General features: G+C 42.5%; 2 protein-coding genes across 3 annotated transcripts; one reads left to right on the forward strand and one right to left on the reverse strand.

Annotated features, from left to right (window-relative positions):
• Positions 1 to 1,429: 1,429 nt before the first annotated feature.
• Positions 1,430 to 35,832, forward strand: FAM131B (family with sequence similarity 131 member B). 2 transcript variants are annotated; one of them, XM_040574019.1, is made up of 7 exons: positions 1,430 to 1,803; positions 23,134 to 23,243; positions 24,689 to 24,724; positions 28,241 to 28,334; positions 28,918 to 29,124; positions 29,450 to 29,593; positions 30,016 to 35,832. In XM_040574019.1, the coding sequence occupies exons 1-7, from the start codon at positions 1,776 to 1,778 to the stop codon at positions 30,558 to 30,560; spliced, it is 1,164 nt and encodes a 387-aa protein (XP_040429953.1). In that variant the 5' UTR covers positions 1,430 to 1,775; the 3' UTR covers positions 30,561 to 35,832. The 2 variants fall into 2 exon arrangements, with proteins under 2 accessions (XP_040429953.1, XP_040429959.1); XM_040574025.1 differs by having other exon boundaries at positions 28,927 to 29,124.
• An 8,165-nt stretch (positions 35,833 to 43,997) lies between these two features.
• CLCN1 (chloride voltage-gated channel 1) lies at positions 43,998 to 89,063 on the reverse strand. The gene is given in 25 exon segments (XM_040563440.1): positions 43,998 to 48,107; positions 48,933 to 49,019; positions 51,201 to 51,305; positions 51,951 to 51,989; positions 52,717 to 52,799; positions 54,499 to 54,604; positions 54,721 to 54,947; positions 55,453 to 55,586; positions 56,282 to 56,495; positions 56,629 to 56,739; positions 58,345 to 58,414; positions 60,763 to 60,912; positions 61,327 to 61,411; positions 62,541 to 62,642; positions 66,725 to 66,809; positions 70,256 to 70,381; positions 72,449 to 72,527; positions 76,972 to 77,051; positions 77,387 to 77,485; positions 77,488 to 77,517; positions 77,621 to 77,723; positions 77,725 to 77,750; positions 79,250 to 79,381; positions 79,861 to 80,014; positions 88,875 to 89,063. Coding segments are annotated over 25 exon segments (3,015 nt in total). The 3' UTR covers positions 43,998 to 47,708.
• Positions 89,064 to 122,888: the final 33,825 nt, after the last annotated feature.

A 122,888-nucleotide genomic window follows, 5' to 3' on the forward strand; every position in this document is an offset into this window, starting at 1 on the left:
TTCATCCTCAGTGAAGATATAATGTGCTGTATCCAGTGAAGAACATTAAAGCACCAGACCATACTCTCATTGGCCTCAGGCACCCAGACAGGAAGGGACTGCAATCTCTTATAATCCAGGAGTGTCACATTCACCATACTTAGTAAATCTTCAATACCATGGAGTAGGGGAAAAGAAATAATAGCTGCTTATATTCAGACATTGGCACTTTTTTTTTTCTCACTTTTTAAAAAAATTCTCTTTTTTTTTTTCTTCTTTCTTCTGCACATGTCCTTTCTATTTAACTTTTACTTTGTAAATTGACTTTGTGTAGGTAGAGTTCCTTCTCTGAAGAGGCCCATGCAAAAACATATTCTCCCTAAATGAAATATGAAGCCCTTCCCCCCCACCCCCTTTTCTTTCCTCCTCTTTCTTTAGGCTTAGTGTAAGTTCTATGTAGGAGAATGAGCTATTCCCCATTACTGCTGTTAATCGGGGCTGTTGGGAGTGACTTCTCAGTGATGTAGACAAAGAAATGAATCTCTCAAAGATGAGAACAAAACGATCCATTTGGGATCAGCAAAATTCAATTTGCTTTTAAAAAAGACTGGTGGAATGAAGCTGGTGAGATCAGAGAGGCTTTGGTGATGAAGGAAGCACAAAGCAACTGGGAGAAACCATGAGCATTTCAGAGTGTGCAGTTGGAAGGAGCAGACTAGGGAGGGTCAGTGGTGCTGGGGAGGCGGGCCAGGAGGACACTGCCTGTTGTTATCAGGTTAATACGAATTTGGGTTGTGAAAGGAGCCGACCTAACATCTTCATCTAACATTCATCTTCACCACATCTGAGATGTGTCCCCTCCTGCCACGCTAGCAGGGAGCGTAAAGGAAAAGCCTCCACGATCTTCCACAGGGCTAAGCCTGCTTCTTTCACCATTTCGCAGAGGGCTGGGAAGCAGGTACCGCTGCTGCGCATCTGCACCTGCACATCCAGGGCCCTCCAGGGAGCCGCAAGCGAACCAGGCCCATCCCCGAGGGCCCGGCCGCCGCCGCCGGCCGCTAGGGGGGCATCCTTTAATTGAATCAAACCTGCAAGTGTAGTTACCGGGAAACCATGGCGAACCGCCGAGGGCCCGTCCTGCCGCCTCCATCCACACCCGGCATCTCCGCGCGCCTCGCTTCTTCTTCCGGGGACGCTGCCGCTCCCCTGTCCCCCCCCCGACCGCCGCTCACCTGCGCCGGACGCTGCCCTGGCAGCCAGGAGGGGCCCCGCGCCGCCCGCCCCTGTGCGGCCAGGCCCCGGCCCCGCCCCGCTCCGCCCCGCCGGCCCGGTGCCGCTCTCCCCGGGGTGGACGCGCGGCCGCCCCCCGGCCGGCTCGGCTCGGCCCGGCCCGGCTCGGCTCGACTCGGCCCTGCCTCCACGGTCCGGCAGCCAATCGGTGCGGCGCTGCCGGGCCGGGGCTGTTTACCCAATCCGTCGGGGAGCCGCCGGGGGGAGCGGGCGGAGGGGCGGCACGGCGGAGGCAGGCACACGGCGGAGGCAGGGGCGCAGCCGCGGCGAGGGATCGGCACGGGAAGCGGAGCCGGGGCAGATGACAGCCTGGCCGGCGGAGTACCCCCCCGCCTGCGTCTCCCCGGCGGGGCCAGCCCGCGCTCGCACCTGACCATGACCCCGCGCCGGTCCCGGCTGGGCCGCCCCGGCGTTTGCCGCTGAAGGGACCGGCTCCTCTCCGACCTCCCCCGCTGCCTTCCTCCTCCGCCTCCTGGCTGCCGAGGCTGCCGCCTCTTCCCGGAGTGATGGGCTGCATCGGATCCCGCACCGTGGGTGAGGAAGGCGTTGGCGGGGACGGCGCTAGAGGATGCTTGGGCGGTCGCAGCCTCCCCCCCCCCCCCCGTTATAACCGAGCGACGGTGGGACGCGGGTCGCCCTTCGCAGCGCCCATCCTTGCCGCCGAGGGCCCGCTCAACGCCATTAGCTGCGCACGACGGCCCCCCGCTTCCCCCTAGCCCCCGAGGGGCGAGAGGCGCCGCCAGCCGCTGGCCTAGGTGCTGGGAGCGGGGCGAGCCCGGGGCTGGGTGGGCGGCGGGGGCCATCTCCCCGGTCACCCCCGGAGGAGGGTCGCGGAGCGTGTGGGGTCGGTGCGGTGCCCCCCGGGGGGCGGTGGGGGAATGCGGGGCGTGCCTCCCGACGCGGGATCAGGCTGCCGGCGGCTGCCTCCCTTGCACGGTAGCGGTTTCTTGTTATCCGAGTGTACGTAACACTGCATGATCTGCACGTCTTCTCTCCCCCCCTTCCCCCTACGGAGACTTCAGTGGAGAACAGCAAACAAAACGGAATCCCTCCCTTCCTCCTTGCAGAACCATGGCGAGGGGACACAGTGGGAGGAATAGCGTATTTCCACCCAGCCACGCTTATTTTTCAGGAGAGAATCCCAAGCCCTTAGGCTATGTAAACCTAGCTCTCTCTTCCTACACACATGTGAATACCAAAAAAAATCCGTGGATCTCTAAATGCAGATCTCTATAGATAAAAGCAGTGTCCAGTGACACACTTTCCTCCCCACAGGAAAATTTCTTTCTGTGCAAACCACATGTAAAGACATCAGATAGATGCATAGAGACATGCCATTCAAGTCAACAAAACAGTCTCGGAGACAAAAACAGCTCATTTGATGGAAGACCTCAAGCCTCTCCATGAAGCACACGGGCACTGTGACATAAGTGGGAAAATGAAACCTTTGAGAGCAAGCAAATCGAACCAGATCCCCAAAATAAATCTGAGGGACTCTGTCAAAGCCTGGTGCTGTGACACTTGGACCAGTAGGAAAGCCCTTTGTGAGCACTTCCAGGGGGCCATAGAAGCAAACTTTAAACTAGAAACTACAGTTTCTACCTTGGGATTTAATTCCCACATCTAGCGTATGTTTCTTACCAGTTGGATGTCCTCATGACATGAAGAAATCTTTTATGTTTTCTGTAATGTTCACATGGCAAAGTTCACTGTTAAGATTTTTCAAAATCACCTGGGCCTGTATGCTGTAATGTGTCAAAACATGTATTGTTTCCCTTTCCTGCCTTTCCTATATCCTCTACCTGTACACACTGCCAAGGGTATTATTATCCTCTTAGCCAACAAATAATCTATACCACTTTTAACAGTGCATATTGTACAGGTAGCTTTAATTCTTGGTCCCTCTCCCCACAACGCTCTTCAAATAAATAATTAACACATCTGGTAGCATCCACTCAACTTCAGAATGACACGCAGCTTTCATACTTAACCATGAAGGTATTTGTTCCTGTGTGTGCCAGCATTTTTACGATCTCTGACCTGGTATCTGTTACAAAAAGGCAGTATAACTAACCTATTTCAAGTATCATTCATATATATACATCATAGATACACATTCATATATATCTCGTTAGAGTTCTGGAGGTTGGACTGGGTGCAGGTTGAATCTTTGGATTTTACTTGGACTCCCCCACCTAGGCAGCTTTGTTCAAAACAATTCTTATTTGACAGACTAGATTTTTCACTCCAGGCTTCTTGGAGTTATTGAGTAGATGCTTCAGACCTGTTTCAGGAAAACAGTGTTTTTATGTGCCAAGTCTGAACTCTAGGATATGGTTGGAAACTAATGCCCTAACATGAGTAGAACTTTGTTTTTGTTGTATGGTGTAACTGGTTAGATTTTTGCAGAACTAGTTTAATATACAGGCTCTGTATTGCCTTTCCAAGACCATGGAGATCCCAGAGGCAGGAGAAGGATGGTACACTTCTGTTGGCTTTACCTTGGAATTTGCATGTAGCAGATTTAGAATTCAGAATTAGTGCTAGAAAGCTCATAATCAGTCACATTTAGTTTATTCACCACATGGGGAACAATGAAGGATTGTGCCCTGAGCTTGCTCTGGACCTTTTTCCATTCCAGTTTTAAGCAAACCACATGATTTCTCCATCTCCTGCAGGGACATATTATTATGATCTAGCTAGATGTCATAGTTTGCACATTTAATGATGTGCAACTTCACATTTTCTTTCCTAAATATGAGTTTTCCTGTTATTTCTCCCTGGGAAAAGTAATTGAGAGGTTCATAACAGAGCAGCTCCATACGTGTAAGACTGAAGTGGAAGTCGTATAACATCTTTCAGTCTTATAGGGGACACCAGAAATCACAATGGTGATGATCAGATTTGGATTCCCTAAAGTATGAGAAAAGTTGAAAAGTGATCTTAAAGGCTAAGTGGATACCCATTCACCTTCTCCACAGATGCAGCCACTCACACACCAATGTCATACATGTGCTTTCTCTTACATGGCATTATATCAATTACACAACAATCCAGAGCCCTTTTAAGCATCACAGTTGACTTCTGCCTCTGATATATGCCTCTGATATTCTGCTTCTGATACTGCCTAGAGGTCAGGTCTGTATATTGGTGATAATTACTCACTCCAACATAGTTCCCAGAGAGCTGCCTAGTGACTCTCATGATAGCTGGGACTTAATTTCGGTATATGTAAAAAAACCTTTTCACTGAGGTTGCTGGACAGCTAAAGTTGCAAAATCCAGCTGGAAACTTGTAGATATTTGAGTTCCAACTACATGCAAAGATCAGCTTGATTATTTTTAGTAACTGAATCAGATAAATGTAGGATATTTCAGACCTGAATGTCTGAATGTATTCCAATTCAATTCTGAATGCATTGCAAGTGTACCTTTGACCATAGTTTAGACATAAAAAAATTGATTGTTCTGACTAGGGTGACAAGATCTCTCTTATTTCCTTGAATAGATTTAAATGAATGGAAAGCTCAAGCCTATTATGCTCAAGAATACTCTCTGTTTTGCCCAGTGGTGTCTCTAATTTCTCTGATGTCTTTGTGCAAAAGCCTGCAACAAACATGTTTTGTGAAGTGTCGTGAAATGGTGGAAAACTATTTCAAGAAATTAAAAACTAATAGTGCTTTTGGAGTGTGTGTGTGGGGAGAAAATAGAGATGCTCTAACTGGATATCAGAAAAACTTCTTGACCATGAAGAGTGTCAAGCATTGGAACAGGTTTCCCAGATAGGTTGTGCAGTGTCCATTCTTTGAGGTTTTCAAGACCAGATTGGGTAAAGCTCTGAGTAACCTGGCCTAACCTCATAGCTGACTCTGCTTTAAGCAGGAGTTTGGACCTCAAGAGATGTCTTCTGATTGGAATTATTCCATGATCCTATGTTTAAGACCTAAAGCCTGGAGTGGGTGACTTTCTCAATCAGATTTGATCCAGTGCTTCAGTCACGTGCTGTCAGAGGACTGCAAGCTTCTACCTATTGTTAATACATTCCTACTATACTTTTCCCACCCATCACTGCTTTCCTTTAGCTGCTTAGAATACTATGTGACACAGACTCCCTCACCTCACTATAATAAGCCCAGCTGTCGGCTGAAGTCCTCTCAATGTTTGCTTAGTATGGCATTGTGCAAAAAAGCAGCTGAAGTGTTAGCTGGTTTAGGCTCATGCACAGATGCTCCAATACATCAATCACTGTGTAGACCATGCAGATTGGAAAAGCTAGTGCTCTTAATTTGTCAGTCTCTGGGTCAAATCTGACCTGCAAAATCTAGCTAGCTAGTTTGCTGCACTTCCCTCTGCATGGAATGATCAGTATACTGTCAGAGGGAGAAGCAATGCAGGTGCTAGTAAGGTTGAAGAAGCCTACACTTTCAACATCGCTTTCTCACTGGCTGTGCTACACAAAGTGCAAACGAGTGGCTCATAGCATCCACGGTAGGAGAAATGGAGCCGAAGACCACACACTTCCAATCCATCTACTTTAGATTCAGCAGAGTGGGAGAATGATAAGAGACTGACAAGAGTGTGGGTAAGCAGCTGGGGGAATTAGTGAACACCCCCTTCATTTTCCTCCTCGTTCATCCCCCAACAGATCTGAAGGTTGTGTGGAGTGAGATCTGGTGTGGCAAGCGTAGTGTATACAGTACATATCAAGGACAGCCAGTGTTTGATTCCTTCCTCCTTCCCCTTCAACATACAAGTAAGCCAGTGAAAAGAAAAAAAGAGAGCGAAAAGTCTAGGAGAGCAAAAGGTGATGCAGAAGGAAACTGAGTCATGACATCAGGGCAAAATATATTTGATTACTTGCATGCAAACAGGTGGAAGGTGCACAGGGCTCTGTGTAGAAACCTCTATTTCATGGGCAATGTGGTAAAAAGGGTGGGAATACATGAAGAAGGGCATCTGGGTATCTTGTTATCATAGCCAGAGGAGAGAAAAACAGAAAAGGGGACAAAGAAACGCCTTTCCTACCAGATCAGACTGCTTCGTGCTTGGTCTCACTTCATTACTCCTACTTCTCAGTCTAACCTTTCTTCTTTTGAGCAATTCTCAATTTGATCACTTTAAAAAGTCAATCAAAGAGCTCTGTGATAAGAGCTGATTTCTGCCAATAAGGATCTGAACAGAGACTCTGCCCCTGACCTAGCAGCCAGTTGTCATGACGTGTCTACAAAACGATCATCTCTGAGACCTCTATCTCTCTTGTCAGGTTTAAGTTAGTGGTTTCAAAGTTGTTGGGAAAGAGCTAACAAAGAGGCCAGTTGCATAAGACTAGTTTTCTAAGAAAAGCATTCTAAAGAACAAGTGTAAATTATATTTATCAGCAACAGTCATTAGTATAGGTAAACTGTATTCAGCATGTTGCTGATTGTTCTAAAACTTTTTTTTTTTTTTTTTTTTTTTTGTGGACAGTACTACTGACATAATCTTGAGGAATAGAACTGAAGGAAAACATACTGAGTCTGTTAACTCTTAGAGGCAGTAAGTTGGGAGAATCATGAGAGAAATTGCAAAGGAGCTGATGGGAAAATTGAAGTAATGAATTGTCTTGAGAGAGCTGGGAGTCAGTGACTTCTATAGACTGATGTGTATTGAAACAGAAAAAGTGATCTGATCAATGCATATTTTTTGCCTGTTTTCTTGGGGGGAAGTAGGAGAAAAATAGTTTTCAGCTCATTTAATAAGTATAGATTTTTCAACAACAAACAGCAATGATGTCAGACTGATACTTAAAATAGCTAGTTCTAGATAACTTGCAGTCAAGAGTTCTTAAAGAGTTGGATAAAAAGTCAGAACTGTACTTTTTTTTTCTTTTTTTCTCCAGTAGATACTTATTTTGTCAATCTGATATAATTCCCAATAAAATATTAGAAGGACAACATGACAGACAGACAAGAATGGCTTTATTCGAAACAGATCCCATCAAGCTGACTTTATATCATGACTTCTATGAGACTCCCTGCAGTCAAATACTCCAATGATAGAAGTAACTTCACCTATGATCATAGTAATAAATCTAAAATACTAGATTCATAAAAGATAAAGCAACAATCAGTTAGCAACCAACTTAGTACCACATGATTCTTTTACTAATATTACATAAATGTGTTACATATGGTGCATCAAAATAGCAACAAAGAATCATTTTTGAAAAAGTTGTGTTTCTTATGTGATTCTACGTTTCTCAATATAGTTGTCAGTACCCTGTGATTTAACACAGAAATCTAAAATATTGATAAACTTCACAGAATCTAAAAAGATTGGATGAATTGCCAAAAATGAAAATACAAATGAAAAGGATAAATTACTGATATGGAACAGTTTAGTTCATTTGTATTATCTTGACTAACAGTGTGCATTTGTCTGACTAAATATGAGTTCATACATCTATTGACAGAGCGTGAATAATACGTACAGAGCCAGAGCTCTATGTTAGAAAGCAGTCACACTGAAAAAAGATTAGAGATGTCTGAACAGATAATCAGTAGATCAACAGCTTCTATTGTGATGCTGCAGCCAAAGAAGCTAATGTGGTTCTTTGATCTATGAAGAGCTGAATATTGAACAGAAGAGAGAAAGTTATATTTTCTCTGTATCTGGCATTTTTGAAAAAAAAAAAAAAGTCTAATTTTATTATTCTCACTTTGAGAAGTGCTGCAAAACTAAAGAATTGTCAGAAAATAAATATGTGAACCATGAATAAAAACTTAAGGGGGTAACTTGATGACAGTTTTTAAGTGCTTGAATGACGAATAAGCATCAGAACAATCTGAGTCTTCCACCTAGCAGAGAACGGTTAAGATGCAATGGAAAGATAGTGGACACATCTGGACTGGAACTAAAGCAAAAAATCAAATGGTAAAAATACTTAACTATTGGAATAATTTACCAAAAATTGTGCTGAGTTCTTAGTCACCTAAACACTTAAAAATAAAGATTGTTCTAAAAATTTTTTACTGTATTTCAAATGCAGAAATGGAAAATATAATTAACAAAGGGAATACCTTTAGCCTCATTTACTTTAAGGAGGTCAGATTAGATACAGGGATGTTTCTTTGTGAGTTTAAGCTACAAGTTGTCAAATCCATGAGTGTGCTAGATTTATGAAAGGACACACAGTTTCTATATCCTGGGAAGATGAGTTCCTAGCTGCAGATGCTTATCAGACACATTTTATGGGGAAAGTTGCTGTGCAAAAACTCTTAGCTGAAGTGGAGAAAGTAATTTGGTGATCCAAATGGCTAGCATACGGATTAATGTTCCAGACCTAAATAGGGAAAAATAGTTTTAGGGATTATACTACTAGCCACTTACTGTCACTGGTCAGGTTGTTGACAGGGAACAGTGAAAGCTACAGGAAGATCAAAGAGGCTGTCAAAGCAGTAAACTTAGCAGTAACATGGACTTCAGTTAACCCTACGTGTAACCTGGTAAGAAATCTGAATGCAATGCATAAATTAAATATTTGCTCTAGAAGCCAGTCAAAGAGCCTGTAAAAGTCAAGTAACTTGCCTTGTGCAATGATCAGGATTTAGTGCATAATGTTATTACTAAAGAGGCTTTAGGTGACTCAGAGAGATTAAGACCATAACAAAAAACAAGCAAACAAATTAAAAAAAATAAATCAAATAATACGTATTTGCATCCGGTTGTTGTGGTGGAATTTATGGAGGTTTATCCTCTGGAATCTTTCCATGCTGAGGATATCTCAGGAGATCAACTTCAAATTGAAGCCTTGGTGAATATGGTTGTAAAGTAGGTAGACAAAAGAATAACAAGTCTTGGAGGAATATGACTCTGAAAAAAGTGAACTACTGATTGTGATATGTAACGTCTTACAATTACTTTAGTACAAGAAGATTGGAAGTTAGGTGATGTGATGCCTGTTTTTAAACAGATTTTGAGATGTGGGACACTATAGGCTAGTCAACAAAATATGCATGCCAGGCAAGCTAATAAATGTTGCTCTAAAGAACAGTACTAGTGCATGCATGGACAAGTAAGATATACTAAGGAAGAGCTAATGCTACTGTTGTTGAGGCAAAACATGCCTTGTATGTCTTAGAAAGCCTCAACAAGCAATATATGTCTTAGAAAGCGTAAACAAAGGAGATCCAGTGGCTATAGTCTACTTCAATTTCCAAAGCACATTTGTAAGGGCTGTTAAAGACAGCCTTTCCGCTGTTGGATCAAAGGAAAGTTCCTAAAATTATTAAGTAGCTGGGTTAAAATAGTAAAAAAAAAAGATTAGCAAGAAATGGCCAGTTTTCACAGGGATCTTTTTCAGATGTGCATATCCACGAATGGTGTGAAAAAGGGGGCAAATAATGAGATAACAAAGTACCATAAAGATGGTAAATTATTTGGGGAAGCAATCGAAGCTGAGTGCAGAGATTTACAAAAGGATGTCACAATATTGAATGATTAGGGGTTAAAATTATGGGTGAAATTTGTTGTAGATGAATGTAAACTGATGCACAATTAGCAATGATGAAGGTTCTGAGTTGACTATTTCCATTCCAAAAAGAGATCTTGAAGTTATAATAGGTAACTTAATTCTTAGTAGCAATGACAATGTCAATCAAATGTTAATAATTAGGAAAAAAATAGAGAATAAAATGACAAACAGCATTATACTACTATGTGTAAATCCATGCTGTGCTCATATTTTGAATACCATGTGTTGTTTTTGATTGTTCAGTCCTGTTTCAGAAAGGATGTATTTGAACTGGAAAAGGTTCAGAAAAAGGCAGCAAAGACAATCAAGGTATTGTGTGGCTTATGTTTAGGGAGCCATATAAATAGATAGGGATTTCTCAAGTCTGGAAAAGAGATGATTAGGGCAAGTTACGACAGATGTCTATAAAATCATGAATTTTCTCTAAAATATGAATAAAATGGAGAAAAAAAAACTGAGAATATTTTATTATTCTTTTTAAAGACACATACTAGACATCAAATGTAACCAAAGTGGCAAGTTTCAAACAACTAAGAGCTAGCATTTTTCACAAAATGTGTACTTAAACTGAAGAACTCTTGGCATAGGGTGCTATGGGTACAAAAAGATTTATTTGGTTTAGAAAGTGAACAGATTAATAGAAGAAAACTCCTTTAAAGGTGACTAAACACAGAGACAAAATCTCTGTTTCAGGAACTACTGGAGGTATAAATTGCTTGGAAATTAGGAGAAGTATTCTAGGAAAATATCACTACTGTTTCCCCTTTTCTTGTATTATTTCTTATATATCCACTCCCATCTGAGGGACAAGGTGATTGATACTCATACCAAACAATTACTGAATGCTTAATTCACAGAATCACAGAATCACAGAATCGTCTAGGTTGGAAGAGACCTCCAAGATCATCTAGTCCAACCTCTGTCCTAACACTAACAAGACCTCCACTAAACCATATCACTAAGGACTACATCTAAATGTCTTTTAAAGACCTCCAGGGATGGCGACTCAACCACCTCCCTGGGCAGCCCATTCCAATGCCTAACAACCCTTTCAGTAAAGAAGTTTTTCCTAATATCCAACCTAAACCTCCCCTGGCGCAACTTTAGCCCATTCCCCCTCGTCCTGCCACCAGGCACGTGGGAGAATAGACCAACCCCCACCTCTCTACAGCCTCCTTTAAGGTACCTATAGAGAGCGATGAGGTCTCCCCTGAGCCTCCTCTTCTCCAGGCTAAACAACCCCAGCTCCCTCAGCCGCTCCTCGTAAGACTTGTGCTCCAGACCCCACACCAGCCTCGTCGCCCTTCTCTGGACTCTCTCGAGCACCTCCATGTCCTTCTTGTAGCGAGGGGCCCAAAACTGAACACAGTACTCGAGGTGCGGCCTCACCAGAGCCGAGTACAGGGGGACAATCACCTCCCTAGACCTGCTGGCCACGCTGCTTCTTATACAAGCCAGGATGCTGTTGGCCTTCTTGGCCACCTGAGCACACTGCTGGCTCATATTCAGCTGGCTATCAACCAGTATTCCCAGGTCCTTCTCGGCCAGGCAGTTTCCAACCACTCATCTCCCAGCCTGTAGTGCTGCTTGGGGTTGTTGCGCCCCAGGTGCAGGACCCGGCACTTGGCCTTGTTGAACTTCATACAGTTGGCCTCAGCCCATCGGTCCAGCCTATCCAAATCCTCCTGCAGAGCCTTCCTTCCCTCGAGCAGATAGACACACGCACCTAACTTGGTGTCATCTGCAAACTTACTTATTCCGTCCCCCCCCCCCCAAAAAAAAAAAAAAAGACAGTCCAGGAAAGAAACCAGGAGGAATAAAAAGACAATCGTTGGTGGCAAATAAAAAAAAAGAAAAAGAAAAAGAAAAAAGAACAGAATAAAGACTAACAGACTAAAAATAGAAAAATATAGAACCAGAGAGGAGCAATGAGTGGAGCTCTTCTGTACTTCCATGGTATACAGGGACTAGTGGATGCTTCCTAGTGATGCCCTGCCTAGAAAAAGGGAATAGAAGTAGGACTCCTAGTTGCTGGGATCCTGGGTTTTCCTCCTCCTGCAGCTGCAGATAGCCAGCTTGGTGAGAAACAGAGGAAAGTTGATTAAGAAGGATCAGAATTTAGTATGGCTTGGGATGGGAGCCGTACAACAAATTTGTTAAGAAGAGTGTCCAGAATCTAAATAACAAGTTCTGGAGGAGTCCAAAGACATGCCTGATATACACTAGTGCCAGTCTGTCTCTCATTGCAGAAGAGACAGGAGGCGGGGGATCCCATGAATAAACTTACGTGCTTGATGGAGGGTGTTCCATCTGATGTTCCAAGTGGGCCATAGAATTAGACAGACTAGAAACTAGCTACTGGGGTTTCTCACCCTCTCCTGACAAGGAGTTGTTCTACAACCATATATCTGGATGGGATGTGACAGTAAGGAAGTGGAACAGTTGATGCATGAATGCATAGAAGTGTTCTCAAGGGAGGTCATCTGGTTTTCAAAGCTTACCAGAATGGTGTGTGGGCTGGACAGGGAGTCACAGGCCAAGGCCTCAGAAGGAGCTCGATGGAGGTAGGTGTTGGAGGGGGCTACCCTCCTGTGGGACTTGCCTGAGGTAGGAGATGGTGATATAATCTGGGTGTTTGACACTGCATACCAGGCAAACAGTGTGGGGTTGACCCAGTCTCACTGACCATAGACCCAGTGCTCCCCAGTTTTGCTGATGCTGCAGGAGCCATGCTTCTATGCAGTGAGGAGGTTTCTGCCTGCACATGGAGGTGGGTTTTATGAATCAGGGGCTCAGCAAAGACATTCCTCCTTGTTGGTCATCATGAGGGACTTGATTGCACCAGAGAGCTTCTGGGTTCTGGGGAGGGCCTTGTAGAAGTCAAGAAGGTCTTGCAAGAGGCCTCTTGTATCAGTGGTGTAGAATGACAGACATCTCAGTTATATACCAGCAAGTTCTGTAGACAGAACTACGGTCCCTAGGTTACAGGGAAGCACTCTGCTGCCTGGCTCCCCTTCCCTCCTTGAACAGGGCCCTCACTGATGAAGATGAGGTTGTTGTCTGCCATGGCAAGGGTCAGCTGCATCTTCTTCCTAGAGCAGTTAGTCTTCAGCAGTTAGCAAAGGTAGCGGCTTGTTCCCCCACTGGCCAAGGATACTAGATTCAGTGCTAACTGGAGTGACTGAAGATGCAAAGATGGGGGGAACCATTCCGAGATCCTGTAGATGGGGCTGTCACAGAGGAGTGACAGCAATGGCCTTGTTCACCTCAGCCAGCTGTGGCCAGCTTTGCCCTCTTGGCTGTCTTTGAGGGTCTAGCTGTGACCTGAAGTAGCCTCTTCTGGAAGCGATCTGTCTCCTCTTAAGGGATGGGAGATGTCAGGCCCACAGAGATGCTTTCCATATGCTTTTCCAGGCATTAAAGCACAGAGGAAGGTGGCATGAAAGGAAATGATTTTTCCCTGTAATCAACTCTCTTCCTCCCTGTGTGGGATTCCCCACAGCTAGGGTGGGTATCTGCTTATGTTGTGACTACTTCCATTTCTCACTGGCCAGTGATCCATTTCTGGGCCAGAAAGCAGCCAATGCAGAAGTGTCTCAGGCTCTGCAGGGAAAGCCCTAAATGTCCCTGGAGGAGCTGTGAATGTACAAGAAGATTTCTCATGTTAAATGATAAAAGATTCTGCAGCTCTCCATCATGCCATTTACAGCCACCAGCATCTGGATGGATCACTGGCAGAGGGAGATATCCTTTGCAGGAAAGAGCTGATGAGAAACACCAGCTTCTTCAGGGCAAAGAATAGGAGGGTGAGGAGAGCAGCATTGGGAGGAGGGGAGAGACAAGGTTAAGATCACCTCTACACCCAGGATTTACAGAAGCTTGAGGAGGAAGAAGAACCTCCAACTGAAGTCCTTTGCCTGTTGCCTCCCACAGAGTGGCTTCTGTTGGCAGAAAGAAAATCTGCTATGCTTTGGTGGCCATTGTCATGGCATGACTGCCTCTAGCAATTCCCACACTTTGTTTTGGCAGGAGAGAGTGGTGAGAGGGAGGCAGCAGTCTTTATGCCTCCTGTCTGTAGAAGGAAGTGGTTCTGACCAATACAGCTGTTCCAAAATGAGGTGGTTGATGAGGACTGTGGCTAAGTGTGTGGTGGCTGTGGTGGAAAAGGATGTAGCCACCTGGCTGTATACTTTGGAGTTTCCAAAGCTGAGCAGGGACAGGTAGGGAGAAAGGAGCCTGAAACTGTTAGGTGGCAGCTGCCTCTGTGTGCTGGTGTTTTGAGCAAACTCTTGTTCTGCTTCTTCCTCTAACTTGTCTTGCTGGCTGGAGAATGATAGTGGGCCTGAAGATGCAGCAGTGGAGTCACGTCTTGGGCCTGTTGACATCACCTTGGCAGAGGTGCTGGCTACCCCACAGGCTGAGGGGAAAAAGAAGGTCTGGGAGAAGTCCCTGGGGTCAACAACCACCTTTTCTCAGTCTGTCCTATCTTCTCCACGCAGGCAGGGCAATGGGGTTGGGTATCTGGGTGTTTGTAATAATATTCGGGAGAGGGTCCAGAAAGGTGCAGAAAGGCTGGAAGTTGGGAAGAGAGGAGTGGACTATGCAAGGGGAAAAGGCCTGGGCTCCACAGGTAGTGCTGGAGGGCAGGGCATGGATCAGGGCTGTCCTGGAGACAGGCAGAAGCAGAAAAACAGAACACAAAGAATGCACAGGGGTGCTGAGGAGGAAAAGAGAGCCTGGAGAGGGGTATGGTGTGAATGGGAGAGCCTATGGGAAAAGAAAGGGTAGGGGGGCTCACATATGTGTTTTTCATATGTAATATGGTAACATCAGGGTGTGGGAAGAAAAGGGTAAAGGGGACAGTTGGGTAGTGGAAAGGTTCTGTGCTGTCCCTTCTCCAAGTCCTTCTGTGTGTTGCAGAACCTGAGGTGGTAGTGATACCTTTCTTTCTCTTCCTGCTCCAGAGTGCAGGGAGAAAGGTGCATTGCAATCTGCTAGTTGACTCCCGGTGAGTAGCAGGGATGGTCCTTCTTCCTCACTGGTAGAGATGAAGCTACAGAACATAGATGTCACAACTAATGATATTCTTATTCTCTAAAACAGTGCTCAGTGCTCATGTGACATGCTGGCCAAAGAGATTAAAATTTAAATACGTAGGGAGAGCAAGATATGAAATTGCCTGCTGCAATGTTGGCTATAGGCCCACCAAAAAAAAAGAAAGAAAAAAAAAAAGGCTGTTACCTTTGTTCGTATTGACGTTTTCATACTTACTGTGCTGAATGAGGCCCCTGGGGACACATTCTCTGCACTTCAGAGAAGCACTGAAGAATGAGGATAAATCCATTGCTGCTGTTCATGCTGGCTGATACTTGTTCTGCAAATGAGACAGGTCTTTGAGATTTTTTTGTTGTTGTTGTGTTAATTGGATGTGTTCCATTTTGCAATATCTCCTTAGCTTAAACGACATGACTGCTTCTCAGAACAGAGCTATCTGTGTGTAACATTAGTCTCAGTGTTCAGCTCTTTTTAGTTGCAAGGACATGGTGTACAGTAACCTTTAGAAATGGTTTGAAAATGCTTCCAGTCAAGAAGGAAAATGTTGGTCTTGGAGCTTTGGTCCTTAATTCTATTTCCTAAACAGCTCTAAAAAGAGACCTACCTGCAGAAAGAGTCAGAATGGTCTGGGAAATAATGTAGGTTACCAAATTCAAAGCAAAGATTCTGAAGAACTGCTTGTCTGATGCCTAATCCTACAGACATCTCAGAACTGTAGGTGTTTTCATTTTTGATCAAAAATTTTTGAGACATCTGTTTTGTGGAGACCAAGATGCTTTGAAGAGCACTACACTGCTCAACCCTCTCTCATCCATGAAAACAGGCATTTTAATATTCACCTTCCACAAGTGGTTCAGTTGCTATCTACATTCTGAAAAAGCCAACAACAGCTAACTACTTTCTATGTTTCCTTATCCCTGCTCATACAGTTGTGCAAATAACTCAGTTTGATTTCTGAGCTTTACCTGGGAGAATCCGAATGCTTTCATCTGAGGTTCAGCTCAGGGACACTTCACTTGGCACAGAGGCTTATTCCTTTCCTCGATGTTGCCCTTTCGGCTAGCTTTCAATGGCTTTCTGTAAAGCACACAGGGAAGAAAAAGGGTTTTGTGATACGCTATCTGTCCATCTGTCAGTACTTCCCAGTAGCTTCCACTTCTTTCATTTCAACCACGTTTGACAGGACATGAAGATGTTCTATTAGACAAAGATACTACACTTCCACGAGTATCACAAAAATTCATAGAATCATAGAATATCTTGAGTTGGAAGGGACCCACCAGGATCATTGAGTCCAGCTCCTGGCTCCACACAGGACCACCCAAAAATCAAACCATATGTCTGAGAGCATTGACCAAATGATTCTTGAACTCCGACAGGCTTGCTGCTGTGACCACTTCCCAGGGGAGCCTGTTCCAGTGTCCAACCACCCTCTCAGTGAAGAAACTTTTCCTGACAGCCAGCCTGTTGCAGCTTCTTGCCATTCCCTCTGGTCCTGTTGCTGGTCACCACAGAGAAGAGATTGCTGCCTGCCCCTCCGCTCCCTTCATGAGGAAAGCTGTAGGCCACCATAAGGTCACCCCTCAGTCTCCTCTGTGTAGGCTGAACAAACCAAGTTACTTCAGCCGCTCCTCATACGTCTTGCCCTCCAGACCCTTCTCCAACTTCATAGCCCTCCTTTGGACACTCTCTAATAGTTTTATGTATCATATTGTGGCACCCAAAACTGCACATGGTACTCGAGGTGAGGCTGCACCAGTGCAGACTACAGCGTGACAGTGACTTCCCTCAACCAGCTAGCTATGCCATGCTTGATGCAGCCCAACATACAGTTGCCCTTTTGGCTGCCAGGGCACACTGTTGACTCATATTCAACTTGCCATTGATCAAACCCTCCTGGTCCCTTTCTGTGGGGCTGCTCCCCAGCCTCTTGTCTCCCAGTCTGTACATATATCCAGGGTTGCTGAGTCCCATGTGCAGAATCCAGAACATGCTGTTGTTAAACTTCATATTGTTGGTTACTGCCCATCCCTCTAATTCGTCAAGATCTCTCTGCAAGGCCTCTCTACCCTCAAGGGAGTTAACAGATCCTCCAAAATTGATATTGGGGAAAGTACAATTTAAATACTGATCATAATTACTGCAATTACATTTGTTGCTTTCTTAGTCATTCAGGGTAAAGAAAGGAGTGGAAAGAAATAATTGAACCATTTACTCTAAATGTTGGTGTTTACCAACATTAAAGTTGCCTACCAATATCGAATGATAATGTTTATGTTCTCTCCACAAAGTAGAACTTGAAAAACAGAAGATGGTTTGCTAACAGTGGATAATAACAGCGCTGGAAACTCATTGTATAATTAATATGTTTCTTCTTATGTTAATTGACAACACATCTGAAAGCGATTGACACAAATATATGTTTAGTATATAGTGTGTATCTGCACCAGCATTGCATTGGAAAAAAAAAAAAAAACAAAAGAGAATTTAGGACTCTAAAGCTATATTGTTCTATTCAGTGCAAAACAAAACATAGAAGACAAATTAGAGATTTTGAGCATCCAACACAGAAGTTGCAACAAAATAGATTATTAAAGGCTTCTGCATAGATGCAGGTGCACTATTCAAGCAAGTACCTTGTTAAATGAACAAAATACAGGCACACGTCAAATACACTGTCAATGAATGCACAGTGGTAGTAGAATTGAGAAATTGCAAAAGGAAACCCAAAGAGAATAGACTTGTTAACATTACAATAGGTAAGTAATTCAAAACCAGATGAATTTCCTATGATCACAGAAATGAAAAGAAATTGAAAATATGTCCAACTAAGACATTTTATGTCTCCATGAGAAGTCGAAGTATTCATGAAAGTGGGCTCTAAAATAAGAAAAAAAATGTATTAATATTACATCAGCAAGGTGGGATACAGTCATCCAGATGGATTCTTGGAGTTTTCCAGTGCATTCTTAAAAATCGTTGCTATTTCATATTGCTTGTGAATTTTAGAAAATACATTTTCTAATTTCTGAGTCCATAGTTACCATGCTTAAAAAAAGGGGGGGAGGGGTCTTGGTATTCTCTTTCCCTCATCTATTTTTTTCCTTTTAAAATGTTTTTCATATTTATTATTTAAAAATGTCTTAACATCTTAAAATTAAACGACTTAAAATTAAATCTTTATTTTTACTTAAGCAGTACTGTAAAGAGCAGAGGGATAGTATCTTTCCCGCAAAGGCTGAGAGGGCTAGAGTAGAAACATTTCTTCACTTGTGATGGATATATCTTTCTTGATATGCGTCTGTTAGATTTTTTTAAATTAAATTTGTGTTAAAAATACAAAGCAACTTTGATCTGTAAACAGTGTCACTTAGTATATTTATGTATTTCAACTGTGTTGGTTTTATTTTACTGCCTCTTATATTTAGCTTCCTACTTATTCTTCAGTCATCTACTGAGTCTTTCATGGCAAAGATGGAATTTATGATGTTAAAAACAAAACAAAACAAAAAAGCGACAATTTTTAAAAGTGCAAGGAAAAACTAAAGTCCTCTGTGTTTTTTCTATACACACTGTACAAAAATGGAAACTATCAGTGTGCTACCAGTATTGAGATCAAAAATGGAATATCTTTTGCCAAACTTTGGGACTGTTGAGTTGCCTGTACTGAGCACCTGTCTGCCTGAGGTTGGTCTCTCTCTCTCTCTTTCTGTGTCTGAGGGGTCCTTGCAGAGTATTTTCAAAACAGTGCTGCAGCCTGTTTTGCTCTGTGTGCCAGGATGTGTAGACTTACAGTAGTGTCACAGCACTATGCTCAGAAACAACTGAGAGTACAGGAATGAAACTTAGAATAAATGGAGATAAAACAGCCATGGCACTGCTGTTGAAGCCTGTAATGAAGGCTTCTGTACTTCTGCCTTCTGCTTTGGAGTGGTAGCACCTCTTCTGCCTCTCCAGCATCAGTCTATATTAGCTCTGCAGCAGGAATGCCTCAGCTCTCCTCTTCTAGTGTGACAGAGAGTTACTGATGGAGTGAAGGAGCAGGAGCTGCCTCTACAAGAAGAGGCAACTGAATCCCAATAAGCAGAGGTAGGCACCCACTCCTACACCTAACTCCACTTTCAACCTTCCATTGACATCTGTTGATTCCTTGGCTCACCCTGATGACATTCAGCCCCTCCACTCCTTCCTTTATGTGCCCTCTCCAGATTTGCACTTCCTTGCGGTGCCCCTTTCTTGCCCTCCACCAACTTCTACCCTCTACCCTCTCCCAGCTCAAGGGAGATCAAATACATTTATTCTAAGCCAACAGCAAAACTTATAGCTGATGCACCTGGGACTGACAGCTAGGCTTTTCAAGGCTCTAACAGACACTTTCCTTTGCTAGAGATATTTCTAGCTTTGATTGTAATGCCAAACCTAATAGCTCTTCAGCCACATTAGGAATGAGCAGCCCATGAGCGGGCCACTATGGCCTTGCCCCTCTCACTTGAATCCAAGCACACACCAGAGCACCCTCTCTTGCTTTGACAAATTCAAGATTGCTCAGTCTCACAGGGAGTAGTGCTGTCTGCCACAAAACAAAACAGAAAGAAATGAAACTGCTGCCAAATAGGAAGGCCAAAGCATAATAAAAGCTTGCGTAGAAGGTAGCAATGATGCGTCAAAACTTTATGTAGCGATACAAGAACTGATTGCTTGGGGTGAGCTAGTTGCCGCTGTACTCCCCATCCAGAGGAAGTGAGGTAACGGTCCCATACAGGCATTGCACACCAGGATTTAGAGGAAGTTTTGGCAGCCTGGCCTTGGGGACCTGCCAAGACCTGAGTGGAGATACCTCCAGATCTGCTGGGAAGCTCGTGCACAACTTCAAGTGCCCTTATAAATGGGCACTTGAAGCCCATGAGCAGAGATGAATCCAGTAGCCCAGTGGTGGCAAGGCTGCTGTAGCTCTGTGCCACCAGGTGCAGTGAGTAGCAAGGCTGAGTAGGCATACACACAAACATGCATACACAACATACATACATATATATACATATATGCATATGTCCAACCATGCAAATCACCACAGGAACATACTCAGCAATCATACAGACTGCATAAGCATCCTCATCCTGTTCCCATCTCTGGTTGGTCAGCATGGAGATCCACGATGTGCAACTTGGATCCTTCCTGTAGCTGGGATGCTCAGTCTGCTCAGTAGCTGCCCCTGGATCCTGGTCTCCCCAGTTGCTGGCACCTGGATGTACAAGCCCTGAGGCCACAGCCCCACTCCAGTTGCTGGTACAGACTCCTCACTTACAGATACATACACACAAGCACATGCACGCAGAGCTTTGTGACACACAGTAGCCAATACCAGTAGCCAGCTTATCCTGTGGTCTCACTCTCAGGTGCACATTGGACATACCTGGCACTGAGGTCATTTCACCTACTCGCCAGCTAGTCCATTTTCACTTTCAGTAATGATCACATACTCTTTCACACACTCTCACTTGCTCCACTGGATTTCAGTCTCCATTCTCTCCAGTTCCCAGTATTTAGACCTCCATTACATGGAATGTAATCCATGCACATGGAAAAGAGCATCCTGCATGCCAGAAAATAGTTAGAATTTAACAAGAAGATAGGGCAGACTGCACAGAACAAGTGCAGGGCACGGCTAGACAAGCATACTGATAAGCAACCCGATTACATGCCACCAGCCCCTTTATCCCTTTCTCTATTTTTCTCATATTCCTCCCCAAGCCACTTCGATCCCACGCTTTCCCTGCCATTGGTTCTACCCCTAAACATCCCATAAATCCACTGCAATCCCTAAATGCTCTTCTCCTACATCCGATAATAGGTCCCATATCCCATGGCATATGAGCACCTCCCTCAGTTTCAAAGATGCTCCAGAGAACCTCTTCCCCAGCCTCATCTTCATGGGCACTGTTTCTGAACCGTGGGGCTAAGGCTCTCTATGCAACGACCCTTGGGAGGGGTCCAGACGGGGTGCCCCTTCCTGTGAGTGCATAATTTGGGTTGCCACCTGCCGTTGTCACCCTATGAGCCTCTGGGTGTGTGGAGACATGACCTGAATGGGATGATGGTTCCTGTTCTGTGCCTGGGAGCAGCCTGCCAGGGTACTATTTGGATCCCACCCTTCTGCCATTGTCTCTCTGTGCTTCTTTGTGGGTGTGCAGATAAGCTTGTATCAGACAATGTGACATTATACCCTGCAAAGGAGGGAGGGTGACTGTGGATAGAAGCTGAATGATCTGGTCAGAATTGAAAACAATTTCAGCTGTATATTTCTAGCTCATGAATTGATCATGGTTAATAGTAATCACAATTAGAAGTAAATAATGGAGCTCAGTAAAGACAAATACATGCATGTACTTGTTAGGAAAATCAGTCAAGATGATCACAACCTTGAAAGGTAGTCTTTGTCATGTTCATTAATGCCAAATCCTGCTACCTCCTGAAATCTGGCTATGTCTGACCTCTAATGCTCGGCTTTGTAGCAGACAGTATGGGAATTTGTTTTTTTTTTTTAAGTTCCCTGAATAGCTTCTGTTTTACTCAGCCAATCAGAAGCACATGGGGAATGCTATTAAAGCACTCAGTTACAATTATCCCGATGAACAGAAACTTATTTCATGTGTGGAGAAAGTATGACTTGATCCTTTGAGAAAGAAATTTTCTTACACAGCAGAAAGTGATGAGGTATGAAGGTGTGGTGGACACTAAATCAGATAATATTTGCTTTCTGCTGTTTTTTGACTTACCAAGCTTAGCTTTTTTTAAGAGACCAAATTAACTTATTTGCATTTTGAATTCTAGCTGATGAATGCCTCAGGCTTCCCACCCATAAATGCCTACATGCCTCCTACAGGCCTGCGTAGGGCAGAGGATTGCACAATACCTCTTGCCTGTCAGAAAATCTCTACCCAGGTAGTGATAAACCAGTGTAAATGTGCCAGAGCTGCTAGAAAAAGCAACAGAGTTTTCATATGTCTGTGGCAAACAAATTTGCCACAAAGAGCAAATAAAAAGCAAAACGCTAATGAAAATAGCACCATTCACACTCAGTAATATATATTTTAAATAGACTAGAGATTGCACAATTGATCCAGGAATTGATGATCATTATTGAAGCTCTGTTTCTTGCTAGATTGCAAAAGGCTGTTTTAAGCACAGTATAACCTTCTCCTCCATGACATGGATGCAGGAATAAAATATTTTTTAATAGAGTTTGAGGATGGAACAAGGATTGAAGGCACAGTAAATAGCTATATGGACAGAGAGGTCATACAGAACAGTCTTGATACTTGGCTATATGAAGTTTGCATTTAGTTTCACTTATATTAAAATTTAGTATTAATCATTTTATTTTTTTATATTTATTCTTTCATTTTTATAATTCCTATTTTACATTATTAACATTTATTTTTATTTAATCCTTTAAGTTGTATTAAAATGCATCTAAAATCAAACAGCACAGATTCTGCTTTTGGGTGGGTGGCAATCCCAGAAAACTGTGCTGAATGCATAGGGATCTCAGTGAACAAATAGCTGAACATGAGAGTCTACTGCAAGGTTATGGCACAATGGGTTAATGTGATGAGGAGCAGCCAGTCATTTTTACCTTTATTAGCAGAATGGGTGAGAGGAGTCCTGTATTACTATGCATGGTTTCATGTCTGCATTTTGAAGAACTAAAAAAATTTAGATGTCTTTTAAAATAATAAACAATTTATTAAGGGGGATGGAAAAATGCTATACAGTAAGAAGCCTAAAGATCTCATCTATTTGATACATCAAGAAGAAAGTCAAATGTATGAATAACTGTTCTGAAATATAACAGCAGGTATTAAAAAGCTCTTTAATCTTTCTGAGAAAGGCAAAGCAAGGACCAGCACCTCTAAGCTGAAGCCAAACCATTTCAAATTAAAAAGGAGAAATGCCTTTTTAAGTAATGATGGCTTAATATTGGAACAGGATATCAAAAGAATTGGTTATTTCTGTCACACATCATGACTAGATTCTTTTCTTCTGGGAAGCTATGCTTTAGCCAAGCATACATTCTGCTTGAGAGCAACAGAAATGACTGGTCTTCATATGGAGATATCCTTGTGAAATGTAATAGTTAATGATGTGCAGATGGTTTGATAAAAAACAGGTTTGGTTTAAGGCCATTATGGCCTTAAAGTCAGTGATTCTCCTGTATGCTAAGCTGACTTGGCTTTTAAGACTCTTAAAACACATTTAAGTCAGTGGCATTTGGACGCCTGACTAGATATGTTCCTGCAGGAAATGAGGTGATTGCAGTAGACTGGAAAGGACTGAAAGATGTGGACCAAATCAATATGGACAGCACCAGTTCACTGCATGGCAGCAGCTTCCACCGTCCTTCCACTGAGGTGAGTGCTTGTCCCAGACACACTTATCCAGGGGGATCAGAAAGATTTGATTCTTTCTGAGTTTAGAAATGAATGTTGTTTAGCACTGGGGCATCATCTGGGAGGGGACTAGGATGTCAGTGTGCACCCAAGGATCAGACCTCCATATCTGTGCAGTTTGGCTTGTGTAGAGTAGAGCTGAGTCACTCTTTAGAATATCCAGAGTGAGGAAGAGTTTGCACGTAAAAATGTTTTTAACCACTCACAACAGAGGCAGAACAGAACATGAATAAGACTGTGGCAGTTATGACTAGTCTGTAGGTCTGCATTCCTTGAATAATGGATTCAGTGAAATATCCAGCACTATGTCTGTCCCAGCTTCTGCAGTATAGCCATACAATCTTCTGAAGAAACATTTGTCTCCATTTTGATTTTAGGAATGCATTCACTAGTAACTCACTGCCAATTGATTTACTGTTTAGTCAAGGGCTGATTCATTTGCTGCTCTGAATTATTGCAGTTTAGATACCTGAATTTTCAGCTCTGTAATGTTCAGAATATGCAGTCCTCGTTAATAAAAATATCAACAAATAACATTTGGGAAATCACAAATAATGTTCGCAAATACCATACAATTTGCCTAATTTTACAAAGTACTAATGTATAGGTATTTTTATTTCCTTTTTATACTTTATTTCCTTTGTACACTTTGCTGGCTTGGAATGTAACTCTAAGAAACTTGGAGTTTCACAAAATCATGACAGAAATAGTGGAGCCTAACCTTGTATGGAAAACTCAGTTAAAATCAAATACAGATCTTAAAGCCAATGAGTGTAAACCATACCTCATGAAACATTTTGATTTATGTAAATTACCATAGCTGTAAACAATTCATCTAAATTTTCCTGAGCGTTCACATCCCCAAACCAAGATGTTGAGATGTGAGTCCTCCCAGCTGAAGGAAATGCACTATGAATTGTTGCTGTAATGACTGGTATGGGCAAGGGATCTGGTTTGCAAAGGGAAAGTGGGTCAGAGTGGACAAACTGAAAGACTACAAGCAAAAATAATTTTGGAAGAAAATCATTCTGTAACTTGCTATCATACAGTAAAAATAGGTAGTGTAGCTCCTCCTTGTGTTAGCCTCAGAGGGATGCACCTCCCATACAGAGATGCCAGCTGCAGTATTTAGCAAACAAAAGCTGTTAGAAGGGGAATCTTAAAGGTGTTTGTATTTCTCCCTCTCATACTTTTTTATCATCATATTTACTTGCATACTTCCACATACCATGGTACCTACAGTCACCACAGTCAACAACAGGGAATAAGCCAGCTCGAAAGACAAGTTTTTTTAAATCTATCAGCTAGAGTAGTGGCTGTTGATTATGGCAAACTACTGGAGAGATGCATAGCTGTTTGCAACTTGTTCATTACACTAACATCATGTCCATTTTTGGTTTCTTTAGCAAACACGGACAGATTTCTCCTGGGATGGTATCAATGTGAGTATGCACCACACTACTGTTCATATTCTAGTTATAGAAAGCCCAGGGTTTGTCTGTTATTAGATATAGTGGCAATCAGAATGGAAACATGAAAGTCTTCACTGCCACTGAAATTCTGGGCATTGTCTAATATTCAGAGGATGCTGATGGATTTTGGTTTGCTTCTGTGGCTTTACTGTCTCGCAAGGTATTTAGATCTGCAGGTGGCTTTTAAGTTGCCTTTATCCCTCTGGGATAAATGTGTATCATTCCTGATGTTTTCTTTGTGATATTTCTGGGCACTGTTAGATAAAGAAGAAGTATATCCAGCAAGTTTAAGAAACTCAGTAGTCTTTGATCTTTTCCAGCACTTTGGAAGAAATGTATCTTATCATTTTCACCTACATACAAAAGTAAAAGCATTTTTACTGTCCCCTGAGGAAGATGGTCAGCATAACTTAACTTTAGCTAACAAGTGGAAGAAGAAACAAACAAATATTTTAATAACGTATGTTCTTTGTTGCTCTTAACAACTATGCCATGATTTTTTTTTCCGCTAACACAAAAACAGTATCCTGAAAAGGGAATAATTTCTATTAGTGCTACCAAACTATTCTTTCTGGTTGAGTGGATTAAAAAGTATCTTCCCATAAATTAGCGTTGATAGTTTTATACATTTTGAAAGGTAGGATTAGAGGCCATGTTTTTGGCAGTTGTAAGCAATTTCAAATTTCAGATACTTTTTAAATGGGTGTCATTTTCTGGTTCTCTGTGATTTGAGAGCACTTGGGTCACTGAATATCAAGGGGATTTGCATTTTTAACCAACTGTGGTGTTTTTACCCTGCTGAGCAACTGAACTCCACCACAACTGCTCTCTTACTCCCCCTCCTCAAAAGAAGAAGGGGAGAAATACAATAGAAAAGGGCTCTAGGATTGAAGTAAGTACAGGCAAATTGCTCACCGATTACTGTCACTGGCAAAACAAACTCAACACAGGGAGATTAATATAACTTATTGCATATCACTAGCAGACTAGAACAGTGAGAAACTAAAGACAAACTGAAAACAGCTTCGCACCCACTCCCACTGACCCTCTTCTACCTCCTCCCCGAGTGGTGTAGAGGAACAGGGAATGGGGCCTGCGGTCAGTCCATGACACTTAATCTCTGACACTCCTTCGTGGTCACTCTTTTCCCTTGCTCCAGTGTGTGGTCCCTCCCATGAGATACAGTCCTCTATGTGGGCATCCCACAGGCTTCAGCTCTTCAAGAACTGCTCCCATATGGGTCTGTACCATTGGGAGAAGTCCTTCAGGAGCAGAGTGCTCCAACACGGGTCCCCCATGGGCGGCAGCTCCCCCCAGACCCCCTGATCCTGCATAGGTTCCTCTTCACGGGCTGCACCTCCAGCCCCGGGCCTGCTCCTGTGGGGGCTCTCCATGGGCTTCAGCCTCCTCCAGGCCATACCCACCTGCTCCGCCAGGGGCTCCTCCATGGGCTGCAGGAGAACTTCTGCCACGGCACCTGGAGCACCTCCTCCCCCTCCTTCTTCACTGACCTTGGTGTCTGCAAGGCTGTTTCTCATTCCTCTCTCTCCCATCTGCTGTTGCACAGCAGTTTTTTCCCCTTTCTTAAATATGCTCTTCCAGAGGCGCAACTAGCATTGCTGATTGGCTCAGCTCTGGCCAGCAGCAAGTCCCTTTCAGAGCTGGCTAGAGCTGTCTCTTATCTAACATGGGGCAGCTTCTGGGCTCTTCTTACAGATGCCACCCCTGTAACACCTCTGCTACCAAACCCTTGCCACATAAACCCAGTACACCAACCCTTACTACTGACATCTCATTCATTGTGGCACTTATGGCTTGGGATGTTTTAGTTGGGCTCTTTTGCTTAAAGAAACACATTGAGCAGGAAAATTACACAGCATACAGCAACTCACTAGAAGAACTTTACCATTTTTTTTCTCATTGCACTTCTGTCTACCTGAAAGCAAGGTACACACGATCATGTTTCCTTGAAGATAGTAGAAGATAGTTTTCTTACTTGCAATTTCCCATTTTCTAGCCCATTCTGAATCCATCTCAATGTAATCTGAATCCTTTCTCAATGTGTCTCTTTCTCTTCCTCCGTGTAAATCTGTGTATCTTCGGTGTCAATGCTGGCTCATGAATTTCCTTCTCTTCCTATTCATTCTTGCCTTCCTGCCGTAGCTGTTCAGCCTCGGAGTGGCAGAGACCTCCTGCAGATGCTTTCTGTTCTAGGTCATTTTCATGAGGTGGCTCATAGCAGAGTCCCCAGGCTGTTTTGAAACAAATGGGCAGATACTGAACAGCAGTGCCCAGGCAAGAATGACCAGTGGGGGCACAGACTGACATTCTTTAACCAGCTTCATCATCAAAGGAAGTGCACAATGGAACAAGCTGTGTTCTCAGCTACACCTTACCTTTTTTATTGTTCTTCCCTGCTTTCTGATAGCTTCAGCTTATGTGTCACACACACTCATTCCTGGCTGCAAAGTTACAGGATGCCTCGCTCACTACATTTACACTCAGTTTTCAGAGAAACTCATCTCTCTTAGCTTGGCAATTGACTGGGATTATATGCAGTTTGATATCAATGCTTGTCTTTGCCTCCAATTATTTGACTGCCTGGTTATTGCTCCTCTCAGCTTTCATGAGGTCTATACCTATGACCAAATGGTTGCTTCAAATCAGGTTTTAAAGTTTCCACTGTCATGGTCACTACTTTTGAGTATCTTTGTGTTTGAATGCTGAGTATGAACATGGTGGACTTGATTTTTAGAGGCTGAAATGAAGAGCAAAAGCAATGCTTCTTTAGCCGTTATGAAAATTTAGCCTCAAATGCAATGCCTGGCATCTTCAAAGAAGCCTGATGAATTCATCTTGAGAGACTGTGTTTTATTTTGTTTATGACTGCTGCCTGTCCTTGTTATTCAGGGACTGAGGATGAAGAAAGAGAATAGAGTGAAATTTACTGGAATTGACCTCATTTCTTTACTAGTAGTTGTAGGTGCTTGAATGAAACAGGATGCACCACTGATAGAGTCATGTTCATTTTAAGACCATGTAAAATATGAGAGGAAATGAACGCCTGAAGCAACATATAAAATAATATCTGTAGTGTGATGCATATTGGTATGTCTTGCCTATCACATTGTCAGCTCCTCACTGTAAGCTCCCTGATTGTCCATCAGCCATGCCTTGCCTCTCTGACAAAGAGCAAGAACAGTGCAGCATGTCCATAGAGGACTGGCAGCAGCCAAAGGGAGGCCTCTCACAGCCTACTTCTGTGTCTGCCACTGACCTTGCCTCACTCAGTCCCACAGCTATGCACTATCAAATATTGGTTAAATAGCCTCTAATTTTTTCATCTCCTCTTTTGCCCTTTCTTATTGCTTGCTTCTGCTCTTCATCTTCCCTCTACCTTCTGGAATTCTTAAACTGATTTCTTACTTCCATTCACTTTCTTTTCACCTTCCTCTATATATTTCTTCATAATCTCTCTCTTTTCAGCTCTCCATGGAAGATACGACCTCCATCCTCCCCAAGCTGAAACGCAACTCCAATGCTTATGGGATTGGGGCTTTGGCTAAATCATCTTTCTCTGGTGAGGTCCTTAAAACCTGGGTTTATCCTTGGCAGCTTCTCTCCACAAGCCTTCAAGGCCTCTTCTTATAGCTCCCTGTTGCTTTCCCAACTGCTCCCTTCTGACTCATGCCTTTTCTTGGCCTTAGAGCAGCCTCTACCACCGTGGTTAGAAATATAGAAATCTCTTAGCTTTTGCACTTTCAAAGAAACAGATTTTGCTTCTCACCATGCACCCCAGCTCAGACATCCTCAATTGTTTCCCCTCAAACTGTCTTGGGTTTAACCCCATTTTCTATTTCTTAGTTTGTTCACTTCCAGGTTTCATCACTCATGCCCAACTCTGTCCCAAATGGATTCTAGGCAAGGAAGGAAATGGTCTTTCATATTTGGGGTTTCCTCTTTTTCCCCCTCCTGAGAACCAGTCCAAGAAAAGATGGAGAAACTCTCCTGGAGAGGGATACAGTGAAAGGTGGGAGACACCCAACCCAAGGCCTGAACCCTGTCAGGAAAGGAGGGGAGAAACCCCACTTCCAAGAGAGGTAAACAGAGAGGCAAACAACCTTGGAGCTGTGTAATAGCCCCTCCTTGTTTTCTAATGTCTGGCCCCTTAGGGATATCCCGCAGCATGAAGGACCATGTCACAAAGCCAACGGCTATGGGCCAAGGCCGTGTGGCTCACATGATTGAATGGCAAGGCTGGGGTAAAGGTAACAGCCAGCAGCAGCAGCACACGCATGAGACAGCACGCAAAGATGCTGATGCCTACTCAGACCTGAGTGACGGTGAAAAGGAGGCCCGATTCCTTGCAGGTAGCTCTGACTTTTTTGCATGTGAATTGGGTTGGTTGGGATGCCCCAGAGCAGAATCACTGGGATACCAACGTGCAGGATCCTCAAAAACACACTCAGGAATGTCTCTGGGTAGTTCAGATGGCAGAAGGAGATGAGAGACTGTGGTTGGAGTATTGTCAATGGAATGCAAAGTGTAGACAGGAAGGGCCAACTATGGGTGATGGGCATTGCTGAGTTTGGAGCATAGTGGGACAGAGGGACCAACAGATGAGATTTAAGAGGGTGGTGAGAGGTGGAGGCATTCATGCATCACTGCTCCCCCTCCATGTCTCTTTTGGCACAGGAGTGATGGAGCAATTTGCTATATCAGAGGCGACTCTCATGGCCTGGTCCTCTATGGATGGTGAGGATGTGAGTGTAAACTCAAATCAGGAGAATCCAGCAGGCAACTACTCTGAGAACTATCAGGAGCTAATGGAGAGCCAAGGTGAGCTCCAGCACCTCTTGCTAATCTTGAAAGACCCCTTTTCTGCTCTTGGTGTCATGTCACTGTACTTCCATTTGCCCTGTTTTATTCTGCAGTGTCAAATTTCAGGGTTGGAATCTAGCGGAGGCATCACCTATTTGCACTCCAAGGAATCTGACATTAACAGAGAGGCTCCAAAGCCCAGTTCCTTTGGCTTTTTGGGCACAACTGTGGAGAGCCACTAGCTCTTGCAGTTGCTTGTGGGTATGGTCATGTTCATATGCCTACTGCCTAGAACTGCCTCTCCTCTTCACCCTCCTCTCCTCTAAAGGATTTATCAACTCTGTCCAATACAGTACCATGTACAGATATCCAAGCTATCTGAATGAACCAGCTTGGATTACAGTGTCTAACTGTCTGTTGTTTCCTTCCTTTTCCTGCAGAGCATATGGCCCAGACACAGTATGATAGCTGGCCTCATTCCTATGTCTCCCAGGGCATGTATTGCTTAGGTTCATCTGATGCCTGGGAGACCAGTGACCAGTCCCTCATCGCTTCCCCAGCAACTGGCTCCTACCTAGGACAGAATTTTGATGAGTCCCAGACAAACCTTCAGGAAAGTATTATGATTCAGAGCAGTCTTCTCCAGCAGCAACAGCTGCAGCCACAGCAGCAGGAGCAAAACTTCATCCAGAGCACAGGGCTGGTCCATGTGTGGCCCCTGCAGACTGCTCAGGGTGGGGATGGGGCTGAGTCCAGCACCTACATGGACGACCATGTTGAGGACGAAGGGCACCCACAGCTGGAGAAGGCTCCTCTCCTAAACAAGAAGCCCTCTCCAGAGGAGGATGATGTAGTATGCCGGGACCTGGAATCTCTGTCTCCTCGAGAGGAGCTGGAACATGCTGCACTGAGCCGCAAAGTCTCAGATGTCACCTCCTCTGGGGTTCAATCCTTTGATGAGGAAGAGGGAGAAACAAACAACTGATGCTTTCTGGGAAATTTTCATCAATGCTGAACAAAGAGATGGGTGGCAAGGAATTAAATGACAGGAATTCTTCTCTCCAGCTCCCTGTACTTCCAAGCAGACACACCTTTCATTCCTACATTTAATTATTTTTTTAAACAAGAGGAAAATCTCAGAGTGATTGACACATGAAGACCTTTCCCTCCGGTGTGGACATATATTTTCTATTTTCATTGATCTGGGCAATGCACGTGAGGTGCTTGGAGAGATCTGGATTGGTAAATCATGTTTAAATATTATAAATACAAAGTCTTGGCTCTGGATACAAACTTCTGGTACTGGGGATGTGGCTGATACGACAGGCTTGATATAGGGAGTGGCTATGTGGCTAGAATCCATCCTGGCAAAATGGATGTTGCTTTGTGGACTTGATGCCCTTTGATAGAATATATGAATATAGACTGTTTTAAATGAAGATATGGCTTTACAAATATAGATTGCACTAGTATAGTGATTATGGCTGATGCAGAGAATAAGGCTGTATTCAGTATAGACTGTACTGAGATGAAGGATTTGCTGTGTAACCAGATCCTCAGTAGCACCTTGATATGAAATCGTTGGCTCAATGGATACAGACTGCGCTCCGTGGGCACGCACTGTGCTGCAGTACAGATGGTGTGGATCTGTGGGCATGGCTCTACTGTGGCATGAAAGAATGGATGCAGATACGAATCTAACCCTGCTCTGAGATACTCATGCTTTGGTTTCTTTCTTTCTAGTCTTTCATTTATTTGTTTCTGTCTTTGACATTTCTACCTTCCTAGGAGCTGGCAAGAGTGGTGTGTCCTTTTGGCACTGAGCACTGGATGCCAGTGGAAAGAACATTTTCAGCTACGGAGACAGTCATAAAAAGCTGACTCTTGTAGAGGGCTTGAGAACATGTCCATCTTGGTGCTGCTGCTGCATCCTTCTGTCTTTTCCTTTGCCAGAAGCATGGGGAGGCAGCAGATCCAGGAATAGTGTGTACAACTATGAGATCACAGATATCCAGTTTACAGTGGAATTTTCAGTTGTTGCTTTTTTAAAAACTTTTTATATTGCTGGTTAAGTGTTCCTAAAAAAGCAGTTAATAGTGGTAAAAGCCTGTACTCCAGTATCAGAAATACTGCACCTTTCCCATTTCTGCCACTCCTTCTGCAGTGCCAAATGTAGATGGAGGAAAGAGGCTAGAGAGGATGTTTCCTCCTCTTTCTTTCTTCTTCCTGACTATATTCCTGACTTCTTTTGTTTTCCTGCCCCCAAGCAATGTAAATAGTGCTCAACACTTGATCTGTTTCTTTTCACATTCCATCTCTTTTTCAGGAGTGGAAAAAGCTGATTTTAGGAGTTTTTTCCTATTTGTATGGGTTCCTTTTTTTTTTTTTTTGGTTTGTTCGTTTGTTTTGTTAAAAAACAATGGTTCATTGACTTGTGGGAATTCAGTCTCTTGCAATTGCTCACCATGTTTCTACAGACCTCTTTTTGAAGGGGAGGGACTTTGAAAGGAAATTGAAAACCTCTCTCAAGGTAGAAATTTACCTTACCCTGAAACTGTCTCCTCTCAGGTGGAACTTTACCCTACTCAGCTTTCTCCCACTTACACAGGCAGCTGCATGAAGAGGGAACTCCTCTATGAACTCCCAAGTCTTTCTAGCCAAGACCATGTCAAGAGGATCTGTCTTCCCTCTCCATTGCTCCTCTAAAGGAAAAGACCTTTGGATATTAAAGTAAGATTGATAATTTGGTGTAGGTAAGAGACAAAAACTTTTGTGACCTTTTTTTTTCTTTTTTTTTTTTTACCCATTTCCTTGTGCTTGCTTACATCTGTCTTAGGAGGTAGCTCTTCTCCTGAATGATGAACTTTCAATATCTTTGTACAAATGTTTACACATTCAGGTGCTAACCTCTCCTGGGCAGCAACGCTTGATAAAGATGAATCTACAGTTTTTGCAGGATCAATGCTAGTTCATTTTCCTGAACTATCTTGAGCCTAGTCATGGATCAGGGCCTATGAAACGACATGAACCAGAACAGGTGACAGGGCAAGTGCCAAGGGCACTTCATCAGGTGACAAATGAGCAACTGTTAATTATTTCTTTTTCTAAAAACCTTCAGGGAAACAGAATGGTCTAGTATGTTTCTTTGTGGGAGAAAATTTGGGTTTATTGCTTTTTTCTCACAGTTTTGTTCCCATGTGCCTCTCCAGGACCAATCTGGATGTTTATGGTAACTTTCAGAATAGCTTCAAATGATCTTTCCGTGTTATTTACAGGATTGAGGTGAGAGGGCCAACTTGTCCAGGACTTTTTTCTTTTAATGTGGACATGTGGTACACTTACTAAGGTGTTTGATCAACATCTAAAAGATGTACATTTTCTCCATGCAAGGGAGCGAGAGGGAAATATCTACACAGGAAAAAATGAAAAAAAAAATAAAAAATTGAACTTATAGAAAATTCTGTGGAGTTCAATAGCAGGGGAAAACCTGTCAAGTTTTCCATTTTTCTATGGAACGGGATAGAGAATCATACCCTGCTTTATAATTTCATAACCTTATCTCTAGCAACCTGTAGATAGACTCATTCTCTGTGAAGTCTGACAGGTTTCAAGACTACTCTCTGTAAAAACTTTAAAGTTTTCTAAATTCTATAAAGCTTTTTCATAAAGACCATGACTTTCTGTGAATAAAATTTCATGACCTCATCCACAATCCAAAAGAGAAATGTATCTTCCTCTCCAGTTGCAAGGAGCTTGACTAGAGATAGCAGGCCTACCCGTAATCAGTTGCAACCTGAGTGAGCATCCAGAGCTGGACTGGAAAGGCAGTTTGAATATAATTTGAAAATGGTTTGTATAACCTGGCCTTTTCTTAGGTAACAAGCCTGCTGCTTCTGTGTATCCAGTATCAGAGAGAGGGACCTGCAACCTACTGTGCATTTTCCAGAAAAGCCATTATTATATAGCTACACCTATTCAAGCATATGGAGGGCACAGGTGCTCTGTGAGCAAAATTTGGCCTGCAGTTCTTTATGCTGATAAGGGTAAATGAATTGGAGGGAGTCCAGCCAAATACTCAGAGTGCAAATTGAACCCATGAGGCTGAAAATAAGGAGAGGTAAGCTGAGTATGCTTGATCTGGGGTCACTAAGAAACTGAGCTCTACTGTTTGTTTATACAGGCCCTTTTTAGACCAGAGCTGCACTATATAGTTTTTGGATATTTCTTGAAGCAGCAAAGGTAGAAAATTTCTTTTCTTTTTTTTTTTTTTTCTTTTTTTTTTTTTTTTCCTACCACCACCTCAAAGCCTTTGTCTTCAACAGGAGCTGCTGCTGTTATTATAGTGAATATGAATGAAGGGTTAAACATGTGACCCTAATTGAAAGAAAACTCAGATTCCACTGTAAGACAATTCTATCTTCCTTTTCCCATGGTTGCATATTTTTGGCCAGTTATACTACTTCATTTAAACCCAGAGACTAGACTGGAGGAAGGAATAGGGAAATAAGATTGGCAAAATCCTGGCAGATAATATGTTAAGATTTGGAGCAAGCACTGGGCCAGCACCTTTGGGCCAGCAGTTTGAGTATGCCCTAATAATGTATGGGTAATGATTGCCTCATAGCAAACTAAACATAGGACAGGGGCATGTTTCATCTCTAAGGCGTAGTGTCTAGCTTGCCCAAATGTTGAGGGCAGCTGGGTGAGTTAGGGGATTGCTGAATGGTACATGAACATTGTATCACACAGGCTTTGATTAAAAAAAAAAAAAAGTGGCTATGGAACTGTGGCATGTTAGGACCACCAAGTCATTGGTTTGAGCCTCTGCTTATCTACTAGTAGCTGTAACTCTTTCCTGTATGACCATTTATGTAATTTGATGAATATCAAGTGATTGTTTAATTGTCCCCCTTGCTCTTTTTCCGGTGCTGGTGTCAGGAATGACACAGTGCTAGTGCTTCTGTCACTGTGGTTGTATGACTTAGGGGGAGGGCAGATCTTATTTTTTCTGCCTAAAATCCAGTAGAGTCCACCACGTTTGGGAATACTGGGTTGCACCCTTCCTATTCATCTTTCACATGAGATCTACAGGCCCTGCTGTGTTTCACAGTGTGGGATCCTTCCCTTCAGAGCCCTGGGATTACAATGACTCAGAGAATCATTTTGCTTGCGCAGTCCAAACCTCAAAGTCAAGGACCATACAAGAGAAGCTTACATAAGTTCTTCTTTATGTAAGTTTTAGGCTTTCTTCACAAGCCTTGTGAATTTTTTCAACCCCATTACCTTAGGCTTTGGGGTTGAGAAGTCAATCTGCTACTTTAGTTTGTGTCTCTAAATCAGCAACTTCTGTGAAGCCACTGACAAGTCACCCACTTCCACTTTCCCTCTTCTGCCCCCACCCCCCCTTACCTCTCTAAGACTTTAACATCACCATTCATGATAAGCTTGCAGCAGAGAACAGAATTTAACCATACCTCCAAGCTGATCAAAATGGGAAGCTGTTGTGAAGGAGGTAGCCCTCTACCCCAACTGTACCCATCTCCCACAGTCCTTGTACAGATACTAGCACACTGCTGACCTCATAACAAACCAGGTCGCTTATACCTTTCTAAAATAAGGAAGAGGGAACATCTGTGAGCAGAGGGAGAGCGAGCATTATTCTCAGCAGCTGGCCTTTATATTAGGCTTTGAAATGGCATCGCTGTGATAAGTTGAAGCTGACAAAAGAAGCTGTCATGCTTCCTCCCTTCCCTCATCACCAGCTGTATACTTCTGCTGCCTAAGAAGCACCAGTACTAACACTCATTTTGCTGCTCAGGAACTGGCACCATTGAAAACTAACCACATCCCCTATCAAAATAATAGTTTCAGTGGGATCAGCAACTTGTATTTTTTACATGGCGAGGCATGCATCACTGAGGTCCTGTGAAACGTGCAGATGGTCATGTTGAACGATGTTTCTCTGGCTGCAGATGCAACTTAAATTGCTTTAAGCTGACTGTGAAATTTCTGTCAAAGAAAAAGAAACCCACCTGGGAAACCTGAGAGGATATACTCCCCCTATCCTCCTTCCCTAGCATTTTCCTTAGAATTTTTAGTATGCTGTACTCTGATTTTGGGTTCCCTCCTCTTCCACAGGCTCCTTTGAAATAATCCCTTGCAATCAGGCAGGAGGCCACGAGTAACTTGACATACCCTTGAAACTGATAAAACTGATATGCACAAATCACTGATGTACCCAGTGATTACACTCCACAGCAGCTAAAGATACTGACACAGACACAGATTTCTAGGTTGGAAGAGACCTCAAGATCATCGAGTCCAACCTCCATACTGATGAGTCTTTTCCTGTAATTGTAAGAGGAAGAGCCTTGTGGAGGACTGAAGCACAGATATTGGAGGTGAGGTTTCTCCCTGTCTTTAAGCTAGTTCCAATCTAGTGTGAGATTCAGAGTGGCTTTTCATACCTAGGCAGAGTCTGTGCATGATGTACTGTGTCCAGCAACAACAGTTAGTTGAAGGCCTGAAGATGATTGAAGAGAAGGAAACTGTTCTCTTTGTTTGACAGGTGTGAAGTATGGTGGTGGGGCAAGGCAGGGTGTAACAGGCCAAACTTGTAGACAATTATGTGTGCTTGGTGCAATGGCAAGAAGTGTAGCCAGTGAGGGGAAGAAGTTGAGAGAGAGGCTTGGGAAAAAGATCAAGAAAAACTTGAAGTTTATTTTTACAAAACAGAAGTAGGAAGTTCTGTGCCAGACTCCAGGCAGAAGGGAACCAGGTAGAGAATTGGTACACAAGCTGTAGCTCCAGGATTGGCACAGCTCATGGCAGTCCTTATTCTAGGCCACACTTTTTGTCAGACAGAGTGAAAGGAAAGAGACCTTCCTGAATTAGGCCAGCTGCTGGCTTCTTTTTCATTGTCTTTGAAAAATGGTTCACCACATGCTTAATTCTTCAGGGGAACCATTAAAAATAATCAAGATAAGAACTTACTTATTGTCCAAATAAAGTTAATGTGAATTTTGTCTCTAGCAGAAAAGCAAAATATCTAAATTTGGCTCAGTTTACCTTTACTGTTGCATTGGTAATTGCCTAGAAAGAGCAACAAACTGAAATAAATCCACCTATAAGAATTTTGGAGAGCGGGCGGGGCAAGGTTGTTAATTGTAACTTTGATGTGTGCAACATCAATCTATTCAGTTTGCCTAAGTCCCTACTATCTTGCAGTCTAAAACTCTTTCTTATAATTTGTTCTGGATAGAAGTTCCTTGTTCCTTGTTCAGATAACTCTAAACAATCTAGCATTTCCCTTAAACTAACTTTGACTTTTTTCAAAGGGAGAGAAAAGGAATGGAAAGAAAAAAGAAATCCATTCCAATACAGAGCTTTGATTCCTCTCCCCTATAGCAATTTCATGGGGAAAGATTGCTATGCCATGGCTCAGGGAAAGGAAAAAAATAGGAAAAATGTTAGTAGAGTAGTGCCTATTAGAACTAAATGTATATGTAGCACAGCTTATAGTCATTAAAATACAGTCTCAAATATGAATGCAAGTGGTAAAGTCAATGTCAGGTGCCTCTTCTATATCACAGGTTTTTCCCACACTAAATAGTAGTAAATCTGCACAGGAACAGAAGAGAGCAGCTGGACATCTGTGCCAGAGGGATGTCTCACCTCATCTCAGAAAGTGTCTTGGAGCCTCCGAGAGTTGACTGGGGTAGGGATGAAGACAAATGGTTATTATGTTATCGAATGGACATAGAATACCTGTGCTAGAACATTAGGGCCTATTTGCATACTTTGTTTTTTCCCCTGCATAGGGAACAAAGTGGAAATCTTCTCCTTGTCAATCAAAAGAAGCTCTATGAATGTCAGCGTAGGTCTACTCATATATAATACAGACCAATAGAAAAAGGAATTATGTTTTTTGCCAGTACAGATACACATTGCTGGAAGAGGAAAAGTTTAGTCACGCCAGGACTCCCTGTGAAAGACTATATTTACTAAAACTGTAGAGACTTGTTTCATAAAATTATGAAAACTTGTTCAAGTGAGAATGTTCTCTGCAGACATCAAGGGATTTACCTACTGATGAATGGTAGCTGCTGTCTTCTAGGAAGAAAGGGGTTGCAGTGTTCTGTGGAAAGAATGTTAGTGAGCATTTTCCTCATCTCCTTTGATTGGGGACATTTTGAATGTACTAGTCTTGTTTCTGCTTTCCTCTAAGGGAACAAATGTCCACCCTAGTCAGACAAACCATCAAAAAAGGATTTTCTCCATTACGGAAACAAGATTGTGCACCAAGATTTACTTTTAATTAGATAAAAACGTCTAGTACAGATTCATTAGCTTTCTGGATTCATTTTCATTGGACATGGAAATCCAGTCCTGTTGGAGGTCAGAAGGTTAAGAACCCTTTTCTAGAGCTCTGCTGAGCTTCCATGGAGCAAGTACAGATGGACTTCCCTTCTTTTCAGATATTGCATGTGTGAGCAATGTAGCAAGCCAAAAGCTCTTTTGCAGATATATATTCTTGTTTGACTTCAATTTCTCTTCTCTGATTTGTGGATGTTGTGCATGATTGGAGGCCTCTGGGAATCCCTATGCTATAAAGTTGGGACTCAAAAGTAATTTCACAGAGAACAGGGTTTATCTTGTTTCAGCTTTTTTCACATATGGGAGGGTCCAGACTGAGGATTTGAAACATACAGGGTGGTGGATGGGAATCTCAGTAGTGGTGTGGGGAATGGATTCCTGAAGCACGTTTAAAAGTAACTAAGGTTTGGGGCTTCAAATGTTGTATTCTCAGTGTCTGAAACTGCTTTATCATAAGTGTATGGGACAGTGGAGGTTGCAGCAAAGCAATTTTAAGACTTTCCCTCCAATCCATACACATTTTCTGTAGGGGGAGGCTGCATGGTGATTATCTGTATTCTTTCAAGCTAGTGTTTACAGAGGTGCATTAACGTCTGGGGTGAAAGTATTGAATGGAAGTAAAACAAAAAAGAGAAAGGGGTCCACTATTGTAAGCTTTCATCCCTACCTTGTCCCACACTAGCCCTTAATAACTAACATGAGTCTGATTTGCCTTTGGTCTTCCAGCTCCAAAACATGTTTGCCTGAAAATTTTTGTTGAATATACTTCGCATGTTTTGATAATGTGACTTCTAAGATAACACTTCTACAAAGTTATATATAAATACATGCAAGTACAAACACATACATACATGTACACACACTACATATAGACTTAGGAAACTATATGGCACTCTACACCTCCATGCCTGTATGTGGCAGCAACCACATTAAATAGGGGAGGTAGCTCAAAATAGCATGTACAGTCCTTTATGGAGTTGTTATTAAACAGAATGTGGTCTTGCCATCCTGGCTGGTGGAAGTGTTTTATTTCTGTGGGACTGGTTCCAGGGGAGTTGCGTCTGAGAAAAGAGGATCATAGGAACAGGGGTGGGTCTCAATGAGATTGTCTGATGGAGGGCCTTGAAAAGAATCCATGGTGGCTTGGAGAAACATCCCACAATAAGAAATATATGATATACTATTTCTCATCGAGAAGATAAGAACATCATCTGTTCCACTATACAGGGTTAAAACCTCGCTTGTACTTGTGGCTACCATGAGACAAATCCCAGGCCATTGTGACAGATTTGATGATAGACAGCATCACATTGACAGGATCCTCTTGTTTAGCACAGAGATTTCCTGTTGCACTGGAAAAGCATTTACCAGATGATGTGTGTGAGTTTTATCCTGGTATTGGTGATGTGCAGACACAACTGGTACAGTTGGTACAGTTTCACAACGGCAGGTTAGGATAAGACACAAAGAGGAATCTGATGCTGGGGTGGCACATGCACTTACCATGAGTAGCAAGACTCTGGTTTCATGGTTTATTTTTAAATCAGCACTTCTTAGCCTGGTGTTCTCATAACAGTTTGGGGAATTGGTTGGAAAAGGAAATACCTTTTCCCTGGAAAGAAACAACTCTGCAATTCCAGTATTATTGTGTCATCTGCCTCTTCCTACAGGGATTTAGAATGTTAGGCCAGATCCAGTAGCACTTTGTTAATCATATGAGAATTCTAAGTTCTAGACATGAAAGATGTTTATTTCCTTGTGAAGATATTTATTTGCACTTTTCCACTGGTTCTTTCAGGGGCTTACGAGTGTCACTTGACCTGCATAAGGCATACTGTATTTCACAATCAGGACTTAGCAGATCTTTGCTTTTTGTGTTCTATTTGAAATTAATCTCCTCCCAGTTTACCTGCTGAATAGATTCTCATCCATCCTTTGGTATGTATATCCGCATAATTATGTTAATTATGTTCATATATTTAGTTGTGTTTTAACTCCTTTAGTTTTTTTTTTCCCTCCACTCCTGAAAGTCCCCTAGTGTTCACTCTCATTGTTTTTTGTTGTTGTGTTGTTCCCCCCCCAATGGCATCTAAATTGTCACTATATATTTTTTTCTTGAAATGTAATGTCCTGAATGAAATCAGTTATTCCACATACATTTAAGACTTGAGTCCCTGGGAAAAGAACCCAACTCTGAGCTTGGAAGCGGTACCTTCAGTATAAGAATGTTTTTTTTTTCTTAATTTCACATTATGCTACAAAGATAGTGTGCGGCTGCTGAATGCTTCACCTAACAGAACTCTTTTGTCATCATTCTAGTCTAGATTTATCTCTCAGTTAAATACTTCTCTGGATTTAGCTGCTTAGCATCAGCATGAACCTCACTCTGTGGTATTTGCCCCAGACTTTCATTCCCATTTCCTTCTCATTTTTCTGTTTAGACTAGATGGCAAATCTACTATATGCTTCTCTCATCTTACAGTCTTACAAGCTCTCTTAAGTTACTTTTTCAAGTAATTAATGAAAAGAGTAAATAAAAAGGGCACAATTCTTGCTGTACACCTCACTGGCTCTGCACTTTTCCAGCTGCAAGGGTATTTTCTGTATAATCCTTCAGGCAGTTCATAGTTTCTGTGCCATATATTAACAACAAAAGGAGGACCAGAGACAACATTGGTTTGCTACATTATGAGGATACTCACCTCACAAATAGCAACATAAACAAAGCAGAGATGCTTAATGCCTTCTTCACCTCTATCTTCAACACTGATGATGGGCCTTGGGACCCCTGGAGCTTGAGTTGGAGGACTGTGACTGTGGTAAATATAAACTCCCATCTGACTCTGAACTTGTGTGGGATCTGCTGGTCCAGCTGGATGCATATAAGTCTATGAGGCCCAATGGGAGTGATCCCAGGGTACTCAAAGAGCTGACCAATATCGTCACAAGACCTCTCTCAATTATTTTTCAATGGTTGGGAAATCTGGAGAGCTCCCAGTTGAATGGAAACTGGCAAATATTATCCTAGTTTTCAAGATGGGCAAGGAAGAAGACCCTGACAGGCCTGTCAGTCTCACTTCAGTGCCTGGTAAAATTATGGAGAAGATTATTCTGGGAGTTATTGAAAAACACCTGAAAGACAATGCAGTCATTGGTCATAGTCAACACAGGTTCATGGGGGGAAAGTCCTGTTTAATGAGCTTAATTTCCTTTTACAAAAAGGTTACCCGACTAGTTGACCAAGGGAAGGCAGTTGAGGTAATCTTTTTGGGTTTCAGCAACGTCTTCGATATAGTTTCTCACAGTATCCTTCTGGACAAAATGTCCAGCACATTCACTAGACAAAAACATAATCTGATGGGTGAATAATTGGCTGACGGGTCAGACTCAAAGGGGTATAGTAAATGGGGTTACCTCAGGCTGGTGACCAGTCACTAGTGGGCTTCCCCAGGGCTCCATTTTAGGGCCATTTCTTTTTCATTGTTTTCATAAATTACTTGGATGCAGGACTTGAAGGAACACTAAGCAGGTTTGTAGATCATAGATGTTACTAAATTGGGAGGATCTGTTGACTCCCTTGAGGGTAGAGAGGCCTTGCAGAGAGATCTTGACAAATTAGAGGGATGGGCAATCACCAAGAATATGAAGTTTAAAAAGAGCAAGTGCCGGATTCTGCATCTGAGACGAGAGGCTGGGGAGCAGTCCCACAGAAAGGGATCAGGGGGTTTTGGTCAATGGCAAGTTGAATATGAGTCAACAGTGTGCCCTGGCAGCCAAAAGCGCCAACTGTATGCTGGGGTGCATCAAGCATGGCATTGCTAGCTGGTTGAGGGAAGTCACTGTCACGCTGTAGTCTGCACTGGTGCAGCCTCACCTCGAGTACCATGTGCAGTTTTGGGTGCCACAGTATAATATATAAAACTATTAGAGAGTGTCCAAAGGAAGGCTATGAAGTTGGAGAAGGGTCTGGAGGGCAAGACATATGGGGAGTGGCTGAAGTAACTTGGTTTGTTCAGCCTACAGAAGACTGAGGGGCGACCTCATGGTGGCCTACAGCTTTCCTCATGAGGGGAGCGGAGGGGCAGGTAATGATCCCTTCTCTGTGGTGACCAGCAACAGGACCAGAGGGAATGGCAAGAAGCTGCAACAGGCTGGCTGTCAGGAAAAGTCTCTTCACTGAGAGGGTGGTTGGACACTGGAACAGGCTCCCCTGGGAAGTGGTCACAGCAGCAAGCCTGTCGGAGTTCAAGAATCATTTGGTCAATGCTCTCAGACATATGGTTTGATTTTTGGGTGGTCCTGTGTGGAGCTAGGAGTTGGACTCAATGATTCTTGTGGGTCCCTTTCAACTCAGGGTATTCTATGATTCTAACTGCAAATTTGATTTAAGCATAAGATTCTGTGATAAAGTTGGTCATAATCCAACCATCTCACAACTCCCATTTCTTTTCACAACCCATTTGTTTAAGCGCACTATAGAAGTTTGAGGAGGGCAAAAAAAAACAGATGATTTTTTTTGGCAGTTGTATTTTCTCATAATCCTCCCATTACTGTCTTTTGCATTTGTTTCTGTGAGGAATAACTGAGAAGTTTCTAACTTAAGCTTGTGTGACTTTAATCCTAACGCCATTTTAGTAAGTCTTGTATTTTATCATTTGTCCTTCAAATTCAATAAGTAGCTACTCAGTAAACAGCCAGATATTATCAGCTTTTAGATTTTTGTTCATATAAAGCAAACAGTTCTGTACATCATGTAGATACTCTACAAGCATTTCCTCTACATTGTTTCCTTATCAATTTGCTACTGGACTTCTCAGCATTCTTTGTCCTCCATATCAGGTCCAATCCTTCAAGTTGGCTAGATATGGAGCATACAGTGTTTGCACAAGCAGGACATCAGAACTGCTGGAATATGAGCAAATGTTCATCTGAAAGCTCAGTGCTTGAACTCGTAGTAAATTTGTCTGAGACTGGCTTCATTATCCAGCAACCTAATCCCAGTGGGTGTCCACTGTTTTGTCTTTAGCACTATGAGTTTGCATCAGGACTTCCTGACTTCCAGCAAGCTGAGGGAGGGAGCGATGTGGCTCAAAGCACAGGCAACCCAGTTGCAGAGCTGCCTAGTATTTCACACCCTTGATTTGAAAAAGGTGATGTTTGTGCATCTGTGCATATTTGTTGACTGGTTGACTGTCCTGTATGGGAAGGGGACACAATGAGAACTTGCAGTTATGATCAGGACCAGCTTAAGCTTGCCTCCCACAAATAAAGCCTTAAAATTTTGCATCATGTGGCTTAAAATTAAAATATAAAATAAAATGTTTTTATCTGTTTGAGAATGCTAATGCTCTGTCATGGCTTTTATGCTGACATATTAATTACTGGTCTCTAGTGTTGACTGAGTTGTAGAGTTCTGCCCAAATCCTTTTTTATGTGGCCAGGAACAACTTAGTGCTTATTGTGACAGTATATTTAATAGTGTGTTTTTAATTATACCACTACCAGGGTTGGACTAATTTGGCAGAGTGATATTTATTTGCTTAGCTGGTTATTGCCCTGGCTTGTATTGTCTGGCCACAAACCATGCACTTCTATACAGTGTTTGCATATCTGGTGTGTTTGTGTGTGTGTGTGTGTGTAGTTATTTTTTATGAACATTTCGTTCTGTTTGTCTCTCTTTTCGTGTGTATATTAAGTGGTTTTGTCCGTAGGGTTAGCAAACTAGATTTTTTTTAATAGACTGAAATAATATGCCAACCAAAAACAGTTACATGTTTTTTTTTCAAGCACTTTTTTTCTGGTTGTCTAATAGTTCATCACCTTGTGTTTTCTCCTTTATTGAAGTCATGACAAAGTCTCTTAGCCTTGTCATAACCACCCAAAGACCTATCTGTTTTCTTGTTAATCTTGCTTTCCTTATTTTTAATGTATTCATATTTATGAGTTTAAAAACAGGACTTGTGCTTTCAAATGTAAATGCCATTTAGAAGGAAGAGTTCAACTTCTTGCTAGATTAGAATTTCATAGATAACTTCTTGCACTCGTTAGCTGAAAATCAGTAATCTGGCAATTAGCTGAGATTAGGACTACATTTTTTCTTGAAGATAGAAGGCAAAAGGGTGGTGGTTTTTTTTTGTGTGTGTATGGTGGTGGTGGTGATTTCCCCAAAATTTCTGCTCTGATGGAGATTTTTAACTATCGTGTTCTTCGCGAGTATTTCCCTATATGTTGGGTACCAAATGTAGTTCAGCAGGTGGTTGGAGCAAAAAATGCTGAACAAGATCAGTTCTATTTTAGTGCTTTCAGTGTTAGTGACAAGCTTAGTGTTACATGAATCTTTGCCCAATAGAAGTGATTCTAAGCAACTGCATAGGTTATTTAAGACAAAGGCAAGTTTTTGTGATTCAAAACAGTCTCAGAGCTTCTTGTTTCTCAAGGCTTGTGCTTGGATTTTTTTTGGGTAGAGCTGAGGTTTGATTTTCTAAATGAATAGGAAGGTCTCATTGATGGGGAGAGCTTGATTTGGGAGAAGAATGTTTTTTTGTAGGTAGTTAGCCAAGTCTCTACTTTCATAGGATGAGAGATGCAGGTTTTATAGTGACTGATCAATGTCACTTTGTATGCAGGACAAAGGTTTCAAGTTTAAACTTGGGGTGGGAGGCGGGGGATAGGAGTACTGGGTTGCCTGAGGGGGTGCAGGCTTAGAGAGTTCTTGACAAAAGTCAGCTAACTGCACATTTCACACTTACTAAAGTACTTGGCATCAATTCAGTGAAGATTTTATTAGTAAAAATGGAGGCGGAAACATCTCCAGACATCACAAGCTATTTTTGCAGTACTTTTTAAATTTTTTTATTTTTGTTTCCTTCTGGTTCCCTATACACATCCATGTGTGCATACTTTTTCTCTGGTGAGAAAGTGGCACAGATGAATACTGCTTCTGCTCGAAGGGTGGGGATGGGGCATACCTGTAATGGATCTTGAATGATGTCTTTAAAGAGCAGCACTAACAACATCCGTCTTTCTGCTTCCCCACAAAAAGAAGTCCAATTCATCATATTTCCTCTGGGACAGCTAAGGGCAATAGGAGTGGAGGAGATATGTGTGTGTGCATGTGCAGGCATGCATGTTTGTGTCCTTATACCCTCAAGTGACAAAACATGAAATTTTCCAGGTTAGCTTGTGGCTTCCTGTGAGCTTCCCAAGCCCTTCCATGTGAATCATTTTTGTTCGAGCTTCATTTCTCCCAGCCCACAATCTGTCTGTCGTGAGTCACACACTCTCTGGCTTTGATTTAGACTCCATCTGCTTTCTCATCCAGTCAAATCTCTGTTCTTCTGTAACACACCATAAGAGAAGTGAGGAACTTGAGCAGAACATATATCTTTATTCAGGCTAGAGTTGGGGGAGGTGTATTGACTCTAGCCTCTAAATTTCTTCCCATCTTATCTGTTTCATTGCAATTGTTTGGCTAAGCTGCAAAATGTGGCAGAACCAAGTCTGTACTTGCTGGTAATAAGGTAGGAGCAGACTTGGAGAAACTCGTCCTTCCTGAGGCTGTGTGGACCCTCAGGTCAGATTTGGTCTTGGAGTGTTGTCACTCACTGTGCATTTATGGATATATAAAAGAAATGTTGTTTCTCCTCTGCTTATACATAGGAATATCACAGTTACCTGGGAAAAATAGCAGTTGTGTTGTCTCTTCTTTGCAGGCAGGGGAAGGTGACACAAAGGTAGCAGGAAGGCTGTGTTCTAATGCCTGGCAATCAGATATGTGCCCCAAACCTCTGGTGGAGGCAGGCAGCTGCTGTGAATGAGAGACTTGCCCTCATATTGCCACTGTCTTCTCACAAGGACAGGGTGACCTTCAGAGAAGTGAAGATCACTTTGGCATGGAAAGGCTGTCCCTAGATAGCTTAAACACAGGAACCATGTGTAAAAGAATACACGGTAGGCTGGTGGGCTCTGAATTTCAGAGAACAAAAGTAAATCTCTCCCTCTCCAAGAGACCAGCTATGTAGATTTCCCTCTACCATCACTTGGTTACAGATTTCCCCATCCATGACTACCATAAAAGTGAATTTGGTAAAAGGTCAGTCCTTGGAATTAAAGCCAAAAGAGAATTTTCCTAGGGAGGCTGGGCTAGATGTAACTATTTTTGACTTTCTTCTGAGACAGCCTTGGGAAAAACATCTGTCAGGTGAAACCGGTCACTCTGAATAAGATAAACTTTTTTAAATATCAGGGAAGAGGATGTGGCTCACTATCCAAGGCAATACTCCCAAGAACATAGTCTCAGAGCCTAAATTTCTCCCCTGTTCCTGATAAATGAAAACATATCCAAGGGACTGCTTGGGACTGCATCTAAGTGTCTAGACCAAAAACATAATTGAAAGAAAAGTAGAATGTTAGAGGAAAGCTGCAGAATAGACAAAATCAAATTCTGTATACTTACTGAGGAAACCCCACAAGGACATTGAGTTAAAGCAGCATCTTATCTTTGAATGCAAAGGTTTTGCATCTATGAAATGAAGTGACGAGACATCTCTTTGCAGGAAACAGATCAAAATCTCCTCCAAATCTAAATATGGAATAGAGAGGGATGCTGCAGACAAGGGTTGAAGTCTCGCTTTTAGTCCTGGTGGAGACACTGACAAAAGCGAGAGCTGGAATTCTCAGATCTGAGCTATGCAGAAATATGTGGAAAGTAGGTAGGGTTGAATTACCAGGAAAAAGAGCATACTTGAGAGATAACTTGTTTTCAAAGTGTAGAAAATGTGGCTCGCCTCTGCTGTATTTCTTGTCAGCCTGCTAACACTCCATAGTTCTTTATTTTTAAATTTATTTTAAGTTCTTGTATTTTAAGACTATAACTCTGTAAAAATTTTGAACAGTGCTTTAGAGAGACAAACACAGATATTGAAATACAGGCACATACATGCTGTTTTACTCCTCTTCTTCCAACACAGAGGATGCTCCCACGTACAATTTAAAAATTACAGAGATAGGAAAGCAAAGAGTCTTTCCTCCCTTTCAGTGCTTTTCTTAAAGCTGTGGCTGAATTCAAGACATGAGATGTAGACCAAATATATTTCCTCCCACCTGTTTTTAGGGCTTGGTTCAGCTAAAGGACAGAGGAGAAGCTCCTAACTGCACTTCCACCCAGAAAAATCCCAGAGTAAAAATTAAGAAAGAGGAAGAATGTTCTTGATGGGAATGTTTTGGGGAGTGCAAGGTAAGAGCTAGCCAAAAGGATCTATGGCAACATGGACAGGATTGCAGACAGAAGCAGCAATATGCTTTTTGGCTGGAGGTCTGGTTTGCACTGGTGTATGCAGGTCAGGTGTGACTGGAAGGATGACACCAATGGAGAATGAGAAGAGCTGCTACTCCTCCACTTTTTACATAGCAGATTGACCCAGAGCATGCTGATTGTGTCCAGCAATATTCATGTCCTCTTATTATCCTTTGTGACATGTTGTGTAGACACCTCACCTCAACTGAAAGCAGAGGCCTTAAACATTATGAGCCTGCCCCTTAGCCACCTTGCAGTTCACATCTGACTCCTGTACACACCCATACAGTCCAATAACCCAACTGGTATTTGCACATAAAACAGCAAAAATGGGCCAGTCCTGTGTTTCTTCCCCCAGCTGAATCAATCCTCTGTGGTTACCGAGAGCATCCAAAAGCTTCTGTTTGAGGAGCACGCACGAGAAGACTGGCTCAACGGAAGATCACGATGGGCTCACAGCAGTTATAAATGGACATCTTCATCCTCATCTTCATCCTCATACAGATCAGTGGAGCGTAGGCTTATGTCCTTGAGGATGTCTGAGATGTCTTCAGCAACTGGTCCTGTCAGCTCCATCTCTTCCAAATCAGTATCAGTGGCATAATTGGAGTACAGGCCTTCCCCTTCATCATGCAAGTGAGAGGGTTGTGGGGAGTGTGAGTAGGGAGGTAGTGGGCTTTCTGTCCCCAAGTCTGCTGCATTCTGTGCAGCCACCATGCAGCTGTCTTGCTGGTTCCACGCCTGAGTGGCCTGGCTGATCTTCTCACTGCTGATTGAAGTCCGGTTTGTGTCACGGAAACTGGCAAGGGGAGGGCGGAGGCGAACTCCAGAGCGTGTAGAGCCCTCTATTGCCTTCTGAAGCTATTAGAAGAGAAAAAGTTCAGAGAAAAATGGATGAGAGGGAGACTGACTCAGCCCTACACTGCACAAGTTCATCAGCTCTCAGGAATAAAGGGCTTTAAAAATAGAGTCACATCTCCACCTGTGAGGCCTGAGGAGATCATCTTTTACACAGGTATTGTAATTTTTGTTCTGTGGTAAATAACAAATTCTGCACCACTGAGTTACTCAGTTAAAAGCTCTAGTTTCAGGAAAAGGACAAACCATCTAACATGCCTGTAAACCCCTACTCCCTTCTCTGAAAGTCATCCATTCCACTACATGGCTTCCAAAGTGTTGGGGTTGTTTAGCTTGGAGAAAACGAGGCTCAGGGGAGACCTTACCACGCTCTACAATTACCTTGAAGGAGGTCGTAGCAAGGTAGGGATTGGGCTCTTCTCCCAAGCACTAAGTGATAAGACAAGAGGAAAAGCCCTTAAGTTGCTCCAGAGGAGGTTTAAGTTGGATATTAGGAAAAATTTCTTCACTGAAAGGGTTGTAAAGTATTAGAACAGGCTGCCCAGGGAAGTGATTGAGTCACCATCCCTGGAGGTCTTCAAAAAACATGTAGAGCTTAGTGACATGGTTTAACAGCAGACTTGGCAGTGCTGGGTTAACGGTTGGACTTAGTGATCTCTGAAGTTTTTTCCAACCTAAATGATTCTATGACTCAGAACTCAACTCTCAATTGAAAACATAGCGATCACAGTTATATATATTCCTAGCTGGATCCCCAACCTGTAAGTGTTTCACAGTGATTCACAGGATGACTGCAGTTGATTAGGAGATGAGAGAATCTGTACTTACCTCTTCCAAAGCCAACACTCCCCTCAGCTTCCCCATACTGGTTATGTAGGCATGGCTGAGTCCCAGTAATGAAAACAATGTATGTGTCTAAGGAAAAACACACACGCAAAAACATTTTAGAGACCTTGGAAACTGGTAATGTGATATCTGGTGCTAGACCTGTGATTTAGAAATGGGAATCCCAAAGGTATACAATGCTGAAGTTACCCCAGTGAGAACTACTACTTCTATTCCCCTTTTGTAGCTAGCAAATACTACCCTTTGGTCCTTCTGCTGAGCTGTGAGTTGGGAGTGTGTTCATGATGTAGAACACATTCTCTTCCTATCCTCCATCTCCCTGTACATTTAAGGACTTGTGAAGATCCTTTTTCATTTTGGTGCTGGAAGGTGACTATCACATAGTAATATGCATTGTCAGAACCTACTTAGGTTATTTATTCCAGTACTTTCCTTACCACCAGAAGCATTTTTTTAAATTTTTTTCTTTTTTTTCTGGAATACTTCCCGTCAAAACTTCAGCTTGTTGCTTTTTACTCAGTGCAGTGGGAACACTGGAAATAAGTTACTCCCTTTCTCTTACAAAGACTTCTGAAAAAGACAGGTATCACACTACTATCAGTCTTCTGTTCTTCAGCCTAAATATACTCCATGCTTTCTGAAACTTTCAGCATTCTCAGTGCTCATCTGTGGAATATTTTTAACCTCCAATTTCTTTAAACTGAGCTGGACTCTACCTGTGGCCTTACATGAAGTGATTCTTTCAGAGCTGTTATTTGCCTTTTTCTTTAGCATCACATGAGATGCTGAATGTCATGTTCAAGTGTAAATTAAGGAAAATGTCAGTCCTCAGGCAGAAGACGTTTTACCCTAGCATGAAAGAAAATCAGGCTGGTTAAATACAATTTGATCACGATAAGCTGTGCTATTCTTTCAATTTTCAGTATCGTTACACTTAGCTCTAACTATGCATACCTCAAGTAGCTTATTTATTTATTTATTATTTATTTATTCCTGCTTTTTTTGTGCATCCAGGTCAACTTATGTCTGTTATTTCAGAGTTTCTCTGAAAAAGAGCAAATTGCTCTTTTTAAAAACAGGTATGGAACCTTCTTCATTTGCACTCTTCAGGCATCCTTTCTTGTAATCCCTAAACTCTCAAATGCGAGTATTTTTCAGATTGCTTCAGTCAGTCCTTTAGAAAACACCAAACTCATCTTAAGTATATGCTAGCCTGTTCTTATTTTGCTAAAGACTGGGATAATAGTAATTAATTTAATGCAAGGCACCTGGTGACAGTTCACATTAAATAAATATTGATTAAAAACTTGTAGTGTGCGCTTTTGCTTCAGTAGACCAGTTTCCCTTTCCATTTAGTGAAACCCCAATCCTCTCTTACTCCTGATACACCTATGTAATGATTGTTTTTCCTCCAGTCATTCTGCACTGACTCTAGAAGTTTTATCACAGAATACCTCAAGTTGGAAGGGGCCAGCAAGGATCAGAGTCCAACTGCTGGCTCCACACAGGAATACTTAGGAGTTAAGTCATTTGTCTGAGAGTGTTGTCCAAATACTTCTTGAACTCCAGCAAGCTTGGTGCCATGATCACTTCCATGGGGAGCCTGTTCCAGTGCTCAGCCACCCTCTTGGTGAAAACCCTTTTCCTAATATCCAGGTTGAACCACCCCTGTTGCAGCTTCATGTTGTTCCCTTGGGTCCTATCATTGGACATCAGTATGACCTAGCTTCCTCTTTTCTTGTGCTTCAGGTCGATGAAGAGCCTATAATATAGGCTGGTTTGAAGAAACTTTTCTCACACGCTGAGGCAGACTCTACACCCTGAGAGAAACACTGAGAAATGCAGGAGTGTTCATTCCAGTCTTGTGCACCAACAAACCAGGGTGTATTTCTCCAGCTAATGTTCCTAGCATTATAGTAGCATATACTGCTTCTGTTAGTGTAATGTCTGGAAAATCCTAAGTTGTGTCCAAAAGCTATTTTAATAAATGTACTCAAACGTCGTAACCTCTAACCTTTCATTTTCCAGGAGACTAGTATCACACAGATACTGTATCACACAGAAAGGTACGGGAACAAAATTACGCCTGTATCTGGATGTGGAAGTAGCTGGTGATAATTATAATTGGATGAGGAGAAAGTGAGTCAATTGGAGGTGAAGAAAAGGAGAAGAAATGTCATAGACTAGTCTTGTAATGATAGATGGGGTGGAGAAAAACAGACTATGCCTCAGAGAGAGTTCTGCACCCACCTTGTGCAGGGAAGTTCTCTCCACCAGTTGGAAAGGGGAAGGGTCTATGCAGCAGCAGTCAAAGCATACATCCTTGTTCAGCTCCTCCTGTTCCCAAGCATCTATCTGACACAGGAAAGAAGGAGAATCACTCTTACAGTAATTAGCAGTGTTGCTGGTTATGTACCCAAATCAGGTCCATTTGCCTGTTAATCATTCTTCCACTCCATGTAGATTGTTCACCTGCTTTGCCCATTATATTACCCCTTTCATGTTTCCCACCCCTTCCTTGGCAGGTATCAAGTCCCTTTGTGAACAGACCAATTCCAGTACCTCTGAGGTTTTCTTGGAAGGTGAAGTATTGCTCTTTCCTGCTTAGAGAGAATGAACATCTTAGCTTTCCTTTCTGAGTTGACATTTCCCTTGTCATTACAACATAATACTTCCTTTGCGCAAAGAATAAAGGAACAACATAGACCCATAGATTTAGGTGAGAAGGGAAATGTGGAGGTCTCTAGTCTAACACCCTGCTCACAACAGAGTTGACTTCAAAGCTAGATCAGATTACTCGGAGCCTTACTCAGTACATCTAGCAGAACAATCTCTTATTGTGTGAGACTTGCCCATTGTACAAGTCTCAGAAGAAGAAAATGGCTTTATCTTTGGCTTTATGTGGTAATTGCTGATGTTGTAAGAAAGAATTGCAAATGATAGGGAATGGGCAAAAGAAGCACTCACTTGACATCAATCCCATTCAGCGTCCAGTCTTACCTCTTCTGGTGTCATTGTATCAATGAGTTCCACTGGCTCCTGTAGGAGAAAACACTGGTCAGGATAGATGAAGTACACAGTTTCACAGAGTACAGAAAGAAAAGATGTACACAGCCTCCTTACCCATTGTGGTCCCCTTTTTATTCCAAATAATGATTTACTAAGTTACTGGGTTTTCTTCATACTAGTATATTAAAAGGTGCACTCTATAGTTCTTCCCTTGCCAAAGAACACTGGTGGAGCAATTCAGGTGCCTAAACACGGTCATGTAATACTGCTTTAGATGCTCTCAGACATCCCACATGGGGTCCAACTACTGCCCTAGAGAGGATGGGTCTCCCATAGGCTCTATATGATATCCACCAACCCTGTACAGACATTTCAAATACATAAGGGCATCTAACAAGGCACATGACAAAAGCATCTTTTCATTTTTAACTACCTAAAACTGTTTGCCAAATGGACTACAACTGCACTTTGTTCCAGGTTAGACAGAATTATGTTTACTTGGAAAAAGATGCCCAGTCTCAGTCATGATGGTAGCCTTGACACCTGAGCACAAATGGCTCATTAGCAAGATGCACACTCTTTTACAGTAATCACACCCTTTCTTCTTGGAGGGAGCTCCCCACTGACACTGTCAGAATTCAGGACCGTAAGTATGTACACACTTTGGCCAGACTCTGAATGGCTCTGTGTAGAAGGTTCTATTTCTATCACATCCCTTCTCTCTTCAGGGTATTGCTAGGCTTTCTGTATCCCTAACCTGGACATCACTTTCTCTTTCAAGTGGATGGTTGAAAGGGCACAAGAGCTGCTGGATCAGTTGCCTCAAATTCCGGAAATTGCCTGAAGGATAAAAACAAACGTGCATAAGAGACAAGAATGAATGAGAGACAAAAATACAAAGCACCATGCCCATCTCCTTGCCCAAGGCAGGCTGGGAAATAGCACGAGGGACATGTTAACTGTGAATGACAGGGTTCAGCCAGCCACAGTCTAGCATTCAGTTTGTAAAATAGTGGCTAGGACTTGCCAGAATAAACATTTCCATGCAATATCTTTTCCTCAAGGAGAGGACAGAAACCATTTACAAAATAGCCCTTGTGGATGATAGTCATAGATCAGTGACCCTGAGGAAAAAACAGAAGCAAGACTACCAGGACAGTAAACAATGTGATACAAGGGAGAAACTGCTGTGAGTAGAGGTTTCTGCAATCTATAAGGAAAATGTGATTTAGAGGATGAGTATGAAAAGGAAATTTGAAAATTACTTCAAAGACAAAACATGTCAAAAGGACAGAATGTGACAGGTACAAAAGGGTGAGAAGTGTACGCTGGGCTAACAGTGTAATGGTTGAAATGAAAATGACTGCAGAACTATTCTCCTAGGAAGGGCAGTCAGGAATTAGAAAAGGGGAGAAGATAGGGTTTGGTGCTATTGTGAAGTGAACAAGGCTGTGGAGGAAAATCAGTTGGAAAAAACAACAGTTCTGAGCCAAACTAAAAATGATGGTAGGGAAAGGCTTTTGAAGTCACCCCTGCTATGTTTCCTCTCGTCACTCCTTGATCACTCAGCACTAGCTTCACTTAAAGGGTCTCACACAATGTCCTTGTTTTGATATGATTATTTTTATGATTTGGTAAGGAAGGTGAATGGCTGTTCCACCACTCTACTGCCATGGTAGCATAATACAGATTTTCCTATGCCTTAAAGGTTTGGTCATACATGAGTGGTGTTAAGAATCCAGAATGTGCTATATGCTATATTATATGTTAACCTTTGGGTGTCTAAAAGCATGAGCCAGAGTCCTATTCTCTGTATTTGTTCTCAAGATTTGGCTACACCACTGTGCTTACTCACTGTCTGCATATTTCAAGACACATAAAGGAAAACAAACAAACAACAAACAAACAAACACAAATAAAAAAGCCACCATCCTGTATCAAATGTACGTGATATAGGAATCATAAATGAGATATGAACACAGTCTTGGAAACATAGGTCATAAAGGTAGAGCAGCACAAAAAGAACACAATGCATCGGTATTTGTCCATCAAATTAATGTAGCTGAAACAAAGAGATGTGCATCCAAGGGAGGAGTTGTTCAGTTTTGGAGATGGTTGAGCAACTCCAAAAATAAATACAGCTGTTTAGCTCTCAGGCTTCTTTTCCCAGGAAGATTAATTCACAGGGTGAAGAGATGGGACCCTTCCATGCAGAACCTTCAGAAAAAGTCAAAGGAGATGTTATTGCAAATGATGGAGTTGGGAATACTGACAGAGAGAGAGCAGCCTGAGTGGACCTACTTTTGCCATGCTCTCTGGGGGATCACAAACAGAAGATAATTTCAGGTATGTTACACCGACGGTGAGGTGCATTTACAAAGTGCCTTTAATATAGGAAAAACAGAGAAAGCTGACAGACCAATTCCTTCTCTCAGTGTCTGGGAAGCCAGCACATTGCACAGACACATACACACAGCAAGCTTTAAGGTTTCCATAATCTAGCTAAGATATGGCTGGGGCATGCCAGAAGTTACCATACCTGGGGGTTGCTGTGGCTCCAAAATTTCGTGTGTTTGTTTAACAGGACTTGTTGGGCCGTTGGGCTCCTCTGGGTAACTAGAAGTGGGAGTTGGTGGCAGGGGCAGCTGTTATTGAAAGGAGAGAAAATTAGATCCACCCTGTGTCATTTCTTTCTCAGCCTCTCCAAATGTCTTGCTGCTGCTTAAGCAGTCTTTATGAAGTCTCTTCTCTTCCCCCTCACCTCTGCCTTCTCATCTGTATCCTCATCCTCATCAACATAAGCAAAAGACTCATGCTTCAGCTTTGGCGGGGTTGCCCCTGATCCCTTACTGTGTCCATTGTAAGGTGCCTCAGCTAGCTTCTGCTGCATTTCTCTGTTGAGGCACCGTCGCCGTTCTGGGCTGATATGTCTCTGGAGGAGTGCCTGCAGTTCAGAGCGCTCCACAGACCCCAGTAGGATCATGGTCTCTGCATAACAGAATAGAGAAACAGTTAAACCCCCTCAAGGTTTTGAATGTCTCATGCTACATGCTGCCCCTTCCTCCTTCCAATCTCTTCAAAGTGCTCTGACTAGCACTATCATGAGCTATAAAGGAGGCACTGACCAGCCCTGTTAATTGCTGCTAATATGCTGTGAGGCTCTGGGAAGCTAACCATCAAGCTGTGCCACCTCTCAGCACCACATCAGGCTCTTTACTTATACATGATCCCTCCCCGTTGTCAAAGTCCCCCCACACCTCTTTTACCTGCTATATCTTCTTCTCTCCCCACACTCCAGCCTCCCTTGCTGACAAAGCTGAAACAACCTTCTGTCATACATGATACATAGTGGAAGATATTTAGGATTATTATTATTTTTTTTTTATGTAGTAGGTCACACTATCTTCTTCAAAGTGTATAATTTGAGAGCTAGTTTCTTTGATTCTGAGTTGAGACAGTGTTCAGGAAGGACTAGTTTCTCCACTTTGCTGACCTGGTGAGTCCACCAAAGGCAAAGTCTTAACAGTGGTGCTTTGGAGCAGAGTTTGCAAGTCTCGATATTTACAGTTGGAGGAGACGAACTTCACATCTTGAACCATAATATCTTCAACAAAGACATTGTATTTGCTGTGAATTTATGGACAACAAAGTTTAGAGTTAGCATATTAAAAATGTCTAGCAGATAAATTCCTCAAAGAAACACATAAAATGATCACTTCTTTAAAAAGTGTTCTCTATACAGTTGCTAAATAATCTTCTGTAAGAGTAACCAAGGAGGTCTTTGCAACAGGATCAACACAGATTAACTAGATTTTCATTACAGTTGTATTTCACTCCATTACTCCCCATGAAAAAATTACATGCCTTTCTATGCACATACATATATATGTTTTATATATACATACCTATGTATATTATATATGCTATATAGAGAAACATGTATATGAATAACTGAACTTTGTTTTAAGCAAACTATCTAAATAAAATACTTCAAAAATTTTCGGAGAAAAAAATCCCAAACACCAAAACTTCCAAACTGAAGCAATTTGGTAATATTTACAGAAATTCAGTAATATTGCAGATGATTTAAACCTGTGCTTTCTGTGAAAAAAGAACTTTTTCTCCATTTTTGTGTATGAACCTTACTTTTACTACACCTCTTTTTTTTTTTTTTCCTCACCCCAGGCCTATTCTGCTTTTTTATTTTCTTTGTAGCTCAGTCTCTCTGCCTCCTTTTCATGACCTTTTCTTCTGCCATGATCTCACTGTTATGTTTTACTTCTTCACCACTCCCTACACCCACTTCAGTTTTTCTACTATACCTTATATGATTCCAGCCCAGGTCTGGCAGGTAAGGCAACTTCTTCACCTGGATGATGCTGTCATAGAGGCTGGGTTGCAGACTCTGGGCCACCATGTTGGCAAGAATGACAGCTACCATCATGGGCAGGATGTGAGAAATTTGACCTGTCAGCTCAAAGCAGATCACAGCAGTGGAGACAGTGTGGCTGACTGCTCCTGTCAGAGCTGCTGCACCTTTCCCAGGTAGGGTAGACAAGGAATTGGGAGAGAAGAGGAAAGACTGTCATATAGAAACAGAATATCAAGTCAGCCAGAAAAGATATGGAGATGGGACCAGGTGAAGAAAGAGAAAGACATAAAGACTCACCAATGACAGCATACCCTCCAGGTAAGATTTTGTAAACAATGCCATCAAAGAGGATCCCATCAGGAAAGAGTGATGCCATGATTTCCCCAATAAGACGTCCAAATGCAGCACCTGGAAAATATCACCAGCAATTATGGAATTAACATATAAGGAGCACCCAGTCTGTGCTGTGCAGATATGCTGGGCAAGCACTGGAGTACTTTCTAACAGAAACAAAATCAAAACTTACATTAAAATGACACTAGGGATTAAAGAGTAGCTCTCCGTTACAAAATATGGAAGTTAAACTCCAAGGGGAAAAAAAAGTGCTAAGATAAGTAAATACAGTTGAACCCTCATTCTTCCTTGGACACACCAAGTGTGAAGGTATTTGTGATTCCCAGACAGGAGGAAAATTTTTTTAAAAGGCAGAGTACTTTGTGTCATGTCAGTTAAGATCACAGTTGGGGACCTTCATGTACTCATTCTATAAATGTCTAAACACTAAAATAAAAGGCTTACAGAAAGGTTTAGGTGGGAAGGGACCTCTGGAGGTCTTTGATCTGACCCCTGCTCAAAACAGGGCTAATTTAAAAGTGAGAACAGGTCACCCAGGACCTTGGCCAGACCAGCTTTAAAAGTCTCTAGGGATGGTGATTCCCCAACCTCTTTCTGGAAACCTTAACCAGGGAAACATTTTTTTTCCCCTATGTCTCTTAGAATTTCCCTTGTTACTTGTGCCTTTTACCTCCTGTTTACTATGTGCCTCTGAGAAGAGTCTTTCTATCCTCTGTATACGTTGCTGCATTAGATGGTGAATTAGATGGTGAAGCCTAGAGTCAGATTTCATCTTGGCCTTCTCTTCTACAAGTTGAATAATCACAATTTCTTCACGCTGTTCTTCATTTTGTGCTCCAGCTCCTCAGCAATCTCAGTGGCCCTACACTAGACTCACTGCACTTTGTCAAAATTTCCTGCATAAGTGGACACAAAATAACATAGTATTCCAGAATTGTCCCAAAAATACTGATTGCTGGGAAATAACCATTTTCTTTGTCTTGCTCTCTGGACTTTTCCTACTAAAGTCTTGCTTGTTGTTAGCCTTCATTACTGCAAGGGCATGCTACTGACAGGTTCAGTTGTTGCCTTCAAGAACCCAGAGGCTGTTAACATAGTTCATTTCATTTAATAGCTGTGAATATTAATGCTGAATGTCATGAGTTTGTGTTTCTCAGTCTTTTTTTTTTTTGTCTTGGAATTAAAAACAGTTAAAAAACAATAAACCCCCATACGTCACCATGTCACCATACTCCAGTCAGAAGAAAGAGAAAAAGGATTAAGTGGTATTGCAGGTACTAATTTTGAGATTGTTTCTTCTCACTGGGCTTCAGGAGCAAAAGGAACAGCTATTACTAATTGTAGTATGAAAGTTTCTTTGTAGGTAGAAAGGCAGAGAAATGAGAAGGCCATGATATAGCATGCCTTCCCACAGCTTGGTTTCCCTTATGTAAAAGGACAAGAAAGTCCTCCTCAGCATTTGCATTTGAGGGCATGGGAAAGGACCCCCCTCAGCAGAGGCTCAGAGACTGGTATATGAACTACTAACTGAGCTTGTCATAGGCAGTGATAAGCAGACTCCTCGTCCTCTAGAAGAAGCCTGCCAGGTACCTATGCACTATCTCTCTCATCCTTTCCACCTGTCAGACCTATACACTACAACACAAAATTCAAACTCACCCAGAACAAAAACAGGCATGAAGCCTCCACAGGGGATTGGCATTGTAGTAGCAATGACAGACATCCAGAACTAGAACAGAGGTAGAGGATGCAGTTGTTAGTGAGCAGCGATAGCATTTCCAGCAACCCCACTCTACTGCCAAGCTGGTGAATCCATAATGAGATGAATTCTGGGGGATGTGGCAGTTCAGCCAGGAAGTGAAGGGTAAAGGGTCTGTGGGGTGTGAAGGGGAGCTGGAAGAACTCTGGCAACACACCAAAACTGATGTAAAAGACCTCTGGGTGACTGCTATGGTGACAGGGAAGCCAAATCACCAAGAGAATGAACATGAGAATTCCTTTGCCATGGACCTCTGAAGGTGAGATTTCCTACTGCTTGTTTTTTTTTTTTTTGTTTTGATGTTTTATAATAAATAAATACATTTTATTTTTATTTTATAGAACAAGGTTTTCAAAATTTCATAGACTCAGAAAATTTTCACCGTGAGGGAACTCTAGAGGTCTCTCATTCAACTCCCTGCTTCCAGAAGGGCTAATTCCTAAGTTAGATTAGTTTTCTCAGGACCTTGTCCAATTGAATTCTGAACATTTTGAAGGATGGAGATTCCCCAGCTTTTCTGAGCAGTTGTGTCACTCCTGACTCACACTAAAGGGAGATTTTTTTCCTGAAGTCCACCTGCCATGTTTCCCTTTTTATAGCTTGTGCTGTTGCCTCTTGTCCTCTCACTATGTTGGGCAAAACAATGAAAATCTGTCTTGATAGAATAGAATAATTTATTTGGAAGGGCCCTATAAAATCAAGTCCAACTGCCTGAATAGTCTCAGGACTAACCAAAATTTAAAACACGTTAAAAGCATTATCCAGATGCCTCTTAAACTCTGACAGGCATGGGGTATCAAATACCTCACTAGGAAGCCTGTTCCAGTGTTTGAACACCCTAATGGTAAGGTAATTTTTCCTAATATCCAGTCCAAACCTCCCCGGCGCAGCTTTGTGTGGTTTCCTTACATTCTATCATCTGTTGAGAAGAGACCAACATCTTCCCCCTCTATTTCCCCTCCTCAGGAAGTTGCACAGAGCAATGAGGTCACCTCTTATCCTCCTTTTCTCCAAACTAGACAAAGTGTCCTCAGCATAGGACATGACATCCAGCCCTTTTACCAGTTGGTTGCCCTCCTCTGCATGTATTCAAGTATCTTAATATCATTTTTACGTTGTGGAGCCCAGTACTGTACACAATATTCAAGGTGAGGCCACACCAATGCTAAATATCGATCACTTCTTTTGACTGGCCAGCCATGCTGTGTCAAATGCACCCTAAAATGTGGTTTGCCTTCTTGGCTGACAGTTAGTGCTGAGGCTGATTCAAATGCTGACTTAGACCAGCACATATAGTCTTCTTCTGGAGGCAACAGCCTGAATGGGACTCAGGATAGATATACCATGTAGTCCATCCTCCTTTTATTCAAGTAAATGAGACCTTATCTGTTTGGTACACCATAATCAGAATTACGACAGAAGCAGAACCCTCAGCTGCCTGTCAGAAATTTGATACAGTGTTTTACTTTAGATGGAATCAGCTTTGTCAAACATTAATGCCCATTTCTGATCTATTGAAATATTCAACTGATATTTCAAGGTGGCCTCAGCTCTTTTTGTTCTTAAGAAAAATCAGCATTTCTATGATATTTTTTATACACACACACACACACTGGCCTGGAAAACCTCTTTCTTGGCACTTGGATTTTGGAATATAATGACTGCTTCTTTCAAATCTCTTCTCTTGCTCTGTGATGTATCAGTTACACAGTTAATCCTTTCAGAGGCTGAGCAGATGCAATTTCTATGGGCAATGTTAGGTCAGAACATTGAATCTGTTGCTGCTTTCCTGGAATTGAGCAAAGCTGGTCTCAGCTACATTTCTCCACTATGCTAGAGTACTACTAACAAATCCTTGAGCCTCATGCACATATAGATAATTTTTGTCTCCTGTCTGTAGTCAGGAGTATCAAATAGACAGTACCACACTTTATTTAGGCCAAATATAAATTATCTGAGAGTTTTTTTACTCCATTACTTGTTTTACCAGATCTTGTGAGACTTGTCTCGATGTAGTCTTTTATTGCCAGCCACTACACAGTGGCTCCTGAAACTCATTCAGCAGGATACTTGAGGACGATAAACTGGGGAGCAGTCCAGGAGGTACGTGTATTAAGGCCAGGAAATTATTCCCTAATAACATTGTTAATTTTGCACTCGTGGTGGGCAAACATCACATCAAAAATGTAAGACTCCATTTCAGTCATAGTGTTTCATTCAATGCCAAGCAGCTCCCCATTGTCAGATAACATCATTTTACAAAGTACCAGGAACATTCACTCTGACTGGAAAAGGCTTAGTGAGCTAGATTTCCTTACCTTCATGAGAAAGAATAGCAGGATGATGATGAAGACACTGACTTTGGGGTGGATCCAGGCAGCAGATTTACCTAGGATCTGGGGGTCTCCTGTGTGTTTTGCCCAGGTATAGTTATCAAAGAGAGAGCTGATGGCTTCCCGTGGCATCAACTACAGAGCAAAAAAAACAGGGATAAACTGTGAGATTATACAGAATAAATATTCTACCTCTGTTCCAAGAAAATTGAGATGTTTACTTCAGTAATTCATGATTATGAGACTTAATTCACATTTTTAATCTTCAGGAAGAGAAGAGTGACTTTACTGGAACTGGTGAAAGGATAACTAATTCTGCACGTGGGGTAACATCTTTCTAACTTGCTTGCTTAGAAAAGTGGACCTTTTCCAAGTTTTATATGAAGGGGATAGCAGAGATCACAAGTCTCAGAGTACAGTCCCTCTTCAGTCCAAAGTTCTCCTAAGTTTTTCTTCCCCTTTCCAGGATGTAAGGTTATTGGGGCATAGGGGAAGGGAAGGCTGCTCTACAGAAGTACACAGAATTGAAAATATACTTCCCACTCTCACCTCTCCTGCCATGAACTGTCCAAACCCTGGAGGAAAGGTCACAGTTGCTATAAGGAAGGATATAACCCCAGGGTATATGAGGCGGCTGGGAAGAAAGAAAAGTCTGTTAAAATATAACCTCACTTTTTTTTCTTGTAGCAGTATCACTTCAGGATTATAAATGCTATTCCCATGAAAACTCTCTGTCGCATCTGTATCCATTACTTTGGAATTGTGTAACTGACAATTTAATGCCCTGCTCCACTGATCATCATCATTCATAGAGAGTTCAACTGACAGCAAAGCCATTTTTCCCATCAGGATTATTGTTAAGGGGAACAAGGGAGGGATGTACAAAATGCATAGTGTTGAATGTACAGTGGTGATGTGTTTTTACAACTGTGTGGTGACCCATTATCAAAAGCCAGCCTTTTCTCCAGTTGCGTCCTGATTCAGTTTTGCCTTTTCATCCCTCATGCAATATATCCTGTCCTAGTGTGTTTCCCCTTCCCCCCATACATTTTGGCATGCATCCTTTGTTGTATTAATTCTTATGGGAAAATACTGCTTTACTTTCCTTTGAATTCCTGACCAACACACTTTTTGGGAAGTCTCTGTAAGGCCTTTGCTGCTAAGTGCTTTATTTCATTTTGCATTTATCTTCCATACTGCAATTCACACCTTTCAGTTGCTATCAGTTTCTCCTTCCGTTTATTAAGTATGCAGTGATTGCAATACTGTAGTACATTCTTTACTTATTTGTCTACATTTTGATTTTAAAAGTATTTCAGATTTTAAAGATGCAGTTATATTTCAGTTGTTTTAAGTTTCTTAAAATATAAACGTTAATTCTTTCTTTTTAAAAAAAGATTAAAAAAAAAACAACACAAAAAACAGTGCCTCTTAAGAAACACGACCATTGATTTTCTGATTGATTGGACATTTCCTGTCCAATCAGTAGTTTCCTTTGTCATCTTAATAAATATTACAGAATCCCTTTTCAATCAAGATGCTCTTTGAAATTATTGGGGCTGATCTAGAAGAAAATCCAGATCAGAATATCTTCTTTTGATATTTGCAGATATCTTACTGTGATATAAATTCAGTTTCTCTTAGTTTTACTATCTTACATTTGAAATAGTCCTACTAGCTTCCAGAAAGTATTTATTACTATCCTACATCAGTAGGGTATCCAAATCTGGTCTCTAAAAGAGAGCATCTTCAAAGGCACTCACTATTTGGTGAGAAACTGGCTTAGAGCTGTATGACGCCGGATGCATAGGACCACTTGACGATTAAGATAAACAAAAAATGCTCCAAGGAATCCAGAACATATCCTAAAGTGGAAGAAATGAAACAAAATCATACCAAACAACAGAAAACACGTAAACAACCAACCAAAAACTGAGTTTAAATATTTTTCATCTTCATCTATTATGACATCTTTTAACTTCATAACCTGCAGTAACTCACTTGAAGACTGACTCCCTGATGAAAGGGGAAAGGTGGTTTTGGATTTCTTTGTCACATGCTGAGATTTTTTCTCTTGAATTTTCTCTTAGATGGAGAAATCTCATGTCAGGATATGATGTCCAATTCCAAGACATGGCAAGGTTGCTACTTATTTCTAGCTGTTCCCTTCCTTTTCTATGCCCTGGCCTAGAAAGGCTTCCAAAGATGCCTTGTACAGATGCACATGTACTTAGATGCACATGAATACATACACACAGCTGTATCAGTGAAGAACAATGAATGAACCATGACTCTGTAGGCAATATAGTGTGATAATGTTTTTACCTCAGCTACAATTTGTTGAATACAGGGTTTGTTAGTAGTTCAGGTGAGAATGAATGTACAAAGAACTAATTAGTACTTGTATTTCTGTGGCTGTCTCTAATTTTAACTGTTCAAATACTTGGATGACAGGAATGGTATTAGGATCTACAAAGAAAGACTGACAGATTTTAGTGGGGTCTGGAGAAGAGCAGCTCATCGAAGACATGTATTGTCAGAACTTAAACATCAGGTTGGAACAGGAAATAGTAAAAAAGAAAGGGAGTTTGACTGATTCAGCAAATTATACATCTACATCAAATATAAGAAGTCGCACACTGGGGGTGGGGGTGGGGATGGGGGTGAGGTGGTGTCCAAAGCCATGACATGCATATTTAGAAGCAACAGGGCAGATGAGTGCCACTACGAGTATTGAGCACACCAATTCTCTCCATAGGCAAGAAACTTAAGCTCAACCATCTCAAGAGCACGTATACCAATGCATGTATTTTGGGCAACAAACAGGAGGAACTGGAGTTCTATGTTGAGTCTGAGATTTATGATATAGGAATCACACAAACTTGGTGGGAAAACTCACTTGACTGGAAGACCACTATGCATAGCCACTGTCCTTTGGAAAGACAGGATGGGAAGAAGAGGCGAAGTTGCACTTTATGTGAAAGATGTTTGAGTGTATGGAGGTAAGCTATGGAGACCATGAAAAGTTCTATTGAAATCTTTGGATTAGGATTAGAGGGACTGTTACTAAGGCTGATCTTACTTTAGGTATATTGGCTGTAGATGTGCTCTACCTAGACTTCAGTAAGGCTTTTGACACCATTTCACACAGCATTCTCCTGAAGAAGCTGGCTGCTCAAGGCTTGGACATGTATTTGATTCATTGGATTAAAAACTGGCAGAGTGACTGGGCCCAGAGAGTCTTGGTGAATGGACATAAATCCAGGTGGATGATGGTCACTAGTGGTGACCTCAGGGCTCAGTACTGGGGCCAGTTCTCTTCAATATCTTTATCAATGATCTGGATGAGTAATGCACTCTGCACTTTTCCTCATTGAACTTCATGAAATTATTACCAGTCCACCTCTCCAGCCTGTTGAGATCCCTCTGGGTGGCTGCGTGGCCCTTGGGTGAATCATCCACTCCCCCCAGTTTTTGTGTCATCCATGAATTTACTGCGGGTCCACTCTACCCCATCATCGAGATCATTAATGAAGGCGATCAAAGGGCTGGAGAGCCTGCCTTATGAGAAAAGACTCAAGGAGTTAGGTCTTTACATCCTGGAGAAGAGAAGGCTGTGGTGGAATCTCATCACTGTATTTCAGTATTTAAGGTTTGGTTACAAAGAGGACAGAGGTTCTCTCTTCACCAGGAGACCCATGGAGAAGACAAGGGACAATGAGTACAAGCTGCAGTGAGATAGACTTCATCTTGATATATGAAAGATTTTTTTTTACAGTGAGATCAGTCACTGGAACAGGCTCCCCAGGGACATGGTAGAATCTCTGTCAGTGAAGGTTTTCAAGGTGCAAGTGGACAGGGTGTTAAATAATCCCACCTAGGCTCCCTTTTCACACAGAAGGTTGGACCAGATGATCCCTTCGAGGGCTCCCTTCCAAGCTGGGATGTTCTATGATTCAGTGATCATATGATTCTTGTGCCTATGATCCTAATTCCTTAGGCCTACGTTCCTGATCCTAATAGAGCCAAAAACATATAGCATTCTATGATTCCTATACTCTACCTTAATTAGGCCTGGGTAAATAGGGCATAATACTCAAAGGTGAAGTTAAAAAAAAAAAAAAAAAGAGTGCATTTAAATTTGGTAAGAGAAAGTGTTATTTTATGTGGCAAATAATTAAGCCACAGAATACTGTGGATAAACAAGTAACATATTCATTCTATTCATTTTTAAAATGAATGGAATTTTTCATTGTTATATGTCCTACAGTTTTTTTACTAAATCTCATTCAAAGACGATTTTAGCTTATATAAATTTTTTTTTGAAAAATTCCTGCTTGATTACTTGAAATTGCATAGGAACAAGCTAAAACTAAATATAAAACTGCTCACAGGAAAACATATGTTCAATGAGCTTCTCAAATATTTCAAGCCTGCACTTATCTAGCACTACTGTTAAAATATGCCTTCTGCAACTGCAGAGTGAATTGAGTTTCTTTGTAATACTTTATTTTAAAAAGTACATTACTCCATTCCTGGCTATCAATTTGTCAATAAAATAGAGGTGCTCCTTCTGCATGCATTTTGCAACTTATCAACATTTGCTGACACAGAAGAACAAGATCTACCTTTTTATAGTGCTTAGTCTGGCTCATTTTTTGTGCTACTTGAAAGTGAAGAAGTATGTTGAACAGAAAGAGAGCTCAACTTTGAGAATGAATGTTAAGAGAATTTGGAACATTCCAAGTTGGCATCAGGACTTCATCCAAGACTGTACAAGTCTCTCTCTCTCTCTCTTTTTGTTTTTAATAGCACATTGGACACCCAGACATTTGAAAGCATTTCACAACCATCTCATACACCTTTCATAGCCTGTGTGCAGTACTGCAAAAAACAAACAAACAAACCACCACCAAAAACAAACAAACAAATAAATAAACAAACACACCAAACCAAACCAAACCAAACCAAACCACCACCACCACCACCACCACCAAAAACTGAATGACTGATCTTAACAATTTATCTGTTATCACTGGATCCAATTACAGTTAAGCTATCTTTGTCAGCATATCAAGTGTACCAACTTCTCTTGGAAAGGATAACCTTTCTGATCTTGTAGATAGGAAACTCCCTGGTTAAATGTTTTGTCCCATTCCCCCCTAGATTCTCTGAGTTTTTTTTTCTCTTTTTTCCCTGTATGCTTTTGGAGCATTCCATTGGCATGTACTCACTGAGCAGGTCTTAACAAACTAAATATAACTTTCTAGATATCAAAACTAAAGAAGTCTAGACCTTGGTTTCTAAACTAAGTAAGTCTTGACCTTGGCAGAGCTGTTCCCAAAAGGTAGAAAATAGAGATGCAAATTATTCTTGACATTTCAAGCAATTCCTCTTAATCTCCAACACAGGCTCTCATAGCATTTCTGCTTGGAGATTGCAGAAACCTAAGTTGCTGTTTCGTTTCTTCACAAATAGACTTCATCTCATCAAGATCTGGACCCGTAAGCTCAAGATGAAAAAGATAACAGCTGACAAGTGAAAAGGCGATACCTGGATCAGGTCATTTGGCCATGCCCTCAAAATGGCTAGGGGGCCATTCAGTAAATTTATACCCATAATATATATACCCATCATTATACACATTTATACCTTAGACCAAATTAGACTTCCTCTTTTATTTTATTTTTTTTTTTAATTTTATTTCCTATGGAACTTAGTTTTTGATAAAGATACATGGGGAAGAAATGACATGTGGGTAATACCCATTACCCACATGTTCTTTACCTATTGTGCTACATGGGCACCATTGCTGAAGGAAGAATCCCAGCAAGAAGAGGTCTTTTCAGTGAAAATCAAAATGTCGGAAAGGGCAGTTATTCTGTTATGCAAAAGAATTCCTATCAGAGCTTACTTGAAATCCTTTGTAGAGTTCCTGGGAACTTACCCTATTACAGCAAATGCTGGCAGCTCTTGCAGATCGAAGGGGAAATCCATGCGAAAGTTAGTTCTGAACAGGGCTGTGATGGTAACTGTGTGAGAAGAAAGAGGTAGAACAGGAAAGGGAATAATGAGGTGAGAAGTTAAATACCATGAAAGCTGGGAGTAGAGATGGGAACTAGTTGTATACATGCCCTTGTATGGTTTCATGACATTATATACAATATTACAGATATGCAGACTGCTCTGATTTTGTTAGTCTCTCTTTTTAAATACTTGCAACTGTAGCACTCTTGACAGTATAGATTTGTTTTCAGAGAACGTACATATATTTTTAGCTACAACCCCAGATTTGTAAAGGGCTTTCTATTTCTTCTTTTCTTCTACCAACCATTCTTTAGGCAGTAAAAGCTCTTCTCAGTGCACTCACTGATTTAAAAACTCTTTGCAGAGGCAGGCAGTGCTCACTTATCTGGAGAAGCTGTGTCACAGACAATTGTGATTGCCTTCTAGAAGCAAAACTCATATCATCTCCAAAGTCTTATATGCACAATTTTTGCCTGGTGCCAAAAGAATAAATGTCTTAGGAATCCCAGGGAAAAGATCAACTATGCTCCATTTTTTCCATCTCACTTCCACTGGTTGTGTTTCACTCCTAAAATGACTCAGATGTCGAAAGCTGTCCTGCTTTTACCTGGAGGTATGAGTGTGGAAACAGTAAATAACTATATGCTAATAGGTGAAGTTCAAATGGCCATCCAGTGCAGAATGGAAATGAAGCTCAATGAGTATGGATATAAATAAAAACATGTCCAGAATCAAGGAATTATTTGCACAATGAGAAAAACAAACAAACAAACAAACAAACAAACAAAAAAACAAACAGTGAAATTCTAGCATAATATGGTAATTAATATATATATATAATATATATATATAGTGTAATATATATATATATATTTTTTTTTTTCCCAAACAAGACCAGGCTTAGAGCAATGATTTAATCAGATCTCTGTAGGTTAGCAAGATTAACAGGAATGGTGTTTATTTACATTATTATTAAGATAAAGATTATTAATTTAGATTATTAAGAGGCTCTGGAGCCATATGATTGAATGGTGAAAGGGAAAATATTATCATGGATCAGAAACTAGCTCAGAGAGAGGAAAAAATAGGTTTATCTTGTTAGATGTGTAATGATACATGTCACAATAGACATGTAATGGGCTGCAAACTGTCCTGTTAGGGCTCTATGGTGTTGAATGGATTTCTTTAGAGATCAGTATTGGATGTGATTATGTTTAACATCTTCATGAGTCTCCTGGATGATAGGGTGGAACTCACTCACCAGTGAGTTTGCTGACCACGTCAAACTGGGGAGGGAGAGAAGGGAACGGTTGATAACCTGGAGGACTGGGCAGCTGTTCATTCAGAATGGCCTCAGCAAACTGGAGGAGCTTACCAGTTGGAAGATCACAAATGCAACAAAGACAAATATTTAGTCCTGCATCTGGAATGGCAGGTGCATCAGTACAGTCTGGGAACCTAGTCAACAAAAAGAGCTCTGCACAAAAAGATCAGTAGGTCCTGGTGGGAACTAGTGTTCAATGTGCGTCCTCGTGTCAATGAAGGCTAACAACATATTGTGTCACATCAGCAAAAGCACAACCAGAAAATTGAGGTATTCCCTTTTATATGGCACTGATGAGGCCACGTCTAGAAAACCTGGTACAAAAGAAATGTTTCAAAACTGGAGACAGTCCAGTGGTGAGCCCCAAGATGGTCCAGGACATGGGGCACACAATGCACAGGAAGAGACTGCAGGAACTAGGTATATTCAGCTTGAAAACGAGAAGGCCAAAGGAGGCTCCAATAGCTATCTCTTGCTACCCCATGGGGAGGTTGTAAACACACAGTGAAAGGAAAAGAGGCATGGGTCACAACTTATATGTTATACATATATATATTATATGTGCCTACCTCACACGAAGGCATTCTGAGTCATAGTAGTATTCACACAGAAAACTAGTGCAAAGTCACCAGTTTACCTACCAAGTGCATAACTTTTGACAGCAGACAAGACTAGAGATTATGAAGACATGAGAGAGGGCCCTAATAAAAATTGTTGCATGAACAATGACTGAAAAGACTGGGCTTGTAACTTTCAGAAGAAAATGAGAAAGAGAAGACATGAAAGATAAGTCAGAGCACGCGTGATGAAAGACCATAAAAATAATAGATGTCTGGTCTAGACAAAAGTTTCTAATTCTCTAATATGAGGATGAAGATACTGACCATATAGACAATGAAAATTCAGAACTATGAAAAGGAATCATTTTCCATAGACAATTTGATCATGGAAATTTTTAACCCAGTCAGCCACTGAAGCAGAATATAAGGAGCCATTCATATTGGTGTTAAAGCTGCTTGGATGATTTTGAAGAAGGGACAATAAGTAAGATGCTCCAGGATTAAGCTGGTTTCTAATGATTTAAGAGATCAGCAGGGGAGTTAGAGTAGATGAAGTGAAGGATAGGGCATTATCTCCTGTCATCTGTCTTCAAATTTCTTATATCTTTCTCTGGAAAGAACAGAGAGAGGTGTTCTTCTGACAGATCTGATAGTTGAATACACCTTAACACAAGGCAGTATTTCACAGACAAAGACATAGGCACTCTCTATATTCAAGACAGTAGAGTATTCAAGCCAAAAAATGTTTTAGCACAGAAAAAATCCAACTCTGTGAAGTCATTAAGTTTTAAGAAAGGGAAGTGACCACATGAAGCTAATACCAGAAAAACAGATAGAAGTGTAAGAATAAAAGAGATATATATGTTATTAAAATGAGAAGTTTACAAAGAGATAGCAGTCTTCTACATCAGCTGGAACTTCATTCCCACAGTATCTGCAATGGTTTTCTGAACAAGCTTATTCTATGCTATTTCTGTCTGCACAAATATTGCACTCATCCCTTTCAGTTGAGACACTTATTTTTTTCTACCAGAGCTACAGTTGAAGCAAGTACAATTTGACCTTTCGGTACTCAGGAACTTCAGTCAGACCCCAACAGTTTTGCAGCCTCCTAATCATTCTATCATCCCAATTTTTGAGACTACTTTTTGCTTTGTTTGCTTCTAGTCAAGAGATGACTAAAGCAGACCATGGTGTTTCCAGTGGGGCACAGCAACATACTCTGCAATAGGTATTACCTCCTCTGTGATGAGATACCTCTATGTTTGCAGCCTTGATGTTATGCTGACCAGATGCAAAAAATCCCACCTCAGACACTCTCTTACTTGATGGGAAATCATATTCCGTCATTTTTTCAGTCATATACCCAGCACGCAGGAATAGGTTGGGTTATAATCTTGATGATATAACATGCTTCTTTTTCTCTTTCCTTCTATACTGCTAGACATTATATGTCATGGCAGAAGTTTCAAACATCCTAAAAGTTTATGGCTTTGAGAAAGATGGAAAATAATAAATTTATAGAACAACGTTTGTACAAAGAGAGTAGGAATGATTTTTAGCTTACCTGCATCCTTGTTCCAAACAGCAAGGACTCGGAAAATGAAGGCACTAAAGGTAGCTGCAAAGAAACCTCTCCAATAGTTGCGCACAGCAAAGTAAGTAGAAGTGACCTCAATGCTGAAAAGGACCCCTAGAAAGAGTTGGAAAGGGAGCAAAGTTAAAAAGTTAAATCAGAAGTGTAATGTCAGAAGCACAAGAGAGACTTCTAAATAGTCTTCTAAAGCTGTGGTATACAAACTTCTTTGATCACGTATCCTATCAGTAAAATATTTTTGAGTATGTACCTCAATATACGTATATTTATTTATAAATGATAAACATGTCCTACTGTACTAACATATTGGGTACATTATAAAGCATACACAAAAATAAAAATTAAAAAAGGATAAGATGATGAAATAGAGAATATTTTAAGAAAAATTTATTTCATTCATTAATGGTACAAAAAGCTTTTTGTTCTCACAAAAGCTTTTTTGTTCTCACAAAAGCTTTTTGTTCCCGGTTTATCTCTTTGTGATACAGTGATTCAAAGGTCTAGTTCTAAGTTCAGTTTATTTCAGTACTTGGTTTTAATGGTTGTCAGAGCTGAAAAAGATGCTGCAAGAAGATTGAAAGGGAAGAAGTACATCCTTCATTGCACTTACTAAATCATGATATTCATTTTTTCAATTCCATTTACCACTTAAGCACAGGTTTTTGCTGTATTTTTATTCCATAAAATATTGCTTTTATGAAAGAAATCATTTACTGTTGAGAATATATCTTCTCTAGTAGATCTTTTCTTCATGTATTTCACTGTTGAAACAGAATCTAGCAAATACCGTAAACTGAGACACATTAGAAACATCTGTACTTTTATCAAGCTGCATAGCAAGCCTCCCACACTCCATAATTTGTTCTGATACTTGTTGCTTCAAATCTTCAGCAATGTTTTCTGTGTCTTTCAACAGTGTTTGCTGACAAAGGAATGCGTTTTAGTTTCTTGTGATATTGCTTTCTGTGCATTATTCCAGCCGTTTTTTACTCTGGCAGGAAGGGCATGTGTTTCCCCAGTGGGATGTGGCTTTTTGTCTTTCACTATGAAGTCAGAAACCTCAAAAAACTAAAAATTATCATTAAGTTTAGTAAGATTTTGTGAAGTACTGGAGCAAGTAATGCATAGCTTGAAAAATCGCTGAAAAAACAGCAGAGGTTTGTCTTCACATTCTGGATGCTTAGTTTTTAAATGTCTTGCTAATTCTGATAGCTTCACGCTGTTGATAGCTAACATCTCAATGCACAATATACATCATTAACAATGGTAGAGTTAAATTCATATTTCAAATAGTTTTCTTGATAATTTTATTTCTTTATTATTTATTTATTTATTTATTTTGGTCAGCTTCTTGTCAGACCTGATGAGATTGTGACCATTTTTACCTCATAATGTGACAGATGAAGAGGCCACTCTGGGGGTGGAGGTGCCGGCTCTGCCATTTTCTCCTAATTTGCCTATGGTCACATTATAGGTATTGTCTTCAATCTGCAGTTTCTTTGCAGGAATCTTTTAAAGGCACTTGTTCATTTTGTGAGGGTTATTTTAGTTAACTTAAGACAATGTAATCCATACATCCATCAATCATGCGCACATAGACTGAAATACATTGCAGTACACTGAATGCAAATGAACAAATGAGGGCATTACTGTCAGCCCTCTGCATTAAGCAACAACCATTCTTCACCCAGGACACCTCACATGCTGTATGTGATGTGGCCATCTGATATATGGATCAAGTGAGGCCACCAGTGTCAATATGTATATTGAATATTAGCAACGTTTTTTTTTTTTTTAATTTTAATTTTAATTTTAATTTTAATTTTAATTTTAATTCATTTATTTAGATAGAAAATAAATACAAATAGACATTCCAGTATTATCTCCCTATAACCTAGTGGACTGTCTAGCACACCCCCTGGGGTGTGCACATGTCAATTTGGAAACTACTGTTCTAGAGTATCTTTCCCTCTTGACCTTCAGAAGGCTGAAAACGTGGAGAAAAGACTGTGTCAGAGAAACTGGAGAGACTGGTGACATCAATGGCAAGCCGTTTTGCTCAAAGTATATGAAAGATCAAAAATAGGGTGCAGGAAAGGAGAAGAAGACTAGGCAGGAGAGGATTTAGGTACCTGAGAAAAAGGAAACAGAACAGCCACTTGCCTCCAAGTGGTGTCCCAAAGCAGCAGCCAACACCCACAGCACAACCCACAGTCAGGACATCCGTGTAATAATATGGCTGCTACTGGTGGAAGAGACAGAGAAACAGAAAAAAAAAAAAAAAAAAAAGGAAAGAAAGCAATGAGCAACAGAATTAGCAGGTATGGACACATGCTGTCACCCACCTCTGTCACCAATATTACATCTTAATTCTTCATTCTGAATGGCTTCAAAATATTCAAAGACTGATTCTATGTGGCACAAGACAGGCATATACATTGAGTCACATATTCAAGACACAAGGAGAAGGCAGCATCTCATCTTTCATTGAAACATGCACATTTCTTTCACTGTAGAATAAATGTCTCATGGAAAATTCTTCAGAGGGTGGACTACACGTATGTATTTTATTCCATCTCTTTTACTTTGGAAGGGAATCTCAGGTTGCACATGTGCCAGAGAGTGCCTCAAAAAACCCCTGCCCCCTGAGTTTGTATGCACAAGGCACACGCATATCCACAGCAGAGTGTGGACAGCTGAAGGCTCTGTCATCCCGGATAGATGGATGGGTAGCAGCTCACGTAGTAAAGGATTGTGCTTTCCTGGTGAAGACAACCACTAAAATTATAAATTTATGAGCCATCAGTGAAGTTATGAAATATAGAGTCTCTCCTGAGACAATTTTGGAGGACATGGGGAGGAGAAAATGTTCTACTCTCTTCAATATTTGGAAGAGCGGCTGAGGGCCCTAACATGCCTGAGAATGGTGAAGAGCCTTAGGGAGCAGATAGGTTTTTTTTCAAGTTGTTGAAATCCTAGGTGGTGTCTAATATAAAGAACAGGAGGGTTAAACACCTGCATATTTGGTACTTTCTGTTATTACATGTCCCTAAAGCAGCCTGTTATATCTTCCATGAGAGTGGAGTTTTGAGAGAGGGCAGGCTTGTGTTACATTGGGATTCTGAGTGCCCAGGCAGAATTCTAAGGGCTAAAGGCCATGAATTCCTACTTACCTGAGCAGGTATTTGAGCCTCAACCAAGAAGTATGTCAAGGCTATGACTGTGCAGCCCAACAAAGAGGCATGGATCATTCTCTGAGCCTTAAGAATCTTTCCATACTCACAGCTTTGCCTCAGGTCACCTCTAGGTCCTCTGTGGCCTTAAGACATAATAATGTCCAGAATGGGGATGGGTTTCAGTTCAAAGTGTCTGAGATAGTATGAGGGTTGTATTATAGCCTACCAACATGGTGATTAACAGCTTGAAACATAGGGTACTTATTACATGGCCTACATTATGGCAAGAGGTAAGTAGAGCTTAGAGCTGTTTGAAAGTGCAAAGCCTGATGAGAACAGTGTTGAAGAAACAGTATGAGATGGAGAGATCCTAGCACAGTATGGTATTACTCATACCGACTGCTGAGAAAAGTCCATAGCATACGGCATCCCCCAAAACCCAGCACCATGTCAGAGTGCCGATGCTGTGTGGCAGCATAGGAGTAGCCGGAGAGACCAACATGAACAAACAAAGAGGACCAGAGTGCACTCAGAAAAAGCAGGGCTGAGCACCTTTTGCTCTTAAAGGGCCAAATTGGCTTTTCAAATGCATTTTGAGGGCTTCTCTTTAAATACACAGGGTGGTGTTCACCAGCGACAACATCAAGAAGTTATATTCCATTGGCAATATGATGTATAGTAGCAAATCATATCCTGGACTAAGGTCAGGTAAAGATTACATGACTTTAATTCCACTAAAAGTAATGGAAATCACATTCTGCAATTTGGTGTGATTCTATAAAAGGAACCCAACTATGGCTGCAAAAATTATGATTTCAGTTCATTCTCACACTGAATTGTCACAGACTCACAGCAACTTTTAGCCTGGAAGGTATCTCTAGAAGATTCTCCAACTCCCTGCTCAGTGTTGTGCTAACTCCAAGAGTCAGTCGGCGTGCTCAGGATCTTGTCCAGGTAAGTCCTGAACATCTCCAAAGGTGCAGATTCTCTAGACCATGTGGGCATCCATGCCATTGGTAAACCACCCTTGGGGGAGGGGAACATCTTTATACACGGTCAGAATTTCCCTTGTTGCAAGTTGTACCCTTTTCCTCTTCCACTGTGCCCCTCTGAAAAGAGCCTGGCTTAATCTTATTTAAAATCCCCCTTTAGGTGGTTGATGATACCATTTAGACAATCCCCCTTTAGCCTTTTCTCCTTTACACTGAGCAAAAACAGCTTCCTTAGCTCTCCTCATACATCGTTACTCCAGCCTCCCAACCATCTTCTTGGCCATCCAAGCCTCTTTTACATGGGGAGCCCCAAATTTTCCACACTGATATTTTTGTTCTCCAGTCCATTGTTGAAGGTAGTTTTCTGTTCATTTTATCACTCCCTGTCACAGTTGTCATCATCCCCTGCTGTTAGATGATGCCACTTAAGGGAAGTTTTTTTAATTTCTGTTCTCTACAGCATCTTTATTATTTTCTGGACAGAGTGTGGGGCTCTCCAAGTTGAACAATGTCCATGGTAGAAACAACTGAACAAGATGGACAAGGGGATCAGGTGCACTCTTAGTAAGTTTGCAGACTACACCAAGTTGGGCGCAAGTGTTGATCTGCTCGAGGGTAGGAAGGATCTACAGAGGGATCTAGATAGGCTGGACTGATGGGCTGAGGCCAACTGTATGAAGCTCAACAAGGTTAAGTGCCAGGTCCTGCACTTGGGGCACAACAACCCCATGCAGCGCTACAGGCTGGGGGGGAGAGTGTCTGGAAAGCTGCCTGGCTGAAAGGGGCCTGGAGTTACTGGTTGATAGCCAGCTGAATATGATCCAGCAGTGTGCTCAAGTGGCCAAGAAGGCCAACAGCATCCTGGCTTGTATCAGAAATAGCATGGCTAGCAGGACTAGGGAAGTGACTGTCCCTTTGTACTTGGCTCTGGTGAGGCCACACCTTGAATACAGCGTTCAGTTTTGGGCCTCTCACTACAAGGACATCAAGGTGCTAAAGCGTGTCCAAAGAAGGGAAATGAAGCTGGTGAAGGGTCTAGAGAACAAGTCTTATGAGGAGCAGTTGGGGTTATTTACCCCAGAGAAAAGGGTTATTTACCCTAGAGAAAAGAATACTCAGGAGAGACCTTATTGCACTCTACAACTACCTCAACGGAGGTTGTAGTGGGGTGGGTGTCAATCTCTTCTCCCAAGCACTAAGTGGTAAGACAAGGGGAAATGGCCTCAAGTTGCTCCAGGCAAGGTTTAGGTTGGATATTAGGGAAAAATTCTTCACTGAAAGGGTTGTGAAGCAATAGAACAGACTGCCCAGGGAAGTGGTTGAGTCATGATCCCTGGAGTTATTCAAAAGATGTGTTGATGTGTTGCTTATGGACATGGTTTAGTGGTAGACTTGGCAGTGCTAGGTTAACGGTTGGACTTAGTGATCTCTGAAGTCTTTTCCAACCTAAATGATTCTATGATTCTGTGATTCTAAGATGTGTTATTAGAAAAGTTAAAGTTGTCACTTTTCTTGTGGCCTTTGCAAGATAATGATCTTCCTTTCTTTCACTGCCACCAGTTATGTGAGAAAAGAAAGAACTTGTGATGCTAGAGGAACGGAGAACCTGCTTGAAGCAGGAGATCTCACAGCAAGAGACTGAGTTTTACATTAAATGTCACATATAGGAAGTCAACTTGCCTCCAAGAGGAGCCCCGAAGCAACATCCAACTCCAACTGCGCAAGCCGCCACCAGGAGTTCGAGCTGCCTGTGCACATTCTGGAACAGAGAGTGCAGCCAGAGAAAGGCATGCTGGGATTAGAGGTAGCAAAGCCAAAGAGTTAGGATCCAGAACAACGAAACAAAGCAACAGCCAGCAGCAAATTCAGCCGTTACAAATAGCAGGCCCTGTACATTTTAGTCCAGTCTTTAGTGACTCAGTTGGTCTCCAACAGTGAGATTTGGTCCTTACGCATAGACAAGATCAAGTAAAACAGCACCTGCTATTGTATTACAAAGCCAGTTACTGCTAGGAGTTTGTATGTAAAGCAATTCCCAAATGTATTATTTTTTTTGCAACTAGTCAATACATCATTCAGCCTCCAGAGGCCGTTCTGTAATAGCAAAAGCCTACAGGCAGTGTCAGTGGCTATAATTAGTAATGCCTTACACATTCTGTCTTAAAGACAAATTGATCTTTGTCTATAGCTACTTAAGAAGGGTTTTTTTGTTGTTTTTTTTTTTTTACACAGACGGTCACAGTGGAAACATATCAGCATTGTGAGACTGAAAACTTGTCAAATGCGTATTCTTTACCAGCCTCTGTGTATTGTGGTAGGTAACACACCTGGTTGGTCCTGCACAGCTGTTTGACTGTATATTTGTCCTCCCACTACCACTTTTTCTGTCTGTTCTCTTACTGCTCTATAACAGCATGTTGCATTTCAATTCATATGTTCCCTCTGTGGTTTGTTGCCTACCAATGTGTCTTAGGAGTTTAGCCTGTGGAAGAGCTGCACGCAGAAACATGTGCCTTACCTCATACACACCACAGAAGATTGACATAAACTTGCTGAGTACTGCTGCACAGATACTAGCAATATGCACAAAAGGACCCTGCAAGAGAAGAGGAGGAGAAAATAAGAGAGGGTTACCCTCTGTCACTGATAACCAGGTGCAGATCTCATAATTTCTCTTTGGCCACCTCAGACAGTTCTTCAGTATTTTTTTTCCTCTTGGAAGCTACCTGACTTGAGTGTTTTGATTTTTTCTATATCAAGTCTTTCATAGTGGAAAGAAAATGGCCAGAGGAAAGTAAGTGTTGCTTGGAAGAGCAGAGCTTTGAGAAGAGGAAAGGTGCCAAAGAAAAGGAAAGACTCTTCTTGTACAGACAACTCCTCCCACTGCCTAGACCCTGGCCACTACTGCATATGAAGATAGCAATATTTACCCTCTTTCCCCACAGGCAGGCCGCTTCCAAGTCCAGCTGTGAGGCCCACAACTTTGGCCACAAAAGCTTTGAGAGTGAGATATTCTTTGAGGACCACTCCCTCATAATTGTCTTGAGCTCTGGGATCCCAGACCCTGAAAACAGCAACAGAGCAGAGGATATAGAAAACTCACAGCACAATGGAATAAAAAAAAAGAGACAGACATAAACCAATTATGCCATGCCTTCTGCCCTCACCAACAGCCTGTGGAGAGACGAGGTGGCAAAAAATGGCCGCAAACAGAATGAGAACAAGTGGGTATGTGACCCACGCCAGATACTGCATAGGAATATTCGGGTTGTAGCTCTTTGTACATCCACTTGTAGGCTGTAGACAGACAAACAAAAAAATTGTCATTAACCACAGCTGCTCCCAGCAGGCTGATAAACATTAACAATCAAAAGCACACACCCGCTAAACCTGTCCAATCTAAATTTTCCTGAGAAATGCTATCTATAAGTCCTAATTTTATAGGTTAAGCAGGGTAAAGCTTTGTTGCATTTTAAGTACAAGATCCCAAATAGTACATGCATTCTGCAGGAATGGATAGAAGTGGTTCTTTGCTCTTAGATACTATTAATACCTGTGCCATAATGTGGCATTAGAAGAGGTGCATTACTTTGCACTTTTGAGGGTGAATTTCCATGTAGGGTCTTCTCATTTTGCAGCTGGAGGACCATATATGGGCCCTGAAGGGCAGTGAAGTGGTCCACTAACAGCTAGTGTCCTCTCCTCCATCTCAGTCCCAGGAAAAATTGTTCCTTCTTAAAAACTATCTTAGAAGTCATGCTTATGCTTTGCCTTCTAGAGCAGCAGCATGATGGGAGTGGTGCCAACTGTTACAACAGCAGCGGTACTGCTACTTAGTTGGGTCCAACAGCATGAACTGCCCAGGGAGAAGGCAAAGAATCCAAAGAACTCACTTGCAGAAAGTATAAAGGACAAGGGGCCTCTGAGATTAACAGGTTAAGCCTGGTATGTGGGGAAGACATAAAGGAAGGAACACTGGGCTGAGGAGATATTGGGAGCTTTGTCGAAGTACAGTGTCTGGTGGACATCAGCAGCAAAGAGCACTGAGAGGAAAGGATTTGGTGTGTGTGTGCAGGTTGGGACTGGGACACTACAGGTAAGGACAAAGGAACAGTGGAATTAAAAGGATGAGGGCAATGTTGTATGTGTGTGCACAGAGATGGGGGGAAGGGACACTGAAAGATCTTGTTATAGCTGGCAAAGTGGACAGGAACAACAGGAAAGTTGCAGAGAAGGAACATAAGCCAGTGATTAGGAAATCTTTGTGAAAAAAAAAAGCCCAAGGAAAGAGCACTATGGGACCAGGTAGCAGAAAACTGCAGAGCACCGTATAAATAAAAATTGGGAAGAACAATAATCAAGTTAAAAACAGGAAAACAAACAAACTCAAAAACACAGTATCAGGTGGGCATCTAAGGGCCCCTTTCCCTCCCCACCCACATGTGCTCAGCAGACCTGAGGAGGACGGGAGCCAGTATACCAGGAGTATAATTAACATCTCCCTGTGCCCCTACACATACAAGAGAGCAGGAGGGAAAGGGAGTAAGAATAATGGGTTGTCTTTTACTCACACACATATCTTTTGTTCCCTTCCCACTTACACTTCCAAATTTTTGCCTATGATCACTTTAAGGAAGCTTTTCCTAGTTAACCTTTTCTCTACTGTGTTGCAAGTAACTTCCTAGGCAGCTGGGGGGTGAAGATGGGACACTGATGTTAAAGGAGGAACATTGGTTACCAGGCTTTGTAAAACATTCATACCATTTATACTTTTGCAACACCTGAATGAGACCCACCCTGTAGGCTCTTTGCACTGGCATAGTCCATTCCCCAGCTCACCAACGCCATGACCAGTCCCAACAGAACCAAGAAAATCCAGTCCTCTCCAAGCTTCCTGGTGATGTATTTCTGGATGCGTCTAGCACAGGCTGTGTAGGGAAGAGTGAACCAGAAAAACTGAGGCAACAGATGAAGCCTGTATCTCCTATGCTGAGAACTGACTACAGCAATGATTTATTTGGGCTTGGTGTTGAAGGACTGTTACCCAGCCCTTTCTTACAGTCTTGCAAAATTCTTTGAACTTTCAAATATTTAAAAAAAAGGGGGGGGGAGGGCTTAATTTAACATCTTGTGCACTAGCAGCTAAAGTTTTTTTCCTCCTCTTATAGAGATCTGTTGTGGGAGAAAAGATTAAATTTGGAACTGGTCTTCTTTCCAAAGAGATCTTGGTTAATCCTAGGGTGAAAGTTGACATGCAAATCTCTTTTAAATGCAATGTGATTCCTTTTCCTTTCTTCTCTACTTCTCCCCAACGTTTCCTTGTCTTTTTGCCTTGCTTAAATTCCATCTCTCTGGCTGGTCCACCCAATATCTGTTCACAGAGTAATCAAGGATAAATTGTTCCCACCTTGACATTTGGAATAGTGCTCTTCTTTTATATCTACTTGACTCTGACGTTTCAGGGGTCTTTCCTTGTTCTTTTGGGTCTGCCTTGTATTCAGTAGTTTTGCTGCTTCCTTCTCTGCAAAGTCAGTTATTTGGTCTGTGTATTGGCCATAAAGCTAGAAGAGCAGAAAGCAAGAGAGATCAAAAGGAAGAGGTAAGGCAAATGCTCCTTCACAAGTATCATTAAAGATGAAAAGACATATCTACTACAGTCAGAGGTGCGGACTCAAATGTACCCAGGCAGGGAGACAGAGACCCAGAAAGTGTCAGACTGAGGCAGCTTATATATAGATATATATATAGATATATATATATTTATCTTTTTCCTTTTCTTGTTGCATTTTTTTTTTTAGGGGGGTGGAACAAGCTATGATCACAGAATACTAATTGCTTTCTAACATCATCAGAAAGAGCAGGCTTGGATCTGAAGGAAAAGAGATTGATCAGACTTTCTGGAAGCAAAAAAGAGGTCAAAATAGTTCACACGAGGCTGCCAGCCTTAGAGTTGTCTCATACACTTCAGCAGCACTGCAAAACAACTCTGAAGGTTTAGAGAGGTATCACACTACCAAATGGGTTGCAGGAATGGCCTGCATCTGTTCATCCTGCTGCCAAGGAATGCTTAACAGGGCATGCAGCCACTAATGATGCCTGCAGTAGAAAAGCAGCAGCAGTAGCTCAGAAATATCAGATGGTACCACATACATCCCATTATTTACCCAAACCATCCTACCAAATCCCCAGGTATCTCCAACTCATGTGAATTTTATAACTACCTAATCTAGTCTTTGTCATAAAATACTAATCTTGAAATGCATTTGGTAATATGCAATTCACAAGTAGCTACATGAGCTTACCAATGACATTTCATACATGGATCTGTAGTAAACTTGGCAGTTGTGCCAGCTTGTCAAAAAAGAAAACTCAGGGAAACTTGAAAGATACTGACAGTGCCCGCTTCTTTGTTTATCAGATTCACCCAGGAGCAGCTATTCTCCCTCATTCTTTCATGGTATAGATGGGAAAGATGTGTGTTTGAAAAGCTGAGAATACGTCTCCTCTTCACATGTCCTTCAATGAGCAAACTTTGACTTTTCTGGAGCTCAGGTTCCTACCTGATGCTGGGCCTGTGATCTAGGCACTTCCCACCTGCTAGAACATGACTCTCTGCCCAGCACAACATCTGCTTTTCAAAGATTTTTGATGGCAGGAGGAAAGTCAGCAAAATTAGACACTTCAGCTGGAGAATGACAGCACATATAAGAGATATGGAGCACTACCATGTGCTTACCATGTGCTTAGGAGGTACTTCTATTTGACAGCTTTGCTTCTCCTCCTTTCTAAGTAACATAGGAGATATTGCTCCTGTTTCTTTGGGATTTTCATGAACTGAAACTTCATCTGTAGAATGGGGATAATGCAGCTGACTTATTTGTAAGAGAATTTGAGATCAGATAGAGACTCACAGAAAGTTTAAAGCTGTGAGGCACCTCTGGGGGTTTCTCATCCAGTCCTCAACTCATAGCAAGCTAACTCCAAAGCCAGATCAGGCTGCTCATGACCTTGTCTGGGCAAGTCCTAAGCATCTCAAAGGATAGAAATTCCCCAGCTTCTCTGAGTTACTGTATTTCTAGATATCAAATATGACTGAAGATCCTGAGTAGTTTATTGCCTACAATCTGAAATAGTGCCAGAGTCCCAGAGAAACAAAGCATATGTATCAAGCATTCTTTAAGTGAGTTGAGACTAATTTGTTCTCCAGGACAAAATCTTCTTCTTTGTGTCTCAATAGACACTTGAATCATGTGCAATAACTCCCTTTAAAATCCCTAGTGTTTTTTCACAGAACACACATCTAGCCTTTTTAAATTATCCTGTAACTGTAACTGGATTGGAAACTGACATATTTTACTGTAATTATTAACCCCATTATTATCAAAGCAGCCTAGCCAAATAAAGTGATACATACTCTTACCAGTGAAGTATGGCCATGCTCTGATCCCCATAATATACACAGGAAAGTGAAACATCAGTTTGAAGGACTTGCCAGCCTTCATATACAAGGTAAGCTATCACATATAGAATCCAGTCCTAAATAGCAGACTTTTTGTTTCTCTCACTGTGTCTATTTCAGCCAGCAATGCCAAGCACTGACAGATTTTAGATAAATGCATCTTTATATCACCTTAGCTAATGTTTCATTGCCTTTACATGCTCATGAGGGATGGGTTTATACCAAACAGAGCTTAATCCAAACTGTGAATTTAAACCAAACTATGAACTACCCTGCTAAGTATCATATTCAAATTAGAGTCTTCCACCTGCCCAGACGGAACACAGCATAACAATATAGTAGTATGAATGGTAAAAGTCCTCATATCGTATCCTAGTTTACCGATCCTTTCTGGCTGGAAAATGATGGACTCAGGATGTGGAAGAAAAGGAACTAGTCTCAGAACACAAAGATGAAGATTTTGTCCTGGAGAACAAATTAGTCTCAACTCACTTAAAGAATGCTTGATACATATGCTTTGTTTCTCTGGGACTCTGGCACTATTCCAGATCGTAGGCAATTGTGGGACAGAGAAAGAATCACACAATCAGAGGATGACCTTTTAGAAAAATGACATTAGGCAAGAAATATTCTTTCTATTAATAGACATATAAAACAAAAACTGCAACATGGTAGTGCTTACACTGTCCTCTTCTTCTGATGCTACCTCTCTGACATAAGGAGCACAGTGTTTCTGAGCACCACAATAACTGGAAAGAATTTTAAAAGATATCAATTATCACCTAGACAGTTGAGCCAGAAAAGGTACTATTATGTCTAGATTGGCTAAATTCTTAGTGAGAACATGATAATGGTGCAATAACAACAGAAGGTATAAATACTCTTGGGGGTGGGGGGGGTGGGTGGGGTGGTGGAGAGAGAGAGAGAGAGAGAGAGAGAGGAACAACAAAAAACAATCCAGGGAGAAAGCACAACATAGGTATCATTCATTTTCAGGGAGGAAGCTTTTACATAAAAACAGCAGGTTTGTCTTCCCCAAAAAGATGGAGAAGTTTCATTGCCTAAATAATTGAGGAAAAGATACACAGAATCTCAGAGGAAAAGTATGTACAACACCACAATCTCAAAACTTTTCTGTGAGCTATTCTGATGCTCAGCACCCACTTAAAACTGCACTCCCCTCTCAGTCCAAAGCCTAAGTTATTTCTCATGCCATTCAGACTCAACAATATATTCTCCACAGCATACTTCAGTCCTAGAATCCCTTCCCCAATCACTACCAGTGCACGCTGTTTTTAATCTGCTGCTCCTGGCCATTGAGTCAGCTGTGGGCTCTACACACTGCTCATGCCCCTCACTTTTGCCTTGGAGACACCATTCTGTTCCTGAAAGGTTCTTACTTAGTCTTTCTGATGGATAAATTATGATCAGCCGTATTTCATCTCAAAGCTGAGACCTCCCAAAACTCATGTAATAAGTAAATTTTAATATCAGTAAAAAGCCTAGGCTCTGCTTATTCATACAGCTATAGCTTATTTATACAGCTAACAAGACTCGTGATGGGCAGAGGGACAACAACAAAGTAATAGGTCTCCCTGAAGAAGAGAAGGCAAAGGCAAGATCTAGTAGCAGTACTCTTTATCTGAAGAGATGGAGGAGGCTGGAGAGAAAACGGAGTGAGACTTCTCAGAGGGTCACAGTGAAGGGCAAAAAGAAAAAGGCAAAAGTTGCAACACAGGGCTGTCTGAATGTGTAAAAGGAAAACATGTACCCATCCACCCCCTCCTAAGGGTGGTTCAGCACAGGAACAGGTGCCCAAGGGGGCTGGGGAATCTTCCTTCTTGGAGATTTTCAGAACTTGCTTGGACAACCTGATCTAGTGTTGGAGTGAGCCCTGCAGTGAGCAGGGCATTGTCCTAGAGACCTCCAGAAGTCCCTTCCCACCCACATCTTTCTGCAGGTCTGTGTCTGAGAAATTGGGTAGAGGTCTCAGTGGTACAAGGTTCAGTAAGATCTGTGTTTGGGAAAGGGAAACTGAAATTAGCAACCCACTAAGGACCACCTCCAGAGAGCCTTTCCCACCTACACCTTTATGTGAGTTTGTTACTCTGTAATACTGCATTGCCAAAATAATCATTACACATCCCTCTTACTACACCCATCTGTGTATTGCTGAGGGAGCTCTCTGCCATTTACACCCTTTCTACAAGCACAAATAAATTATCTTCTAAATACTTCACTGGTTTGAGCTGCTTGAGGAAAGGCTCTTATTTCTCATTCAGAAAGAAAACAAAATCCTACAATGTACAAGAATGTAATTTTTCATCACTGTATATTATATCATCTAATACATATCTACTGTTATCTTAATTGCCCCAAACTGTGTAAATAATTACCAATTATTATTTTATGTTATCTACTATATTATTTTAAACTATAATAAGAAGATCCCAGGCCGAAGACCAAGTTTCCACTGTTCTTTGCCCTGAGTAAGCCCAATCAAATCAAAAATCCTGTCTGAAACAGCTTCCATCCTACATATAAAACAGAAGGCAACAGCTAGCACAAGAAATTGACACAACAGAACCAAAATCTCCCTCTACCATTTTTTCACATCATAGTGGGGAAAAAAAGTCTTAGTGGGTATTCTACATGGAAACGGATGGAAGCATGTACAGCATGTTGCTTTTCATGTTAATAACTTGTGCATGTTTTTACAAGATGTATACAATAGTATGAAAGTTTATACTTTAGTTGCATGTGCATTAGCTAGCAAAATACACATATGCACAGCAAGTCTTGTTTTACAGCAATATACCTGCATACAAAGTTTCGTACATAAACCTACATGTGTGAATATGTTTGTTTATATAACAGGATTTTTAGGGCATATTTTCAGTAAAACGGTGAATATCTGTTTTCAAGATTGAAAATTCTGTTCACAAATGCATAATTGTTGGGGATGTTACTTCCTGAAGACATCTATGGGAATGTAACTGATTCCTGCATGCAAGGTTTCATACATAAACCTACATGCGTAAATATGTGATTGTTTATATAACAGTATTTTAGAGTATATTTCAGTAAAACTATAAATATGGCATTCTGTTTTCAAGATTGAAAATTCTGTTCACAAATGCATAATTGTTGGGGATGTTACTTCTCGAAGACATGTATGGGAATGCATTTGATGGTCTGCTTGTTTATGCTGGAGATTGTCTACATGCATTGATTGGCATGTCTCTGGAGATGAATATAAAGAAACCCCAGTGCCAGGTAGCAAGAGCATGGAGGTAGGTTTTACTGCCTCACTGTCATCTGTGCCAGCTTGTGAGACTGGTATTAGGCATATGGGAATATTGTGTGGGGAGGATACATATACATCGGTATATTTTTGTGTATGCCAACTGAGGAATGAGATACATCTATGGGTCCTGAGGGAACTGGCAGATGTAGTTGCTAAGACACTGTCCATTGTAAGAATTAAAGTTGTGTTTTTGCAGTGGAAAATTCCACTAACGTTGCATATTCAAAAGTGACTGCGCAGGCATAACAGTGTTGGGTATGTTAAGCAGATAAGGGGACAGTGGAAGGTTCCACTGTCTCAAAATAAGGAGGATGGCTAAGAAAATCAAGACAAGCAGTTGTGGAATCAGCAAAATCAAGCAGCTAGAAAATCATGGGCCCCTCCAATCATCCTCCCCCCCCAACCCAAGAAAGGAGAAATTAAAGGTTGGTCAAATAAAACTGTACATACAGGGCATAGCAACAAGCATCAGGTAGTTTGTGAACCTGTAGTACTCAGCCAATGAGGAAACAGGGGAGGAATCAAGCTTCAGGTAATAGGGGACCTAGGGCTATGATACACTTCTGCTGCATGCTCCTGCTTGCAGGATGCCCGCCATTGCAATCGCGAATAAAAATGCTACTTCACTGAGCCTGGATTATTGGCTGCAGATTGTTTCTCACACTATCATATTTGAGAAGTCATGGCAGTCTGGTGAAGCTCCCACTGACTGGAAGAAGGGAAACATAACCCCCATTTTTAAAAAGGGAAAGAAAGAAGACATGGGGAACTACAGGCCAGACAGTCTCACCTCTGTGCCTGGGAAGATCATGGAGCAGATCCTCATGGAAGCTATGCTAAGGCACATGGAAAATAAGGAGGTGACTGGTGACAGCCAACATGGGTTCACTAAGGGCAGATCATGCCTGACAAATCTAGTGGCCCTCTATGACAGGGTTACAGCATTGGTGGGTAGAGGAAAAGTAACTGACATCAATTACCTGGACTTGTGCAAAGCATTTGACTCTGCCCCCCATGATATCCTTGTCTCTAAATTGGAGAGACTTGGATTCGATGAATGGACCACTTGGTGGGTAAGGAATTGGCTGGATGGTTGCATTCAAAGAGTTGTTTGTGGTCAATGGCTTAATGTCCAGGTGGAGATCAGTAACTAGTGGTGTTCCTCAGGGGTCAGTACTGGGACTGGCACTATTTAACATCTTTGTTGCCGACATGGACAGTGAGATTGAGTGCACCCTCAGCAAGTTTGACAATGACACCAAGCTGTGTGGTGCAGACAACATGCTGGAGGGAATGGATACCATCTAGAGCGACCTGGACAGGCTTGAGAGGTGGGCCTGTGCGAACCTCATGAAGTTCAACAAGGCCAAGTGCAAGGTCCTACATCTCGGTCAGGGCAATCCCAAGCACAAATACAGGCTGGGTGGGAAATGAATTGAGAGCAGACCTGAAGAGAAGAACGGGGGGGTGGGGGGGTGGATGTTGGTTGATGAGAATCTTGATATGAGCCGGTGATGTGCACTTGCAGCCCAGAAAGCCAACTGTATCCTAGGCTGCATCAAAAGAAGTGCAGACAACAGGTTGAGGGAGGTGATTCTCCCTCTCTACTTTGCTCCCATGAGACCCCACCTGGAGTACTGCATTCAGCTCTGGGGCCTCCAGCACAAGAATAACATGGGTCTGTTAGAAAGAGACCAGAGGAGGGCCACAAAGGTGATCAAGGGGCTGGAGTGCCTATCCTATGAAGACAGGCTGAGAGAGTTGGGGTTGTTCAGCCTGGAGAAGGCTCCAAGGAGACCTTATAGGGGCCTTCCAATACCTAAAACGGGCCTATAGGAAAGCTGGGGAGGGACTCTATCAGGCAGCGTAGTGATAGGACAAGGGGTAATGGCTTTAAACTAAAAGGGGGTAAATTTATGTTAGATATAAGGAAGAAGTTCTTTACTATGAGGGTGGTGAGCCACTGGAACAGGCTGCCCAGAAAAGCTGTGGACGCCCCATCTGTGGAGGCTTTCACAGCCAGGTTGGATGGGGCTTTGAGCAACCTGGCCTAGTGGAAGGGAGCTGGAACTACATGATCTTTAAGGTCCCTTCCAATTCAAACCATTCTATGATTCTGATTCTGTAATGGTTCATGTAACAAAATGTGCAACTCCGTTTCCTTAAACCACCTCAGCCCTCCAGCCCAGGCCACACAGGATCCGAGGGCCAGGCTGCACGGCTAGCTCTCACGACCAGGCGGCAACGCTAGCAACTGCCTATTGGCAGGGACTCTGCTGGGCATGTTTCTTAAACTCGCTGTCCCGGTATAACCCACTCGCCAGCGGGAGCTCAGCTCTAGTGGGGAGCACGCACCCCTCCATCACATCATATCCCCATTCTCACCCTGCTAGGGTAATTACTGCAGCCAAACCATTGCCTTGTGTTAATGTAAATAAAGCATGAACTACTCAAGTCAGGCCTCTGTCCAGACACCTACCAGTTTGGGGTGTTGCTTCTGAATCAGATGAGGAATGGTTTTGGAACAGTTTGGTAGAGGAAGTGTTTGCAAACTTTCAGATGTTTTAGACAGTTTCAAAAGAGAAATTCCTGGGTATGGCCATGGGACTGATTTCCGTCTTTTGCAACATGTCATATGCAATCCTCATCAGGATGCTTATCTACTGGAAGAGATTTTCTTGGTGACAAATGTGTCTTTTTTCCTATCACTGGCTCACAAAATTATTAGGGATATTAATCATATTAATGATATTAATCATTTATCTCTACCATCCCCCAGTCACTGACCTAAGTATTAGTGTAGGGGGATTTGAGAAACTTCCACTCATATTTTCCCCGTATGAATTTCACATTCACACATTCTCTCTCCCTCTTGCCACTGGACTAAATCCTACATTGCTCCAAGACCTTTTATGTCAACTTAGTCTGAGCAGACTGGTAGGAAATATGACACCAGGACTCTGCTGTAAAACCTCCTCTTTGCAGAAGGCTGTCCCAAATGGAGAGGTAAAGGAGATACAGAGGGCAATGAAACAAGAAGTCTTAAGCAGAGTACATCTATGTTATAGATATTTTTCTGAGCCACTATCTGTATGAACCAGAGTGAGAGTCAGATCAAGTTTAAGGGTTAGAAAATCCCTCACAACTCCTAGAGGAGCTACTGAAACTACCATTATACATGCATGGTTCTGCAAGCTTGATTTACTCTCTGTTCAGAACAGAGCTCTGCATGACTGTCCCTACAACTGTGCAAATGGATATCCATCTATATACATCATTGTTCTCTTTGTTTTTATTTCCTCTTCTGCTCTACTTAATATCACTATGCAGCTGAAAGCAGATGCAGTTTCTCTTTGCATTTACATGTACATTACTCATCTGGTTGATTTTCCCCATCCCAGCTTGCCCATTCTAACTTTGTGGTCATAGCAGATGGAAATAATCCCTGACTTGAAATGCTGATTTCATTCAAAATTCTAAGCAAGACCTTGAAAATCAATGCCTTATCTGGGAGTCAAGAAGAAAAAGGGAGAGTTGGTAGGACTGGGAACAGAGAGGGACATGATCTCTACAGCACCATTCTAGGAGCCCCAAGAGCCTATGTGATCCCAGTGAGACCTGAGCTGCCACAAATATCCCAGATGTCCAGCCCTACCTGTGGGTGGCTGAGAGAGTTCTCCAGGCAGTGCAGGTCGTCCCCTGTCCCCCCGGCCTCGCGTCCTGCCTCCAAGGGTATCCCGTAATGGGTGCATTTCTCAAAGCAGACATAGTCGTATTGCGGTGTGCCCCCCCACAAAGCTGACTTCGATCTGGATTCCTGCTTCATGCTGTCTGAGCTCTCCATATCTCTACTCTTCCTCATGCTCAGCTGCCTCTCTGGTCCTTACCTAGAACCACCTCATGGTCTGGCCAAAGAATAGCCTCTGTGCTTTCTTCTGTTCCTTTCTTCCTTTCTTTATCTCATCAGACCACTCTGACTTGTTCTGTTCCTGTACTCCCTTTATCTCTGGCCCTCCTTCTCTTCCTCCTCCTCCTCCTTGTATCTCTCTCACTTTCTCCTCCTCCTGACCAAAGGCAGCGATCACAGGGTTTAACTATATTTATAGCAACCTTCCTCTGTCACATGATTCCCCAGTGCCAGGTCTGATCTCAGCAAAAGGCACTAACTCTACCAGGATTGAATATCAGGTGTGGGTAAGAGGGGAACTCCTGAAGGAGAAGGAAGGGGAAGGGGGAGGGGAAGAGGAGGAAAGAAGGCTGTAAGAAAGAGAGAGATAGAAATACAGACGCAGAAATAGACGGGAGGAAGCAGGAATGATTATCCAGAGGATCTCTTCCTTCATATCTGCCCATCCTGAGCAAGCCATATTTGTAATGAAAACAATATTCAGTGGGCTTCTCTTTCTCTCTCTGGATAATAGTTGTCCAAAAGACCAAGGAACAGTCATAAAGATGACAATGCCATTAACTATGATGAGATAAAAAAAGATGGGTGTACAGTCTGTGTCCCGAGACACTTTTGCTAAGTCAATAGTCCCCAAGAGAACCTGCAAGCCCTAAGGGACAACTCCAGAATCCATTTAAACTACTGAGCATTAGAGCTTAATCTCGGTCTTTCCATATGCCCTTATAGTGAACAATTTCACTTTTGGAGAACGTCACTAGAATGCTCTGTGAGTATTCAATTACGAATTTATTCTTCTTGATGATCACTTTTCCACAAGCTAATGCATTCAACAGCTTCTCCTCTCCACTCTGCCATTCGTTTCTCAGCCAGGCAAAAAACAAACAAACAAACAAAAACCAATGAGCTCAGAGACCACTAGTTAGTTACCAGTCAGTGATAGAAATGAGAGGCATGTTTCAGTACCATGGTCCTATAGACACCTCCCAGTACTGCCAGTGTCCTGCCCATAACCATATGCCTTTTGATGGCTATTTTTCAGCAAAGCACAGAGTGTTCACAATACTAGAAAATGTATGAAAGGAAAGAAGAAAACACATGCCTCAAACACAGTCACTAACGAGCTGCATTAGCAGCTAGACATCAGGAAGATTAGGCTAGACATCAGGCAGATTAGGCTAGACATCAGGAAGAGGTTCTTCACTGAGATGGTTGTCACACACTGGAACAGGCTCCCCAGGGAAGTAGTCACTGCACCAAGCCCGTCGGAGTTTAAGAAGCATTTGGACTGTGCACTTAGTCACTTGGTCTAAAATTTTGGGTAGACCTGTGTGGTGCCAGGAGTTGGACTCGATGATCCTTATGGGTCCCTTCCAACTCGGGATGTTCTATGATTCTATGATTCTAAGATTCTATGCTATTAATTCCTTCTTCCTTCTCTGGTACACAAGTTCACACTTTCCACAGGGTAATATACCTCATTTAGTGCACTGAACAGTAGACTGACAACTATACAGATGAAAATGAACAATCAATATGCACAGAGTGGTACATGTGTATATTCTAATATGTGCAGCTAAGAACCTAGCATTTACCTAATCTCCCGTGGGAGAACACTTATAAAACAGTCTTCGCACCTCTCATCTCTGTATCCAGGTATTGCCTACCAAGGAAAAGACTGAGAAATAAAATTCACCATTCCAGTAAATGAAAAAATATATGCCATCTGCAGAGATACAGGATTTCTGCCACATTATTTCTTGTCTCCTGAACACTAATCTTACCATATTCCACAGATTATAAATCACCCCTCCCACCTTTCACCCAAGAGGTAAGCACTTTACCAGCTGTCTTGGCACCATTGTTGGATCAATGGGCAGAGGCCAATGGGATGAGGTTCAACATGTTTAAGCACCGGATCCAGCACTTGGAGCACAACAACCACATGAAATGTTACAAGCGTGGGGCGGAGTGGCTGGAAAGCTGTGCAGAAGAAACAAATCGGAGGGGGGGGTGGGAGGGGGTTGCCTGGGGGCTGAACATGAGCCAGCAGTGTGCTCAGGTGGCCAAAAAGGCCAACGGAATCCTGGCTTGTATCAGGAATAGTGTGGCCAGGGAGGTGATCGTCCCCCTGTACTCTGCTCTGGTGAGGCCGCACCTCGAGTGCTGTGTTCAGTTTTGGGTCTCTCACTACAAGAAAGACATTGAGGCCCTGGATTGTGTCCAGAGAAGGGCTACGAAGCTGTTGAAGGGCCTGGAACACAAGTCCTATGAGGAGTGGCTGAGGGAACTGGGGTTGTTTAGTCTGGAGAAGAGGAGGCTCAGGGGAGATCTTATTGCTCTCTACAGCTACCTGAAAGGAAGTTGTGGGGAGCTGGGGGTAGGCCTCTTCTCGCAGATAGCTAGTGGTAAGACAAGAGAGAATGGCCTCAAGTTGTGCCAAGGGAAGTTCTGGTTGGAAATTAGGAGAAATTTCTACTCAGAAAGAGTGATCAGACATTGGAGTGGGTTGCCCAGGGAGGTGGTGGAGTCATCATCCTTGGGGATGTTTAAGGAAAGACTGGATATGGTACTTAGAGTTATGGTTTAGTGGGTGATTTTGGTGGTAGGGAGATGGTTGGATCAGATGATCTTTTAGGTCTTTTCCAACATTATTGATTCTATGATTAACAGCCGCTCTATTCCACAAAGTACCAACAATATTCCATCACAGCCTCTTTGATACTAACCTAGTTAAATTCAAAGTGTAAGGACATGTAGAAGGAGAGTGTCTGCTCCTTTAAGGGTACCTGGTCAAGGACCATTTTCCAAGGCAACAAGGGATAATAAGAAAGGCAGGAAGTGATGGGAACCAAATCTGGTCAGTAACACTAATTTATGAGAGCAGGGGAGAGTGTAGAAATGTTTAGGCCAGTGGGGTTATCTAATGGAGGACTTCTAAGCTGGGAGACAATCACAAAAACCAAGCTTCCCAGTCACACTAATTGGGGGCCTGACAAACTACAGATGCCACTTTCAGGAAGGATGAACCTTGCAACTGATAAGACTGTGAACGAGGGGGCCCTGGACTGGGAGTGTACAGAAATTGCAGAGCTCTGCAAACCCATGGACGGTGTGCAGGGATAAGGGGTAGCAGGAGGAACCAAGAGATTGAAAAGAGGTACAAAAGGGCCGGTGAGTGTAAAAACACAGAATCACAGAATCATCTAGGTTGGAAGAGACCTCCAAGATCACCTAGTCCAACCTCTGACCTAACACTAACAAGTCCTCCACTAAACCATATCACTAAGCTCTACATCTAAACGTCTTTTAAAGACCTCCAGGGATGGTGACTCAACCACCTCCCTGGGCAGCCCATTCCAATGCCTAACAACCCTTTCAGTAAAGAAGTTTTTCCTAATATCCAACCTAAACATCCACTGGAGCAACTTTAGCCCATTCCCCCTCGTCCTATCACCATCCAAGTGGGAGAACAGACCAATCCCCACCTCGCTACAGCCTCCTTTAAGGTACCTGTAGAGAGCGATAAGGTCACCCCCGAGCCTCCTCTTCTACAGGGTGAACAATCCCAGCTCCCCCAGCCGCTCCTCGTAAGACTTGTTCTCCAGACCCCTCACCAGCTTCGTTGCCCTTCTCTGGACTCTCTCGAGCACCTCCATGTCCTTCTTGTACTGAGGGGCCCAAAACTGAACACAGTACTCGAGGTGCGGCCTCACCAGAGCCGAGTACAGGGGGACAATCACTTCCCTGGTCCTGCTGGCCACACTGTTTCTTATACAAGCCAGGATGCTGTTGGCCTTCTTGGCCACCTGAGCACGCTGCTGGATCATATTCAGCTGACTATCAACCAATACTCCCAGGTCTTTCTCTGCCAGGCAGCTTTCCAGCCACTCATCTCCCAGCCTGTAGCTCTGCTTGGGGTTGTTGCGCCCCAGGTGCAGGACCTGGCACTTGGCCTTGTTGAACTTCATACAGTTGGCCTGAGCCCATTGGTCCAGCCTATCCAGATCCTCCTGCAGAGCCTTCCTACCCCTGAGCAGATCGACACATGCACCTAACTTGGTGTGGTCTGCAAACTTACTGAGGGTGCACTCGATCCCCTCATCCAGATCATCGATAAAGGTATTAAAGTGAACCCTGGGGGACTCCACTAGTGACCGGCCTCCAACTGGATTTAACTCCATTCACCATGACTCTTTGGGCCCAGCTACTCATCCTGTTTTTAACCCAAAGAAGTGTATGCCAGTCCAAACCATGAGCAGCCAGTTTCTTCAGGAGAATGCTGTGGGAAACAGTGTCAAAAGCCTTACTGAAGTCAAGGTAGACCACATCCACAGCCTTTCCCTCATCCACTAAGCACGTCACTTTGTCATAGAAGGAGATCAGGTTCATCAAGCAGTACCTGCCTTTCATAAACCCATGCTGACTGGGCCTGATCACCTGGTTGCCCTGCAAGTGCCGCATGATGACACTCAAGATAATCTACTCCATGAGCTTCCCCAGCACCGAAGCCAGACTGACAGGCCTATAGTTTCCCAGGTCCACCCTCCAGCCCCTCTTGTAGAGGGCGTCACGTTTGCTAGCCGCCAATCGACTGGGACCTCCCCTGATAGCCAGGACTGCTGATAAATGATGAAAAGCAGCTTGGTCAGCACTTCTGCCAGTTCTCTCAGTACCCTCAGGTGGATCCCATCCAGCCCCATCAACTTGCATACATCTAAGTGCTGTAGCAGGTTGCCAGCCATTTCCTCATGAATTATGAGGGCCACATTCTGCTCCCCATCCCCTTCCACCAGCTCAGGGGCTCAGGGTACTGGGTATCCAGAGAACAACTGGTTTTGCTGCTAAAGACTGAGGCAAAGAAGGCATTAAGCACCTCAGCCTTTTCCTTATCTCATCACTAAGTTTCCCCCTGCATCCAGTAAAGGATGGAGATTCTCCTTAGTCCTCCTTTTCATATTTTTGTATTTATAAAAACATTTTTGTTATCTTTAACAGCAGTAGCCAGATTGAGCTCCAGATGAGTTTTGGCCTTTCTAATTTTGTCCCTGCACAGCCTCACAACATCCTTATAGTCCTCCTGAGTGGCCCGCCCTCTTTTCCAAAGGTCATAAACCCTCTTTTTCTTCCTAAGCTCTAGCCACAGCTCTCTGTTCAGCCAGGCCAGTGTTCTTCCACGTCAGCTCGTCTTTGGGCACGTGGGGATGATCTGCTCCTGAGCCTTTAAGATTTCCTTCTTGAGGAGTGACCAGCCTTCCTGGACTCCTCTGCCCTTCAGGACCGCCTCCCGAGGGAGTCTGCCAACCAGTGTCCTGAACAGCTCAAAGTCTGCCCTCTGGAAGTCCAAGATAGCAGTTTTACTGATCTCCCTCCGGACTTCACCAAGAATAGAGAACTCTACCATTTCATGGTCACTCTGCCCAAGACAGCTCCTGACTACCACATCTCCCACCAGTCCTTCTCTGTTTGTGAATAGGAGGTCTAGTGGGGCACCTCCCCTGGTAGGCTCACTAACCAGCTGCATCAGGAAGCTATCTTTCACACTCTCCAGGAACCTCCTAGACTGCTTCCTCTGAGCTGTACTGTATTTCCAGCAGATATCTGGGAAGTTGAAGTCCCCCACAAGAACAAGTGCTGGTGAATGAGGCTGGTCACTACACTTCTCTGGCTGAGCCCTGCACCTGATCACCACAGTTTGTCCTATCATCTTATTTTTCTCATTAAGTCTTATTTTAACTGTGTATTTTATTTTGCTCTGTGTATTAACACTCTCCCGTGTGTGTGTGCACTGCAAGGCAGGCCTAAGATCTGGGCAGGGCTGCTGGATGGACAGATGGGCTATGCCAGGTAGTCAGAGGATCTGTGAATGTGTGTGTTCTTGTGAACCTGGAGAGTGCTCTGTGTGTGTCTTAACTAACGAACTTGTATCTCTACCAGTCAGAGAGGAGGAAAGGGTCTTAGCTGTTTGTATCTGTTTTACTTGAGTCCTGTGCATAAGTGCTGTTGAAGGCAGCCCTTGACCAGGGCGGTATTTGTGGCTGATTGTGTCAGTGTCCTGTCTCTGGGATACATGCTCAGCTTTGCTACCAGCTGAACCTGCAAAGACAAAAGTGGCAGCTGCATCCCCAAGGTCCCTGGGCACCTGGCTGAGCCACAGTGTCTGGACAGGAATGGTCCTGGGCCAAAGCAGCTATTGGAGGCAACCACTCTCTTGTCACTCTTTACCTCTCTTAACACAGAGTAGCTACTCTCAACTTGTATTTAGTTCTGAAATCTTCTGTTTCAGACTCAAAGAAGAACTTGTAGGTCTAACAGCTTGTTTACTTTATCCAGATGGCACAGTTGACCTAATGTAACATACTGCTCCAGCTCTACCCATTGTCTTGCCCATGTTTTCAGATTACTGGAGTCCCAAAAGAACAGAGTACCGAGCATACCACCAAAACATCTGCCTTTGTGCTGCTGCTGCCTAGTAACTGCTGCCAAATCTCCTATCACATCACCTGTAATTTCCTGCCACATTTGCTCTTTATATGTTTTCTTTATTGCTCATCAGTCCTGGTTTCCACTGCCAAGGCCTAGCACTACCTTTCTAGCATGACACAGCAATGTAGTACTGTTATTGCTCGGGAGGTTACCAACAGATTCAGGAGACTTATCACAGAAATGTCAGAAGAGGTTAAAAAAAAAGAAAAAAAAAAGAAAAAAAAAAGAGGAAGATATAATAAGCATCTTGTACTAGTCACAAATACAGCTGACCTGTAGATGCAGCTTCTGTCAGTTCCCTAGGTGCATCTAAGCATGTTGAAAGGACTAACAAAGGCTGCAAAGGCCTTAGTAGGACAGTTTCTAGATTGCCCCACAGCACACAAGAGGAAAAATTTTCAGCCTGCTCAAATACTAGTTTCTTCTTCATGTATAACAGGCCCTACAGGTACTCCAAAGTGCATTTCTGTGGTAATTCCTTCAAGCATGACACCTGCCTGATGGACAAAACTACAGCTACAGCCCAAAGGATGGTCTAGGTGAAGAAAAAGAAAAAAATATAAGTTAGAAGAACTCTCACCCCAGACAGGTCTCTTCTCCAGTCAGCCATCTATCTCCCTCCTCTTCCCAGTTTTCTCTCAGGTCCCCTTGTCTTTCTCTGCCTTTATTCCTTTCTCCTGCATGCTTTTCATGATGTAGATATATAGTCCTCAGCCTTTATAGCTAATGCTCTGACAGTATGGGGGAAGGGATGATTGAAGAGCCACACTTCTCTAATGGTCCTGTCTCAGGGAGATTTGTCACCTGAAATCCCAGTGCTATTAATCAACAGTGACAAGGTTAACATTTTCCCCTGTGCCCTGCCCACAGAGATATTATAATAACTTCTAAGACTTCTCCTTACACTAGAGCTTTTTTTGTTTCTCTGGCAGATCTACCCAGATCACGGCCTCACTGTATACAGACCTCATGGCGCACCAACAGACTGCACCTTTCTCTGGAATGAAAGATCACACCTCTTGTTCGGTTACCATCAATACTATGTATACAGAAATTATAGGAGATGGTGATGTAGAGCGCTCTAGCATCCCAGACTGAGAGAAGATGACTGTGTGGAAGCAGAGTTATTGTTTCTCAGAACTGTGCATGCAGAATAGAAAAGCTGTCATTTATGAATAAAAGAAAAATAATATTCTGTGCTTCAGTCAACTTAGTCCATGAGGTCCATAAGGCTGTGAAGCAGAGAATATAAAAGATAGGTTATAAGACAAAATAAATTGTAAAGGTGAAAGGAAAAAAGGTAGTTTTAAAAGAGGAAGAAGAGGAAGGTGACAAAAGGAGGACTACTTAACAGTAATAAAAGCTACAAGAGATAAACCTGGAGGCAATAGGAGACAAAGAAAGCATGGAAAGACATGAAGGATGAGATGAGGGATAGGAAGTTAGCCACAGCAAATGTACATTGCCTTAAACAGTAGCAACAGATGAAGGAAAAAAAAAAAGAGTGAGAAGGTAGGAAAAAGACTACAGTGGACATAAGACTTGTATGTGAGAGCAAGGTGTTTAAATGGGACATTTTATTAGACAAGATACTTGTGGAGGCTTTAAAACACTATAGAATGCAGTTGGAACTCTGGGAGAGAAAGAATGCTTTGAGTTAGGAAGAGAGAGGGAGATGGAGAAAAGATGCTTTTATAGTGAAAGAAATAAATATACCATGGACTAGGGCTTGAACAGCAGAAAAAGTGAGACATTTAAGCTGTGCAACAACACATTGTAAACAAGACTGAATATGGAGAGATGATGATAGGGGACTCTCAAAGATAATTGGAAAGACAGGTTCAGTTCACAGTGAAAAGTAAAAAGAAGTTGTCCAGAAAGTTTATGGGCTTTTATCACTGAGAGGTGACAAGCTAATATGAAGATATTTAAGAGGACATGTACTGACTAATACCAGACTGAACAGAACAGAATTGACAGAAATAGAGCAGATCTTGAGAATTATTATGTGATAACTTAAATAGGGGAATGATGGAGTTACCAGAAAAGAGGCAGAATTTAAAAAAAAGATCTCATGATTGTAACCAGATAAACACTTAAAGGAAAACAGGGACATGAAGGTCCCACTAAAGTAAATGTTGAAATAGATGAACCTGGAAGGAAACTTGAACAGATCATGATATGCCATGACTTGGCAAAAATGAAGTGAGATGGGTAGATAACTTGTTAATTTGGGATCGTCTTATCTTACATTACAGTATGGTCACAGTTTGGACCTGAGTGTGAAAAGAACAAATAGAGAGAAATTTAACAAACCCAGCGGCAAGAGTGAGACACAGAAAACCAGAAGAAAGAGAAGACAGTAAAATTAGGTTTCATAAATTGATCCCAACTCGTCCAGAACTTAAAGACAGATCTGTCTAGATGTCCGGGTGAGCTCTCCAGTTAGGATCAGCAGGGTTCAAAGTTCAAAAAACACACTAGTCTTTACTAGAATAAAAACAAGATTATTTGATTTTTTCAAATAGAGAAAACTCCAAGCATATATGTCATGCAGTACAGCAATAATAGTTTATACAAAACACTTCCCCACCCGCTGTGACTTTGCAGGGTACATTCTTGCTTCCAGGTCCAGCTTGGTCGCAATTAACATGGTGACTTTCTGAGCTGCTAAAATTTTGTGCTCCTACTCCGTTGCCTAGGAGATTGTTTCCACACTTCTAAGGCTGAGCTCCCTTCTAAGGCTCTTCCCCTACAGCTGCTCCTCTTAAATTGCAACCCTCAATTCTGTCTGAGACTCTTTACCCTACAGCACCATATAGCTTCTATTAAATCAAAATGGCTCTCCAAAACAAGAGGTACTTTGCTGATGGGGGAAGATCTGATCGCCTTGCCTTAGAATAAATTGAGAACAAATATGCATAGTATGTATGCAAATATCAAAGAGGTATATCAAAAAGAAGAGATAAAAATTAAAAATAGACTACATGTTGGTGAGAAGCACAAAACTTTTTACAGGTGTATTATGCATTCAAAAGCAGCTAGTCAGTAAGAACACTCAATGCACGGTTTGAAGTGGGTTCATTGGATCTCTGCTTATTTTCTAGAATAATGCTGCATTAACAAACATGATCCAAAGTATCAGCTTGAAGGCATTTTTATGAGAAGAGACTTAGGAATCTCTAGGAAATGCAGGTTCATCTCTAGTGATCAAAACTCATTAGGGATGCTTCCAAGCTTGTGAATTTATTGTTCTAGGATGGAGAGTCTACAAACTCTGGGCAATCGCTCTTTACATCTCTATCTAGATGACAAGCTCTGATTCCAAATAGTGAATATTCCCTAATAAGCCACCTGCATCATGTTCTGTATTTTATTGTCAGAAAAAAACATTCTTCAGAGGTGAGAGGCAGGCCGTGCTCCCATAGATGATTTATGCCTTTCTTCCCCTCTTCCCTGCAGATTGCTTGTTGCACAGGTAAAATTAATAAACACACATTTACTCTGTCAGTCATGCAGTTATACTGGTTGAAAGCAGCATGCCTGACATCATAAGGGTGGGAAGAAAATGCAGTGATGAGCTGTATAGAAATGGGCTGGCACAGGCTGTGCTAGGGCTCTTGATTCTGTGTAGGACTTGGCTAATTTCAAGAGAAGACTGCTGCTTCCTACATCAACCACAGACAACTAGGAAAAAGTGTGATCATAGCTGAAAAGTTTAGGAGGAAGATAGACTTATAAAATAACTTTGTGAAAAGGTAAGGTTTAAAATACATGTTAGGAGAACATTGAGATGTGTTTGGGCAGGAAGAAGAGGCCTTAAGTATGGACAGACATCTCTGGGAGGCCATGGCTAGGATTAGAGGTATACAAGAAAAGCAAAAATAGATTTTATTTTACTGATTCGTGTTCAAATTTGAAATGCTTGAAAAGACATTTCCTAGAGCTCCAAGAATCTGTTAATGTCTCTGAGAATGTGATCACACTACTGGCATAGGGGACCTAAGGAACAGGGTGGTTGAAAAGGACAGTCTGACTTTGTTAGATACTGGAACTAATGATAAAGAAGCTTATGCAAGAAAAAAATAAAAAAAAAATCATTTTCAGGCAGCTCAGCTCTTTGATCTAGCTGATGCATGGCCACAGGAATGCTAGGAAAGAAAGAGACAGGAATATATCTAGAAATGAGGAAAGGGGCTGTCTTAAGCAACTATGAACCTTTTCTTTGTAATACTAGTGTCTTGCCTACATTTCAGAATTTCACCACTTTAATTGTATTACTAGTGCAAGTGATATAAATTATTCATGAATTCCATGGATGTCAAGTACTATTTGCTTTGCCTGTACCAGTGTGTCCTGTCCTGTCTCAGCTGAGATAAATGATGTCAATATAGAAGTCATAGCTGAGATAAATGATATCAATATAGAAGTCATAGCACAGACATAGTATCACTACCATTTAATATTTTTAAATACCGTTTACTATAAAAACTAGTCTTTTAAATCTTATACACTTTTGACTATGCTTCCCATTTCCCTTGTCCTTCTTCTGTCCAAATGCAGCTACCCATAAAAGCACACATAAGCTTCCTGCACACAAGTAGTCTTGTAGCCTCAAAACAACAAGTCTTCCCTGTTTCCCATACAACAATCCCTGATAATAATATGAGATAAGGATGAAGATAAACAGAAGGAAGAAGAGAGTAGTTCTTTTGATAGCCAAAAAAAATAAATCAATCACAAACAAGGGCAAAGCAATTCCACCGTGGAAATAACCTTTCTTGTTATCACTGGCTGTTGTTACAGAGATGATAGTGAGAGCCAGCATGACAGTTACTGGACTCCCTCCCTCTTCTATCAGTCCTGTACTTTGATTTTTGAGAAAGTGTTGATGAAAAGGAAGAACTGCATGTAGCAAGTGCACCCAGGTTGAGGTGCTGAGTCACTCTTTGTCATGAAAGATGCAGAAATTTCTCTGTGGAACTCATTAAAACAAAGCTGCTGTATGCTTACCAGTAAGAAGCAATTTTGACTGTCACAAGGGGGAAGAAAGTGGAAAAAGGACTCCAGGGCCATGAGGGAGCAACAGTCTCCAGATACTGAAGAGACAGGAATAGGTAGTATTTCAAGGTAGCCTAGTATTTCAAGTCTAGGACAAAATAAGTCAGCAGAATAAGTGGAAGAATGTGTACTGCAAATGGTGTTGGGTACCAGGGCTGACATTTAATGTCCACATCATCTGAAAATGTTAAATTTGGAACAGGAATCCAGGGAGTGACTGTGGATCAACATTATAAGCTATTGACCAGAGCCCAAGGATCATCGAGTCCAACTCCTGGGTCCCCAAAGGACCACCCCCCCAAAACAAAAAAGAAATAGATTGTGTGTCTGAAACGTGTCTGCTTCTTGAACAACCACTAATACCCCAGCCTCTAACCCCACCCCCTGATTTTCCCTGCTGTCCCTGAAGTTATCTTCCCCCTACATTGAGCGACCTTCAGGAGGTGTTTGGTGTTCATGTGGCCTCTGAAAAGCTAGACCACTTGCTCTGCGGCTTGTCTTTGTGTGGGGAGGAGTCTGTGTTCTCTGTTAGGTGCACTGGCTGTGCTGTGCTGTGCTGTGCTGGAGATTTATTTATTTATTTATTTAGCAAGAGAGGGACAGGAATGTCTCAGTCCAGAAGCTTTTGGGCACTACAAGGACTGTGGGTTTACACAGGTCTGCAGACTCCTTAGACCCATCATGCTGAGGGACAAGCTGTGCTACCTACTGAAAACTCATTGCTCTGGAAAGAAGATACATCTGACCCTTGCCATGGCAGATTACCACATCATCTTCATCAGTGAGGGCCCTGTTCAAGGAGGGAAGGGGACCCAGGAGACAGAATGCTTTCCAGCACCCTTGGGACTGTAGCTCTGTCTATACGACTTGCTGGTATACAGCTCTGTTGGTACCACTGGCACCACCACTGCTGGGCACCAGGTTCCTAAGCCTCCTGGTGAAACAGATCAAAATCTCTTCATTAAACTCCAAGGGATGGAGGTAAGATCTTTGGAGGGGCTGGTTACCCTCCTTGATTTAGGCATTGTGTTCCTTCAGGAGACCTTCACCAATCTGACTGCCAAGCTAGTTGCTGCAGGGGTAGAGAATGGTCTACTTTAGCTGCCTCATAGATGTCTCTGATGAAGTAGTGATCCTATAAAGGTTTTTAATGGAAACACTACATTTACACATAGCAATAATGAGAGTGTATATAGGTAAAGGCACCGGAAGAAATGGCAGAGCAATGGTTTTAGAAGAAGGCTGCACGTGCGTGGAATCAAAACCGAGAACAACCATGAAAACCAAGAGACACTACAGATAAGAGGAAGAACTTTGCAGGCATTGTATGGGTTCCTGACTGCACCAGTCCCATGCCACAGATAAGGTCAAAAGAAATATGTGGAATGAAAACCATGTGATACACCTCAACTGGTCCCTGCGTTTATATTGTTCAGAGACAATATGAAGGGTGCAGAGATCAGAAAGTGTTGTCGCTACTCACAAAGAACCCAGAAGACATGATGAACATATGTTGTCCTTTGTGGCAGGACCACTTGGACACTTAGGTTTCATATTGAATTTTGCCTCACTGATCATTACAGTCCTATCTCCTCTCTTGACCTATAGTCTTGAGTTTTGGGGAACATGATCATTCTACTAAATCAGCTACTGCACATTCAGAACTGGTTGGAAGTGCACTAAAGCCTTTAGCTTTAGATACCAGGTCTGCAATGTTATTTTTATGAAGAGGCCTTCCACAGCAGTATCAATACTAAGGAATGTCTGGCCCTGGCTGTGAATTTTACTTCTGTCCTATACCACAGAGTTGCATTGGAAATGCAAGGCTGATATCATGACGAAGGCAGGAGGTCAGCCCTCCCTAATAGATACCTGGTACCATCTCCAACCATTCAACAGTATTTCTTTCACCTTACATTCAGATGAAGGAGATCAGGCTGAGCAATTCCTGACAAGATAGCTTCTGTATGTTACACTGGAACTTCTCATGGACAGCCTCTGACACTGGACTGTTGTCCTTCCCATACAACCATCTACTCTCTGTGAGGGCTGCTGTCACTTCTTGTTGGCCTACTGTCCATTCTAACATGGACACTGTAGTTCCTGTGGGAAGACTAAAGAGAAACTTTACTCTCAAAAGTGTAAACAGTCAGCTGTTGTACTGTTATGGAATTGGCTGTGTCAATCCCATAGTCCTCAAGATTCAATACAAAAATGTCATCAGTTAACGATTGCCTATTCTCTTTAGATAATACCCATTCACTACAGACCCAAACACACTGATCTGGGAAACTGAGAAGGAGATAGAAGACTACACTCACAGAAAGGGGTTGTGTTGGAAATAAAAACAACTAAAGGTTGTGAAAGAGTCAAAAATCCTTGGGAAATGATTTGGAAATGGTGTGCCAGAGTATCTAAGGGTGTTTTGTTATCACATTATACTAAATTGTACTACATACTTGCTATGATGATGCCACGTTTTGTAAGGTATCAGAAGTTAGATGGTTGAATAGAATATAAAACCAACAAGGCTGGAAGAAATAGCACATCAAGAAATAATAAGCAAGTTATATTTATTGAATATCTTTCTGCCAACTGAGGAAATATGATTTCCTTCCTTTTCTTTCCCAGGACTGGTTCTTCAGAATGAAACAGGTCAATCCAGTACCTGCCTCACCCCTGGCATTCTGTTCTTTAAGATATTGCTGAGATAAGAGTAGAGCAGGGCTCACAGATGTTGACCCAGGGGGGTTACACTGGGCAGTTCTTGTTACTGCCTCACAAATTTAAACTGTTGTGATTGAGTGGCTCTTTAAGAGTGGTGTTTTTTTGATACAGTTACACCTACAGGTAGCTTTATAGCCTATGTAGTATTGGAACAGTTTCCCACAGTGATAAAGCAGTTTGTAAAGAGTGAGGGTGACACGGAGTGGTTCAAGGCTAGTGACGGAGAGTGAAAGATGCCTAATTCTTGCAGATATTTTGACTCTTCCTGTGGGCCTGTATTAAAGGGCTACCAGTTGGGCTTGAATATCCCACACTACCTGAGCCCTAAGCAGTAAAAATGCTGCCTGTCACACTGTGCATCTGCCTAATCAAAAGTCAGTAATGTATAGGATCTTGGACCTAATCTCCCTTAATCTTTCTCCCTTTCTCCTTTCCTGTTTGGAAAGGTCTTCCCTTTCCAGACAGTCTGAAGTCTGGTCATTTATCTTTTGGTATAAGGGCAGTATATATAAGGTATATATATAAGCTGAATGTATAACATAAGGTGTAAGTTGAAAGGAAAAAGGAACTCTTTAAGGGTCACAGGGGTAAGAGTAATCCAGACAGCTTTTGAAAGATAGAGAAGAGAGAGAACACACAGTAGTTCAAGATTTTTCAGAGTTGACCTGAACCTTCACAGCTGACTCACAACTGTGAGTGGCATAAAAGGGCAGTCACATTCTCTTCCTTGCACCAGCTCTGATATGTGTGGCCTTAGCATTCTGGAAGGTAAACTGATAGAAAAACATTCATGTCTTTATGTGGTTATCTTCTCAAGTGTCGTGCTTAGAATGTGTTCACAAGAGGTCAGGGAAGCAGCATTAAGAAGCTCCTACATGTGCTAGTCAATAGATCATCTCAGCTATAATATACTCTCAAATGAAGAATTAAAACACATGCTTAGGCAAGAGAAGAACTTCACCTTTAATTAACCCTTGCTTTCTATTCCCAACAGAAAGATTTTCATGTAACTATGGACTAAACTTCCTTTACTACACTGGCTGTTTCTTTAGTCACTAGTACGTAGCAGAGCTGAGATCTGTTTAATATTGCATTTGACTTTACCATTCCTGCAAAGCTTAGGTGAATCTGCAGTTCTTTTACTCTATGGGCCTGTGGCATTTATGTATTTCTAGTTAATGGAAATGAGCTTTCCAACATGCCCTATTTCTGTATGGAATCAGAACTAAAAGCAGAGTACACAAAGTGTACTGTCCTCTACTGCTGATTATAAACTTGATGGCAGCAAGTTCCCCTTTGGTCTTGAAAAGGAGTGACAGTTTACCAATAAGTCATTTAGAATTAGAATAGTTCAGTTGGAAGGGATCTGCAAAGAGTTGAACTGCCTGACCACCTAAGGGCTAACCAAAAGTTAAATCATATTATTAAGGGCATTATCCAAAAGCCTCTTGAACATCATCAGGCATGGGGCATCGACCACCTCACTGGGAAACCTGTTCCAGTCCTTGACCACCCTGACTGTAAAACTTTTTTACCTAATATCTAGTCTGAACCTTCCCTGGTGCACGTTTCTGCCATTCCTTCATGTCCTATCATTGGTTATCAGGGAGGAGAGATCAGCACCTCCCTTTCCTTTTCCCCTGCTCGGGAAGTTGCAGACAGCAATGAGGGCACCACTTAGACTCTGTTTTTCCAGATTAGACAACCTAAGTGTCCTCAGCCTAGGACATGCCTTCCAGCCCTTTCCAACCAAAGACTGTGAGTGTTTGCTGCCTTCCTCTGCATGCATTCAAGTATTTTACTATCCTTTTTATATTGTGGAGCCCAGAACTGCACACAATATTCAAGGAGAGGCCAAACCAATGTTAAATACAGTGGGAGAATCACCTCTTTTGACCAGCTGGCTATGCTGCGTTTAAGGCAACACAAAATGTTTGCTCTTGTTGTGGTTTAAACTGGCCAGCAGCTAAACACCACACAGCCATTCGCTCACCCTCCCCTCTCCCTCTTTGGGATGGGGGAGAGAAACAGGAAAGTGAAGCCTGTGAGTTGAGATAAAGACATTTTATTAAGACAGGAAAATAACAACAACAACAACAACAACAATAATAATAATAATAGTAGTACTACTAACAATAATGTGTACGAAACAAGTGATGCACAATGCAATTGCTCACCACCTGCTGACCGATGCCCACCCTATCCCTGAGCAGCCGGCCTCCCCACCCCGGCTAGCCACCCCTATATATTGTTTAGCATGACATCAGATGGTATGGAATACCCCTTTGGCCAGTTTGGGTCAGCTGTCCTGGGTCTGTTCCCTCCCAGCTCTTGCTGCGCCCCTAGCAGGACAGAGAGAGAAGCTGAAAAGTCCTTGGCTTGGTGTAAGCACTGCTCTGCAACAATTAACACATCAGCATGTTATCAGCACTCTTCTCATCCTAATCCAAAACATAGCACCCTACCAGCTACTAGGAGGAAAATTAACTCTGTCCTAACTGAAACCAGGACAGCTCTCTTGGCTGCCTGGGCACACTGATGGCTCATGTTAAGCCTACTGTCAACTACCAGCCCCTTTCTGCTGAGCCAGCCACTTGTCTCCCAGCCTGTGCCTGGGTTTGGTATTACTCTGTCCCAGGTACAGAACCCATCACTTTCCTTTGTTGAACTTCTTGCTGCTGATGATTGCCCAATGCTCCAATTTATCTGTATTGGAGGCCTCTTTAAGGCCTCTTGCAAGCCCTCTGTAAGGCCTCTTGTTTCTCCACAGAGTCAACAGCATCTCCCAATTTAATACCATCAGTGAACTTGCTAAGGATGCGTTCAACTCGCCAGGTGATCAGCTCCGAGGCAGTCCTGTCCTGCAGCAGAGTGGGGGATTGCAGTGGGCAGGCGCTTTTCTGGCATTGAGGCCACTTGAGGCAGCCGAGGGAGCCGCCATGACCCAGCAGCCCTCATGAGGGCAGCTGATGAGGCTCTGGTGGAGCCAGAAGCCCCCCTCATTGTACAAAGGTAGCACCTGGGGAGCATGGGCGAACAGGGCAGGCAAACAGGGCATGGTGTGGCAGTTTGTGCACAGAGGGTGCCACACCCCAAAAAGTGATGGACCTCCTGCCCTGTCGGGCAGAGGGAGGGAACTTGAGAGGTGCAGAAGAATGGAAACAGGTCCCTGCTTGGCGTCGCAGGTGACCCCCCCTCATTACACACCTTGCCTCTCCAGCTGCCCTTACACAACAGGTTTGAGGCCCTGGAGCTCGAGGGACATGGTGGTGAGGATGTGGGGGAAAGTCCACCCAGGAGGCTGTCTAGGGCAAGGAAGTCAACTCCACTCCTCAAGACTTCCTCCACCAAGGAAGAAGGAAGGGTAATGGTCATAGGTGACTCCCTTCTGAGGGGAACAGAGCGCCCCATATGTCGGCCAGACCCTACCCATAGGGAAGTCTGCTGCTTCCCTGGGGCCCGGGTCAGGGACATTACTAGGAAACTTCCTGACCTTGTTCGCCCCTCTGATTATTACCCCTTAGTGATAATTCAGGCTGGAGTACTGAGCCTCCTGACCTGGAAGTCTGGGATGGGGAGCAGAAGATACCCCCCACAGTTCATCTGGAAACAGAGACCTGCTGCTCCACCTGGACTGTCACAAGTTCATGGGGCTAGATGGGATCCACCTGAGGGTGTTGAGGGAGCTGGCAGATGTGACTGCCAAGCTGCTTTCCATCATCTATCAGCAGTCATGGTCATCTGGGGAGGTCCCAGATGACTGGAGACTTGCTAATATGAAGTCCATGTATAAGAAGGGTTGTAAGGAGGACCCAGGGAACTACAGGCCTGTCAGCCCGACCTCAGTGCCAGGAAAGGTAATGGAACAGGTCATCTTGAATGCAATCATGCAACGTATGTGGGACAAGCAGGGGATCAGGCCCAATGAGCATGGGTTCATGAAAAGCAAGTCCTGCCTGACCAACCTCATCTCCTTCTATGACCGGATGACCCACCTGGTGGATGAGGGAAAGGCTCTTGGTGTAGTCTACCTAGACTTCAGCAAGGCCTTTGACATGGTCTCCCACAGTATTCTCCTGGAGAAGCTGGCAGCCCATGGTTTAGACAGGTACACTCTTTGCTGGGTTAAAAACTGGCTGGATGGCTGGGCCCAGAGAGTAGTGGGGAACGGAGTGAAATCCAGCTGGTGACCAGCCATGAGTGGTGTTCCTCATGGGTCGGTGTTGGGGCTCATCCTCTTTAATATCTTCAGTGATGATTTCGATTAGGGAATTGAGTGCACCCTCAGTAAGTTTGCAGGTGACAGCAAATTGGGGAGAAGTATCGATTTGCTGGAGGGTAGGAAGGCCCTGCAGATGGATCTGGACATGATGGGTCAATGGGCAGAGGCCAATGGAATGAGATTCAACATGGCTAAGTGCCGGGTCTTGCACTTTGGCCACAACAACCCTATGCAGTGCTACAGGCTTGGGGCTTTGTGGCTGGAAAGCTGTGCAGAGGAAAAAGATCTGAGGGTGCTGGTTGATGCTCGCCTGAACATGAACTGGCAGTGTGCCCAGGTGGCCAAGAAGGCCAATGGCATCCTGGCCTGTATCAGAAATAGTGTAGCCAGCAGGACCAGGAAGGTGATCCCCTTGTACTCTGCTCTGGTGAGGCCGCACCTTGAGTACTGTGTTCAGCTTTGGGCCCCTCAGTACAAGAAGGATATCAAGGCCCTGGAGCATGTCCAGAGAAGCTGATGAAGGGCCTGGAACACAAGTCCTATGAGGAGCGACTGAGGGAACTGGGGTTGTTTAGTCTGGAGAAGAGGAGGCTCAGGGAAGACCTTATTGCTCTCTACAGCTACCTGAAAGGCAGTTGTGGGGGGCTGGGTGTCAGCCTCTTCTCGCAGATAACTAGTGATAGGACAAGAGAGAATGGCTTGAAGTTGCACCAGGGGAGGTTCAGGTTGGAAATTAGGAGACATTTATTCTCAGAAAGAGTAGTTAGGCATTGGAATGGGTTGCCCAGGGAGGTGGTGTCACCATCCCTGTGGGTGTTTAAGGAAAGGTTGGACTTGGCGGGTAGGGTCATGATTTAGTGGGTGACCTTGTTAGTAGGGTGATGGTTGGACCAGATGATCTTGGAGGTCTTTTCCAACCTTAATGATTTTATGAAGTCCTGTATCCGGCTAGTAGATAAAAATGTTGAACAGAATCAGCCCTGGAATTGAGTCCAGTGTTGGTCACCACGGGTAGAAAGTCACTTCCCCCAGTCAGGGTGTCCCAACTCTGAGGACTGGGCAGCCCAAGTTCTGTCATTAAGATCAAAAACTGATGCAAAATAGGCATTAAATGGCTCTGCCTTCTCCTCATCCCTACTTGTTGGGTGACGAAATTCATCAAATATCAGTCTAATGCTTTCCTTAAAACTCCTCCTGGTGTTGACATATTTGAAAAAGCCTTTTTTGTTTGTCTGACACCACAGTGGACAATGTCAACTCAAGCTGAGATTTGGCTTCTCTTGTTTTCTCCCTGCAGATGCAAACTGCAGCTCTGTACTCTTTCTGTGAAGCCAGACCTTGCTTCCAAAGGTATTTTCTTTTACTGTCCTGGTTCCAGAAGTTTGCTATTCAGCCAGGTAGTCTTCTACTCCACTTAGTTGACTTGCAGCACGATGGGATTGCCTGCTCCTGGGCTTTTAAAGGTGGTTCTTGAAAAGCGACCAGTTCTCATGAATCCCTAAATGCTCTAGAGTAGATTCCCAGGGGACACTGCTAACTATCTCCCAGAGTGATTTAAAGCTTGCTCTCTTAAAGTCCAGGGTGGCAACTCTGTGGACCTTATTTTCCTTGTGCCCGAAATTTTCAACTCAACTATTTCATTATCACTGTGGCCAAGACAGCCACCTACAATCACCTCTCACACAAGGCCTTCTCCCTATTCTCAAACAACAGATCTAGGAGGGCACCTTTCCTAGTTGGCTCACTAAGCATTTGTGACAGGAAGTCATCTTCAGCATGCTTTAGGAATTTCCCAATATGATGTTCCCAGTTTACACCTAAGCAGTTGCAATCTCCCAAAGGATGTGGGCAACCAATCCAGTAAAATAAAAGAAGTAAAACCAAAGGCTGAGTGAAGAATTGGATAAGGACCTTAACAGAATGACCAAATAATAAAATGGCAGATGAAACAGTCTCAATAAGTATAAAGTGATGACTCGGGGGAGGAACAGACGTTCTAGCACAAGAATAAGCTAACTGCTGCTATTTTAAGTTAACTCCTACTATGTAAGAGTGAGGTCTTGGACTTAAAGAGATTGTACATGATAATGGTTCCCTCAATATTCTGAACCATTGTTTCAGAAATAGGAAAAGAAGACTAGATGAAATGCAGGGTGCATTTACATTCTGAGTAATATTTGCTTTTCTGTTTCCCCTGATTTCAAAAATAATGTGGTAGAATTGGAAGAATTACAGAGGATGGTTAAAATTATGGAATAGCTTCTGTATGAGGAACAACTAAGCAGACTTGAACCTCCCAGGCTGGAAAGAGCAACAAGGGCTGAACATGAATAAAATCATGAGCGATAAGGAAAAAGTGAACTGAGAAGGTTTATTCACACTTCTGTTATATCTCAGGAGGTAGGTAGTGGCTTCAGAACTGTACTGGATCTGGCTGGGATGGAGTTAGCCTTCCCCACAGCAGCCCATATAGTGCTGTGCTTTGCACTTGTAGACTTGGTATCACACCACCTTTTTGGCTATTGCTGAGCAGCACTGGGACAGTGTAAAGGCACTCTCTACAACCCCCTCACCAAAAAAGGCTAGTAGGCTGGGGGTGGTCAAGAGGAGGGGAGGGGACATAGCCAGCACAGCTGACCTAAACTGACCAAAAGGATATTCCATACCCTATGATGTCATGATCACCAATAACAGCTGGGGGAAAATAAGGAGGGAGGGGCACACACTTGTTATGAAACTGTCTTCCCAAGCAACTGCTAAACATATTGAGGCCCTGCTTCCCAAGAAGTTGGTGAACATCATTTGCTGATGGGAAGTAGAGAATATTTTTCTTTCTCCTTTTGCTTCCATGTGGCCTTTGCTTGTGTTTTTTTTTCTTTTTTTTTTTTTCCATAATTAAACCTCTCCTTATCTCAAACCTGCAAGTTTTTTTTTTCTTTCTTTTTTTCCCCCCATGTCATTTCCCCCCCCTCCCCTCCCCTCCCCTCCCCTCCCCTCCCCTCCTCTCCCCTTCCCTTCCCTCCCCCAGTCCTACTGAGGACGGGGAGCGAGAGAGCAGCTGTGTGGTACTTAGCTGCCTACCAGTTTTAAACCACAACAAGAACAAGAAATAAATTGTCGGTCAGACAAAATGCATCTTGTTATATTGAAGTCACAGCTTCTTGGAATTTAGATGCAAACAGTTTTAATTTGCTCTTCTGTAACAGAAGTAAATAATTTTTTTGTGAGTCCTTTAAAAATAACAGTAGATAAGACGGTCTGTTACAGGTGAGGAATGCAAAAAAATTCTGTGTCATATTTAGAAGACAGTAATGTTGTTCACCATTAGGTAATTTGCACTACTGTTCCTCTGAGCACTATAATTAATCACAGAATATTTGAGCTTGGAAGAGTCATCTGGTGTCTTGTCCAACACAAGGATGATGCCTGCAACCAGGTGATCAGGCCCAGTCAGCATGGGTTTATGAAAGGCAGGTACTGCTTGATGAACCTGATCTCCTTCTATGACAAAGTGACGTGCTTAGTGGATGAGGGAAAGGCTGTGGATGTGGTCTACCTTGACTTCAGTAAGGCTTTTGACACTGTTTCCCACAGCATTCTCCTGAAGAAACTGGCTGCTCATGGTTTGGACTGGCATACACTTCTTTGGGTTAAAAACAGGATGGGTAGCTGGGCCCAAAGAGTCATGGTGAATGGAGTTAAATCCAGTTGGAGGCCGGTCACTAGTGGAGTCCCCCAGGGTTCACTTTAATACCTTTATCGATGATCTGGATGAGGGGATCGAGTGCACCCTCAGTAAGTTTGCAGACCACACCAAGTTAGGTGCATGTGTCGATCTGCTCAGGGGTAGGAAGGCTCTGCAGGAGGATCTGGATAGGCTGGACCAATGGGCTCAGGCCAACTGTATGAAGTTCAACAAGGCCAAGTGCCAGGTCCTGCACCTGGGGCGCAACAACCCCAAGCAGAGCTACAGGCTGGGAGATGAGTGGCTGGAAAGCTGCCTGGCAGAGAAAGACCTGGGAGTATTGGTTGATAGTCAGCTGAATATGATCCAGCAGCGTGCTCAGGTGGCCAAGAAGGCCAACAGCATCCTGGCTTGTATAAGAAACAGTGTGGCCAGCAGGACCAGGGAAGTGATTGTCCCCCTGTACTCGGCTCTGGTGAGGCCGCACCTCGAGTACTGTGTTCAGTTTTGGGCCCCTCAGTACAAGAAGGACATGGAGGTGCTCGAGAGAGTCCAGAGAAGGGCAACGAAGCTGGTGAGGGGTCTGGAGAACAAGTCTTACGAGGAGTGGCTGGGGGAGCTGGGATTGTTCACCCTGTAGAAGAGGAGGCTCGGGGGTGACCTTATCGCTCTCTACAGGTACCTTAAAGGAGGCTGTAGCGAGGTGGGGATTGGTCTGTTCTCCCACTTGGATGGTGATAGGACGAGGGGGAATGGGCTAAAGTTGCGCCAGGGGAGGTTTAGGTTGGATATTAGGAAAAACATCTTTACTGAAAGGGTTGTTAGGCATTGGAATGGGCTGCCCAGGGAAGTGGTTGAGTCACCATCCCTAGAGGTCTTTAAAAGACGTTTAGATGTAGAGCTTAGTGATATGGTTTAGTGGAGGACTTGTTAGTGTTAGGTCAGAGGTTGGACTAGGTGATCTTGGAGGTCTCTTCCAACCTAGATGATTCTATGATTCTGTGACAATGCTCAAGCATTGTCAGCTGGAACAAGTTGCCCTGGACTATGTTCAGACAGCTTTTGAATATCTCCAAGGATATAGATTCCACAAACACCCTGGGCTACTTGTTCCGGTGCTCAGTCACCCTCACAGTAAAGAAATTCCTTTTGAAACAGAATTTCCCATGTTTCAGTTCGTTTCCACTCCCTCTTGTCATGTCACTGGCAACCACTGAGGAGAGTCTGCCTTGGTCTGTTTCAGCCTCCCATCAGACAATAAGAGTTCTCCAGGCTAAACAATGCCAGCTCTCAACATTTCGTTATATGAGAAATGCTCCAGTACCTTCATTATCTTTGTGGTCTTTTTTTGGACTTGCTCCAGTAAGTCTGTAATTTTTTGTACTGGAGAGGACACAGTACTCCAGGTGTGGCATCACCAGTGCTGAACAGAGGGGAAGGACCACCTCCCTCGATTTGGTGGCATCCTGCCTCCTTAAGTAGCCCAGGATACCATCAGCTTTCTTTGCAGCAAGGGAATATCGATGGCTCATGTTCAACTGGATGACCAGTAGGACCCTTACGTCGTTTTCCGCTGGGCTGCTTTCCAGATGATCAGTCCCCAGCATGTACTAATGCATTGGGTCATTCCTACCCAGGTGCAGGAGTCTACATTTCCTTTTTTCAAACATCATGAGGTTCTTCTCTGCCCATTCCTCAAGCCTATTGGGGTCTGAATGGCTGTTCAACCATCTGATGTGTCAACTACTTTCTGCAAATTTATTGAGGATTTACTCATCCCCATCATCCAGATCATTAATGATGAGGCTGGCATAACTTCAGTCTGAACTTGAGGGTCCACAAAGTAATTGTCTTAAACACTGGTAATGTTTTTACACATGAGGTAATATTCTTAAACACCATGCTTCCTTGCATCATCAAATTAGGAAAAAACATACTTATTGGAGTTTTCAGAGCTGCAGGTGATCACTTTCTTTGAAAAGATCTAGGTGCCACACACACTTGCATTAGCACTGTGTAATAAATACAGTGAAGTTGCTGTGTATTCTTAACCACTTTTAGAATCTACTCTCATGCCTATGTCTGATAGTCAAACATGCCTGAACGTTTTATAAATATTCTCTCGAAATGAATCTCACCAATCATTTGGTTCATTTGTCAATCTCAACAGTCATTTGGTTCCTTTAAGGTCACATAAGAATCAATTACTTCACCAGGCTGCAGAAATTTGTTGTACAGATGTGTGTTTCAGTTGTAACAATGCAAGCCAATCCATTAGCTGAGTTATATCCTTAGTAGTGTCCACAGACTGTATGTTGCTATAACAACTTGTCGAGGATCTCTTTGCTACTCATATGTTAAATGTGGAGATTTGTATCACTTGCATCATCATCAAATCCAAAAGCATAGTATGCCATCACATGCAGAGAACCCGCAATGAGATTTGGTTCCCCAGGTCACTTAAGAGTAAATCACTTAGTGATTAGTGGGTTACTCAGTGGTAAATTAAAACAGTGTGAGTAAGCAGATTCAGGTAACTTAGTCTCCAACATTAACAGCCTGTGCCTGTCCTCCCTCTGCATTAACAAGACAAGAGAACAGTGTTATCATTGCATCATGGAGGTATCTGGGAGCTGTTCTGAGAATACTAACAGCAGCAACTTGAGTAGCAACTTCTTGCTGCTTCACTAAATCAAGTATTAACACAATAACTTATTTTTATTCAGTGTTTACCTCCAGAACAACCAAGTTGTTTGCTGATTTGTATAGATTCACAACAGTAGCCAAGCTTACCTGGAAAATTTTGTATTTGCTGTGCATTTCTGTATTGAGGCATTACTTCTCATGTACTGTACCTCTTATGCCACCTGCTGTACAGCTTGGGCAGTAGTATCTGTATTCCAATTTCACCACTTCTTACTATTGTTGACGGTTTTACTGGAAACTGGTCTAACTTTTTGAAATACCGGGAATGCTAATAAAAGTGGTCTTTCACTCGGCCCCATAAACTTGTCTGAAATACTTTAATCTGCTATACTGCTAAATTTTTATGCAAGTATCAGCTGTCAAAACAATAATGTATTTTCTTTGTCCATGTAAAAGAGCTTATAGCACGTAGCTACCATATAGAGATTTCAAACAAATGTGGGATGCCCTCTTATGTCATTTACACACAAGCAGGTTATTTTACTTTTGGTAACAAAAGATCAACGTCAAGGATTAGATTGATCAGCATCTTGCCAGCTTGTGACATTTATTTTCTTGGGCTGGAGGTCTGTACAGTTCTTGGAAAAGCTTAACTTTCATAGCATTGTAAGCAAAGAACATGTAGCCTGTGAAGAGAAGATGAAAGAACTGTTTTTTTTTCACCTTGGAGGAGAATGAGGGGGCTCTCTTTGCTCTGACTCCACCTAGAGAGAGAGTATAGAGAAGATGGAACCAGACTCTTCTCAGAGGGGCACACGGAATGCCCAAGAGGTAACAGACATGGATTGCAACAAGGGAGATCTACGACGGAGTGGGGGTGTGGACTGTATACTGCAAAAGGCCCCTTCCCATCTAAATCTTTCTGTTACTTTTTTTTTTTTTCTTGGATGGAGATAAAAAATATACTGCCAGACAAGCTTAGATTATTACTAGAACTGTAAAGTCTAGGTCTGCTAGCAACATAAACTGGAAAAGAGAAATTCTTCAAGAAGCACCTGCTTGGTCTCACAGTGGAGCTTATAGCCACAGTGAAGTATATGAGAATTTCCTATCCCCATATTTTACACAGGTAGAGGCAGATCTAAATATCTCTTCCATGCTGTGATAGACAGAGCACTATTTTGTTGTTTGTGGAAGAGGTTAAAACTGTGTGGATAGGAGAGCTATAAACAGTGTCTCATGATATGTCTCTAGGGTCTGGCACTGTAAAGAAGTAAAGCTGCACTCCAACCAAGCTTCAGCCTGCTACTAATCCAGGATCAGTGAATGCCATGTGTATTCTGCCTTATTAAAATCTTAAAAATAATGTCTGTGTTATTTTAAGAAAAAGCCAGTTGTTTCTGGGCCTGTTCTCATTTCCGTCTTCCTCAGCCTTCCTACTGGGATGTCAGTTCACACTGGAATCATTCTGTTACTTGCAGGGGTTCTGAAAATTAACCCATCCCTTGAATAGAAGATGTCCAGACACAATCCTGCAGCACAAAAAGAGGAGATCTGTTTTTCCAGCAACTGACTGACGGTTAAGTGTAGAGGAACACTAGTATGTCTACATTGCAGGGTAATGTTTTTTAACTCCCCAGGCATTTGTACCATGCAGCCTGGAAAAGATCTTACCATGTATTTCTGTAGCGAAATTCTGATAAGGCAAGATTTGTGGTCCCATTAATGGGAAGTGGGGAGAGAAATGAATGCCAACCTTCAAACATACCTATAGAACTGATTCAGCAGATGCTGAAGCAAGTGGAAGTAGACGGCAAGGTGGATATTGTGGATAAGTGAATAGGAAGCTCTTAGCTTCAGTAGATATTAAATTCCAGTCTCACAGGAAGATGACAAATGGACCTCTTCTGTTCACCTCTATTAATTTCAGTAGAGGCTACCCTGTGAGCCAACAAGTGCTGCCAACATACAAGAGGTGAGAAGCTAAAAATTGTTTCCTTATAACAGTAGGTGATACTTCTTTAAATGCCGGCATTTTTAATCATACAGCAAGTAAGTGAAGACTTCCTTTTTTTTTTCTTTTTTTTTTACTGTCATTCTCAGGAGCTTATGTCTTGTCTGGTAGAGCATGACCCTATATTCGTCTGTCTCATCTGCCATCTCCACCTTTGGAATTAGCAGTACAAATCTGCACAAGTGATCTTTCTCATGACCTCAGATCTCCAGGTCTCGTCTTCCTTCTAACATTACTTTGTGTGTGATTGACAATAACTTCAGAAAGCAAAAGAGGAGGAGGGGCTGTGGAGGATCCCCCCACAACCTTGGTACAGCACAGGGGAAGAGTCACATGGGATATTTTTAGAAAAGAATCCAATGGCAGTGACGTGGGGAAGGCACAGAGAAAAACACAGCTGTGAAACCTAACACTTGGCTTCATATATACTGAGAGCAGGAGCATCAGAGAAACAAACTGAGGAGACACAGCAGAAGACAAAAGTGGGAGAAAGGTACGTGAAGATAACAAGAGAATGATGAAAGAGTAAATTACAAAAAAGTAATAAAAACATGGGAAAGAAATCTCTTAAAGAGAACATGGGAGATAAATGGCTAAAGGACTGAGCCAGTATGTGAGAAATTGAATAAAGTGGCCATGTTACATAAATGGACAGAGATGCTTTAGTCACAGATGGACAGGAATTGGTCAGTTGACTTATCAGATCTGTTATTTAGATGGTTTGTGACCTGGAATGCTGACCAGCAAGTACCCAGTCTACTGTCTCACCTCTTCCCAAGGTATAATGACTTAAGTATTGGACTGTGACACTGCATTAGATTTTATAAATCAGAGGAAAATAGCAGCCATTTCCACAGTCTTTGAAGCCAGGCGATGACCTACTCTCTCTCTGACTACAGGCCAGTGTGCTCAGAGAGCAGTGACTTTATGTATGAAAACTAATGTCTGTAGTATTAGTTTGGCAGCAATCATACACCTTCTGCTACTCTCTCTTCACTAAACAAGAAAGAACTAACAGAACTGATTATGTGGAGTAGATAGTGATAATGATGATCCTTGATAAGAGTATGTTGCTAAAGGTAGAATTCTCAAACATAAATTGCTAAGACACTCAAGTCCCCAAAGTGTCTAGGATCAACTTGAAATGACTACATCCAGAATTGTAGTCTCATGTTCACCTGCTATCTAAGCTTTATGACTGTTCTTCATTTCTCTTGTTTTGAGTAATACTTTATCCTTCATCATAGTGATTGAGCATCTACCTTGCACTGATGCCTGAATAGATCCAGTAACTAGGTGCTCCTCTTGATCCTGAAGGACTCAAATATATGATCATTTTCAAAGAATGCCTATATTTATAGCCCACTCTTAAATGAAATAGATTGTAGTATAGTTGCCTTCTGATCATAAAGCTTATCTGAGGTGTGGGTGACTTGAATTCAACTAATATACTAAATGATTTGAGTTTATCCATGCAGACACTTGAAAGATCAAACAGCTACCATTTATTACACAATCATATCCTGTTGAGACAATGAAAGCTCTCATTGACAAATATTTGAGTCACGTTTATGAATAAATGCAGACCTACGAATACACTGGCTTGCTTTCTCTCCTGAATAGCTGCTTAGTAACCTACAAATGTTTTGCCAAAGGAGACTTGCCTTTTCTCGAATTATACAGATTTTGCTCCTTGAACTCAAGAAGTCTAGTAACAGTTGTGTCTTCCCACAAGCCTTCAGGAAAACCGGCACAAGTATGAACACTCTGAATAGTCTCGTTCTAAATTAATGAATATAAAAGTGAAAAGTCCAAAGGTTCATGAGTTTGTTACAGTTACAGAAGAAATATAGCTATTTTTCCCAAGTAGCATACTCTCTGTTTCTGGATCTTTTGCTATCTCATGCTCCCTTCTTTACTAATGCTTTTGTTCAATTTTGTAGCATTTCCTTACAGTTCAATAGCTTGTACAATTTGATCAGCTCAGAAACCAACTCAGTTTGAATTTTTTTCGCAGAACTCAACTCTTGTTCTCCTTCCACAAATCTTATGAGTTTGTATACTGTGCGAGCAGGCCACTGCAATCCCATTGTGTTGTACATTAGGCCCACATTCTCAGTGTTCTAGTATTCATGCAATTTAATCCTGACACTGAGGAAGCTACTTTCAGTGTTGAGCTACAGAAACAGAACGACAGACATGAAATCCATCCCTTCCACTGTAATAAATGGCTTCTTCAGCAATGTTAGCACTTAACAAGTGATAAGCAGCATTCTTAGTAAAACATAGTTAAGCTGAAATACCAAGAGACTGGGTGCTTGTGGTGTGCCTATGCAGAGCACTGAGAAACTTAAATCCATTTTGTAAGACAGGGTTTTAAATCAAGCTTTCAGTCTTAAAGGGCTTTAGGGTCACATTAAAGATCATAAAATTCTTCATTCATCTACAAAGCACTAGGTCATGCACAAAAGCAGGGTCACTTAACAGCAAAAAAAAAAAAAAAAAAGGTACTGTCTTGGTCTTTGCCTCAGCCTTCTGTTCCCACAAGCAACTGTACAACTCCGTTAATACACCAGGTGTGCTATCTTCTATAAAGAGGGTCTCCATGTTTCTTTTAGTAGCTCAAAAAAGGTGAGATTTCATGCTTGTTGCAGCCCCAATACAGTCTAATTTCTCTCCAAACATTGCTACAAAAACTTTGGATGCTCAGGTAGGAACAGGTCACCATCATACATTTTTAGAGGCTGGGATTTCCATTCATGCTGTTCATTAGACAATTTGTAGTGTTTGATGCTAATTCTCATTTCAAACACCACTTCCTTGAATAGAGGATGTGGTTTCTTAGATGTCGTACAAACTGCTTCCTCAACTTGTCCAGAAAAGTGAGGAGACATGAGGGGATGCAATAAATCTTAGTACCATGGTTGGCAGGTACTTAAACCAGGAAATGGAGCAACAATCTCCATCTAAATATCCATAAAACAAAGCAGTGCAAGACCCCACTGGGATGTGCCTAAAAGATGCAAATGAGAGCAACATGGTTTGTGCTCTCGCAGCATGCGTTAACACCCAGCATGGCACAATTCTAACCACCTCTTCTGAGAGCTATAACAGAGGGCAATGAAAGGTCTCAGTGATTCTCTGAAAAGAAGGAAACCAGTTCGCAACGAGCAGCTGCATTTCTATGAAGCTCTGCAAATCAGGTGTCCCTACACACTCAGCCCTGAGTCTCTCCAGCACGTTTTTCCTCATCTGGTGAATTCAATGATGTACATTTTTCACCCATGGGGATTAGAAACTATTCCCAATTTCATAATGAGAAAAAGAGAATATATTCTCATTTTCTCTTGGCACTTCTGGGGCATGTGCTCATGCAGAACTTTCACAAATTCTTCCTAATACAAGCAGGGAAGGATATTTGTAAGCAAAGAAAGCGTTTAGCCCCTTTAGCAGAGAAGGGAACAGCTATTATGTAGGAAATATTTTGTCCTTCTGCAGGTATTGTACTCACCAGAGTTTGTTGGTATCGGAATGCTTTTGTTGGAGAGGCATCCCTAGTCATGTCCCCAGAGACAACCTTTTGTGGAGCAGGGGTTGTTCAGGGCAATGTCTTCCCTTCTGCTCTCCACTGCAAAATCATGGAACGAAGCAGACACAAGGCTTCAGCTAAAATCCCACAGAGCACCCTGAGAGAGGTTACTGGTGAGGGAAAGACGGAGAGGGAGAGTGTAACCAGAGACTCCCTGCCCCCTCCTGTTCAATCTGTGCTTGGAAATGGCAGGCATTTCCCTGCTTTAATATCTCTGCTGCCCTGGCACTGGGACAGCTTAGTAAATTAACAGGAGGTAAAGTTTCCCTCTCCTTTCTCATGCAGTATCACTCTTCACTGCATTTAGAAGGGGTCAACAGTGGGACCATTGAAAGAATGGGGGCTGATGACAGAGACTTGAGAAGAAGAGAATGGAAATAAAAAATGACCAAAATTAGACAAGAGAACCTTCCTGCAACTTGATCAGAATTATTCCTACGATTTCCTTTAGAAGCAACTTTGTGAAGTGTTAAGCATCTAAGAGGGCAAGTTCTCTCAGCAGTACTTGGAAGACTGTTCCTTACATAAATTACATACTGTCCTTACATTTAACATAGTTTACCTTCAAGCATACACGTTATTGCTGGTTTCCTGGCCATAATACCTCACCACAGATAAACCATGTTCCTCCTACTGTTTGAACATCCCTTCATGAATATTCATCCACTGATATAACCAGCACCCATTTCAACTACTGAAAGTTCTCCTCTCCATTTTCCTTCCTTCTTTTAAAAAATGTTGCCCATCATCCTCTGAAGTGAATTTCAAGTTTTGAAACCCTTAGTGATAGATGGATAGACAAAAAGAATGCACATTCTAACATCTAAATATGTCATCTAATTTCTCAGAACTACCTTTAAAAGACCTCATATTTTTCTTCTCTTAGTGGATTTTCCTCTTAATCTCTGACTAGAAATGGCTTTAGAATATAAAGACAACCAAAAAATTATGTTGAAGAAACCCAATTCATTATATTCAAAATCAGTCCAAAGCCACTCAGCACAGTCTGGAAGGGTTGATAGGATATTGATGATGCAAGAACATCAGCAGGGGTGTTAAGAAGGGAGGTCCTCCTTTCTGCCCTTCTGTGTTTACTGTGCCTTTACCCCCCTCCCCCCCCCCCCAAAAAAAAAAAAAAAAAAAAAAAAAGGAGTGAGGAACTAATAAGGTAGAATGGCAGAGTCAGGGTGCTGTTGTTCTGGATGACTGCCATGAGACACAGCATCCTCAGCTGAGTGGTAGCTAGTGTCTCCCATAACCTGGGGCAGCAGCAAGCCCAGAGCTCTGTAGGGAATGGAACAGATAGGTGTGGTGCTTTCACACTGATGGCTAGCTAAACTCTACCACATTGCCTCTCAATCCTCCTCCTCAGAGAAAGAAGGGGAGAAAATGAAAAAGGGCTCAAGATGTGAGATAGGACAGAGAGATTGCTCACCAATTACTGTCACAGGCAAAACAGACTCAGCATAAGAAGAGTAATACAGTTTACTGCCTATTACTAGCAGACTAGAGCAGTGAGAAATTAAAAGCAAACTAAAACCACCTTCCCCCCAGCCACCCACTTTTTTGTCTTCCCCCCAAGCAGCACAAGGGAACAGGGAATGGGGGTTGCTGTCAGTCCCTAGCGCTTCGTCTCAGCTGCTCCTTCACGGTCACTCTCTGCTCCTGCTCCACGTGGGGTCCCTCCCACGGGATGCCATCCTTCCTGAACTGAGCCTGCGGGGGCTGCCCACAGGCAGCAGCTCTTCAAGAACTGCTCCCACACAGGGAGCTCCCACTGCTCCGTACCACAGGGGCCATCCCCCAGGAGCAAACTGCTCCAACACAGGTCCCCCACAGGCAGTAGCTCCCCCCAGACCCCCTGCTCCTGCGTGGGCTCCTCTCCACGGGCTGCAGCTCCGGCCCGGGGCCTGCTCATGTGGGGGCTCTCCATGGGCCGCAGCCTCCTCCAGGCCACATCCACCTGCTCCACCAGGGGCTCCTCCACGGGCTGCAGCATGGAGATCTACTCCATGTGGGACCCATGGGCTGCAAGGGGACAGCCTGCTCCACCAGGGGCCTCTTCACAGGCCGCAGCGGAACTTCTGCTCTGGTGCACCTCCTGCCCTCCTACTGCACTGACCTTGGTGTCTGCAGGGCTTTTCTCACTCCTGTCTCTCCCAGCTGCTGTCACACTGCATTTTATTTTCCCTTTCTTAAATATGCTCTCCCAGGGGTGCAACTAGTGTTGCTCAGTGGTGGGTCCCTTTTGGAGCTGGCTGGAACTGGCTCTTATCTAACCTGGGACAGCTTCCAGATTCTTCTCAGAGGCCACTCCTGCAGAGTCCCCACAACCAAACCTTGTCATGGAAGCCCAGTACAACAGGTCACAGCTTTTTTTTACAGATACCTGCTGTTTTTTTCCATTGCTATCTGTAAAGCTTTTCAGGGAAATTTATGAATTCTATATAACTAGACAAAGCAGACAGTTACTTAGGGCAACACCATGACTTTCCAAGCTATTTCTCCTACCAAATAAAGATAGGTTTTGTAAGGCTATGTCAAATGTGAAACCACTTAGTTCATTAAGGTTATCCAAAGATCTTTCTAGTGAAGAAGGGGAAGCCACAGACAAAACCACATAGACTATCAAACCTGACAGAGAAGGGATAATGGAGATGATGAAAATGTCCAAAAGAGTCTAGTCACTTAATTGATTGGCCATTAAGAAACTACATAGATAGCTTATGGAGAGAGCCAGCCTGGACTTTGTAACTGATAAGAAGGACCATGGGGGACAGCCCATGTGTCAGATGCTGGCTGCTGAGGGGGAGCATCAGTATCTTCCTCATACCTGGGCTGCTTGGGGGTGTGTGTATGTAATTTGGTGGTGAACTTTAAATTGGACTAGTCAGTGAGTAAGAAGACCTGTGTCCAGTTAGGAGTATCAGGAGAGCAGAGGAGCTGTGTTGGTATTCAAGGAGACCCATGAGTGTGAAGTGCCTGTGAAAGTGTCTGAGCGCATCTGTTTGCAAACAAGTATTAAGCTGGACTAGCCAGCAAATAGCAGACTCATGAAATAGCTAAGGCCAGGGATGGGACTGGCTAGTTTGTGTAGATTTGTTAACAACCTGAAAATAACAAACTGTAATCTATATATTTTCTCAATGCAGCAGAATATTCACCTTTGTTAAAGCACTGTTTCTCTGAAAGGTGATTTCTAAGCTGATTTCCACTTATTTTGCATCTGAAGATCAGAATTTTCAGTAGTGACAAAAAAAGTCAATAGCCTAAACACAGTAATTCCAGTTATGTTTCATAAATTATGTAAGTCTGAATGTAACTGAGCTCTTCAA

This window comes from Cygnus olor, chromosome 1, assembly GCF_009769625.2.
Source record: "Cygnus olor isolate bCygOlo1 chromosome 1, bCygOlo1.pri.v2, whole genome shotgun sequence".
NCBI classification, from domain to species: domain Eukaryota; kingdom Metazoa; phylum Chordata; class Aves; order Anseriformes; family Anatidae; genus Cygnus; species Cygnus olor.

Excerpts from the sequence above, each read along its gene's own strand:
- FAM131B (XM_040574019.1), top strand. The coding sequence starts at position 1,776 with ATGGGCTGCATCGGATCCCGCACCGTGG. Across the intron at positions 24,725-28,240 it reads TCTCCTGGGATGGTATCAAT|CTCTCCATGGAAGATACGAC; the intron begins GTGAGTATGCAC and ends CTCTCTTTTCAG. Across the intron at positions 29,594-30,015 it reads GGAGCTAATGGAGAGCCAAG|AGCATATGGCCCAGACACAG; the intron begins GTGAGCTCCAGC and ends CTTTTCCTGCAG.